The 108,534-nt window shown below is 37.7% G+C and overlaps 3 protein-coding genes and 1 long non-coding RNA gene across 10 annotated transcripts; 1 reads left to right on the top strand and 3 right to left on the bottom strand.

Moving 5' to 3' along the window:
- Positions 1 to 24,822: 24,822 nt before the first annotated feature.
- LOC138066149 (uncharacterized) lies at positions 24,823 to 36,980 on the bottom strand. The gene is made up of 4 exons (XR_011139392.1): positions 36,789 to 36,980; positions 35,272 to 35,377; positions 31,720 to 31,782; positions 24,823 to 29,853 (listed from the first exon to the last, which is right to left on the bottom strand). It is a non-coding gene; the product is annotated as an uncharacterized lncRNA (long non-coding RNA).
- On the top strand, positions 36,627 to 93,779 carry B4GALT6 (beta-1,4-galactosyltransferase 6). Of its 6 annotated transcripts, none has more exons than XR_011139391.1 (11): positions 36,635 to 36,982; positions 51,351 to 51,467; positions 51,819 to 51,932; positions 59,620 to 59,744; positions 60,249 to 60,365; positions 61,701 to 61,888; positions 62,952 to 63,074; positions 64,047 to 64,148; positions 85,780 to 85,844; positions 90,737 to 90,763; positions 92,626 to 93,779. XR_011139391.1 is itself a non-coding variant. In XM_068933784.1 (10 exons), the coding sequence occupies exons 1-9, from the start codon at positions 36,868 to 36,870 to the stop codon at positions 85,802 to 85,804; spliced, it is 1,026 nt and encodes a 341-aa protein (XP_068789885.1). In that variant the 5' UTR covers positions 36,634 to 36,867; the 3' UTR covers positions 85,805 to 85,844; positions 93,231 to 93,376. The 6 variants fall into 6 exon arrangements, 4 of the variants coding, with proteins under 4 accessions (XP_068789886.1, XP_068789885.1, XP_068789883.1 ...); XR_011139390.1 differs by having other exon boundaries at positions 93,231 to 93,376; XM_068933784.1 differs by lacking the exon at positions 90,737 to 90,763 and having other exon boundaries at positions 36,634 to 36,982; positions 93,231 to 93,376.
- LOC104153506 (transthyretin) lies at positions 70,243 to 78,562 on the bottom strand. Of its 2 annotated transcripts, XM_009689428.2 has the most exons (4): positions 76,787 to 78,562; positions 75,888 to 76,018; positions 71,792 to 71,927; positions 70,243 to 70,480 (listed from the first exon to the last, which is right to left on the bottom strand). In XM_009689428.2, the coding sequence occupies exons 1-4, from the start codon at positions 76,853 to 76,855 to the stop codon at positions 70,373 to 70,375; spliced, it is 444 nt and encodes a 147-aa protein (XP_009687723.2). In that variant the 5' UTR covers positions 76,856 to 78,562; the 3' UTR covers positions 70,243 to 70,372. The 2 variants fall into 2 exon arrangements, with proteins under 2 accessions (XP_009687723.2, XP_009687722.2); XM_009689427.2 differs by lacking the exon at positions 76,787 to 78,562 and having other exon boundaries at positions 74,642 to 76,018.
- Positions 78,943 to 87,571, bottom strand: LOC104153507 (transthyretin). Its single transcript, XM_009689429.2, has 4 exons — positions 87,121 to 87,571; positions 86,067 to 86,206; positions 81,225 to 81,360; positions 78,943 to 79,218 (listed from the first exon to the last, which is right to left on the bottom strand). Exons 1-4 carry the CDS (start codon positions 87,187 to 87,189, stop codon positions 79,111 to 79,113), a joined length of 453 nt encoding a protein of 150 aa, XP_009687724.1. The 5' UTR covers positions 87,190 to 87,571; the 3' UTR covers positions 78,943 to 79,110.
- Positions 93,780 to 108,534: the final 14,755 nt, after the last annotated feature.

Below are 108,534 nucleotides of genomic sequence, written 5' to 3'. Positions count from 1 at the left end.
GTCTTGTTCAATATATTCATCAGTGACCTGGATGAAGGGACAGAGTGCACCCTCAGCAAGTTTGCTGATGATACTAAACTGGGGGGAGAGGCTAACACACCAGAAGACTGTGCTGCAATTCAGAGGGACCTGGACAGGCTGGAGAGGTGGGCGGAGAGGAACCTCATGAAGTTCCACAAAGGCAAGTGCAAGGTCCTGCACCTAGGCAGGAATAATCCCATGTACCAGTACAGGCTGGGGACTGACCTGTTGGAAAGTAGCTCTGCAGAGGTGGACCTGGGAGTCCTGGTGGACAACAAGTTAACCATGAGCCAGCAGTGTGCCCTTGTGGCCGAGAAGGCCAATGGTCTCCTGGGGTGCATTAGGCAGAGCTTTGCCAGCAGGTGGAGGGAGGGGATCCTGCCCCTCTCCTCAGCCCTGGGGAGGCCTCCCCTGGAGTCCTGTGTCCAGTTCTGGGCTCCCCAGTCCAAGAGAGACATGGCACTCCTGGAGAGAGTCCAGCGGAGGGCTACTGAGATGGTTAGAGGGCTGGAGCATCTCTCCTCTGAAGAAAGACTGCAAGAGCTGGGCCTGTTCAGCCTGGAGGAGAGAAGATTGAGAGGCGATCTCATCAACGTGTACAAGTATCTGAAGGGGGAGTGTCAAGAGGATGAGGCCAGCCTCTTCTCCGTGGTGCCCAGCAACAGGACAAGAGGCAACGGGCAGAAACTGAACCACAGGAAGTTCCATCTGAACCTGAGGAAAAACTTCTTGACTGTGAGGGTGACAGAGCATTAGAACAGGTTGCCCAGAGAGGTGGTGGAGTCTCCTTCGCTGGAGATATTCAAAACCTGTCTGGATGTGATCCTGGGAAATATGCTCTAGGTGACCCTGCTTGAACAGGGAGGTTGGACTAGATGATCTTCAGAGGTCCCTTCCAACCTAAACCATTCTGTGATTCTGTGATTCTGTATACCTAGGAAGCAATAGTCACATAGCAAATGAATTCATGGCTCTGGCATATAGGCCTAGATTTCATGGTGGAAAAATCAATGGTCTCTGGTCCATATATCATACAATTAAATACATGTGAAACAGGTGAAGAGTCATACATCTTTATGTGTTATACCAAGCTCACTTGATGCAAGATTCATCGGCTGAAGATTTGTGTCCAAAATTAAACTAGATTAGAATAGTATATTAAATGAGACTACGACAGATTAGGCGAACCATAATAGCATTTTATACTCTTAAAACTCTACAAAATTAGTTTGAGAAGAAAGAAGGTCTGTGATTTTGATCTCATCTGTGATACCTTTTTTTCATTGCCAGCAGTGGCACCTCTCACATTCAGATGGCTAATGCTAATGTTGCTGCTGCTGTCAGTGTTCCTGACCTCTTCCCTTACTCTCTCCTACTTTCTCTATTCTTGCATTAGCTACTAATTTTATAATTCATCCTCCAATAAGAATTTTCATGCCCTTTTCTAACCTGTTTCTTCCCCTGACTTTATGAGGTCTAGCAAGATGAAAATCCAGGCCACCCTGCATACTACTCTGGTAAAGATTGGCTATAAACAACACAGAACCTGAACAGGGTTAAGAATGAGGACTTATAACTTGCTTTAAGATCTACATTTTCTATTTTCTACTTGCAGACAGCTTGCATGACTCTCCTCTTCTACTTTATGGTCCCCTATCCTCTTAATGTGTGACTTCACCTTCTCAAGCCTGTTTCTTTCCAGCTTTTCTGATTTGGGATTCCCCTTCCCGTCCTTCTCTGGCACACGGCGTGCAGAGAACAGTGTTTGTGTTTTGCAGTCACCATATCTACACATGGAGATGAGGGGGAAGTAAGACCTCATAACCACTCCAGTTGTTTGTACTGCTTCTACTAAAGCCAGTTCTTATTCTGATGGTATTCAATTTCTCTAGGAAGTCTCAGGTGGTTCTGTGTTTGTTAGCTGACAAACTGCTAGAATAAAATTCTTAAGTTATCATGATAAAAAGCACGCATGACAATGAGTTTCAGGTTTTAAGAGATTTTGCAGAAAATCCTGGTCTGTTTTAACAGTATCCCAGTAATTCACTGTCAGTTCCAGATATAAATAATTAATTGAAGATTCTGACTTCCTGATTACAGCAGAGTAATTCCATTTTTAAACTTCTATTTCTTAAAAAGTACTTTTGCCTGTTTAAAACTTTAGTCCGGCAAACAAGCATTTTCGTGTTTCCAAAATTAGCTTAGCTATCAATGACCTGAGACATCAGTTAGCACTGCTTTAGAAAGAATTCAATGCTTTAATGGTTTTAGGATACCCTCGTATAAGTTATTATTGCTATCTATACTTATTCAAGCTCACTAATATCAACTGATCTCTGTTGACTTGTTTCAAAGGGCTTTGATAGGCATTTGCAGAGGCTATATGTGCGTGTGTGCACGGTTCAGGCGAACTCAGAGAGAAATGCTCTATGAAAGCATAATAGCAATCTTAAAATTAACTCAATTCAAATATCTCCTGTCCTGCTAACACATTAAATCTTGCTTAGTCTATACTGTGATTTTTATTGTGTTAGCTACTCTACTTAAAAGACAAAACCTGATTTTCTTCCTGAGTTGTTGCCTAGTCCTTAGGTAAGTCTAGAAAATGATCAAAAGGCCTCTAAGTATTTGGAAAATACATGTTAATATATATTAATGTTTTTTTTTAATACTAGAAAAAAGGATATGATGGATTTTGGTATGTTAATTGATTGAAGTGGATCCTGGCTATGTTAAAACACACACTGTTCAGGCTCCCACTAGGAATAAAAACTATGTGAGCTTCCACAAAATTGATTACGTCTTTGCTTGTCCGGCCTGCAGTTTATGCCTCGTTCTAATTGGATTGAATTATTTTCAATTAATTCTATTTATGCTGCTTCTGTCTAAAGATGATTCCAGGGCCACAACCCCATTTTGATGGTACCTTAGAATCAGCTGAAAGGACCCTTCCTCATCCGGTTCCCCCAAAGTAATTTGAAATGCAGTCTACGATCCTGGACTCCCATTCTAGATGTACTCCAAGAAAAAAAATGCAGAAGAGTCCAGAAGCTTGTCCATAAGAATTCAAAATCTTTCTCTAATTTTCCAAGAAGGGGGAAACCTGCAGAGTTGCCCCGATTTTATGCCCAATGCTGTATGGTAATACAGGATAAGGATGATCTATACTTCAGTGGAGACCTCCAGATTTTGCTCTATATGGAGAAATTCTTACAGAGATATTGACTTTATGACCTGTCAGGTCAACAACAAAAATTCTGCAGTAATAAAACAGGAAAGTGAAAAACTTCTATCCAAATTCTTTATGTGACAATTTTTTATTTGGAAAGTAAAATTAGAATCTAGAATATGCTATGTAAACAGCAGAACTAGGGGATAGCATCATTAAAATAGAAATTAGACCACCTCTATTTGAAAGTCATAAAGGCAAAAACTAGTCATTTATATTGAAATTGAACTTGGCAATGTCTTAAGGTAAGATCAAATGTTTTAACATCATTAACAATATTCTATTACTTAAATGCTGTTGTCAGAGCAGCTGCATATCTAACGAAAACTTTTGTATAAGTAGAAATCACAGTATTCAGGACTGGATTTTTAAAACCTGAACTTACTAGGCTTTGAGGGGTTTTAGGGATAATATTTTCGGAGCAGTACAAAAATGATACTGAACCCCACTACTTTCATTAGTTTTAATAGCAGTCATATAGTTCATCTCAGTATACAGTACCAAACTGTTTTACACAATTAGGTCATAATTCTATCTACACAGTGAATTTTCCAGACTGGTGGCAAAGGCAAAAATATTTAAAGTTATATTCACTCACTTACATGCAGTTAACAGTAGATATCGTAATGAAAGAATTAGCACTGTGACATTAATTTATTCACACTAAAGTCTGTACTGCAGCAAGGTATTAGCAAGTTCATCCCTGTATAAGACATGAATATCCTTCTTGTCATTAAATTTTGCATTACTGATATCCTTTTATATTTTTCCTTAAATAACGTAGAACACAGAGTTTTACCTGGACTATAACTATCTGTTTACATGGATTTAGTCATACGTACTGAGAATGAACCTATTTTATGAAGATATAATTGTATAGTTTAACCAATAGTGACTTTTTTTCCTTGGGAAACTAATAACTACTGACTTTTTAAAATCACTTCATACTTCTTTGAGTGAAGATTTCCCCCTCAAAGCACTTCATTATACATACAATGTTTAAGCATGAGAATCATTCTATTAGAGTTATTACCTAAATTACCACATGCTTAAGTGTTTTTTCTGAATGTTATTTTAAATAGGAGAGAGGTACATACAAGAGGTACATGCACTTTCTCTCCCTCCTCTCCTTACTAAGAACAGGGATTTGAATGGCCTATGGTCTAATTAAGTCTGATGTTGCATGGGCATAATAACAATACTGACACTCATGCAGACAGCTTGCTCTCCTAGTTTGTGTCACATCTGTTAGACAGAGACAGGATGTGAATGAGCCCTACTCTACATTAGCAAATGTGAAACTTCACTTATTTCTTCTCCTCTCTCACATACTACACTTTGGTTTTAACATTGACCTGAATGAGCAGGATAATATCCTGGTCTCTTTGAAAATAATAGGAGATAGGCCACCGACTTCAAAAGGACCAGGATCTCACCTGTACTGCACAATATAGATTGACATACCCTGTTCAAATTAAATGACTTCTGCAGCTGAATCTTCAATCTATTGAAAATAGATTTAAGTAGTAGCAATTTAAAATCAAAATTAGTCTATTAGTACCTGCACTTGAGTCCTGTCTGTGGAAGAAATCCATTTGTACGGGAAAATGCAGAAGAATGTCAAGGGGATAGGCAATGGAAGCTAGCCAGACCATTCCATGGGAAAAGGAGCATCAACAGGGCGTATAGACCCATAGTCATGGGGCTGAGACTGTGCCAGCGTGGCGCTGCACCTGGGCTTTGAATCAAAAGCAGCGATGAGCTCAATATGCTTGCTGCGCATGTGTGTAGTTGATAAAAACCTCACATAGTGCCCCCCCCTCCTGGTGTTCCTCACCCTGGACCGATGCTCAGCGGTGCCAGGCACTCTGCTGCTCCATTATTGCCTCAATCGGGAAATCGCTGGGGAACCCTCGCTCAGATGCAGAGGTAATGAACACTCAGTATTGGCCTTAGTGTGCCTTGTGTTTGTGTATACACCTCTGCCAGCAGTCCATGTGGTGCCCCCGCCTTACCCTTACACCATTTAAAGAATAAGAAAAGCATGAGTTTTCCCTTTTTGTAGGCAATGTTATATCAATGAGAATCATAAAACCAACTTCTTCCACAGTTGCAGATGCTCTGTGAGCATGAGCTTTTCACAGAGGTCTACATTAGGTAAGAATTTCTTGTAGATAACTTTGTCTGGGGGAAATTAGCCCTAAAGTTCTGACATATTACCAAACATTCTATTTCAAGAAAAAGTCTTCAAGCTCCAGATGTTATTATGTTCTACTGACAAGTGTTTCTTTTGTTAGGCCTATTCCTCGTAACAGATTTATTTGTGGATTAGCTGTGCCTCAGCCGGTAAAATTAATCCAGGAGCACAGCCTGCTGTTCAAAATGAAATTGCAACAGGAGGAAAAACTTTCCATTAGTTTGTAGTTTAAAACTTTGTATAGCTGGTTAATGCTATGTTCTCTCTCTCTTTTTTTTTTTGCAGACAATTAATCAATACTTTCTAATGTGTAACTTTTATTTTCTATTTTCAATACATTGCAGTATACAAATAGCAAATTCAGATGATCATGTCCTCCAGTACTCAAAGAACCAGAGTGCTCTAATTAGCTGATCTTATTGTGGTAGAAGTTTTAGCAATTAATTTTGAGATATGGATCCATGAACCAAAGCTTTTCACAGAATCACAGAATGGTTGAGGTTGGAAGGAAGATCACCTAGTCCAACCCCCCTGCTCAAGCAGGGTCACCTAGAGCACATTGCCAAGGACCCTGTTCAGATGGCTTTCGAGGGCTTCCAAGGATGGAGACTCCACAACCTCTCTGGGCAACCTGTGCCAGTGCTCAGTCACCCTCACGGTAAAAAAGTTTTTCCTCAGATTGAGACAGAACTTTCCATGTTTCAGTTTGTGCCCTTGTCCTGTCACTGGGTAGCACGGAGAACAGTCTGGCCCCATCCTTTTGACATCTTCCCTTCAGATATTTGAACTCATTGATCAGATACCCCCCGAGCCTCTCTTCTCTTCTCAGCTCCCTCAGCCTTTCCTCATAGGAGAGATGCTCCAGTCCCTTCATCTCAGTAGCCCTCCGCTGGACTCTCTCCAGTAGTGCCATGTCTCTCTTGGACTGGGGAGCCCAGAACTGGACACAGGACTCCAGGGGAGGCCTCCCCAGGGCTGAGGAGAGGGGCAGGATCACCTCCCTCCACCTGCTGGCAACACTCTTCCTCATGCACCCCAGGAGACCATTGGCCTTCTCGGCCACAAGGGCACACTGCTGGCTCATGGTTAACTTGGTGTCCACCAGGACTCCCAGGTCCACCGCTGCTTTCCAGCAGGTCAATCCCCAGCCTCTCTCTACTAGTGCATGGGGTTATTCCTCCCTAGGAGCAGGACCCTGCACCTGCCTTTGTGGAATACAGGGATGTTGTCAGAGTGTGCAGGGATGTGACAAGGAAGGCTAAGGCCCAGTTGGAATTAAATCTGGCAAGAGATGTCAAGGACAGCAAGAAGGGGTTCTTCAAATGCATCAATAGCAAAAGGAAGACTAGGGAAAATGCCAGCCTGCTGCTGAATGGGGCGGGGGTGCCCTGGTAACAAAGGATATAGAGAAGGCAGTTATTGAATGCTGCCTTTGCTTCAGTCTTCACTGCTAAGGCCGGTCCTCAGGAATTCCAGACCTTGGAGACAAAAGAGGAAGTCTGGAGAAAGGAAGACTCTCCCTTGGTGGAGGAGGATCAGGTTAGAGATCTTTTGTCCAAACTTGACATCCATAAATCCATGGGCCCCGATGGGATGCACCCACGAGTGCTGAGGGAGCTGGCGGATGTTATCGCTAGGCCACTCTCCATCCTCTTGGAAAGGTCCTGGAGATCAGGAGAGGTGCCTGAGGACTGGAAGAAAGCCAATGTCACGCCAGTCTTCCAAAAGGGCAAGAAGGAGGAGCCAGGAAACTACAGGCCTGTCAGCCTCACCTCCATCCCTGGAAAGGTGATGCAACACCTCCTCCTGGAGGTCATCATGCATGTGGAGGACAAGAAGGTGATCAGGAGTAGTCAGCATGGATTCACCCAAGGGAAATCATGCTTGACCAATCTGATAGCCTTCTCTGATGGAATGACTGGCTGGGTAGATGAGGGCAGAGCAGTGGATGTTGTCTACCTGGACTTCAGCAAGGCCTTTGACACTGTCTCCCATCACATCCTTGTAGGTAAACTCAGCAAATGTGGGCTAGATGAGTGGATGGTGAGGTGGATTGAGAACTGGCTGGATGGCCGAGCTCAGAGGGTTGTGGTCAGTGGCACAGAGTCAAGTTGGAGGCTTGGAGCTAGCGGTGTCCCCCAGGGGGCAGTCGTGGCTCCAGTCTTGTTCAAGGCATCCAGCGATGACCTGGAGGAAGGCCCAGAGGGCGCTCTCGGCAAGTTGGCTGAGGATACTGAACTGGGGGAAGTGACTGACACACCAGAAGACTGTGCTGCCCTTCAGAGGGACCTGGACAGGCTGGAGAGGTGGGTGGAGAGGAACCTCATGAAGTTCAACAAAGGCAAGTGCAAGGTCCTGCACCTAGGCAGGAATAACCCCATGCACCAGTAGAGAGAGGCTGGGGGTTGACCTGTTGGAAAGCAGCTCTGCAGAGGTGGACCTGGGAGTCCTGGTGGACACCAAGTTAACCATGAGCCAGCAGTGTGCCCTTGTGGCCGAGAAGGCCAATGGTCTCCTGGGGTGCATTAGGCAGAGCTTTGCCAGCAGGTGGAGGGAGGGGATCCTGCCCCTCTCCTCAGCCCTGGGGAGGCCTCCCCTGGAGTCCTGTGTCCAGTTCTGGGCTCCCCAGTCCAAGAGAGACATGGCACTCCTGGAGAGAGTCCAGCGGAGGGCTACTGAGATGGTTAGAGGGCTGGAGCATCTCTCCTCTGAAGAAAGACTGCAAGAGCTGGGCCTGTTCAGCCTGGAGAAGAGAAGATTGAGAGGCGATCTCATCAACGTGTACAAGTATCTGAAGGGGGAGTGTCAAGAGGATGAGGCCAGCCTCTTCTCCGTGGTGCCCAGCAACAGGACAAGAGGCAACGGGCAGAAACTGAACCACAGGAAGTTCCATCTGAACCTGAGGAAAAACTTCTTGACTGTGAGGGTGACAGAGCATTAGAACAGGTTGCCCAGAGAGGTGGTGGAGTCTCCTTCGCTGGAGATATTCAAAACCTGTCTGGATGTGATCCTGGGAAATATGCTCTAGGTGACCCTGCTTGAACAGGGAGGTTGGACTAGATGATCTCCAGAGGTCCCTTCCAACCTAAACCATTCTGTGATTCTGTGATTATTTCACAGATGTGAAGGCTGAAACGTAGGAAGTTGAGCTTATGGAGTTATGAAAGTTTTTATTTTAGTACTTTACTGTTGAACTGGTAATCTCTGGGAAACATCTGGTACTCAGAATGTATGTGCAGCATCTAGATTACATATGGTAACTTTCTAAGTAGGCAAAATGTGTTTTCTGCTCTGGATCTCGAAAGCGTTTTGATAATGCTGCTACTGCATCATTACTCTTGTCCTATGAGAAATTTCAATCTCTTAAAAGTCTGTTTGTTTAATGTGCTGAGTTGTTGTTAGTCACTAATGGTGACACTGATATTGGCACTCCCACAGGTTGCAGTCCAGGATGGTCCAGTGTTTAGCACTACCATCACCATCTTGTCTGCTCAGCATTTTCTGGTTAAATTTATCTAGGACCACTTTGTGAAACCCAATGGTATAAGATACTTGGAGGAACAATCAGTTTCTGATTCTCATTTTGGCACAAGATCCCATGTACTTGGCACTAGAAAGATTTTGGCACCTTGAGGTATACACAGTTAGGTATCTATGCAATATGCAACATTAAGTTCCTCTTGTGGTTCTCATCCTCGTTCTTCCTATACCTCAGATCTCCATCTGCAGAGTAGAAAGCGATGTAGGGGTATTGAGGATAAATATATTCAATATCATTTAAATACAGCAAGGCTGAAGAACTAATATGTACTTCAAATAGAAAATATCGTGTACAGTCAATGCACAAAAAAACCTTTTTTTCACCCTTATTCATTTCCTAAGTGACAGCAATGGACACTACAATGTATGAGACACAAAGAATTTAGAAATTAATAGACAGAAATAGAGAAAATGGAATGTAAATTGTAAGCCTGGAAGGAATATGTTGGGATTTTTTGTATTTTAATGTTTGATTTGATTCACTCTGTACAGGCACTACTTACAAGGGAATCAGTCACAGAAAAGGTCAGGAAACATCAGTGGCAGACAGTATAGGTCTGATCTGACAGGCTTTCAGGAAAAAAAATAGCGTTCTGCATTGAAGGTAAAGACACAAAGTTCCCTTCAGTTTTCAGTAAAATATTCTGGGATAAGTTTCTGTTTTGTAAGCCTAAAATTGAAATTACATTGCAGCAGGTATGGAAACTGTTTCTCACAGTAGATCTATGATCCGGAAACTAAGAAGAAATAAAGAATTTTCTTAAAGCTCTTTTTGATGCTTACTACACACTGATTGCCAAATATTTTTTTCTAGAAAAGCCTAATTTGCTTACACATATTCTAAAATGCACGTTTAGCTGGGTATTTGCATACACTATTCAGATTCCCTAGGGATTTCATTCAGATAATAAAACACAAGGAAATGATATAAAGTAAAACTATATAAACATGGAGGCAAAATGACATGGAGCTTAAATCAACCATGGTATTTTGCTAAATTACCCACTTAATTGTTGTATAGGTTGGCACTTCTTGTAATCATAATACTCAGCATTGTACCAACTTAACTTTGTATAATACTCTATTTTATGGTAAGAAATGTTTCTACTAGAAGTTAAATTTGGAAATATGTGCAATCAGTACAATGTCCTTTTAGGAATTAATCTGTAGCAAATCATCATCCATGATAACTGTAGTGAGGAAAAATACATTATATTGTTACTGTTTCTGGAATGCTACCATCAGTTTTTCCAGGTTCCTTATCTAACCTTTTCCTGAAGTATACAGAAGAGCACATCAAGAAGCTCTCATAAACTTGCAAACCTTACTTCCAAACCAGCACACACTTTCATACTTTTTACCATATTTGTTTCCCAAAATGTAAGCCTCCTCATGCTGAGCCCATGTTGGTAAAATATGGTTTTTTATCCCTTTTGAAGTGTGTGATGAATGCATGCAGGTATGATGATGGAGAGACTGTGACACCAGGGAGTGTGACTGGTAGGCCCATTCGAGTGCCAAGCTTCTCTAGATTGTATTGGCTGTGTATTACTCCACTTCTTGCAGTGCAATGGACCAGCCTTTTTGTGATAATAGGCACAACTGCTCAGAGAGATTACAGGTCAGCTGCTTCTTGCTACGTGAAAGCAGCAGACAGGCTGCAACCTGCACTATGCTGAATATAGAGGCGGTGGTGGTAGCAGAACAATGTGAAAATATAGTCAAAGGAGTAAATATCTCTCTAAATGTGTGAAATCTGACAGGTCTTTGACAGTTGGAGAGAACTAACTTTTCATTTCAATTTAAGTCATGATCTCTTTGTGAGAAAAAAATGATGCAATTAATATACAAGTAGAAAAAGTATCCCAATATTAGTTATTAGCACACATGGAAATGCAACTTTTATTAGAGAAGACAGTCTCATAGGCTATCTTCTTTAATTATCTTAAATGTATCAGTTTTGCTTTTGTTTGTTTTTTTTTCCCCTCAGACAGATACACATCACTGATACTGAGATCTATAGAGAACAGAATATATCCTGCAACTTCATGTAAATATATACATTAAGTTGACAGTGTAGTGTTGGCGTGATGTGTGGGTCGATCTTTGCTCTTTGCAGTGCCCTGCTGAGATGAAACAGAGTGTTTTGGGGTGTACAAAGCTCAGATTAGGATTTTTGACTGCCACAAAGGACAAACGAATGGGTATTTTTGTCTGGGTTACTTCCAGATAGTTCATAGTCAATATTTATTTCCTTTATCCAGCACTTGAGGTAAATTTGATTTTCTGTCTGAAAACTTTCTGGTAGTACAGGTCAAGCATTTTTTGTTGCATATTTTGATGTTTTTGAGTTTCTAGATTTTTTTTAATTAAGCTGAAAAGAAATTAACAGTCTGAATCATTTTAATTCACTGACCATGGAACATGGCTGATTGTACAAACATTATTCTGGAGTAAAACATTGCTGTCACCCTGAGTTTATCACATATATTAATGATACCTACATACTTTTTCTTCTTCTTTTAAAAAAGAGAACAAAATGAACTCCCTGCCATCTTGGTACTGCAAAATTATTCTTCTTAATAATCAGCTATAAGCTAGTCTCAATTTGCTTAAATCATGTCTTTCTATTTTCTTAACTTGGGAGCATCCGAAAAGTTTCACAGAAGTTAGCAATAGTGAATTGTGTAATGAGCATCACACTCTTAACTACACAGGAAGTGCATAATCTCAAACAGTTTGAAGGAATTATGTGTGTCATTCTAGTTCCTTTGTCAAGTCTAATGCCATAATTGAATCTTCTTAGAAAATATTTGTCTTTATTAAATTCAACCAATATATGCATATTTGCAAACTAAATATAGGTTTTCCGTAATCAGTAGATCATGGACAGACCCTAGACTGGGTTTCTCCCCAAACTTTCTCTTGCTTTCACCTCTTGAGCCATGCCCAAGTGTGTGGGTTTTTCCCCCCCCCCCTTGATGAATTAAATATGTTTGTTGCAGGATAGGTTTGCTGTGACTGTAGTTTCTGTCAGGTTCTCCTAATGAATCAGCATCTGGGTGCACAATAAATGCATAACAAGAAGTTTAATTTCTGTCCTGTATATTCTCTTTCCATTTGCCCAGATATGATGCCATGGCATTTATTAGCTAAATTATGGCTATGTAATATGGTATATGTTAGAACTCCATGAAGTGGGTCAGAAGTGAACATATTTTATTTTGGTATGACTGAGAGTAATCTTTGTGCAAAGCTGCAGCATTTAGATCAAGTCAAGACCAGTGAGTTAATTACTTGAAGACAATCATGGGAGCTTGCAGGCTTCCTTTATATATAATAATGGAAGAGCAAAGAAAAGTGCAAAATTACTAACACAAACTATACTCCATATACCTGTATGTTTTGAATTGTTTCATAGTTCCTATTTAAACTGAGTAGCAATGATATTTCTGGTATCTCCTATTTGTCTTAATACCTTAGATAGAATTAGATGTTTCCCTAAGAGTGCACAGAATGTAAGAAGTAGAGCTTCATCTAACTCACTGCTCTCTGATGGAGATGGAATGAAGGGAAGATGCATTCTTCTTTCATTTGAAATTGGGAGTAATTCTGCAGAAATTAATGGAGCTGCACAGTGCAAGATAGATATGAAAGAAGAGTATGGCCCAGAGGTAATAAATTAAGTGTAGGTGAAATTCAGAGAGATAGATTTGTGCAGTAAGAAGCTGTGTAAAATAAAGTGTATTCTACTTGACTGACTGAGAACAAAAATGAATCAAAAGATTAACAAATACTGCAGACTAAGAAATGAATTCTGTTTCACTGCCTCTTTTTTTCCCTCCTTCTGCTAGTTTCACATTGGCTGAGCTTATTGACAAAGCTAAATGATAAAATCTTCTTCTTCATGCAAGTGATTAAAAGAGCCCCTTCAGACATAAATTACAATATCCTAGAAACCTGAAAGGAAACAATATATTAAGTACATATTTAAAAGAAATTCTGAATTCTGAATTTAACTCATTAAAAGGAAACCCCAATATATTAACTAAATGAGGTTTTTTGTTTTGTTTTTGGTAAATCCTAAGGTAATTTCAGGTGATTCTGTAGCATATTGTTGTGTATGTCAGATGCTGTATATCACTAATGACGAGCACTTGTCTCAGTCCAGTGACTATAGGGAAGCATAAAAGACTGTGAATCACTGCTTGTAAAAATAGCCTAAGCCACTCCCTTCCTCCTCATTAAAAATATAAAAAGCTGAAAAGGATGAGGCTGAGGAGAACGAAAGAGAAATAGCTAAATGGAGAAAGGTGGCATTTGCAAAAAATACTGCTTTTTCCAGAAATGGTTCTTTCTTGTCTGCCTCTTCTGTCTGTGCTTTAGAAGTGTCCTGTACCAACTTCATGGCTGGAGTGGTGTTCAGATAGTAAGAGAAGTCATAGAAACCTAGATAAATGCAGAAAAATACAGTAAATAAGAAAGCTTCGTTAGCTGGAATTGTTTCTTATTGAAATTTTTCTTTGTAGTAGTGAACTGCTACTATTCATTAAAAGGAACAGGTGAGGAGTGGCTAATGATCCAGTCATGTATTTGTAGTTGAAGTTCATCTTTTGTCCTGTATAGTGATATGGTGTGTTGATTTCTATAGGATATATAGAATATATCTTCCTCTGATATGAGCTGAATGGCTGTTTGTAGGACTGCTACGCTCAGGAGACAGTGAAGTTTTAAGTTCCCTATAGACAGATGTGCACGTATAATTGCATTTAAGACCTTGCACAGTGTGGCTTAAGACTTTAGGACTGTGAACTGTGTGGTTTAAGATATGTGATATTCCCTTTACCAGATAAAACCCAGAAATTAATTCCTTTTTTTTTTGCAAGGATAGAGTTGATTAGTCTTTGACCTGAATTGGTTTTCTTCTTCATAATATACGAGCATATACTTGCTCATATAGCAAACTGGAGCAGTACTTCCATTTTGTGTTTATGGCCTAACTGCTCACTGGTTGTAAGCCTAAACCAGGACAAACTAAGGCAGTATTATCAAAGCAGGGTAGCAGAACCTGCTTCCCGTTCCAAAGTTAGCAGAAAAGGACTGTCGTTCCAGAGATTAAGTATATCCACTTTACTTGGGGGTAGTTTTTATTACTTCTTTGCAGTTTCTCTTGCTGTTTTACTCTTGAAAATGAGGTAGGAACTATGAAAAGGAACTAACTGGGAATATGTCTTTGTACAGTGCTAATTTTGTGCCTATTTCAGCAGTTTTGGAAATCCGCTCAAGCAAGCATATTGAATAGAACCTAATTTACTAATATCCTGGTTGTATAACCAATGTGGCACCTTTTTAAATGTGCAATAACTTTGTTAAAAATGTTTTGAAGTCCTAGCTGACCAGAACCTTTATGAGTTATATTTAATGTTCTTAGCAGATAATGAGCTTTGTTCTGCTTGAACTTAAAGGAAGGGTAACAAAATGAAGTGCACGTGATTGAGAAACAGTGCTCTTGGTCTGTGGCCGTCTACCTCTACGGCCCGTGGAACGTTCCAGTAACTGTGACCAGATGGATCAGGCCTTTACATGACCCCGGGGCGCCAAGCCAGGAGCCGCCCAGGGAGCCGCCCCACCGGGGCTCAGAAGACGTCTGTACCCTACACCACCTTGGCAGTAGCCCTGCCCACAGCGGACAAGTAAGCATCACAACACGGTCTCAGTACCAGGAGACAGCATGCCCTTCAGTGTGGTCTGATTGATAATACCGTCCTAGTACCGGGGAGAGGCGCAGCCTTTCGGGCACCATTATTATTTTTCATCTTTAGTTATATATATTGTATCTCATTTTTTCAGACTAATTTATTATTCTCTGCATGCATGCATCTTTGAGTTATTTTACATAATACATATATCCACCCTCGTTGTACACACACCCACCCACACCCACACCCACACACACATATATATATATATATGTATATATCAGAGTTGTCAAGGTTATCAGTTATAATTGTTAGCGTTATTGTTAATTGTTATTAAAGGTTATTTTGTCTGTAAATATTGTAAATCTGTTCATTGTAGCAAATACTCCTATACTGCCGTCCCGAATCAGTTTAATTTACTGTTCCCTATCCATTACCCCCATCATGCCCTTCTGCTGGGGTGCTCGCCCTTCCAGGTCAGACCATGACATGGTCTTCGCAGAGTGTTCACAGGATAGGAAAGTCATCTGATCCCTTTCATATTTAGGAAATGGTAGTGTTATCTTTCCATCACAGAGTTAATCTGGGTAGCTGGTTTGTGATTTCACAAATCTTCCCAACTATTCAAAAATTTACCCAACCTTTTGTTTTGGGCAAGTTTAGGGAGCCTGGGAGTTACTAGATTGTTTTGGACGACCGTTGGCTCTGGACTAACTCTCTACCTTCAGCATAAGCAACATTCAAAATCATAAACCCAGGGAAGCCACGTAATCTAAATCAGAAGCTTTTCTGTGCCCAGTAGCTAGGTTATGGACAATGCACAAGCAAGGGCCCAGGTTAACTCACTAGACAAGAAATGTAATTAGTACATTTGATACTATGTCTTAAAATCACAGAAGAATGTCCTTAATTGCCAGAACTGTTCTGTGCCAGTGGAACATTTATTGTGTCCTCCATCTGCATATAATAACGAGTGCTTGTCCTGTTCATTAACTTCGTCATCAAAGTTTCTGGGTCAGTTTATAGTTTTCTCTATTACACCTGTTGGGTTATGCTTTTCAAAAGTGCTGCATCTTAGGTTAAACGCTGCTTCCTAACTACCTCTCATAGACTTCATTTAATAACAAAACTCTGCAAAAATCCTGCAGTTGCTAGAATCATTGCTTTGTTCCATCTCTAGTCCCAATGCCACACTTTAAATGTTCCCCCTGAAATTAATTTGCCAATGAATTTGTTCAGAGCTTTTCACTATGCTTCCCACGTTCGAGCATATGGCTTATTCATTTTATTTTAACAGATTATCTATATCCTTTTGTGGCTGAAGTAAACTCAGTCTTCTCAAACTCAAACATACTAAAAGTCTTCCAGGAAAAATTGTCATGTCTTTCAGAGAAGCATATCAAACATGTTAAAAGTAAGGGATTCACTTTCCCTTAATACTACTTTCCTTCTAAATAAATCAGACACAATAGGGAATAATCAAATCCAGAAATATATCAATAGAATTAATTAGAATTTTCTGTAGTTTGGGAATTATCTGGATTTTATTTGAAAAAAATCCAGGGGTTGTAAGCTTTCAGAGCAATCTACTTTATCAGCAGATAGCACTGGCTTCAAACTTCCGAAAAAAATAGACTTATGGTGATGATGTTGGTCTATGTGGGGGAAATGTGAGTACAAATTATTTATGTTTTGATTTTTTTGCCCACAAAATAGGGGTAATATTCTTTTGTCTGATTTTCAGCTGTTGACCATTGTGTTTTCTTCACAAGTAATATGACTGCCGAAAAAATTTAGGAGATGTTCCTCCCTCTGAATGATGCAGAAGAAAGTTTAAAAGAAACAGAAACAGGCATGCAAAATCACAGTAGAGTCTTCATTGTTTTCAAAAGGGGAAAAGGGAAATCTAGAACATTTGGGATATGATTCATTTTATTTTTTATTTTTGAAGGCAGCAATACAGGTCTTACCTATTAAATAAAAAATTCTTCAGGGTAGTTTTGTTTTCTGCATTCCTTAATGAAAATGACCATTGCAATGAGATTTTAATTTCTCTTAGAAAATAATGTAACAAATATGATAAAATTGAGAAAATTATCTTTTATTTCCTTAATACTTTGCAGTAGAAATACATTATAGATGTAGGGCTAGTCTAGTGAATATAACCACTTGCTTATTTGTCAGAGTACAGAGTCTTTCTAGCTATTTACTTGATCATTACTGAAAATAAATATATATGTGAGTATATGTACAAGGATAATTTAACATAACCATATCTAAACAAAAATGCATTAAGTGTTCTCAAAGTCTCAAAAGAATACATGGAGTTAGGATCAAGAACTGGCAACAAGATCCAAGTAAAAGATGGTATGAGAGAATTTTTCATCAACTAATGAGACAAGATACATCATTCCCTTTTAATCCAATATTAATGGCCTCCTGTCCCACACTTAAGGAATATTTCAAAGGAATCTAATCTTCCAAACCATGTATCTGAGATTTTTAAAGAAATAATCAGGTGTATGTCATATAAAAAAAAATGAACATTCTCAGCAGTTTTTAATGATGATTTATTCATTATATTTTAACAATTTTAATTTGGGGGATTTAGATTCCATGGGTAAAAAGTGGGTACAAAAAAAAAAAATAGAAGGATATCTGACAGACAGCAAAGTAGATAGATGCTTCAAATTTTCAGGTCCGTTGTCTGCTATTGAAAGTTTACAGTTAATTGTTAGGCTGATTTATTACCAAGAAGGACATCTCTTTAGTTCATTGTAAAGCGTTGGCATTTCTGTTCTTGCAAAGCTAATTAAAATGAGTTACCTAGCTTTTAAGTGCTTGTTAATATGTGAGATCTATATAACATTTTGCCTTAGGTCATTAACAGTTTGTGCTTGCTTCAAATAGCTGCCATAAAGTGCTTTTAGTGTGCCATTTATGCTTTAGTCACTTGTAGTCTATTAAAGAGTGTCTTGAGGTTATAAAGTGTGACCATGAAATCAGTGTTCTTTCACAGGAACTATGCAACATGGAAATGAAATGCAGAAAGTATATGCAGTAAATAAAGTATACTTACAGAACTGAACTGCAGAACTGCAATATGTTAATGGCAATGATGGTGTGAGAAAGGCCAATAGAAAGGAATCGCTGGAGATGATACGATCAGAAGATGAGGCTGTGATCACAAAAGAATCTTCTTTCTATTGGAAGGACTAGCCCTAGAACATACTCCACTATAATAGCCATTCTCAGCTATTATATGTACAATTCATTCTGGCATATTTTCATTTCCTTTCCTCATTGCCTCAGTCTTTCCAAAGAGTCTAATGTTGCTTAGGCTTCTATTAGAACAGTCTAAAAATAATAGACGTAAAAATCCAAGCCCTAAAGGTAAGATTAATTTGTTAAAGTTTAAACATGTTACCTGGGCTCTACAGTGAGTTGAGATACAAAAGCATTTCCTGAAGGCTAGTCATCTCATTCTAAATTGGATATTTAAGGTATTTCAGATGTCTAAAACTAGAAATGTGAACGTTTATTGTGTTGCTCCTTCAGCTTTATGCAAGCTGAGTGAAAATAATCTTTAGTTTAAATACTTACTTCTGTCTCTCACTGCCTTTCCTGTTGATCTTGATGGCATAAATTAATGGAGGCAGGCCGTTAGTTTCACGTTGAATTCACCACTAAATAATTTCTAGCTTTCAGCATCCTGGAGAAATGGGAGTGCTTTTCTCTTCACTTCTCTCTCTTTACTATAGGGTGCTTGAGCATACAGCTCTTCAGTGACCAACGTTTATTCCTCTGTTTTTTGCTGATTATGTACTATTGATGGAAAATTTTAATATAAGAACTCAGTTTATGTCCATAGATTGAAAGATGGATGATGCTACATTTATCCATATGCTCTTCAGAAAAATGCTTTATTTATCTGTATTGCAAACTACAGAAGTGTGCACAATTGATGCCATTAAGGAATCCACCTTCTTACCATAGAGCTCTTTTTTTTTTCTTTATTCTGCTTAAGTTGTATACACTCTCTATCACAGGTATCTTCTTTCCCACTGGGAAGCATTCAGTAACAAGGTTGTTCAATTTTATTTTTTCCTTGTTTTTATTTTTAAAGGCTATTCACTCCTATTCAGATACTGTGTCATTTTACTGGTTTATAAACGGAGGCAACAGCAAACACTGACCCTTGATAAAGTGGATTTCTATTTGTCTTCTGTAATCTGCTGAAGAGGCTGGACTTTGCCTTACAGAATTGTGACATTTTGCAGCAGCTGAGGATATGAGTCTGATTTCTGATTTCCTATTAGAAAAGCTAATACCCTGTGTCTAGGCAATGTTCCAAAATATAATATCTGTTGAAAATAATTCAAAATATACAATGTAATTTAGGAAACAGCAGCTAATCATCAACCCATGAAACATTCAGAAATATAATTCAGTGTCATGCATTTTCATCTGAAGATCTCAGTGTGCATAACAGAAGTGACATGCTGTCCATTTTGCAGGCCAGAAACTGAAGACTACTAAAAGATTAACTAACTATCCTACAATTAATGGAACAGATTTAAAGCTTTCTTGCATTCCGTAGGTGTGACAGTTGTAACTTAAAGTTTGATGTTCACTTTCACAGCAGTTAACACTTGCTTATGATGAACATAAGCCCAGATTTCAGTTGTTTCCAGAAGAAAATTCACTGTTGAATTTTCTGGAATGCTGGAATATTCTAATAAAAATTAAAATAGTTCATTTTTAAAACTTTTTTTGAGTGGGAGCAGTGGAATTGTTAAAGAGAAATCTTTAAGCTTTTCTTAGTTCTGCAAATTTTAATGAATAAGAACTCTGGAAGAATTCTCAGAAGTACTAACTCTGCTTAAGTTACTGCCACAGAAAAAATTGTGTTCCTGGAAGGAACCGGTTGTTTAGGTAGTTGGATAAAAATAAAAAGATAATAATAAAAAAAGATTTTACATAGGTGTCATAGCTGAAAACTGAAGTCAAGTTTTTTGCTTGTTTCTTCCTCATTCACATGTGCCTTTTTATATGACTGGAATATAATCTCATCAGAGAGCACAAAAGCTGATTAGAGAGACTGAGATTATTACAGACATTTCAGCCATTACATAAGACCTAAAGTCTGTCCATTATAAGGGGAATGGACGAAACGAACACTCGCTGTCACCTAACTGCAGCAACAAAGGTTGTTCCTTCGGGGGAAAAAAGTCACAAAATCAAAGCATATGCAGGAGAAAATGTATTCCCTTGCTAGTTCCTACCATCAGAAACATATGAAGCTATCTACCCTTCCCTTCTCTGGACAGGCCATCTGGAAGAGGAAATGAAACTTGAATCACCAGCAAGGCTGACTTGCTCAAAGTGCAGCCTGATAAGAAAATCTGAATGTATTCCAAGTGAACCATGTGAGCTGACAATTACAAAAACAATGACCAAAAAACCCTTTATTTTCAACTTTATTTCAATGACAGACTTCTCCACTTTTCATTTGTCCATTAGTGTAGTGTAAGGCTATTCTTATAATCAAGGAGCAGCTAAAATAGGAGTAAGTAGATACCTGAATAAAGGTTTAAGAGTACTGTCGTGAGCAGTGAACAAGAAGGAAGAAAGGGGAGGGGAAAGGGGGAAGAAAGTGCAAATACACCATGATGTTTTCCTGTCTGTGATGAGAGATGGTCAATTTGTCTGAAATGCTGGCATGGCAGCACTATTCGAACCATAGATCCTATGCATAAACATATTATCAAATGAGACTTTTTGTAATAAGCAGTAGGCATTTAAAAGCTCTTACCGTACGCTGTGTAACTAGCATTTCTGTGTTCAGGTAGGGGAAGTTCCTGAGTTATTTTATAAAGGCTTGGAAAAATAACCATAATAATATGTGAAAAGTATGACACAGGTACTTCCTCAGCCTCAGGCAAAAGAGGATTGTAACCTGAACAGCTTGGCTGGGTAAGAGATTAAGAGCAGAATGGATGCCTTGATGTTACTTGCATCCTATTTCTATGTATGGCCTTCAGCAAGGTGATGGATTAGTCTTCCATGCCTAGAGGAAAGAAGAGTCACAAAGAGTGTGGACAGATGAGGCAAGTCTAAACAACTACTTTCAGAGGAGACAAAAGGAGAGAATTGGAGGTGGAGAGGGACAAACTCTTTTGTGACAGGGACTAGGAGGTTTTCATTCTTCTGATTCCCATTCTTGAGGAAAAGGAGATGCCACTTTCCTTTCCTCTCCCTATCATCCTGACTTGGCTTTCATGGTCAGGTACACCAATAGACTTGGAAGAGAAAGCTGTCTCTAGACACAATGGTGACCCAAGACTGAGCTGAAGATTGACTGAATCTGAGCTTTGGTACCCAAATAGATTTCTAAACAATAACATGCATTGACCTTAATATTTTTCTCTCAGTTGCACAGAACATAGAGCAGGAACAGGCAACTGCAATTTAATGTGTCTTTATTTAGTCTTCCTGTGCAATCCTACTCATCATTTTGCATTTGCTGGGGCTAAGAATGCATATGTATTCAGTTACTGCGAGCTTTCCTAATGTCCAGCCACTGCATTTTTACAATGTAGTAATGTGGACTGTAGGTCTGAGCCTTAGACCTAACTCTTTTTAAGTACTTTCAAAAGCAACCTCACTGAAATGGTTATATTTTTATTTTTTTGTGCTGAAGATAATGGTTTGATCTGAACTGTAATCTTTATTATATTCAATAAAGCTGTAAGAATTATTTGGGTAATACAGTTTACTAGTTGCTGATCATTTCAAATAGAAATGTATAAAAATGAATATGGGAATGACCTGTATAAAAATGAATGTAGGAGTGACCTAACCACAGAAATTGCAGCATGGTTCATGGATTTCAAGAGCATGAATGACTTTGGCTAATCATCTGCAAGCCATTTTTGTCCTGTTCCCAAATTAAGATTTCACCTGTTAGTGTTCTGCTCTGGGGATACATTGTCTCAAGTTCCACTGAAACTTTGGCTCTCCATATTGTTGCAGACTTGCTTTGCAGAACAGCTTCTTATTGTGGACCCTTATATGTGGAAGATCTTTTCTATTATGGTAAAAACAGCAAACAGTTCACAAATTTAGAATCAGATTTAAAATATTATCTTACTGCATTCCACTGACTGAGTTTTTATGAACCTCCTATGACTGCTGATACTGCAAGAATTAAAAAATGTCCGTAAGGGTTGAAATCAAAGGTTCATTTAGCTCACTGTGCTGGGCCAGTCATAAGGCCTATTTCAAGACAGCGCAAAGTTACATTTGATTCTCCATGACACAGAAACTCCGCAGCTTCTGGAGGTCACTGTGCTGGTGATCACTGGAACCAGAAATTCAGATAAAACCATGGAGTCCATTATAATTATTAAATGTATCTCTTGTATATTTGACTCACTTTTTTCAAATCACACTAACATTTGGCACGACAACCTACTGTGAAAGTGAGCTCTGAAATTTAATTTTGCATAATATGAAAATATACTTTCTGTTTGCTTTAAACAGGCAGCCTGCTTACTTAGTTGGAGGCTTCCCAGTTTTTGTATTTAGAGGGGGAAAAAAAGAATAAACATTCACTCATTACCTCGCTCTAGCTAAGACTGCAAACTAAGATCCATTTAGTTTCCCTTGTATGAAAGCCACCCACAGCTCTGCCTTTCTGTTTACAGTTTCTCTTGAATGCTTTTAAATTCTACTTTTTGAGGTGGAATGATCAGAACTGCAACCATGAATTTATCCATGGAAAAAGGGATAACTTAGATGAATGGAAGGATCTCTAAGACCATCAGCTAAGGATTTTGAACTAAGCCACCCTGAATACAGGAATAACTAAAATGAAAACACGATTTTCCAGGAAATTAAAGGTATGAACTATTTCCTGCTGAACAACAAATATTATAAATTACTAATTTTATTTTGTGATATGGGTTTATTTGTTTTTAAATGCTTCTCTGGTTCATATAAATATTTATTTCCTAACACTTGCATTTACTGAAAAGACAATATAGGAAAAGGAAAACAGGAAATGAAGAAAACAGATTATGGAAGAAAGTAAGAAAATAATAAAACAATTGATGAAACACAAATATCACAGCAAGAGCACTGAAAAACATCTAAATAAGAAAACTAAGATAAAAAAAAAAAGTAAGTAGTGACTTAAATTAACAGACCACACAGACGCTGATTAACTGTTTCAGTGTTGGTTAGCTGGTTTGTGCATAGTTTCTCCAATGTAAAGCTGTTCCTGTGACATTTTGTTTGCTTTCCACAGATGTTAAGTTGCATTTTTTTTCCTTTGGGAGTAGTGAACTGGAACCCTTTATTTAGGCAATCAGCTAGAAACTACTGGGAGGGTGCTCAGTGATATAGAAAAGGTAGCCATATGGCAAAAAACCTAATGGCAAAAAGAGAAGGAAAGTGCCAGCTCCAAAGTAGATTAACAAATTGAATTATCTTGATTATAATATCAGGAAAAAAAAATAGAATAGAATTCTCTTTAAAGAGGTGTGCCAACTATGGAAACTAGATGATTAGTAAACCAGAGAGAACATTTACATTCCTTTGTGGAAGGTGTTACACATGAAAAGACCTTCTCCTTCTATCACAAAACATATTTTCTAGACTGCCTGTATCTGCATATACGTTTAGATTTGTGTATCTTGGTGCCATGCCACACTGCTAATCCTCAATGTAAATGTAATCTGAATTATTTGTTTCATGCTTTGGTCTGTTTGATTCTCTCCAATACGGATCTGAAATGCAGAATCCCTTTCACTTGTATCCTTTCATGTCTTCTTCTTTCCAGTTCATATAATTAACTATTGCAATGTCATTCTACTACAAAGTCTTGAGGAAAAGGTAGCTGGTCACTCATAAAATGTTCTGATTCAGGAATGTCTCTACCATGCTGTTTAGCTCTTGCTTTAATGTTTCTAATCTTTATTTCTAAATCAAAATGAATAAAACATATTCAAGACCTTAGAGTTATTTGTTATATTTGAAAACAGAAAAAAAAAAAACTTCATAACCATGTCCTAAGAACATAATATTTTATACTGCTTTTATTCAGAGCAACTTGGAAAAGTTAATCTCATCAAGCTTTTTGCTTGTGAAAAACTCTCAAAGCAACAATATACAATTACAGTGCCTAATATATTTTTGGCAGACTGCTTTCCACACATCTTTTGATTGCTGTTAAGTATATGGAGCTACATGAACTTCATTTTTGTCGTTGCATTTCAGATCAGGCTAAATAACCTGCTGTGTAGACAACAGAAGCAGATGAAAAGACATATTTTTGCAAGTTGCAGATATCTGTGTGCATCTGTGTATGTATGTATCTATGTATATTTGTATAGTTATATATATCATAAAAGTACCAGATGCTGATCGTAGGACAGATATAAACTCCTGAGGGGGGCACTGTTTTCATTCTTTGTTTATACAGACCCTAATACTAGGATTGTCCTACTATTCCATTCTTTGCAATACCAATAAAAAACAATGGGATTAGAGAGCTATCCTAGGACTGCCTTAGAGTTGTGTAGGATATTTGCTCTTTGTTATCTCTGGGATAAAACGTATATGGCTGGCAAAAGAAAAGTGTAGTGAGCTTTAGAGATCCTCAGATAGTAGTTCAGTCTTAGATGAGATATCACGTTGCTCTAAGTTACGCCAAAGGCTATTTTAGCTCTTGACTGATGCCACAGCCTGCAGACTGGAAAGGAGGTCTCATGGCGTGATGCAGCAGATAGCTACTAATCTATAAGCAATCAAACATACCTAGAAATGTGCTGTAAAGAAAGTTACCCATAGAAGTAAGGAGTTTTAACTAACTCTAACAAGGATATGCCAGAGTTATGATTCAAAATCTATTTTAAATTTAGACTTATGATCAAACAAAAATATTTCTAGTGTGGTTTTCTTCTTATAGTGTCTGGAACATTCACCAGAATATATTACTTTTCTTAGAAACTCAAAGACTGGGTGTATTTGTTGTATTGGGTAAAATATATTATGCATTCTTCCCTGCTAGAATGTCTCACTTCCTCAAAGAGTAATTGCAATAGTGTCAGAATCTTTTTTTTTTTTTTTTTGGTCAAATGGGATTTTCTTGTCAGTTTTGGAAACTCTGAGAAGTTGACACATGTTCAGTGTGGGCAGAATCTTTAGAATTTCATTTGCTAAGTTCTAAGGAATCAACTGTACTTTTTTTCTAATGCTTACTACTTGCCCACACTTGGAAAGATGTTCATACGGAGAACAAAAACCCATGACTGAGCAAACAGATCATGTAAAATGCCATCATTTCTCTTTCAAAATATAAACCATTTAAAGTATGCCTATAAGGGTCTTACTGTTTTTTTGCTGGGAGAACAAGATAGGTGATGAGTTTTGGGGTTTTGTTTTCTGCTTTTTACTCAGAGATTTCTTTCCTTGCTTTGGGGAAAGATACTTACACGGAAAATATCTATCCTAACAAATTAATGTTTACCTAAATTATAAGCAAATGAATGGGAATTTTGTAGTGGGAAGGACAAGCAAGAACAGTAATGATTAGTATCACCATCTCTACTAACTGCTAGTACATGACCTTCTGCCTAAATGAGATTCTATTCATGAAAATGTATTTATTCATTTTTTAGCACTGCCTTTTTGCTTAGCATAATCAGCAACATGGCAAGACAACAGTTTAGGAAAACTTGAGGCTCTATTATTTAGGCTTTCAGTTCACAAAGAGTTTTCCGGAGGAGAGCAGCATTGTTTCAGCTCTTAAGAAGGTTCAAACTATTTAAACACTATCTTACAAACTAAATAAAGCTGGCATTGAAAACTGAACAAAGCACTGGAATTGCACCAGCTGTAAACTTTGCAAAAGTTATCTGTGACTTGTTTGATTTCTAAATGAGACTGCAATAGAAAGCTTAACCAGAAAACATCTGTCTTTAAAGACTAAGACTCTACTCCCCCTGAAGTCTGTTTAACACAATCTGATTGCTTTTTTCCTAATAGCAGTAGAAAGAATGGGACCAGATTGTTTCTATTTATATATGCAAGGAATTGCATCTCTGAGGATAAGATTTTAGCCATTAAAAACAAGGAACACAAAAGCCCTCAGGACTTCCACAAAACCTTGTATTAATTTATTGCACCACTGCAGTGATGAACAGCCAAACTGCATGATGCAGTTTTGTACTGTGAGTTTTAAGACTTGAATTACATCTTTAAAAGTGAGGCTAGGGAAGCAGTCCAAGAATGTAAGCTTAGCCTACAGCCTGCTCTTTTGAATTTTCAGCCACACTCCTATTTCAGAAATGTTGCAATGAACAGCTATTGCTCTGAATGAATTGGAACCTAGAGGTTTCGAACTAATTCTAGCTTTAGTAATTCAGGCCCTTGATATTCTAATTTCTGCAAAAATATTGTTTGATCTTACTTAGTAGTGATTATGACTCCTTTCGCATTTATTTTTTACCTGTATGGGTTACGGTGAAATAATTTTCCTATGACACCTGGATAGTAAGCCTACTGTTTAATCAATCTCTCTTCTTTTAAAGCAATAAAAATACTTTTTACTTGCATGTTATCCTTCCTATGTAGATTTCAAAGCACTATGCATGCACCATTTAAAAGGAATCTGTACATGATCTACAGCAAGATACTGTCTTGTCTGCAGTAAAACATTTACTATGTTGTGGTGTATTATTTTTATATAAAGTGATATCCATGACATAGAAAAGTTTATAAATTCCCTAATCTTATAGCAATAATCCTTAGATTAAGTATTAAAAGTAATCCTTTTAATATACAGTGATAGCACTGGTTTTCCTATACTAATGATTAGTTGAGCTTCTGGATATTTCATATACTTCTGTTAACATGGAGAATAATCACACAGTATAAATAACTGAGGCTCCCTATAACATCAGAAGTATCTGTAGCATCTAAATGTAAGTATGAGTTTTAAATTTAAGTTAATTCTTTCTCTCTGTGCATTAGGAAAGAAAGCCTCAAATTAGGTGGCGGAGTTATCCCCTCCATATAGTTGCACAAGTCTCTCTTTTACTAACATCAGTAAAAGACCGCACAAGAAAAGGCATCTTGTGGCTCTGAGCTGTGCTATGGAGCAAAGGCTTAGCACAGATAGACATTGAGTTTGCTGATGCTTAATGATGTAAGAATGACTTATTTGATCACATGCTACTCTGAAACGTCCATGGTCAGCTCCTAGTGATTTTGGTAAAAGACTCATCTGTAAATCCAAAAATTACATTCAACTCTATATTTACTACTCTTAATTTGCCCTTTTCAGTACTATAGAAATTTGTTAGGGATCAAAACACTACCTACTCCGAACTGACTTGGAGAATTGACTGAACACAAGCACTCTATCATTGGAAAGACAAGGCATAGAAGATTTCATTATCATTATAGATTTCATCAAATTATAAAAATGATGGAAGTTACAGGGCAGCAAACTACTTCTATCCTACAGAAATGTGAGTTTGCAAAATGTTCTTGTTCTGCAGTGAATGCACACAAACACACACACAGACCTATGCATGTCCCCAACATGCGCCAGTTGCCAAATTGTTGGCAAATGTCTACTGTTAGATACTCACCTAAGACAAGGGATATAGGAATAGAAATCATCTGAAATTGCATTCTGAAGTCCAGGAACATTTTCCAAAAAAAGCTGCATCGAAGCCGATGTGTTCCAATGTTTTGGCTTTTGTGAACTGTCCTTTTGTTGTCAGAAAATTCCTCACAAATTCTTCAGCAGAAATATTTTATTTGCTGCGTTTAAAACTCAAAAAAAGCATGCTTTAAGATATTTTCTTTCAAAAAATATCATAGCATGTAACATGGGCATTTTATTAAATACTCCTGTGTCTTAACTTTATAAAATTGGATGATACAATTAGGTGAAGAATTTAGCAACTATATAGTTATTAAGATATGGATACATAACATCTAGTAAATAGCTAGAACTTTTAACATGAGTATTTCAAAAGTAAAACTCCTCCCAAATATTTCTTCATATTCTTGTTTTAACTATTACTGACAGGAATGATTTTATTGTGGTTCACCTGTGCTGTTAAAATAACACATGATCTTACGGTGAACCTCTTCACGAAAGCTAACAGTTTTCCTCCCACTTCTGTATGAGGCTGTGCATGGAGTTGCATGGTTAGTTGTAGAATGGGCACTGCTTGTGATGTATAGACTCGAGAGTAACCATACTAGAAAAAGATGCCTTTTGTTCCACAGAGGTAATCTTTTCTAAATTAGTAGTTGAGGCTTTTTATAGGAAATGACATCTGGATCTACTTCAAACCAAAAAAAGCAGTCTTAGCCAGAAAAGCTAAATATGACTGAAACTTGAACCTAGTGGTCATCTGTTACCTTAATTATAGATAAAAGAAAATGATGTTGCAGAATATCAGAGCCTCGGAAACATACTGGAGGAATTTTGGAAGTATGGAATACAAGGCCATATCTGATATTTTGTTATTTCATTGCATCTGTGAAAGAAAACTGATTCACAAAATTTTCTTGTGGCATAGTACTATCCTATGGTAGCAACTGCAATATAATTAAAAACTTATTTTTGAGTAGAGAACTGAGAGATGACAATTATTAAAAATAAGCTTCAAGCCCAAAGTTATATTACCAGAAAAACTTAATACATTTTCATAATCCGTTTGATTTGATGTTTGATTTAGTAGGATTATAATTGATGTAATGAGGTTAGATCACATGACCTCAAACTTGAGCATATTATTCTTGTTCTCAGTATTTATTTGTGTGAGTTTTATGGGTCAGGGTGCCACAATGAAGGACATTAACTTTCCTTGCTAGATTACTCTCTAGATCACCCTGAAACAATTTGGTTTATATCTTTAAATATCTTAATTAACATCATCTAACATAGACTGTGCATTTTCTTGGAACTGTCAGGCAGGTTCCTGTGCAATGTAAAAATGAGCTTTTTAACCCAAAACACTTGGATTAAACTTGCCTTGAAATAAAATAGCCTTGTTCATCTTGCAAGAAGGATAATGTATCAATTATTGTACAAGATCCTTAAATGCTGCTATCCTACATAACAAGGTGTTATTAAAAAAATTAAACTGCTAAATCCAAGTAAACTAAATAAACAAAGGTATCTATGAGTAGGCTCCTAAAGATTAATTTATCACTTTGTATTACTACCATTTGGGAAAACAGAAAGAGCAGGAAGCAAACTGAAATAGTCATGGCAAAAGATTTAAGAAGACAAGCCAAAGGGAAGATGTCATGTAACTCCCTGCAGTGAGGTGAAAGCTGGCCATACATGTTTGCCTGTGGCTCTGGCATTTGTTTGGAATTTACAAGGTCTGTGGCTTGGCTGCTGTTCACGAGGTTTGTTTGGAGAATAGGTATTGCAGTTGGGGGAGAGCTATTGCACACAAGGATCTGAAAGGATTGCTGTGCTTGATGGGCTATTAACTACAGCCTAAATGAGGGAGCAGGGCTGGCTCAGCTCAGAGTGAAGACAAAGTGACAGTCAGTAATCAGAGAAGAAAATGAATATGACTATATCAGAGTTTAAATGTAGGACATAAGGAAGAGATAACAATGTTGGTGCTAATGACTAAAAAAAAAAAAGAAGACACAACACAAAGGCTGCAAGATTTATGGGGTGTTTTAGTACCTTTTGTGGAAAACAAAACTTCTCAAAGTACACATGAAAGAGAAGAACTAATAACTGGGGATGCAATAGGAGAAAATGTTTGTGTTCACCTGAGGAGTTTACCTAGGTGTTTTCGGAAAAAGCTTCTTGAAACAGGGATGAGATTTTTGATAAAAAGTGTTTGAAGAGGTAAACGATGACAGAAGTTGGAAGAGAATCACATGATCTTTGTGCCTGAACAGTTAGAAGATGGAAGAAGCCAGGTAAAAGACAACTTGGCAATGTGTGTACAAGTATTAACTAATGGAAAGACAGACTAAAGACAGATTGTTACATTGAAAGGAATAAACAGCTAGGTAAGCTATAGTTAATGAAGGGACTACATCTAACTCACAGACTGGGTATGAGCAGTAGGAAGTAACATAAATATTTGTATACAGCTGCAAGTGACCTGGAAAACAAAATGGAGATTTTAAATTAGTACTTCAGGATGTGAAACTGGATGCTCTATGGATAGCACATTCACACATATATTATTGTAACCCTTGGCTGTGATTAAAGATTTAAGCAGAATATCACTTTCTAACTCCTTGGCTAGTGGAAACTTGTCTGACATGGCTTCAGAGATGCTTTAGTCAGAGTTAATTTTCACAATAGGTGAATACACTAGTTTAAGATACTTTTCGTTCCCTCAGGCTCTTCTGACATTTATTCCTGCCTGTTGTCTCACAGCACTCTATGTCTGCAATTATAAAGCTAAAATGGTTTGTTGTGTCAGTTTATCAAAGGGATCACAGAAGTGACTCAGACGAAAAATAAACTGGTAAAACTCCCCCTCTTCCTATTTAAAAACTCTCCCTATTTAAAAAAAATGGTTTTGTTACTTTTCTCTACCAGATCAGTACTCTGATTTTGTTAACAGAGCAGCCCTATGTACACTCGTACCAATACAGCATGAGAAGAAGTAGAAAAGCTGATAGAAAGAATGGCAGGAACTCCTTTAGCATGGCCACTGAGCTAAGGCACATACGACTACAGAAGAATGGATTTTAAGAGAAACTTTGCACAGGATGGACTACACTTCACTGTAAATGCTACCATTCATACAGTGGAGTTGCACTGTCCTGTTGGGTTTTTATTTTTTGTCGAGGAGAGTAGCCGAGAGTTGTACCACCTTTGAATTTCTATGCATTTAAGTAATAAAATTTATGTGATATAGCTTTAGAAATAGGACTTTACAGGCATAGCACCGAGAACAGAGAGTGCACCCATGCCTACTCTAGATGGAGTCTAGGTATGATAATTAAAAACCAATCACTTTGCATCAGGTAACTACGTACCTGGTTTGCTGAGCTTGGAGAAACTGAGAGGAGGATACATGATACTCAGAAATAAGGTAACAGTGGTGAGGCAGTCTATGTAAAAAATGCACTCTCCCGCTTCCCAGTTTTAAGTTTGGTAAGAAGAAGACAAAGCCACCCTAACACTCTCTCTCACTTTTCAAAATGAAGGAACTCATCCAGAAAGTTGTGACTTATGTATGTTTCTATTGTTGTATATTCTCTAGTCTGAGGCAAGCTTTCACCTAAACCAGAATAAAATTGAATATTGTTTTATTGAAATATTCTCAGTAAGACAAAAATCCCTTTGTTCTTTTTGTTTTCTTGCACTGAAAGTGACTCAACTTCAGATCGAGATAAAAAGATTGTTTTTGTTGCTTAGAGTAAGGGTGTAACAGCTGAGACCCTTTATCCTAGAGTTAGACATCTCACTTCTCACTTTAAGTGTGTGAGGCATTTCACTGTCAGAGTTTTTGGCAGGCTAGGGCCCAGTAACTAAAATATTCGTCCTGATTTTTCAGTCAAAAGTACTGAAATTTTGCTTGGTGTTACTCTTTCTCTGCAATGAAGATATGTGATCTAGTATGCCTGTGCAAAGCAAGATTTCCATAACGGACAATCTGCAAACCTGCTTCTGCATTGTTACTGCATTGTTACTTATGCTCTTCTATACTCCTACTATAGATAGACAATAATAGTAGCAATAGCCGTACTTCTATCTTCAGATTCTCTAGACTAGATTATTGCAACAAAGTAAAAAAAGCTTGCTTTCAAGAAATTTGTAACATGTCACTGTCCAGAAAATAAAGTCACATGCATCAAAGACAGATGATATAATGAACTAAATGCTGCTTTGCAGATCACCATGCATAAGTTCTTCAAATCATGGCATGTATTTAAGTTTGACTTATAGTTATACAGCCCTGTGACCCCTATAGTCATACGTAAATGAAAAATAGCATAGGGCAGTCACTTACCTTACAGCAGACAGGAGTTTTAGGCGATGCGACCAGTGGCTCGTGCGCTTTATAGCATGGGACCTGATTAAAAAAAAAAAAAAAAAGTTTAGGCACATTCCACCAGAACTACACATGGGCTGTATGTCTCCTTTTGCTCTTGTGCAAATACAAAATTGCAGAGTGTCACAGCTTAAATCCTAAAGTATCCCAAAATGGGCCATTTTGGCAGTCAGTGCTGTCAGTGCTTCTTACACTGCTTAAAAAAAAAAAAAAAAAAAAAAAAGATCTTCCTGTTGAAATATTTAATTGCCAAATTGTTTGAAGGTAAGTTTGAGGAAGCTGCAACTTGAATATTTATTAGGTTCTATCTTGCTACCACAAGAGGCACAAAGAAGATCATGGATGCTCTACTCCTCACACTGTTGCATGGGAAAATGAATATCTGTACCACACATGCTTCCCCATTACAAACACTAGGGAGGTATGTATGGTTGGACAGGGAGATGCACAGTGAAATATACTGAAAGGAATATAAGAAATTTCACCTACATTTCAGAAGTACAAGTTTTACTTGCCTGAATGAAAGAAAGTAACGGATAAAAGCTGTCCTTATGTTTCTTTTTGTTGTCTGGTACAGAACATGTAAGAATTTTTTTCAGATCCCATAATAAAAAGCAATATAGCAAGTAGTTTCCAGACTCCACATAGAACTTGTCCTGTCTATGATTCACTTATTTATTTTCCACCCTGAAAGTAATTGTGTCCCTACAAATACAAAACAAATTTATAAATAATTTCATTTACTGGTTCTACGAAATCTAATTTGAGTCTGTTATTGGGAACAAACTGTCACAAAGTCCCACTGCCACAATGTTAAAAAGCAAGGACACTGACTAATTTAAATAACTTTAGTAAATTCCTGCCAGCGGAGAGAGATTACAGTGCAAATACTGACTATCAACTGGAGCTGCTGAATGCAGATTTGACTCTAGATTATTTTAGTGGGTGATGAAGCCCTTTTAAAAACAGTGAAGAAAAATTCAGTTAGCTGTAGGAGCATTTCTGTCTCTTTAGAAGTTTTATGGTCTTAATCCTAGATAAGTTTGTAGTCTCTGTCTTTCTATTTTTATAGAAATACTTAAAGAAACATTCCCTGTTTGGGAAAGGTAGAGCAGAAATGGGTTTCAAGATATTTTCTTTTGTATAGAAAATAGTATAGAAAATAGTATTAAATTGTACTTACTTAAAATAGTGACAAAAAAGAAGTACTACAGACAACTACAAAATAATCAGCATTAATAGCTGTTGTATACTTTGTCCCAGCTAATTTAAGCTTGTAGAAGTAAAATCTGTAGGAAATTTGCTGACAGTTTGTAAAGCCAAGCTTTTGGAATCTGAATCACTTAATCATATCTGACTAATAAATAGCAAACTCCAAGCTACAGGTTGCAAATAACTTCTTGAGCTTAGCCTAATTTTGCTAATCAATTAGAGCAAAAAGATAAAAGGCTCTTATAGAACAGAGAAGGGATTAGCATTAGCATGTTAGCTGCTGTGGAGCAGAGAGAAATCCAGGAAGAGGAGGAAGATGTCATAATAAACTGTCATCATAATGATCATAATCATAATCATAATCATAATCATAATAAATATCATCATAAAGTAATATTAATTTTGAGTCTAATTTTAATTGTCTGCCATGGTTTTAGGTTTGCCTTTTAAAGGTATTTTGTACTCTCTTCCATAAGCAGCAAGTAAATAAACGGCATTTCTGTGACTTTTTTGAAGCAGTGAGCTATTTATTACAGAGGAACCCTCCTACTGAAGAAAAAGGAATGCTTAAAGAAGTATGATGGGAGATGCTCTGAGTATTCTTTTCAGAGCAGGTACCTGGGCCTAGCTGTCTACCACAACTGCGTGCAAGTCATGGAGAATCAATTAAAAATAACACAACTCTCTTTTGAAATCATTTCTGATAGTCTTACACAAATGTCCCTATATAGCTAGGTTTTCTATATGCCACAGGTTTTCTCATGATTATCACAGTAGCACTTACAGCCTTACAAAAGTGCAGCTAGTAGTCTAAACACAAGCTTCCTTTACTTAGCATACTTCCATCTACTCTAAACTACCATTTTAACTGCAATTAATATAAAATTAACACTCTTGAGCTGAAGGCCTGGCACGTACATTTAGCTATGCAGAGAGAGTGATGTGTACAGCACTAGTTACTGTCCCTCCACACAAAAGTTAGGGCCAGTCTTAAGATCTCCTGTACCATGAATCTCACTCTTGTCACTGACAGGATTCTGCAAGTTGTCATTGTCTTGTATTCTAATGTCCTCCCCTACGTTTACAGCATAGCAAAAATCTACAAAAATAATATCAAAACCACTAATAAAACAGAATTACCAGAGAAGTATATGCCAATTAATGCTGAGTTAAATAGTAAATACACTAAATTATGCTGAGTTATACAGTTAATACAGTAAATCAATAATACCATTAATACATAAAAAAAAGTAGTAATGACAATATATCACATATAAAATTAATTTTACTTTAATAGCTGGTGTTTGTTGGTGCAGTTAAGACAAAAAGTTACAATACATTTTTGCTTAATAAAACCACGTTCTGGTTCATGAGCGCCATCTACATTACAGTCAGCTGAATCTTCCAGTATAAGTCATATGTGTATATGGTAGTTTAATGTTACATTTTTATTGTAAATTTTATACTCTGCTTCATAAAACAAATTATAACATTAACTTTCACAGCAGCTACTGGCATTTCAGAAACAATGTTGAAACAAAACACATTACCCAATCTATCCAGCTAATACTCATTGCAATAATGTTCATCAAATAGTACTGACAAATCTGTTTCAGAGCTGAAGGAATGGAATTTTCTCTCTCCTGTGGAAACTCTTATTGGGAAATTCCAGGGTCCATGCCCTATATCAAAGTGACAATCAGTAAGTTCCTACGTGGCTAGAGATTGTTACTATATGTACTGTATTATCCTGTGCTTTATGTGCTGTACTGTACAAAATACTCCTTTTCAACATGTAGGAGCACTAGAGTAGCTCCTCATTTAACTAAACTATTTAACTAAAATGTCTTTCAAATCAGCTTGTGGGTTTGTTATTACTTTGATTTATTTGCACAGTTACTTCACTGATTAACCAATAAATTCGTATTTGCAGCTCTGATGTTCAGTTATTCAACTGATTTGGCCTTTTTACATTTATGATATGAAAATACTGAAATGGAAGCCTGCAGACTAGAAGCTGTTTGCCTGGTACTGAAGTGAAGGAAGTGAGAAGGTCACCCTCCTCAGCCTAAAGGATAAACTCTTCTTGACTCAGCTGTGCTAGTTAAATGAAAGTTTTTGTCCCACTTAATTACTACCAAAATAAAATGAAGTTATCAATAAGGCCTGTTGCATAAAACCCATATTGCAAGTATAGAGACTGAGAGGAAATTGGGGGGAGGGGGGGGAAACCATTCTGTAATTCCATTCTTTTTACCCTACTTCAGAATAAACTCAGCACATTTTAACACCACAGACCTGAATTCTTGTGCAAGCAGACCCTGCTGCTATCGCAGGTGCACCCAGGCACATCCTGGCTAGATGCCAGCCCCTTGGCACACATCTTCCCGTCAGTGACAGCATTCTGCAGAGGAATGGAGATATCACTGACTTGACCCTATTACCTAGCAACTTGCTGGTAGCCAAGGTAAATTACTAAAGCCAGAGAGAAGAACCGTCACTTTAAAGTGAAGTTGGTATCACAGGCCTTTGAAATACGATTTCCATGAAATGAGTTGGAGAATAAACTGCAAATGTTTTTGGAGTGCCTAGATTACCACAGACGAATTCAGCAGTTTTAAAAGTGCAAGTGTAGCCAGATCTTTAGGGTATGTTTTCTAATCTGCGCTGGAGAGCTGCTCTGGGGAGAACTCTCAGGTCTCATAGCCGATTCTCATTTCCTGCTGTTCTGAGCCAAAAGCCGCTGAAGTACATGCCTTATGGCAGCGATTGGTACGGGGCAGTATGGACGGCAGCCGCCGCGCGCTCCGCCGTGGCGGAGGCGGGCGAGCTCCCTTCAGAGGCCCGGCGGGGCTCCCGCCCGCCCGGACCCGGCCGTTCCTCCACAGCGGCCACCTGCCCGCGGACAAAAGGCAGAGGCGGAGGGGCACAGCAACGGCATCCTCTGCCACACGGCCGGGCACCACCGGAGCACCGGGAGAGGCGGGGCGCAGCCCGCCAGGCCCGGGGGGGGAGGGGGGAGCTTCCCAACCGCCACCGTCTCCCTAACGGCTCTTCCCGCCCCGCCCCGTCGGCCACGTGACGCCCGCGAGGACCCTCACAGACCGCAGCCACGCCGCGGCCGAGCCCCCCTCACACCCCCTTCCTCTCCCCTCCCCCCCCTCCGGGGATACAGGCGATTTCACACCGGCAGCCAATCGGAAGGGAGGGCTCGCTTCCCTCTTGCCTCCCATTGGCCCGGAGCGCGGGGCGTCGCGCGCCCGCCGCAGCAGAGCGGCAGCATCGCGGAAGCCCCCGGCCCCCTCTGCCGGAGCGCGCGCGCGCCCCCGCCGCAGTTCTGCAGTCCGCCGCCGCGCCCGGGGCTCGCGCACGCGCCCAACCGCCGCAGTAGCCGCCTCTCGGCGCGGCGCGGCGCGGCGGGGCGGGGCCAGGCTGCGCCGCGCGGGTGCGGGAGGAGGTGGGAGCGGCTCGGCTGGGCCGGGCCGGGCTGGGCGCGGAGGTGACTTTGCCCGGCGGCAGCGGGGATGCTGCAGCCGCCGCTCGTGAGGAGGCAGCAGGCGGGAGAGCGGGCGGCCGCGGCGCCCGGCGGCATGAGCAGCGGCGGCAGGCGTCCCCGGGCCCCGCGGCGGCGCTAGGCGCCCCTCCCCGCCTCCGCCGCCGGCCCAGCCGCAGAGCGCCGCCGCCGCCGCCCTCCCGTCCCTTCACGGCGCTGCCCCGCCGCCGCACGCCCGCTCCCGGGGAGGAGGCGGCGGCGGGAGGGAGAGCGGGAGCCCCCTCTCCTCCGCCTCGCTGCCCGCTCCATGGGAGGAGCTCGCCGGCTCCCTGTAGAAAGCGCCGCGGCGGCTCGCCGGGATTGAGAGCGGCGGCCGCCCGCCGGGCCGGCTGGCAGGGAGGATGTCACTGCTGCGGAAGGCGCTGCGGGTCTCCAATCGCTCCATGCTCGCCTTCATCTTCTTCTTCTCCTTCTCCTCGTCCTGTCTCTACTTCATCTATGTGGCCCCCGGGATAGGTGAGTCGGGAGCCGCCCCCGCTGAGGGCGGTAGGAGGGGCGGGCTGGGCGCGCCCTGGGCCCAGCGGACGGGGCGCCGTGGCCCTGGCCCCGGCCCTGCCCGGGCGAGGCGAGGCGAGGACCGCGGGGCGCAGCCCGCCTCCCGCGGTCTGTCACGTCGGGCATCTGCGCGGGGAGCCGTGTGGGAAGGGTAGGGATAGCGCCGGGCGACGCAGGTCTCTCGGTTTAAAACGTGAGCGCCTCCCCCCACCCCCACCCCGCTGAGGGAGGGTCGGAGCTGTGGCGGCTATGAGCGACCACCGAGGCTCGCAGCGGTGATAACCTGTGTTAACCTTACATCTTTGTTCTGTTAATTTCAAATGCTCTAGAAGATTCATCTGCCCCCGCGATGTAGGTGAGTGCCGTTCTTATTTCCCAGGCTGGAAAAGTGAGACCAAAAAAAAAAAAATCTGCCCAGCATTTCATCATGTTATAAGTTAATGGCTGAAACCAGGAAAGAGCTGCAAAGTTGCCTGCTGGAGTCACCTAAATGCATCTTGTAAATCATTAGCAATTGCATTAGTAATAAAGCACATGAGAACATAAGTCAAGAATCAGTTTGAATTTTTGTCATTTTCTTCTGTCAGTGGGATGTGTCCTCACAGGTTTTGCAGTGAGTTGACTTGCACTTCCCAAAGTACCACTTCAGTGGGAGGAGAAATAGCTTGTATAGGAAATGTTATCTAAAATAACTGTGCAAGTCTGGGTCAGGCAAAAAAAAAAAAAAAAGCATTATTCTATGAGCTGTTTTCCTAGTATGCTCTTCTGTTGTTCTTTCTGGGAAGTCATTGGGCGTTTTATCAATGGATGATGCTTTCAGCACTTGGTTAATGTTATAAGGCAAGAACTATTCTTCTGTATGATACTATGGCATTTCACTGTGTTTCATGTCTTTTTTGGCTAGGTTGTGTTTTCTTTTTTTTCCAGGGAATGTTTACACCTCTCCTTATTCATGAGGTCTTTCCCAAATACCCGTAAAGCCATCTCAACGTACTTCTTTAGTGCTTAAAACTCTTCTCTGCAGTGATTACGACAAGAAGTCCACATTGATTAGGCAGCTGAATCTCTGCGGTAACTGTTTCATGCACACTGGTGTCTTCCTGCTCTTTAGCTTCCTCTTGTTCATCATCTTTTATTTAGCTTGTAAACCCTTTCAAGGTGCAGTGACTTCTCCCATATTTGCATACAACATTGGCATGCCTATCAATGCCTATCAATAATTGGCATATCTATCAATAATTATTACAGTTCAAATAAATATAAGAAATAACTAGGGAATATATAATGGATTGGATTTCTTGAATTTCTTGCCTCATAGTATTTTCCCACCGAAGAGGATGTAATTTAGTCTTTTGTAAACAAGGTAATCATGCTTCTAGGGTCCATTTAGACATTTCAGTTCTATGAAACACTCATGCAATAGTGTAAAAGACTTTAAATATAAGCAGTTGGTATATGATTTAGAAAGCAAACTGCAGTTTCCACATTTTTTTTTAATAAGTAAGTGAAACTCTTAACATCTTACATATTGTATAGAGCTGAGGTATTACTTCAACATCATTTAAAAGTATTGTCTTCACTGGATGTTTTCTCTTCGAAATACCTCCACTGATGTATTGTTGAGGCTTGTTCATTAGCGCTTTTAGAGTCGGAGCATCCAGTAATAGACTACTTCCTTCCTGCCTTCATCTTGCTACTAAACTATTGGTCTCTGGTTATCTCTTCATTTTCCTCTGGAAAATGAAGGAGCACCTATGAAATGAAATCAGCAGCATGCACTAGCGGAATTCTTACAGTAGGTTATTTAACATAGGTCAGATCAACCCTAAGAAAAAATCATAGTCAGTTAAACTGATCTGTCTTTGCATCTTGGACACATATACTGCAGTTGGCATTTTCAAGCTGTAGTTTTATGATACAAAAATCCTCAGCAGTTACACCAATTTGCAAGATTACAGCTCTTTCCAGCTGCTGGTCTGCAGTGTGCTACCCTAACTCTGTATGCAGTTGTGCTGTGAGCTCATCCAGCTTAAATCAGAACCCCTCAATGCTGGAGGCTATTATTTATCTCTTCCCAGATCCGGTTCAAAATGCTACCGTGCTGTGCTGCTCTTACTGCGGGAGGGAATATAGCAAGTGATAAAAGGAAAGGGAAATAGGAAAATCTCCCACTGGTAATCTAAACCTGTCAGCTTGCAGATATGATGACAGTTTCCCAGGAAAATGTTACTATGTAGAATGGAGATAAATAAGATTTTATTTTGCTCAAAAAAGCTTTATTATCTTAAAATAAGAGTCACAATGGCAGTATTGTTGGGGAAAACCTAACATTTTTTAGAATGGAAGATTTGAGGAAAAACAAAAAATCCCCATGTTCATATTAGTGGTATTATATGATTACTAGTCACCTAGTAACCGTATACTGTATGTTTATGCTATTTGCATATTGTAATATGTGCTTACTCTTCTCCTTATCAGCAGCGGAATAGGTGTATCTAAATCAAATCTGATGGTGTGTGTGTTGGTGGAGCAGGGGGGAGGGTTAATTAAAGATTACTTACTGGATTTCAGCCATCTTACCTATTAGCAGCATTTCATGAGTACATGACTGAGTACAAATAGGAAATATTCCTGTTTAGGCCTGTATTGTGTAGGAAAAGTGAAAACATAAAAAGAAACAATATTTGTGGAAACATATTCTACATTTGTCCTAAACAGTTGGAATCTGGCATAATGAAAGTGTACAGGTATGCTTTAGTGAACGTATTGTGGTTCACCAGAATGTTTTCTTCCTCAACAAGCTACAAGATATGTGGCAGAAGGAAGGAAGTTGTAATCTGTTGTCAAGAACTGGAGCTGCTTTCAGGCTTCCTTCCTGGTGATGGGGGGAACTGAAAAAAGAGCAAGAAGCTGGATTCCCAATTGTTGTATGGGACAGCAACATATTAGAAGGTGGGAGGGAAAAACATTCTCCTTTATATAGGAGAATGGCTTCCTGAGATGTCAAAACTGAGTGAAAATTGGAATTCTTACTGGGCTAACAAAATGGAATTCCCTCCCCCAAGCAGATCATCAAAGGGAATAGATATATGCCCGACTAAGTCCTTAGCACTGGAGCATTTTCAAAGAGGTTATTATCATATTACTTCTGTCCTTTGGGCTAATTAGACAATGGTATTGATGCTTGCATTTTTTAATGAAGTTGCTGTTTTATGAGAAACAGAGTTTTGGTCAATTTAGAATATTGATAATTTGATTAGAAGAAAACTCAATTATTTATTTTAACATTTTTAATTATTTCTGTCTAATATTTAAATATTTTTATTTTCCTAATAATTATATGTGTATAAATGTTTCTATTTTTTGTGGAGGCTTTGCAGAATGTTAGTCCTGTGGCAAATAGAAACTTTTATTATCCATTATATTTCGGAATATGATGAGAAGAAAAACGTGAAAATTTCAGGTTTTCAGGCAGGCTGTGTTTTGAGACCAAGATACACCATATTCAAAATAGTATAAAATTGCAGGGCTTATATAGTGGAGAAGAATTCATGCTCTCTATTGGGGTTACTCATGTACCTCTTTCTCCCTTTCTCCTCCTCTGTAAGGACAGAAAGAAGAAGGGGAAAGTTAGCTGCAACCCTACCTCAGTACACCCCTTTTTTGGTAGTCAGAGGAGCTCAAACACTGAAGCAGATGGATCTTTTAACTGCTAATTAGAGAACAAAATTATTTTCCTAGTTTTCATGTCCTCTTTTCAGTTGGATGTGTGTTTTGAAGCCAAATCTGGAGGGATAGCATAGCAAGGTAAAACAGTAGAAAAGGTTTAAATGTTTAAAATTTAAAATCTCATATCAATATTTGCATGAGACTGTCACATAGAAGTCTTATTTGATAGAATGGGATAACAGATGCTACCTCTCCAAAAAGAGCACTTTTTGACAATGCTTCATTTGGTGCTCCTTCTCTGAAATGAAGAGATGGGAACTGAAGTTCCTGGTTTTGAAGTAATTAGTGAAGATGGCCTGTGATTCTGAAACTGTATTGAAGTTGCAGATATCCATAGATGCTGCAGTTAAGAGACTGAAGAAGCTAAGTGAGAACAGAAGTCTGGCACCAGTAGATTCCTTTTCAGCATTTGTAGGTGAAAGTACTAATAGAGAGACTTGAATAGTCACTATCTAATGCTAACTGTTATTCAAAGCAAATATTTATTTTCAAGTTTACATCATGAAAATGAAGCCAAGATGAGGAGACTTGAGCAAAGTAGCATGGCCATGGTGACCAAGAGACAGCAACTGGTTACTGTTCTTATTTCACTGTGAGCAATCAGAGTATTGTGTGAGAATTTTTTCTGACTTTACTTTTCCTCTTTTCTGTCAGTGTCATAGTTGAAATCACACTGGACGATATAACTAGTCTTAAAAAACTGTCTCTTGCTCATCTGGGTTGTTCCTGTCTGCCTGACTTCATCAGAGAAGCTTTAGCAGACTGGCTACAAGAGCACCTTGGACTTCTCAGTGTTGTAGTCACCTGTGGTCTGATCTGGCCGCTTTGGACATGATGGCCTTTCAGTGCTGATGAGAACTGGTTATGGAACAGTGCGATAACCGGGGAAGATGCAGTCTGTCTTTGACATCAATAACCAGAAATCCTAAACACTGGAACAACCCAGAGGAGAAAAACAGCTACTGTTTTTCTCTCTTAAATTTTATTAACAGAGGTTAAAAAATTTACTTATCCTGTGGCAATCCTAACCAAGGGGCAGCTGTGGTTGGCTTCTAGTTATGCCAGGATCTTTTGTTGAGAATGAAGGACATAAAATATTTAAGATGGCTAAAATCCAAGAGTACAGAGCATTCTACCACTGATGAGAATTGCTCTGTGAATAACTGAGGGCTAAATGACACTTTGATACGTATCCATTGGTTTCAGAACACACAAACTGGTAAATTTGGTATCCATCTATTTTATAAAAAGTCAACATTTTAAAAGAAGTATTTTCCCTGATATTATAAGAAAGGATTATATCACGCGTCTTTTGGAGGGAGGGGGGAGGACTTGAGCAGAAATGGAGGAAAGACCTGAAAATGCTGTTATCAAGATTAATGGTGGGCATTGCTTCCAGATGTTGAGCCCATAAATATGAGAACAGCCTTTGTGCTAATATTCTTTGTTCCTGGCATTATGGCAGTTCAGTGATATTTCTAAAGATCTTCTGTTTCATAACAGAATAATTTAAATCGGCAGGGACTTCTGGAAGTCATCTGATCCAACGCCTGCTGAAAGCAGATCCTATTAGATCAGATTGCTCAGGGCTGTGTCCAGTTGAGGTTTTTAAATATCTCCAGGGATGGAGATTTTTGCAATCTTTCTGGGCAACCTGTTTCACAATTTTGACAACTGTGAGATTTTTTTTTCTGATATATATAATTGGAATTTCTCATTTTGCACCTTGTGTGCATTACCTTGTCTTCACTGTGTACCTCCAGAAAGTGTTCAAATTCATCTTCTCTGTACGCTCCACTGTGTAACCAAAGACAGCAGAAAGGTTCCCTCATTCCCTCTCCCCTTAGCCGTTTATGCTTAAGACTGGACAAACCCCTTTCTTTCATTTTCTACTTAGATATCATAGGCTCCATGCTGGAGGATTTCCTCCGGACTTACTCTAGCATGTTAATGTCTTTCCTTTACTGGAATCCCCAAACTGACCACAGTACCCCAGATATTCACAGGTGCTGAAGAGAAGAAAATAATTGCTCCTCTTGACCTGCTGACTGCTGGCCTAATACAGGCCAGGATACTGTTGACTACGTTTTGCCACAGTGGTACACTGATGATCTTACCTTGCCTGAGGATGTTGTGAAACAGCCTGTGTCTTCAATGCAATGATTTTAATACCGATCAAGGGCTGCACTGAAATCAGAATAACACAGCTAGTCTCTATTTAAAAAAAAAAAAAAAGTTAATTGCCTTCCTCCATTGATCCTGTGTGGAAATTTCATTTAATAAAGGAATGGAATGTGTCTGTCCCTTTGTTTCATAAGTTCTACAGGGAAATCTCTGTGCTTATTTGTGTGTTGTAAGCTATTCATAGCTATTTTCAGCTATATTCACTTACTTAGGTTCCACTGTTATCAAAGTCTTCAGCTGGAGGCAGGAATCATTTCTTTAGTTGAAATGGACTTTTTTCTGCTCATGGTACAGTTTTTGAGTAGGGTTCCACAAATTGCAACTAAACAAACCCTTTAAAAGCAGAAACATTTTTGTCAACTTTCTGATGAGTAGGGAAATATTTTTCCATAATATTGAGCCAGCACAGTCATTCTTAGCACCTGATATTGAATAAATTATTACAATTCAAACATTTGTGGTTGTCTTTCACTTTTGCCAACACATGAGCTTTGACTAAGCCTGCATGTTTCTTTTTGAATCATTTGCTTATATCTCTATCTAATAGTTCCTTTTCCTAAAGCTTTAGGTATATTTAGTTATTGGTCAGGGAAGCTGCCTTCCTAAGATTTCATGGAGTACTCATTTTGAAGTCCTGCTGTGTTAGGAGGGAGCATCTTTTATATCCACAATGGTCAGTCCCATTTTTTTAAAGTTGTGGGCTGTCCTTCTTTACCCTCACTTTGGGGTGCATGTGTTGTTGTTTATGATGATACTTGGAATATTTGATTTATAGATACTGCGGTTTTCTGTATTTCTCAGTAATCTCATTAAAACAAAGAATTTGGCGGATCTTAAATTTAAATGTCAGTATAAAACCGGTTATCTGCTAGTGTCCAAAGTGTTCCTAATCTTTATATGAACTAATGTTGCAAAGAAATTCAGTTATGTGTTTTAAAGTTAGAGTTGAACTTTTGCTAAAATAGTAAAAATTCAAGGAAAAATATTTTTTTGATTGAATCTGCCTGGAATAGTGGAAAAAAATAAATAGTATAATTTTACAAATTATACTGGTAGATGTTACAGCAGTGTTAATTGTAAATTTCTGTAGGATAGTGTTTCACAATTGAATTATTTTTGACCTGCTGTACAGTCAGCAACTAATAGTTTGAGATTGGAGGACAGAATAGTATTGGATATTGTATCATGCATCTTGCTTTAAAATATTACTAGAGAAAAAGATCTTGATTTTTTTTTTTCTTTTTCCCCATAAATGGAAACTGGACCAACAAGATTTCTTCTTTATACACTTCTGTTGGCTCTGATAAACAGTGAACTGACATTTATTCAGTTCCTCACATTTGCAGTCTGAGTGCTTATACACTAGGAATGTCCTTTGTGGCAGGGAGTCTACAGGCATTGCCTGGAGTATTGAAAAAAACACCACCACTAACAGAATGATTTTGAAAACCACTCTTATATCTGACATGGATTGGTCCACCTGTACCATATTAGTGATCCTTATTAAAAACATATGTAGTTTTTTATATTTATTTTTAATAGAGTGAAGTGATCTGTATCTTTCTAATATGTTTTCCATTCAAGGAGGTATACATATGCAGATGAAAATGCAGTCTCACCATACCCATGGAATGAGTTTGGATTTATTGTTAAACTGTTAATAGTGCAAAATTGGTCTTAAATATTCAAGAACAAGAAATCAAGTCAAAGATAGGTTTCAATGCATACAATTTTTTAATTTCTTCTGTTGCATATGTTTGAAAAATGACTTCTGATTAACAACAAATTTGTAATGTGTAACAGTGTTGAATACTTGTGTGGGTTTTAGCTAAGTTCTCTGTAGCTTTCAGTTTGTGACTAGAAACTAGTTTACAGCAGTGTTACAATACTTTGGTTATCTGCCTTCACTGCAAAGCTGTTTAATGAGTCTCTGTTTTACAGAGTAAAGTCCATATCCTGTAGTTGTGAAAAATATTCATAATTCCTAAATTGAGGGAGGTGTTTTAAAAGACATTTTCAGCTGAGCTCTACTTACTGTATGGTATAGACTTTTTTTTTTTAGCCATAGTATTTGCCTGTGAAAGCTGAATTGTTAAGTGAAATTTGTAGTTGCCAAGCCTGTTCTTGTCATCATCTTTGTCATCTTAATGTTTTCCACAACATAGTTTTAGTTTGTAATCTCAGTACTTCAATGCCTTTCTGATTAATTTGTTAAAATAATCTCAGTCCTGACTTCTTCCTTATGCTCTTCAGAATGCTGGTCATTGATCCAGTTTGTACTATATTGGATCACTTCAGTAGTTCTGTTATATACTTTTATTATGTTGATTGCTTCTAAGGGCATGTGTGCTGTTTTGACTTAGCTTTTGCAGGTGTGTATATGCATGATATATTACAAAGTTTCTCTGTAAAACTGATTTCTACACTTCTATGAAGCTGAGGAACGATAAATTAATCAAATGTTGTGAAAAATGTCTTAACTCTTGATATACTTGAAAGAGCTGATTCTCTAATGGAGACTGATCTGAGAATTGCATTAAAGCAAAAAAAGATTTTTGCTTTATTAAAGTTGTAAATAGTCTTTGAGTGAATATTTAAATAACAGCGAGCTACCAGTTGCAAAAAGCTACAAGGCGGCTTTTTTTAAAGATGTTTTTATATTTTAAAAATTAATGCAATTGTTTTTGTTTGTTTGTTTTCCCATGACTGTCTTATTTTCAGTCCAACACAGAAAGCTGTTAATTAACTAGTGAGCTATAGAACCTGGAGACAAAAATGATCCACATGATATTTTTAATGGTTTTCTCTGAAATCCCTTTAATGCCCTAATGTGCTTTGTCATAATAACTTTTAATAATACCCTAAACCCAGGAGTTTTGATGGCTAATATGTGGCAATGCTGCCATGGTTGCTGATGTAGATCTAGATCAATTGCCAGTAAAAATTTCCTCTGAATTAGGTATGAGGTGATATTCACACTGCATCTGGCTTTGGAGCATTAAGTACAGTATTTGTTTCTAGGTGTCCTAAAATGGACATGTTGTTTGATATGCTGCACTGAACTTCCCATTCACTTGCCTTGCGCACTGTGCGACAGTTTGGATGTCTACATGTTTCTTGAATCAGGAGCATTATTTCTTGCTTATCATGGACTATATACAGTGAAATAAGTACAATTTGAGGAAAACTACTTATAGCTGACTACATTGCTAGGTGTTTCCTTTGATGTAGATGTGAACATGTACCCTTCTTTTATGTGCATTGTCTTGCACTGCAACAGGAGTCATAATTGGTACAAATGCAGAAAGATAGTAATGGAAGGAAATCTTCCTAACAGCAAAGGTAAGGTCTGTGGAAACCTGTGCCAAGCTAAGGAAGAAGACTGGTATAAAATTACCGCTAACAATTGAAAAGAGGATTGCTGTGGAAGCCAGCAAACTCCAGCCCTCCTTATTCGGCTGTCAGTTAGCCTAGCAAGTCAATTTGGGAAATGATATATTCAATTTGGGATGCTGTTCATACTGCTTTAAGATGTTGGGCAAACAGAAGTCAAAACAGCCTTCGCTCACAGGCACTGACCTATCTGGTGACTTTACTGCAGAATATCTCTCTGTTCTTCTTCCCTGACCACACTAACAGGAAAGACATATTTTTCTGTCTAACTTCTGGCCTTTATGGATTATCTTGGATGCTTTTTTTTTGCCATCAATACTCATTACATGATATGTAAACTGCCTTTCACAGGTCTTTGGTGGCAAAAAGCATGCCAGTAGGCCAAATTTATTTTTAGGATGAAGCTAGGGTCTTTGATTTTACCTGATACTGTTAGCTTTTGAAGTAATTCAGTGACAACTCCAGCATCTGCTGCTCCCTGAGCAGCTGTTGAATGACAATGGAGTAAACATTTGGTCAGCTAGAGGCAGGGTGCATTACTCCATCCGTCTTGAGGCTGGCTACTGCTTTCTTAAGTTAACTTGATTTCTTGATTTCCTGCTGTATGCTCGAGTGCATTAATGAAAAGATGAGCATAAATGAGAAAAAGCTGGAATATTATACTAAGATAAGTACTGTCAGTGTCTACTGAAGCTCATCTGTGACATGCAGGACTGAACTGCAAAAGCTACCTTTGACACATAACTTCATGCAGAATACTTGACTGCTTCTTGCTGTGCTGTGACACAACGTGTTGGTATGAAAATAATAAATAATCATTTTGTATCTCTCTGCACCTCTGTTTTCTGCAGTTTACCCATATTTTTGATAATGCCGCACCACGTGCCAGGCAAATATGTCCTGATACTGTTGCTATGCATTTTATAGACATGCTGACCTCATGGATGGAGTCAGCAACCTATGCTGCATCAATAGAAAAAAAGTCCTGTCTCAGGAGGATGTTAGAGAGAGGTCACAAATGTGGAAGATGACATGTGATCACGGATTATTTAATAGAAACTATGGGCCCTGCCCTTCTTTGTTGCATGGAATTCTCTGGTATAAAGCACAATTGCTTCAATATCTGTACTTTTCATAATTGCTGTTGCATCAGAGTCCCAGGTTGCTGGGAGAAAAGGTGTAGAGACTAAGTGCGTAGAGGGAAAGGTGTGGAATTGTATTTAGATGCTTGCCTAGAGCTGGATGGTAGTTGGGCAAGCAAACCAGGCAGGTGGACAAGGTACTGGGTTGAGGTAGACTCCAAGGATAGCTTGATGCAAACATGACAAGGCTATAGATCTTCCTGTTGTCAAGAACAGCTCTTGAATGCTTAGTCTAAAATGGAACCAGACTTTACCTGGTCAATTTTTGGGTCCTGATTATCTTTTCAAGACACCTACTTTTTAGTGAGATATCTTTTCTAGCTTTGTCTCTCACAAAGGTCTAGTGTTCTCATTTTTCTCTTCTTCCTTACAAGAAGCAAATTGCCCTTCAACAAAGGCAAGATGCAGATGCTCTTGCAGAAAATCTGTTGTATCAGGGTTTATAATTGCATTCTGATCTGATCTAGAGTAAAGTTACTCGTAAGAGTTGACGACAGCTGTGTGGTCCTCTTGACTTTCTCGTGTACTTGTGTCAAGGTCTTAATCTCAGTTGTGTACTGTATCAGGTTCCTAAGAGTACCACAGTCATGTGTTACAGAAGATTTTCATATATTGCTTACACTAAATTCTGGAATAAATCTTTCCACAATTACAGTGGGGGCAGTGCTGGAAAACATCCTCACTGACTGCTAAATTTCTGTAATGAGTGACTCTTGATGTGTCTAATAGATAACGCTTGGCTGTTGCTTAATAGATCCAGTATTCGCAATCAATACGATTTCATAGCAGCCAGAAAAATTCCCAAGGCTGGTGAACATCTAAATAGATAAGGCAATGAGCTTACTTATTGAGAGAGATGGTATCCTTTTTAAGAAGTTTGAAGAGAGGGACTTGCAATGTTGATGATGAAAGGGAGCAGGAATCAAATAATGAAATGATTTATGGGCTATCTGATACAGATTTAAGCATAGATCTCTGGAGATGCATGATATCAAATCTAGCATGCATCTAAAAGAGCTCTAAATGATTTTGACATAGCATAGTGCGTTTGCACAGTAGTTACATGGCCATGCAATTTATGATCTGGTCATAGGTGCCTGAAAGTAATTATTCTCTTGTAAAATTATAATCTACTTTTCATCGTCTAGACATGTATAAGGATGCAGAGTAACTACTGTGGAGAAAAAGTAGTTTGACTTTGCGTAAGGATCCTGGTTATTAATTTTTCTGAAGGAAGAACTCAAAAGAACTTTCACTGTCTTTAAGATAACATTCTTGCCTCTTCCAGAAGTTTATATCTAGCTTCCAGGGTTTTTTTTATCCTGCTATTGCCCAAACTATGTCTTATTAATGAATAGTTTCCTCGTTGCAATAAAAAGTGATTCATCTAGAAAAAAGGTCATATCTTTATAGCAAGTGATAAAGATCTGGACATAATCTAATTCACATTAAACCTGTGCAAAGAGCAAAGTTTGATGTATCCTGAAATATCTAAATTAACGTTATGTCTCTGTAAACCATTCTGCAGTCTTAAACTGAAATGACTTCAGACTTTGACTTTTGATATCTCATTAAAGGGGGAAGATAGCACACAGCCTTTCAGAGTACATCTCTGAAGTGAAGAGTTCTGAAATGAGTGTTCGCTATACCTATTTAAGATATATTAAATTTTGGGGAAAAAAGTCATTCTTTGTTAATTAGGAAAATTCTGTCCTGTTAGAAAGGGCAATATGCTCTAGGTGACCCTGCTTGAACAGGGAGGTTGGACGAGATGATCTCCAGAGGTCCCTTCCAACCTAAACGATTCTGTGAAAGGCTAAAACCCACTTATGTTTACTTCAGGGAAGCTGTGAATTATAAAATTGTTAGTTTAATGCTAAATAATTGTTTTTAAAGTAAAAGATCTGTTTGCTTCCTAATGTTGATTCCTAAAGGAGAAGGTTTCTTGAGTAAGTGTCTTCATATAAAAGCTCAAGAATTTTTAAGTTTTCCCAAAATGTTCAATACAGATACCCTAAAAAACAGAATTTGAATGGAAGAGTACCAATGTAAGAAAATAATCAGAACTCTGTAGTACTACTTTATAGTGAATTAGGTTAAAATTTTGAGAAGTCTCTGTGCAGGTTTTCTGTAAGGAGCATGGAGTGTTTTCTGCTTTAGAGTTGTCTTGGAGTCTGGTAAGAATCATTCTTATTTGGTTGCCTACCTCCATCATACCATTAACTAAAGCCTTAGGCTTAAGGCTGAGATCTCTTTTATTTTTTTTTTTTTTTTTTTTTTTTAAAGTTCAGTGGGGTTTTGAGACAATTTGAGGACCTTGGCAGCTAAATAACTCTTATGCAGATTTAAATTCTCATTAGCCAAAACTGCTAGTCATGCTGGCCAAGAGTTGCCAGTTATGCCCCATGCACAGCATTTGATACGTTCTGACCTTGCCTTTTAAGTGATAATATTTCTTGCTGCTAGTAAAGTAGTCTTTGAGAGCAAGCAGAACTCTCTATGAAAAAAACAGAAAAAGAAAAAACAGAAAAAAAACAGTTCTTGAAAAAACAGAAAAATTAGAAGGTTTACAAATATTATTCCTTAAAAGGTTATGTTGGTATTTGGATCTCTGTGGGTCTCAGTAGTACTATTTGCTGATGTAGTGTAATTGATAACCATATTTTCCTCTGGAAATGCCTCTGTGCTTATAAATAGTTCTCTTCAGTTCTAGTCTCCTGTATTGCACTATGAGAAGACATGGACTGATCCAGAGGTATTTGTGTCATGTCATCGAAGCTAGGACATCTGATATAGTGGAAGTGGAGTTTTTAGTTCCTGAGATAAATTTACATCCTTCCCTAATCTATTTAGGACAGCTATTGTTTTTATGGTGTGTTTGGTTCTTACGTCTGATATATTAGAGTATTTTTGGTGGGTGTTGGTTACTAGTTACAGGGAGACAAATACCTCCCAGATAAATGAGTGCTTGATATACAGGAAATGACAGATGATCCCTTTGGTCCTTTTTGCTACCCTGAATAAAACTGTTCTGCAAAGGGATTTTGTCCTTTTACATTATTTTTCAAGCCTTGTGAGCCACAGATAAGTGGCTTAATCAGATATAAACACACCTTATTTTCCAACTTCCTTGCTTTCTTCTTTTCAGGACAAGAGATTGTATTGAAATTTGATTTAAGACTTTGAGTGCAGGGCTGAGGTACAGGAATATTTGGTGTTGTTGCCATTAGTGCGTTGCTTAATTGCTCAGTGTCTTGATTTACAGGCCCTTGGTGCTTATAATAAATATTTCGCATATAATTATCAAGCGTTAATACTTTCACATTGCTATTGATTTTTGGTAATTGTGTAATGAGATGGCTGCTGGGAGTGAATGAATTGCAGTACATTTTGATTGAAAATTGTGTTTAGTAATAAGTAAAAAAGGGAACAATGCTCTAGGTCTAAAAACTTGCTAGATGTTTTTGTCTTGTATGTATGTATTGCGTATGTAAATACATACGTGAGAAAGAACTAGGTGGATATGTGTCTGCCTATGAAAACTTATTTATTGGTACATTGAATGGATTCCTAGCAATGCAAGTTAGTTACTTCTTATAGGGTAGAGAGAAATGAAAGTGTGTCATATAAAGTGTATATTGATGTTTTCTTATTTTTTTTCTTTTTATATAGACCTATGACTGTGAGTCTATTTGATTCTTATGTTTAATTTTTAATATATGTTGATGAAAGGATTCATTTTTCTTCTTGGAAGGAGTTAAAATTCACCAGCTGTGATTTCAGACATAGTAATAAATATTGAACACATTATAAATAGATATTGAACTAATTTGAAATACTTCATTTTAATTCAATTCAAAATTTATTTTTTGTTTTATCAGCAAACACGTATCTCTTTATGGTGCAAGCTCGTGGTATAATGTTGAGAGAAAATGTAAAAACAATAGGACACATGATCAGATTGTACACTAACAAAAATGCTACACTGAATGGCACAGGTAAGAATGTTTCTTATTTAATTTTATTTTTAAAACAGGTTTATGAAAGAAAATTCTAATGGCATAGCCTAATTATGAAAACCTAGACCCAAGTCCTGCTTCTCTGTAACTAGAGTGAAGGCAAAACAGTTGCTGTTTATCAGTTCACTTTGGAACTTTAGTAGGAAAAATAAAATTGTCGTAGCTGTAACAGATATCTGAATTTAATTATTATTCTTTAAGTAGTATTTTTTTAACTATGTTGTTAGGAATATGTTATTTACAAAGTTTATGCAGTCACCTGCATTATGGTATATTACAAAAATCAGTGGATACCATAAATTTTTACAAAAAGCAATTCCTCTTTTTAAGATTATCCTGAAGGAAACAATTCTAGTGACTGTCTCGCACAAACTACAATGTATCTTCCAGAAAACTTCACTTATTCTCCTTACCAGGCTTGTCCAGAAAAGCTGCCTTACATGAGTAAGTTTTAAACTGCACTTGATGTTTAAATTGGATTGCTTTTAAATCAAAATGCAGTTACTTTATATGAAATGTAATTGTGAACTAGTGCAAATATGTAGCAGAAAATAATGAATAAATGACATTTGAGAGTGGATAATAGTGCTTAGCAGAATTCTATAACTCTTATATTATTAAACCTCTTGACCTCTTTGCTAATCATCTAGTGATTTTTTTTTTAATTCTGTTTTCAAATCATTTTATTTTTTACAAATTAGATAATACTAATTACTTTCAATAATAAATGGGATTACAGTAACTATATAGAAAGTACCTGTTCTGAATTGCAAATTTTGAGGAAAAGTTAACAATTTCTTTTTAGAAATATTGTTCCTAATACAAAGATGCATGAAACAGAAACTAGTTCTCACACCTTCATCGTATATCTTTTGGTAATCATTGTTACAACATTATAAAAGAAGCTGGACAAAATCATATAGTGAAGGGAGAATTGATGGTAATAAGAAAGTTCTGAAGCTCTATCATAGTGAAAAAGTAGTACTTTCATAAAAAGTGAAAAGTTGTTGATTTCAGGAGAATTTAAAATTAATTTTTCAAACCCAGATGTTTCAGATCCCAAGCTATTAAATAAAACTTAATTATGTAACCCTAATTCTTATGCAACTTTATACCTAAAATCTAAACTTTTAATTTTTTATATAAAAATACTTACCTGTTAAGGAGTTTCATGCTGAATTATGGAACTGAATTAAGTACTTTTGCACCCTTTTGTTCTGGTTTGTTGCATTTTCTAAAATCAGTAATATCACGACGTTCCTAAGCAGCAGTATCCCAGTGTATGCAGAACATCTATTATAAGCAGGTGTTGTACAGTTAAAGCAGTTACATGAATTGAGACAGAAAGAGGTTCTTGATGTAATTCAGTATCCTTAACCTAATTTAATAAAGTAACTGAAAGATAGTTGGCCTGACTTTTCTACCTTCTACATCTGTAGTCTACAGCGTGTATCTTTGGGAAAATTCTTTAAAATGAGAAAAATACAGTTCTTGTTAAAACTGTGCAATTTCATGTAAATTCCCCTATCCTGCAAGCTTGTCGTTGTTCTGCCTTCCCCAGAAAAGAAAATTAGGTTCACACAAAGCCCTGGGCATTTGCACTCCTCAAGCTTGTAGAGAAAGCAAACCTGCAAGACCAGGAAGTGTTAGGAGACTGTGGATTTGAACATAAAAAGGAAGAGAAAAGTGGCTCCTGGTGGTGATTGCTTTACCTTGTCCTTCACAACTCATGGTTTGTTTTTTGGGAGATTTTTATGTTGAACCTTTATAAAATTGCAGCTCCTTGGATAAAACAGTGTTCCTCTTTAGGAACTACTGTTGACATGTGAGTTCATTTACTTTTTCCTACCAGTTTTTTCTTCTCTGTGAGTAAGTGTTGTTTCATTGACTGAGCTGCTGCTGTAGGTTGCCAGGGGTGATTAAGTAAAGTGTTTTCTATGTCCTATATTTGGAAGAAATCATAATTTGTGTCAGTAATGCATGGAATTATTTGAGTTCTTTCAAATGTTTTATATACAGACTTCATATTAAATCTTTGAGGAAAGATCTAATAGCAGCATTAATATAGATCTCAAAGATAATTAGTTAAATTGAAATGTGTCATTTGCTGTGAGAATGCCCCAGCTAGAGAAGGAGAATCAACAGCTCTCTGTGAATAAGTGTAAAGTTGCCAGAAGCAATTGTTAATTAGTGTCTGGCAGTATCTGTTATGTTAAAATGTTCATTTTTAGTTGTCATATTTAAAACTAAACTACTGCTTTATACAGACAAAAATTTGCAATGGTTTATAAATATATTTGGGACACTTTTAAAAATTATTGCTTTATCTTTTAGGCAAACCCTTCATTTAAATTGTGGGCTGTCATTCAGCATGAGCAAGTATGCAAATAATTATTTAATATATTAATTCAAATCTATATCATACCAAATGATGTTATTGACATCCAAGTATGCCACTGAATTGCTGACCGTTTTTTTCTTAAAAGAAAAAAGTATATTTTACAAGTCTGATCAACAAGTAGGGAAGACAGCTTTAACAAGGCAGTAGTTACAAAGAAGAAATTATTTTAGTATTTTTGAGGACTGATGCATATGGTAGAAATGATCTTTGTATATCAGCACAGGAAGAGTGCTTTTCGACTGAATTTTGCTTTACTGAATCAGTAATAGAAACATATTTTAATTGACATTACTAACTAGTTTTACATAATGATTTTAATTCGCTGAGATACACTGATAATAAGCAATTCTATTTTCTCCAGTGGCTCATTTGATTACTACTGTATTTCCAAAATATAAATGCTTAGTCCATTATCATTTTTAAAACATCAAGTGTTATTCTGCATTTTCTGTGGTGAAGTATTTTGATTGCAATAATTCTTTCTTTGGGGAGTGGGGGTATTTTGTTTATAATTTATAATTTTAAAGCTGTGCTTCAGATAACAAGTGAATTGCTATAAAGTAGGTTCCTCAGATTTAGTGTTGATTGTCCTGCTTTTCAGAGAAGAGATTCTTGCAAAATTTGGAATTCACAAACGTTATATTTGAAGTGCCTACCTATGTAGAAGTCAGCTGGAGATTGTTTCAGAAGTTGTATAATATGTATATAATGTAGTCCAAAAGCTCATATTTTCACTTAAAACCAATTTTGTCATAACAGAGTACTTCTATAGCCTCTGCGCTACTGTTTTTAGCAACAAAGTTTGTTTTTCTTGAGCTAGATAGGTATTCAGAGCAGTTGTTTGCTTTGATGGTGGAAATATCTGATCGAGTAGAATATAAACATGAATATAGAATATAAACTTGAAAAAGATAATTTTCCAAATAGGTTAAGTACTTAATGGTCATATGTTTATAAAACATTTGATATGGCAAAATCTAAATCTGGAAGTTAGTTAAATTAATAGCAAAACTAAAACTGGCATCAACGCTAATGGAATTGGTGTTTTTTTTTCCCTATTATTTTGATTGGAAAAAAAGTTTCCATTACACTTTTTTAATCTCAACAGAAATGTTCACTGAATGAACAGCACAGTAACACTGCTTATTACCTGTGTTTCATTGTAACACCTCTACATTCTACCTCTACATTTGTCTGTTTCATTTTAAAGATACAGCCATAGAGCCGAAAGTATGAATCAGTTGCTGTTGCTCATGAGCTTGCTTGTATAGAAAACTGTCTCAAGCTGATTAGCCACAGAGTGGTTATGGCCTTATTTCAGTCTCTTCACCTCCAGAAGTTGTATGTGAATTTCAAAATCTGTTGACAATGTGTTAGAAAAAGCAGTTCTTTTCTATAACATTACACATGTAAACAGATAAAAGTAAGTTAATTCAATATAAGAACAGGGCTGATGATTATGCTGGTTGAAAAATGCATCTAAATTAGTATTTGGAATGAAACTTGTAAGAGATCTGCTGGATGAATTCAGACAAATTTAGTTGTAGGAGTTCAAAATTGCGTTACCCTCGTGCTGCCCCACCTATGTGTTAAAACTTACTGTCGAGGAGTGGAGGGACAAAGTGAGTCAAAATATGTCCATTTTTCAGCCTAATTTTAGCATATTATCTTAAATCAGTAATGCAGGTTTGTTTGTACTAAAATGCTGAACTGTCTTTAAAGTAGGGACTTTCATGCTATTTTGCTGTCAACCTCATCTATATGTAATTCTACAAAAGTTTGTTATAAATCTTCTGATTTCTCCTTTCTTTCTCATTCTTTTTGATAGTTAGTAATCTATTTGTCTGTACTTAATCTATCCTCCTGAGTGTAATAGAAAATAATAATTTTAACAGGAAATAATTCACTGGATAAATTGCTGTTCAGCAAAGGCATGTCTGTCCCACTCTTTGGTTTTCATGTATTCCTTTTTAATACCTATCTGTATAGTTAATTATAATCTCTAAATAAAACTCCTTTGAAGATTTTTTTAATGCAGTGATATGTTGCAGATGGGAGACAGTGAGGGAAGACTGCTTCCTGAATCGCATGTATTTTGACCTGCTTAGTAGCCTAAGGTTATAGAAGTCAGTTGACTTCTTTACCATGCTTTATGTGACTGAATTTAACTTGTGGAATTTGTATCCTGGAAGGAGTAAGGTAAAATCATATTTTGTTCCAAGTAGACATGATCTTAAAATCATGTATGCAAATAATGTATGCAAATAATGTCTTCTGTGTGTGACTCAGACTTCTTGGTTACAACCCACCTGTTGAGCACTACTGTGCCAACTCCTAACAGGAGCAAGACACCTCTTCCTCAGGATAGAAGCAGTACAAAAAAGTATTGAATCAGCATAATTTTAATACTGGCTTGAGAGGTAAATAGAAAGGAAATCAACTGTTTCAGTGATATAAAATAAAACCTTCATGTCAAGGTCATCTCAGCATCTAAGAAGTTTGCCCATTACTGAATGTTATGTCTAAGAGGAGGCTATATAGTGAGCTATAAGGAATATCCAGATCTTCTAGTTTGATTGCCTCAGTACACTGGGTTTAAAAATACCTGGACCATTTCTAATAGATACTAATTTACTAATATTAAAAAAAAAAAAAAATCTTCCAGAGGAGGAAGTTCTGCTGCCTCCAGATGTCGTATATGACAGTGTGCCATCAGTCAAACAGTTAAGTTAGTCCTAATTTTCAGTCTGTTTACTATTTTTTTTATGCAAGTTAGTCTAATTTCTGCTTACCTTTTTCCATTAGGATTGGAAAACGGTTACCATCTATATACTAATTTTTTCTGTCTTAGAATTCTAAGACTTAACATTATTGTCAGTCCTTTCCATTGTAGATAAACCCAGTTCTTTCAGCTTTCTAAAGTGCATTGTTTCTAACCCTGTTGTCATTCTTGATTTTTGTGTTGTAGACTTTCTCTAACTTGATTTTCTTTTAAAGAGCCATAACCACCTAAAGCCTGGTAGCATTAAGGAAACAAACTCAGTAATCACCTATTCTTTCTTTCATAGAACAACTACTCATGTATTCCAGAATGATATTTGCCATTTTTGTACAATAGCACTGCGTGATATTGTCTAACATTAATGTGTAAGCTATTATAAATGCTCAGAATCTCTTTCTGCATACTGCAGCATAGCCAGGTAGCTCCCATTTTGTGTATATGCTTCATTTCTCCTTTAAGTAGCAGTCTATTTTTCTTTCTTTTTTTTTTAATTTCACCCTATTGATTTCAATACCTGTTTCCAATTTTTTGAAATTATTTTGGTTTTGAATCTGTCCTTCAAACTGCTTTCTGTTTCCTTAACTTTCTTTTTTTTTTTTTTTTGCAGATTATATGAATCTATTTTTTATTGCAACATGCTAGACGTGGTTGGAGGTAGCAAATATTAAGCCCACTGCAGACCAAGCTTGAGATGCCTTCTCCTACCTCCCTCAAACTGACAATGAAATATCACTGATTTTAAAAACTTCTACACCTTCTTGTTAATTATTACATGCGTATCATATTTTTCTCTGCATTGTGTAATAGAACACTGTGCTCCTATGTCAAAAACTTAGCATGGCAGATGCTTTCCCTCTACTCTGCTAGACTGATTACCATATCAAAGAAAAAAAAATGAAGTAGCTTTGATACAATTTATTTTTGGGGGAAAATTTTTTTTTTTCATCCCCTTATAATATTAAAAAAAAATGATTGTTTAATAATTTGTTTCAGAAGAAGAACTTTTTTACCGAAGTTATTTCTGTAGCCTGTAAATCCTAAACACCTTTTTCCCTTACAAAAAAAAAAAAAAAAAGTAGTTATTTGTATTGACCCTTCTCCTGTATCCTTTTGATAGGACTAATCTTTCAGAGATTACTATGGCTAGTTTTTAAACTCTCTGGAGGGTGTTTCATTATCCCCACCAAATTACATGCATGTGCCTTATCTAAATATGCTTAACCAGTCCTGGCCCTGGCCCCTGTTTTTTTGCTACATTGAAACTCAGCCTCTGAGTGACAGCTAAACTGTTCTCAGAAGAGCAAGGCGTCTGAATCCTTTGCATCATGTGTTGTTTACTTCCTTTTCTAGTGTAGTAATTCTCTTTTATTTATCTTTATTTTCCTATTGGATTCTATAAATAGACTAGGTGATTTTTGTTACTTCTCTGTCTTTTGATAGTATAAATTGATTTTATTATTTTTTAAAATTTATTTGTACATGTTTGTACTGTATATACTGGCGTTGTGTTGTATGTCCTCATTTCTATTTTTTATATGGTTTCTTTTTCGTTTTCAAGTTATTGAAAAGTTTCATAAAAAACTGCAGTGATTATCATCTATGCTTCTTTTGTAACCCTGTGTAGGATTGGCTTCTTCTGGGATATTTTTATACAGTCTTCTTTGGGAACTGCCAGTTTTTCTTCTCTTTCTAAGAAAATGTGGGTTGTTTAAATCTACTTTTAGAATGTCTTTTCCTGATTCTGTTACTCTTGATCAAAATTACCTTCTACATTTATATTTACAGTTAGTTCTACATTATTGATCAGATCCAAACCTAAAAGGGCTCTTGCAGTGTCTTCTACTGTCTTTTGAAACCAGTCGTTGTTCTCCAAAAATGTATACCTTTCCAAAAGATTTAGAAAGTTAATCAGTTTGGTGTGCAACATGAAACAATCACAAAATACTTTCATCTTGGTCGCGTGGGTACAGGGGAGAAAATGGGTGTCATTTATTCATGTCTTTAAAATTCCAACCCTCTCCAAAAGACTTCTGAATTTTATGACAAAATAAGTAGAATATTTTATGAAGTCTGTCAAATAGTTATTGCAAGATTTTTATTTGATGTTCTAATATAGTAGTTACTGAAGAGCAATTTGAGCTTCTTGGTTACTGGATATTAGACTCTTCTCCCTGAATTTTCATGGTTCTCTCTGTTTTTGCTTTTCAGGGTAGACGACTTGCTATAGATCATCTTTTCTAGTTTTGAAGTTTACACACATGAATAAGCTAAATGATACACAACTCTTAGGTGTCAACTAATTCTAAATATTTCTCATAAAAAACAGTAATCGAGTTTTTTCATACCATATTACAGTCTATACTCATTATCTTGCTGAATTTTCTTCTCTCATCAGTAGACATCTGCGAATGGTTTTCCCATTGGGCTAATTAGTTCTATCAGTGATACTTCTCAAATTCGCCACTTGCTATATATTGGTCTGATGCACACATTGGTGAATTAATAGGTGAAGGCTGTTCATGAACTGTGCCTAGCTATTTAATATTTATATTGAGGAAGCTGGTTGAGTACAGTGATGGTGCATCTCCTTTTGTGTCAAGGTGCATGCAGGAAGAATTTGAACAATTCAGTAGTGCAGATGGTGTGAAATCATTAAGAATGATACTTAAAATGAAAGGTGACTTCCAATTTTCTGGAAGAGGTACAGAGTTCAAATTATTTTGCTTGTTTTGTGTCCTCTGAAATGATAAAAGTATTTTGCTTGCGAGATTTATATTGGGAAACACTGGCATTCATTCTATAAAAGCTAAATATTAAAGGAAATGCTATAAATTATCTCTTTTTTACCTGCTGGTAGTATAAACTTATACTTATAAAGTATAACTTATACAATTCGATCTGTTGTCTTAATTGAAAGGAATAAATATAGCATATCTTCCTGTGTTTAGGAGGCCTTGTCGATGTCAATATGAGTGAAATTAGTTTTGATGAAATTCAAGAAGTTTTTTCAAAAGATTTGGACATTAGACCAGGAGGACACTGGAAACCAAAAGACTGTAAGCCACGATGGAAGGTGAGATAGTGTTTGTTTTTTTGGCTTTTTTCTGTATGTGCACAAAAGTAGTTGACAGTCGCAAGCCCTCAGTCTTTTACAACTATACATTTTATATGAATGTAGTATATGCATTATATGCTGCTTGCGTTCAAGAAAAGATTAAAGCTTGTAGAAAAACTTGAACCGGATTGTCATGAACTTTTAGAAGTTCATGAACTTTATTATTTTGTCATGTGGATGCAAACTTGTATCCTGTGTGTGTGTGGCTCAAAGTGTTCTTAGAAGCAAATGAACATTCAAAGAAAATTTTATTTAGCTTTCATTTCAAAATTATTTGTTCTTTTTTAATTGCTTGAGCTAAATTCCAAGCCGCTTTCCTAGCGAGAATGAAAATACTGTAAAACTTTAAGCCAATTTGAATATAAAAGTTGAAGAGCCTATGTAAGCCACAGAAGACTTAATTTGTATTGCAATATTTAAATTCAAAAATGTTAATACCTTAACATATATAACTTTTTAAAGGTGGCAATCCTCATTCCTTTTCGGAATCGCCATGAGCATCTTCCAATTTTTTTCCGGCACCTGATACCTATGTTGCAGAAGCAGCGTCTGGAATTTGCCTTCTATGTTGTTGAACAGGTAACAACATTTACTTGAAAAGTGACTCTTCAGGATTCCTTAGTAAATGAGATTTGACATTATAATCAAGATTTGAATGAATCCAAAATTTAACGAATTATTGCTCTGCTGTTCTAATTCGTTCAGTGAAAAAGAAAAAAGTACAAATTCGTTCCCCAAATTAATCTATAACCAGAGACATGTTGCTTTTCTTCAAATACAGGTTAACGTTTTATTGCTGATAACACTGCTCTGTCAAATCTATTTTCTTTATAAGGTTTTCATAGTAAAAAGTATTAGATTTTATGTGTAAAAAATTGAAAAAGGTCATTTGCAGAAGGCCATTTTGCAACACACCCTCATTGAAATACAGTCAAAGACAATAGCTTTAAAGTATATGCTATCTAGTATAGTAGGCCACAAAAGTGAAATATAAGGGAAATATCCATGATATAAAGTTACACACTAGCACCTTGGCTAGGAGTCTCTTCAGAAACAAAAAGGAATGGATATAAAGGAAAAAACTCTTTTTTAAAAAAAATCAAAAAAACTTCTGCAAGCCACAGTCAATATGCCAAGTAGCTCAGAGTGTTAGCCTAAGGACCATTGTTGACCATACTAATTAGGTAGCTGATCCCAGAAATTACTGGGCTTATTTTTCATGGGCTGTCTTATGCAATATTTTCAGATGACAAAAGTGAAAAAACTACAGAAAATAAAGAAAAGGATCTACTAAATTCTATTAAAAATTGTCATGTATAATGCATTTGTTATATCAAAAGGTCTTATAAATTGTATTACTTTTTCTGAGCTTAGAAAAATCTTAATTATTCCAAATTGAAATATGGAGATTTAACTTGTACTAGAAATGAAAAGAATTTGAATCAAACCTTTAAGATCTCTAGGAAACTGGAAGTATGTTCTCATATAATATTAACTATAAATATGTAATCAAGTTATAAGCCTTTGCACAGCATATGAAATTCTTTAATTTCTTGTTAAAATAGACTATTTAACTTAGCATTTCATATTTAATATGTATCAGCATTTCTTTAACTGGTAACGTCATGCTCTATTGATCAAGAACACCCATATTTTGATACTTTACAGTTAATAGTGCTGTAAATTGCCAGTGCTGTTAAGTTTTGTGCAAGAGCAGACCTTATATACTTTCTAAATCAGAAAATGCAGCTGATGTAGTTGATGCTAACCAGAGCTGCTGCTCTGGTTAGAGCAGTAACAGGCCACTTTCACAATGCTTTTTTTTATGCAATGGATGAAATATTTCTCATGTTATTGGAGCAGTTTCTCTTTGTTCTTGATCCTTACAATTTCCCCTTTGTTTTGTGTTTGAAGACAGGTACACAACCTTTTAATCGTGCAATGCTCTTCAACGTTGGCTTCAAAGAGGCTATGAAGGATGTTGTTTGGGACTGCATAATATTTCATGATGTGGATCACTTGCCTGAAAATGACCGAAATTATTATGGATGCGGAGAAATGCCACGTCATTTTGCAGCAAAGCTGGACAAATACATGTACATGTAAGTAATTAGCTTTATTTTTTTCCTAAAGACCCAGAAACATTGTTAAAGTGTGTTTTAAATCTGTAATGTCTACAGTAGAAGAAAACGATAAAAAAGCCTTGTACCATACTCTTTATGTAAATGAATATCTGATCATTCCCTATATAAAAGGGAGACTTAAGTTTAGTGAGCTTAGATTTAGACATTGCTAGTTTAAAATATTATTTAATATTTTCAGTGTTCTAACTTGATGACCCAATATTTGTAGCACTGAGGTTGATCTTAAATTATAGCTATCTGTGTTAAAAGTGAAAAATTTGTCTTGCTTATTAGAAAGCTTTTCTGGCTGCATAAGCATCTGCATTGACCGTATTCTGAAAACTGGAAATCACACCACCTGGGCCTTAATGTGTTTTGTTATATAGCTATCGAGGCTGTTCATGTTGGCCATCTACTTGTTACTTAATAAGTATTTATTAATAGTCAGTGTATGTGCACTGGCAAAAAGTCTATGTATTTTCTTGATTGAAAAGTTTAGCTTGTGAAAACTGCAGAACTCAGAGGGGTTTTTTAATAATACATTTTTTACTGCAGCTGAGTACATGCTATTAGATGGTTGCATTTTAGTTTTTCACAGTTCTGTAGAACATGGACATAAATTAAAATTGCTAGATTGGATTACTTTTAATTTTTTCAATTGAATAAAGGGAAAGTTTTCAATTGAATAGCATCAAAATACAAAAGCTTGAAGGCTTCACTTTACTCTTCATTCAGCTTTAGGTCTAAAACAACCATCTGAATTACACAGTAGACTTATTTCGTGTGATGGTACTAACTTGAACTACTGCGTAATGCTACCTTTTATACAATCAGACAGTACTGCAAACATTTTATTTAGCTTCTTCGTGTCTTTGTTAATGCCAGTGATCTGTAAGCCAAATTTCCTTAGTGGATACATTCAGCATCTGTTCCTCTCCTTAGTTTGAGGTTTTTCATTCTTCTAGTTTTATTGAAAGGTATCTTTAAAAGAGAGGATTCCTTACCTAGGCTCAGCTAATAAAAAATGTACTATCATTTTCAGTCTTCCTTACAATGAGTTCTTTGGCGGTGTAAGTGGATTGACAGTAGAACAATTCAAAAAGATCAATGGGTTTCCAAATGCCTTTTGGGGATGGGGTGGAGAAGATGACGATCTTTGGAACAGGTAAATGTTCAGTGCTTATGTCTTTCTTACTGTTCTGTCATATCCACCTCTTGATGGTGATTAGATTTTTTTTTAAATTGTTTCCCCCCCCCCCTTTTTTTTTTTTGGCTTTAAATGAACAAATTCCAACATTTTAAAGGGTTTCCTTTAGAATATTAGGACATACTATTTAGAGATGTTTGTTCTTCTTGGTCTATGAACAGTTAGCAGGCCTTTCTGAGATAGGTCTAATAATAGTATTAAACATATATAGGCTCATTCCTTCTATTCCTCTGTGTATTCCCTTTTGATTTGCATTTCTAGTTATGTTGCTGCTAGCATTATGAAATAGCATATCACAGACTGTGCAGTAAACTTGAGTTTAAGTATCTTTCATATCTTAGGAGCAGTGTCCGACAACTTATGCTGTAACTATATTGACAGTTACAAATAGGACAGTAAAGCTCACTGTATAGGATATTAGTAACTGCTTACAGTAAAATATGTTAAACCATTTTCAGTTATTCTGAGTTGTTTAAACTAGATATCTCTATGAGTTTATATATATATGTGTGTGTGTGTGTATATATATATATATATATATATATATATGTATGTATTTTAAAGGAACAGGTCTTGTAAGGATAAGTTTAAAAACATACTATTTTCACATTTTTTCACGCTGTTGTGCCATAAGAATAAATCAGCAAATACTAAATATAAAATGATTAATCTAGCACAATTCAGTGGTTTTGCCAGCTGTATTAGTTCGGGGATAGAAGTCTCTTTTTGTCTCTTTGACAAAAAGAACTAAAAAAGAACCCCTTTTTTTTTTTTTTTTTTTTGAAACAGAGGAACTTTTTTATGGAGAGAATGTCAGTGAATGCAAAGAGTCAGCTTTAAAAGATGTGATGCATATTTTTCACTCTTGCTGCAACTTGTAAACGCATCTTTTTCATATTCTTTATACAAATTTTTATATTTTTACTGTAGGGTTCACTATGCTGGATACAATGTAACAAGACCAGAGGGAGATTTAGGGAAGTACAAATCTATTCCTCATCATCACAGAGGTGAAGTCCAATTTTTAGGACGGTAAGCGAAACAGGAAACTGTTAAATACTAGAGCTAAAGGTATAAAGATTTTTATCTTGTATACATCTTCCACACATACAAATAAGCAGTCAGTACCTATCAGTACTACTCCTCCTTTAGTGCTAAACTCAGTATTTTCTTAAAGCTCGATATGTTTGGCTGTGTGGGTTTTGTTTTGTTTAACTGTGAGAAAGGCTAAGTCTATGTGCCAGAAGATATTGTTATCATACTTTCTGAAGCAGAATGTTACTGTTCTGTTATTGCAGGACACTATTTTATTGTCATACTTCTCTATTTGGGCATTAGTGTTGGAAGAGCTCCCCTAGTTTTTATATTTAAACATTCTTCAAAGGAAGCAGTACAGCTTGTGTGAAAAGAGACTTTAAAAAGGATTGGTTTCTTTGGTCATATTTCTTTCTTTTCTAAGATACAGGTCTTCTAGGTCTTTCCTGTTTACATTCACGTGACCTTTTTATTTCTAGATTCCTCTCTTTTGCTGCAAAGATGCAAAATAGTTTAATTGGCCAGTAAGTTCTGGCTGCCCTGAAATAGAATAGCAGCCAGAATGTAGTAGTTGAGCTATATCTAAAAGTTAAAACATGTAACACGGAATAAAAGGTTTATGGTGAATGTTTAAAAATAATTAGAAGGACTGCTTGTCATATCAGTGGTTGTCTCTTTTTCTGAGAACATCTTTATTTAAAAATTATGAATAAAGCAGAAAATAAACATAAATCGTGTACGCTAGGAGTAAGTAGATATGTGATATGAAACTAAAGGGTACGTATCAGTAATCTGAGGGCATAAAAATTTGTTTTTAATCACCTCAGATTTAATGTTTTCAAGTGTAGGAGACTTAAGGTTAAAATTAAAGAAATTCAGACATTTAAACGTACAAGGATGCACGATGAAGGCACCTAAATCTTCTCTAGTGATGTATTAAAGCAAAAGAATGTGAAAAAATTGAATGTCCTTTAAAAATCATTTTAATTTGAGACCGCAAAAATATGTACATTAATTGTATGCTGTCCTTTAATCTTATGTTAACTTCTGTCTGGGAATATAAAATGTAAGTGAATATCTGATGTTTTAAAAAAAAAAAAAAAAAAAAACTTGCAAAAAATAGCTGGCTTTTAAAGCTTAGGTAGGTAACTTGGTAATTTCTAAGTACTGAGAGCTACTTTCAGAACTGGAAGCATCTAGTATTTCAAAATGAAATGACTGTTACAGTGTCATACCTAACATCAATTAAACTGTTTCTTGCAAATCTTTCTCATGTTTTCTCCTTCCAACTCCCTCTACAGATACAAACTTCTGAGGTATTCCAGAGAACGACAGTACATTGATGGGTTGAACAATTTAATATATACTCCTAAAATACTTGTCAGTAGGTTATATAAAAATATAACTGTAAATCTTATACCAGAACTTGCTCCTGTTAGAGACTATTGATGGAGATGGAATGACAAGCTACGCTACTGGAGTAAACATTAATATTGGAAGCTACTAATAGACAATTACAGACACTAAAAAAACAAAAAGCAAAACAAAATAAAAAAAAAAGAACAAACAGCAGCTTAGAATTTAGGGATTTTTGACCATTTAATGATGCATATTTGGGATGAGAAGTAAAATGATTGTATGTACCATGCATTTTGTTCTGAAGGAAAAGCCAGCAGCTACCACTCAGATGTTTACAGCATGAAACTACTGTTCAAGCCTTCATTCTCCATGTTCTCTATCTTAACTGCTCAGTTAGCTAAACTGCAGAAACAGACCTGTAGCTTCTCTGGAAGTTGGGAGGAAAGCCTCTTCTTCCAGGAATTTTTTATACTCCTTCCCTTCCTCCCCTCCCCGTATTTAAATGAATGCTTTTGTTCCTTTTTAAACCGTGTTTTGTAAATATGTGATGTAAATTAATGTGTGTACATTGCTTTTAAATTGCTCAATATTTTATGCTTCAGTATGTGTTTGAGTGTGTTTTTGCTTAAATTCTGTAGGAATGTTTTTATTAGCATGAAAGAACAAGTGTAAAATGTAAGTATGCTTTAAAAAGGTTATACCTTATGTGAAATGAAGGAAATATTAATTGTTGGCCAGCTATGACTGTAAACTGTTATACTAGTTTTGAGCTTTAGGCCTCTTGCATATCTGTATAAAAGAATCAATTTCATATAGGAACTTGCTAGAAAGAAAGCTTTTAATTTTATTTATTGCCAGAAAAATCCTATGATTCTCTGCCTGCCATCTAACTCATATTTATATGCATATTGCATGTGTATTATGGAAAGTTATGTGGTGGTTGTGTATTATGATCTGCAGGAGCTCCAAGTGTTTCCACATGTGCCACTGGTGTCAATGTCAAGGATTTTAATGCCTAAAACAATGTGTCTAGACACGTACCAAATTTTTGTATTGTTCTCTCTTTTTTTTCTTAATCCTAGTAAACAGCACTTTTATTCCTCCAAAATCAGAAGAGCCAAAAAATGTGTCTTCAATGGAAGAATATTAAAGTTATGTTTTTAAGAAAATAATAAAACATAGTCCTAATGCTTGCAGTGTGGGATTTTCAGAAACACACAGTGTTGGTCAAATTATTCCACTGATTATGATGGCCTAAGTGGAACTGAAATTAGGCCAGTCCCAAGTGCTTTTTAAAATTCCACCTTTAATATATTAATCAATATAGTTTTTTTAAGGGCCTATTCTAGTAGAGTGCTAAATACGTCTACAATGCACTCAGTATCCTCAAGTCTATGACTTTCAATGAGATTGAGGTGGCGCAGACCTACTAAGGATGGGTCCTATCTATTTCTCTGTTTTTGTGGTGTTAAATGTATAAGCAATTAGGCTCTCTCCTTGACTTAGAACAAAAACCATATCTTCAAATTTTATGTTTGCTTGTAATGTTGTGCTACCTAAAAGGATCCCATTCCTAAGCATCATCTTTTCCTAATATTTTTATACATCCCATGTTAATACTAAGGAAATGGACTGAATTGTTTATTTTCTATGTTAATGCAAAGATATTGACCGAGAACTACTGAACTGTTTTGTTTGTCACAATTTCAGCTCTTTAAGAACCAAAGACTGACTTCTGTTCTCATGAAGAATGGAAAGCAGTATGTGATGAGGATTGTTTATCAATAGACTGTTCTGTAAGAGTGATGACAAAGAATACTAATTTTAACTCATTACTGTGTGTTGGTCTCCTGAATTATTGCCACAGATAGTGTGGTGCTGTGTATATTTAAAGGAAGGAGGGGGTTGCCATAAATGCTTTTTTCCTTGGCATCCCAGCAGTAAATTTTGCCCTTAGCCATTCTTAAGCAAAGTTATAGCTTATTTGTAGACATCTCAAGTATTTTATAGAAATGTAATGATTTGATTGAAGTAGTTGAGGGCACGTGGTAAGGGATATTTTAAACCATATTGGAATGACCTTAAAATCTATCAGTTAATCTAATATGCTTTAGCAATGATGTAATGCAATGCAAATAAGAAAAAAAGTGAATATAAAGTGAACAAAACATCCTTCAAAAGCACGCTTAAATGGTTTCATTACCTCTTGATATATTTTCCTATAACTGAGTGTTTAGAATATTCTGAGGCATATGGGAAAATACAAAATAGTTATATACTGTATGAACCATTATATCCTCAAAATAAACTTGGTCTTATTTTGTAACAGACTAATACAATTCTTTAAGGAGTGATGAAGTGAATAATTTTTAAATCCCTGATGTAATTTTGAAGTGATTTCTGATTTTCAGTACTTACAATTTCACACCTTTGAGTATGAGGCATCTATCAGTACTGTAGGTCTGTACCTTTTTCTGAAGCATGCTTTTGTGCCCATTTGTTAAGAATGTGGAAGGCATTCTGTGAAATTGATGTGCAATTTTTATTCTAGTGCATCTATATATATGTATATATACATATATACATCCTATATTACACATTAATATACTGTAGCTGAACTAATATAACTTAACAGATCTAAGTGATTAATCATGTATGGTCTTAGAAAAATGTGATTTCAACCAGTATGTGAATGGATTATGACATATAGCTGAGTTACCTTTAAAAGTTTAAATATTAGAGCCCCAAGGTGACATATGTTAAATTATGAAATGTTAACCAACAGTCTTCTCTAAATATCTTTTATCACTTTGTTGGGAAATTTTAAAAGTTGACAAATTATAGTAAAATAATATATGTATACTACCTGCTTGAACTCAGAACTATTCTGTAGTGAATTTTAACATAGTGCCTTCAAACAAAATAAATGAGATGCAGAACTAAGTGTTATGCACGTTCCTTTTGATATTTTCATAATTCTTGTAAAAATACAGAGAGGAGCCAACCACATTGGCTTTGCCATTCCTGACAAGGCAAATTAAGTATGTCTTCTCTCCAAGGATTTAACATGGAGAAGATAGAGGAAGTATTCTTCAAGATTCTGAAGGCCTTGCAAATTAACGAGTAAAAACATTACAGAAACATTTACAGTGGAATCTAGTTGATATGCTAAGACACTTTTAAGCCCACCTGCTGTATTTTAAATTTAAGTAGGAATATATAAAATATAAAATCCATTTTGAAATAGAGATTATATTGAGAAACAAGCGCAAAGTATATGTTCTTTTTGGATCTTGCAGGTCTATTTTTCTATCATTATGTTTACTAATGCTATGTTGTAGTGGGTAACTAATGAGACAGTTATATAAAAATATTGAAATGACATATTGCATATCAGCAAGAGGAAGTGTACTTAAGATTATCTTATTTGTAGACGTATGTTAAGTTAGGCTTAATGAAAAATGCACTGAAACAAATGCTGGGAATTTCCTGTGTACTATCATAATTTTGGTTTTTGTTTTGATGTTCATGAAAATGTTTGTACTTTTTTATCATTGTCTTTTATGAAATATAACGTTCTAAACATTGTGTTGGTTTGTTTATTCTGAGGTGTTGTGGAAGGCATATGTTCACTTTGTTTTGTGTATAACCAAAGTGCTCATTTTTCCTAATGTTCAATTCCTTTAAGTGGCAGCAAAAGGAAGGGGAACTTGGCCAGCAAATACATCAGGTTAGACTGTGATGAAATCGAAGCCTTAGGTTAAGGGGTGTGTTCCCTTTATTGGTATTTTAAATGCTTTGCGTCTGTCTTCAGTCTTTGAATTTTCTAGGCTAAATGACTCAACCTCTTTGCCTACTTTTCCATAGTAGGTTTACTATGCTATTGAATGTCCTAATGGCTCTTTCCTGTACTTAATTTTCTTTGGAAGTAGTTTTCCTTAGATATGGATACAAAGAATGTGGAGTAGAAGGATTCATCCCTTTTTCTCTTGGCATTAAATAGGGAGTTGATTTTCTTAGGAATCATCCTTTTCACCTGTTCTTTGTATCTTTCATGTATTACAGAAGTGTCTAAAGGTTAGAGCTGTGCAAGTAATTTTTGGGAGCGCTTAAACTGGGACCAAAAGTACTTGCAGAATGCTATGGTAATTCACAAATAAAGTTCTACAAGTATGTTTTTATTGGATATATTTTCTGCTGTATTAGATATGGTACTCCTTGAACATGTTAGCAGTTATGGCATATTGAGAAGCAGGAGAGGGGAGTTTTCAAATATGTGTAGCATCCTTAGTATGGTTAAAGGGTATTGAACCTTACTGTCACTCAAAAGCTGTTTCTGCATCTGTATCTTTAAAAGCTGAAGTGGGAGATGAGATTAATTATTACTTTGTGGCACCCTGCGTAATGGTCCCATGTTATTTCATCTATATGGAATACTGATTATAACAAATGAGAGTGTGCATTTCCTGTACTTTTCCTTATTATGAGAGACTTTTCAAATGTATTCTGTTCACTCCTTTGCAAGAGGGGATGCAGTTAACTAGCTTTATGCAAGATTTTGATTTGTTCGCAGAATCTTAGTAGTGGGGTTTTAGTGCGTTTGTTCCAACCTTAATCCATTTTTGCCATCTCTAAACAAGTGTTTCTCTGAATACTTTGATTCAGAAGAGTAGTTGAAAAGAAAGTCAAGACATGTTCTTTCTAAAGTTAACAAAGTGAATAAACCACTTAATAATTACTGTTAGCACTTGTATAACAATTTTAATAGTAAAGCACTAATACTATTGCTACAGTCATTAAAGTTTCCATAAACGGTAAGAACTGAATTTACAAATCTAAGATTTCATGCTTAACATCAGTGGCTACTCCACTGGCTCACTAACTACTGCTGTAGTTGTGTAAGAAAAGGGACTGAGGAGAGTAGCAATGGTATAATGTCGATTACCAGCATCATTAGCTGTGAACACCACCTGGAAAAAGAAGAAACAAATACAAGACAAATGACAAGTCTGAAACAGTAATCTCTGTTTACAAGCCTGGATGGAACTATTGTGATCATTTAATCTGACCTCCACAAACTTTGAAAATATCTCTTCTTGTGATGACGGAACAACTGTGACTGCCTGTCATACGCTTTTTCCAGTGGTCAAATATCCTTTGTTAAAAGCATACATATCATTTAATTTTTTTATTATTTATTGTCTTATCAAACACATTTATTATCCAAATTGGGCTTTCCTTTATTGATTCTTCACTGGACTAAACAAAATATGATGCCTACTGAGGCTCATTTTTGGGAAAGGAAGTTCTTACACCCTAGAGTAAATTCATTCCCAGTGTGGAATGTAGACTAAAACATTCTCTTGATGTATAATCAATTTACCTGCCTATTGCAAGTCTTGCAGTGTACGTCTCTTATTCATTACCTTACTCTCTTATTTCAGATAACATAGAAAACAAGACTGTCCAGCATTGACCTTCATTATTGTCTAGAGTAAGAATGTCATCTGTTACCCACTTCAGGGAGGCAGAAACAAAATTTAACCCAGGTGCTTGCTGCCTTATCCCCAAGAAGATGAGGAATGGCTGTTTGAGCAGCAGTTGCAAACTGCTCAGTTGTTAGTGGTCACTGCATCTGTCACAGTCCAGCAAATAACCAAAACAGGACTGCTGCTGCTCTGAAAAGGGATGTGGAAGGATTGGTGGTGTAGGCAGGAAGGGGGTAGCCCCAAAGGAGTACAAAACCCTGGATCTGGCCCCCGATTAGTACCAGGTTTGGACCACTCCCATCTAACTAATTTATCTATCCCATGCAGATTAAAAAGGTCTATTCTGCTTTGTCTGCTGTAAACCGAGGATCCAAGCATTCAGAAAACAGTTCACACTTCCACTATATTTAAAAGTCTAAATAGTAATTTTTTATGCAGCTGTACAAATGCTGGATCCAAAAAGGTAGGAACATCCTCTTCCCAGGAGGCCTGAGAGTAGTCCATCTGTTCTTCAGGTGTATAGAAGTAGTCTCAGAATGAAACACAGGCTTAGGTAGAGGCAGAAGAATGGGAAGTCTTTTCATAAGATTCGTAAGATAAGTTATTGGGGAAGCTAGTAACTAGAGTCTTTCAGGAGCATGTTGTTACAGAGCTTTGAGGTTGCGGATTTAGAAGTGTTAACAATAAAATATTTTAAACAGAAAAGTAGTTTGAATACATGCAGTTATTGTTGACGCTTAGATGTATATGGTTATTGTGCTAGTAAAAATATGGAAGAAAATGAATACTCACATCAGCATATTGATGGAATGGGTTCAGGCCCAGTCCCTTCCAGTAAGAGGCTGTATCAAACTCAATCTTGTATATCCCTGTTACAAATTGTTCTTTAGTTGTGAGCTCGTGGAACTCTCCATTCTCATTGGTTTGTCTGGGTGATGACAGAAGAAAGCATTTTTATATTTTGGTTAAAAGCCTCAAGAAAATGCACTGCTTAATAATTGAACTTGAATGATAATGTGTAGCGTAAGGAATATGATGAATACCTCTATTGATCTGGAATGGCTCATTGTCCCATCTGCATTATGGATGCCTTACAGAGCTTGCTTTGGCATTTGCTACTTCTGTGATCACTGCAGATGGCTGCCTGCCATATTACTACTCTGCATGGTTTGGAGTTGAGCCAAAAGCTGGTGTTACTCTAAGTTCATAGACTCTTAGCAGAGTCTTGGAGTGAATGAAATGAACCTTCTACCAGAGTACACACAAGGAGAACCTCACCACTGCAATAAACATTGTGTAAATCCTGTGATGTACTTACTATGCTTAGTAAATAGGATCAACTTCCTTGATTTCCTTGGTGGAGTACCATGGAGTTATTTTATCAAGATAAATATTTTTTTCAGTCAGTTATTTGAAATTTGAGACCTACTGTTTGAAATTACTGTAGGTCGACCAATAGCGTAGTCTTACAGAGTTCCTTGATGTCTGTATTCATTAGTCAGTGTTCTGTCCTCAACAAACACATGATTTTGTTTGTTTTACAGATGCTAGCATTACTAACCAAGGCCCTTACTACTGGCTTGAAACTGTAGACCTTTGAACACCAACCAATTTGTAATTCCAGAACCAATATTGAATTCTGCCTCTCCAGCATAGCTCTTGGTTGAAACTTTCTACTTCTGTGAAATAAGTTACATAATATTAGTATTTTGATCAGGTAGGTCATCCTCAGACAACAATGCAGCTAATGCCTAATTTTAGTAGGCACAAACCACTACTTTAAGTTCTTACTGCAGAATTTTCTTCTGAACACATTTTATTCAAATAGCATGCAAAAATAAAAAAAAAAAAAAGAATGTTATTTATATCATTGTCCCAGTACATTATTTAGAATTTGTGCTTTAATATAGCTTGTAACTATGGAGTAGCAGAACACCAGTTTCATATTCCAAAATGCTCTACAGTCAGTTATGAGATTTTTTTTTTGATCCATTCAAGCACCTCTATATTTTTCCTGGTCATGGTTTGACCATTGTTAGATAATTGTGCATTTATCTAATAAACTTTCTCAACTAAAGCCAAACATTTCTTTTTTTGAGAACAGTAATATTTTGCTATAGACTCTGGGAATTACTTGTTAATATTCTGTTCTTTGCAAACCAATAAGGCTAGAAAGGTTTCTGTCTACCTTGAAGTTAATCACTTCTTTGATTTAGTATTATCACATATTTACACACCTCACCATAAAGTTACTTTATGCTGTTTGTATCAAATGTTAAGTATGTCTTTAAGGTTCCAAGGAAGCATCCAGCTCTTCAGCCCAGTATCTTTATGTGAAGCCTCTAAGCTTAGATTTTAAGACAAGTAAACTGAACACCCGTTTAACTGAAAATTATTCGTGTTTCCAGTGATAGAGTATGTGTGAAGCTATCCCCTCACCTGAGGGCTGAGAGTCATTTTTATTTAAGCAAGACAACATGAATGGATTTGTTTTTCCTCTCCTGCAAATATATGTAGTTTCAACCTTAGCTACTTTTTTAAGGACACGTTGAGAGCACTGTTGCTTCTCACAGCCCACTGTTCTGCTATACCAAAGAGCTGCTTATGTACAGTTTTTTGCGGGCTTTCTACAGGTGCATCTGAGGCTGGGATGCCACTACTGAAATTATTGCAGTATCAACTTTAGCTGTTATGTATCTACAAGAATAGGCTGTTAAGAGTCATGGAAAGGTCTTGGGTAGGACTTCGCAAATATCTTAGGCAGATGAATGTGAAAGAGGAATGCTACTGGCTAAGTAGAGAAATATGTAAAAGAATGTTTATTTTGGATACCCGTTAACATTTTTTTCCAATTTCCTTTCGTATTATACTTCTTAAATAAGTAGAAATCACTTCTGAGTTTTGAAAATGTTAGTATTTGCTCATATTGAGGGCAATTTCAAAAGAAGTCATTCTCATTTAAAATTATACAATGACTTTTTTTAAAAAACCCAGAGCAATGTTTAGACATCTGAGAGGTTTTTTGTTGTTGTTTAATTATGGATATAAAAGTATCTCTGTCAGGGAAAAAGATTTATCCCAACATGTTCTTGTTTTGGCTGGTTCCTTTTCCTAGAGACAAAAGTGGCCACCAGTTGTGATTTGTGATATGTTCAACACAATTCCATGCTTCATTTTTAAAGCTGTAGTCTTGTAACGAATGAAAATCCATTTTGGAAGAAGTAAAGTATGCAATAACAGTAGAATTCTCAACCAGAGTCTTTACTTTCAAGCAATTCTCCTCAAGAAGGAGTCTGCCTGACTGCTAGTAATAGTGCAGTAGTTCATCAGTGGATACTAAGAAGTAATACAATCCTTTATGATTAAATTGAAGAGAAAGAATGATTGAATTAAAGGACAGTTTTAAACTACCTTCTTGAGCTTACAATGACTATAAAGTATTATAAAACCAGTCTGGTAGTTTTTCAACCATATTATAGTTAAAAGACACCCCACAGCAAATAAAATGTAATTAATTCAATAGCAGATTAATTTATCTCTGACTAAAAATGACATGTACAGAATATGAAAGTGTTTTTTTCAGTTCTTTAACCTCTTCTGTTACCTTTCCCTTTTCTTATGCACTATGTCTGTGTAACTTACTTTGAATTTAGCAGTTCCCAAGATCCATCTGCAGCTGCTTTATATAATTTAATTGGAACGTTTGGAGCTGGACTTCCCCGAACTGAATCCAGAATTTTCACATTGAGAGGATGCTTGGAATCAGCAGAGCCCTTCAGGTAGAAAGAGAGGGAGAATTTTTGCATTGTAAGTTAGGTAAGAGATGGGGCATAACGAAGCAGTAAGGAATGTTATTCTTTAGATACTGTCTTTTTCTTAACTAGCTCACTGTATACTACAAAAATGTAGCCTAACAGTTGCTGGAGGCAATGTAAACAGAGAGGAAAATGTCAGGAGCCTGTAGAGAGGAGCATAGTGCCATGCACTGTGAAAGCATTCGTATTTGTGCTTGAGAGCATGCTTTTATTTTCCCATTGGGATGGTTCATCTGCATGTTATCTCCAGGTTAAAGTTGCAACCGGATCATGAATAGAGAAGTTAAATCCTCAAAGGTAGTAGAAACATTTGAAAATCTGGCAGCTCTTCCTCCTTATTTTGAGTGGCAATTACAGCATAGCTTTCAATTTGAAAGCCTCTGATGTGTGTGAAAGCCTGTCTTGTTGCCGTAGACTTATCTTAATTGTGCTGTAAACTCGATAAGCACCGCATGCAGTCTCTTAACATCGTTTTGGGTCAGACTGATCAGCTCTTGGAAACTATGTGGAGAGTAGGTGATGAAAATGTACAGAAAAACATATTTCAAATATGGGATTATTGCAGTTTCACTCCGAACATGCTCATCATAAGCAGTGGTTATGCCCTGAAGTTTTAGCCATTCCAAGGTAGAGTTGAATCAGGATTTTGACCTTCTGTCATCTAATTCCTTAGATGAAAAGTGGGAAAGTAGAGCTTTGTGGAAAGTACCAGTCAGGGATTATCTAATAATAATGATGATTGACCTCCATTTACTCATCGCAAAAAGAGTCAATCATGCAAACGATAAAACTTTAAAACTCTCTTCTACATCCCCTCCTAAGGCCTGTGATGTACTGAATATGCTTTGTGCCAGGAAACCTGTCCTGTGTCAGACAAATGTTATCTGTGTTTAACTGATAAGCCTATATGCCCTGACTCTTTGTGTTCTCTTTCTCGAATGCATAGCCTCCTTGCTAAAGTTTCTTTTGAAGGCATTGGCAATGAGGTCTCTATTGCCACCACCTATTTTCCTGTTTTCTCCACCCCAAGAGCTCAATGGAAGTGGTCTACTTTCTCACAAAGTGTAACTTACTTTGAATTTAGCAGTTCCCAAGATCCATCTGCAGCTGCTTTATATAATTTAATTGGAACGTTTGGAGCTGGACTTCCCCGAACTGAATCCAGAATTTTCACATTGAGAGGATGCTTGGAATCAGCAGAGCCCTTCAGGTAGGAAGAGCGGGCTCTTCCTCACAAAGACTGGTCAGGCACTGCTTTTCTCAAACATCAGAACTTGAGAGGAAGAGGAGAGAGAGATGAGTCTGTTCTAGAAGACTTTCAGACTGAAGAGTCTGCATGTCTTGCTTCCTTTGCAGGAATAAATGAGCCTTCTGGAAGTGTGGGGCAGAGAAATGAATCCTAGCTTGGATTCCTTATTTGCTTGCACCAATGAGTGTGAGACCCTTTTTCACTTGCATGAGATAGATCTTTGGTGAGCAGAGCAATAATGGAGAGGACTAGAAAAGAGAGAGAATTACTCCAGCCTGAATTTCTTCAGTCAGTGCAGCTAAAACCAATGTGGAAGGAACCACTGTATAGCCACAAAGAATGCTAGACTGTATGACACTGCCAGAACTGCCTTGAAATCCTTCATGACAGGGGTTTGTTCACTGTGTTATAAGGGTTGCAGTTGCCTTTCAACAGACCCAAGGATTTTGTCATGAATATGATATTTTTTCCCTCTTGGTCTTGCACCCTTTTTCATGAGGTTACTGAGTCCATATAAGTGCCTTTTACCTAACCAGAAAGCCCTCTCATTAATGGCTAGAGGAGGAGAAAGAATAAGAGCAGCAGGAGAGAATTACAGTCAACATATATTGCAAAATCAAAATCATTGCAATAAAATTGAATGATCACTTATACTGAATATAGTAATTTTAAAAATGGGAGCGGCTACATCAATATGAAGGACCTCAGTCCTAAAACACTTACCAGTGGTGCAGCTTTGGAGAAAAATGCCAGGCCAGCTAAGAAAAGAAGAGAGACAGAATGAACAGCCATTTTGCCTATCAATAGGAAGCCTCAATGTCAGCAAGTAGAAACTAACAGGATAAGTGATTTTATAGCAAGGCCTTTAAACTGAGGCTGCTTATCAGAAAGCCCATATGACTTTCAACATGCTCATTCTTACTATTTACTTAGTAAACAATGAGAAAATAAATAACCTATACAAACATGAACCTTGTCTATGAAAATATGTCTGCTGTATCATTGCTTGTGGAAACAATGTGAGTATCGCCTAGCTCAACCTCAGGGATCTGTTTTCTAGGAAGCGAAGTATATTCCGTTTAATTTTTCTCTCTTTTCTTGAAGAATTATGCTCTATAGACCTCTCAATTTTAAGAAATATAAATTTCTTCTCAAATCAGAAATTTCAGCTCCAGTTAAGGATTTATCTGTGGCTATAGCGTGGGATAATTAACCTACCCATGTTTATCTCTCAGGAGATTTCTCTCTGTGATGGCTTTTTTTTTTCTTCTCCTCATCCTTGTTGAGAGGTAAGTCTAAAATGAGTCTAGGCTATTTAGTTATTTTATGCATTCCCCTGGAGGAAAAATGTGTTACCTTTGGCTTCCACCATTGCAATTAGAAACGTGCATTTCTGGAGCACGTTTTAACAGTATTTTAACTCCTATCACTTTTGCTGTGCCTTAGATTCACTGCAACTGCAGGACTTTACCTGTGCAATTGTAAGTCAGCCCCCACCAGAAGTCTCTGCTTCATTTTAGGGAAATGTTACTTTTTAAAATGAGACTTTGTCTTTCTGGTCTTTAGTTAGGCACACATACATTTACTCTCTTATGAGGTTCATTCTGCCTCTGGTAGGTAACTAACCTGCAGAATAAAGACGTTAACCTGATTTGAGTTGGATCTTTGTTGTACTTTTTTTTTTTTTTTTAAATGAGTACACCATGACCATAGCAGCATATTTACATCTTATTTAGGGGGCTGAACGTAGCCCACAGCAAATAAAACCTACTATTTTCAAGCTCTAGGATTGGAAGGATCCCATGAAAGCTGCATACTTTGAAATGGATGCTATTTTAGAACTATCTTCTGCATTGTTTACAAGAGTTGTGTAACCAAGGTAGAGTCCAGAAATCAGGGAGAAAAGTAATCAAATAGAGAATTGTTAGGAGCAAACTTTTGTAACGTGTGAATTCAGCTGGTATGTAGTCAACCCAGCAGGCTCTCAGTGTAAAGAGGGTAAACTCCAAGGTCAGTGGCAGATGAGTACTGACTTTCTTAAAGGCACCGTTTCATTAGTGATCTCTATAGTTTCTGTAACCCCATTAAACAACAGTTCCTCTACTTCAGGATATTTTAAATGAAGCAAACCATCAGGCTGCAGAAGTCACTACCAAAGCCCTCAAGCTCTCTAATCAGTTTATTAACAAAATTATTTGGATCATAGTCACTCTATAGCTTACCTTTTCCTCCTTCTGAAATTGTGAAGAGAATATTAAGATAATGCCTCTATTTTAGATTTTTTTAATAAAAGCTAGAGATTTGACTGCATAGAAATTTAATTGGAATGTACTTGAATACAGTAGCAAACTAGGTTAAAGATCAATGTTGTTAAAAATTGGGGCTAACTGAAATACTTCAGAACTCCTAGACTCCACCAGCAGTAGCCTTTCTGTTTGGAGCTGGCAAAGTGCTGAGATTTGTCTAAAGTTTTAAGTGAAGGTACACAGATTTTTACTCTTTCAGCTCTTTAGAGATACATATTTTAACAATCCTTCTATATTGTTTATTCTTCTATTAGGTATTCAAAATTCCTCCTGTTTAGCCTGTGACCTATTTGATAGTGAGACAGTCTCTGTTGTGTATTAACTATGAATAGCATGGATCACTTTCTTATTTTGGGCCAATGTGTGTTTGGTTACATTTTTAAGGCAGCATAACTTTCTTATTTTGAGTCAATGCATGTGGTCAGATTTTTTAAGGTAGTGGAGGAATTTAACACGACAAATTGAGAGTTAATTTGCTTCTGTATGTCGTGTATGGCTTCCAGATATCCTGTGCATTGAGCACAAACCATGACCCTTTAGAACACAATCAAACTTCAGTAATAGAATCAAAAATATTGTAAAGAAGAAACATTTTATTGACTTGACTGAATTTAGCCAGGTTACAAAATGATAAAACTAATGTAGCAAAAAGATAAGCCATTGGCAATAGGAAAAATTTTCCTCCTAAAAGCTTATAATAGTTCTAGCAGAGGAGGATATTTGTGTAATGACAGTACATATTTATTCCTGGGGATCACTGACAACAGCAGTGGTTGAATATGAGAAAGGACTGAGGAGAGCGGCAATGGTGTAATGGCGGTGACCGGAATCATTAGCAGTGAACACCACCTGGAAAAGAGAAAACTTGTGGTCACCATTAACAACATATGTTCAAAACTACCTTAACAGTTAGATTTAGGAAGTAAGCTCTATTTCCTGTGTATAAAACTTTGCTGGTTTTGTTCACTCAGTAGTTGTACTTTTGTGAAGTAGGTAGTCCTAAAAAGAGATGGTTCCTCTAAGAAAGTAATTATTTCAAAACTAAAGATATGCTGAAGCATTCAGAGGTGACTCAAAGCCTGTTGAAGTCAATGGAACTCCCACTGATTACACTAGGTTTTAAAGTCCCAGTTTGTAAGGCTTGCTGGAGACAAGGAATTTGAAGGATTTGGCCCCAGGTCCACAAAGAGACTTGGCCACGGTGAGGCTAGGAGGTACCTAGCTCTTGTATCAGGCATGCATGTTTCTAGCTTGTGAGATAGAGCGGGAGGGGGAGGGGGAGGTAACTCAAGCAACCAATAAGAAGGATAAAGAGGTGAAATTTCATATATTGAAATTTCATATATTAAAACTCCTGTGTGAGGCCTCCAAGCAAGGCAGGCAGCTGGAGCCAAAAGCTGCTTTCTGTACTTCAGTGCCTGTCTTTTGTTTTTAACACAGCTGGTGATGGGGCAGTGCTTAATGCAAGAACCTAGTGCCTGGACTTGCTGGAACAGGGAAAGACTCAGGCTATCCTTGTCCTAAAGAAATTCAAATTTGCATTTCTCAGAATCAGGAGCTTGGAACATCCAGGTCCCAGAAAAATGCCTTCATCTGGATTGAGCTTCCACTTTCTTCAGCTCTCTTTAGTCTAATACTTGAATTATCTTCTGCGCCATGACATAATTTCTACAAGAGGACTAGAGAGTTTCCTCCCACGTCCCAGTCCTCATTGGTAAGAGGTGAGAGTTGTAGGCTTGAATTACTTTTATGCAGTCAATGAACTCTGCTCGCTTTCTGGACTTGGGCACTGACCCCTAGGCTATTATGTCAGAGGAAGGCATCCTCTGGAATAGGATGGCCTAACTGGAATAGTCTGAAGCAGGCTCTTTTAAGCACCTTTGCAAGCGAAACTCTTAATCCCAAGTATCTTTCAGACATCCAAATGGTTAGGGGATATTTTCAAGAACTGTTTATTAGACTTAAGTCATGTAAGTTGTACCTCAGACTTTTTTGGATCTGGGCCACAGGCACTTATTAGTCTTTAAGGAGCTTCACAAGCTGGCAAGTTAAAATGTTTTGCAACATATTCTCTAGTGTTTCTAGACCTCTGAATAGAGTATTTAGGGAAATTTAAATTTAATGGTATAATAAGCCACAAGAAAGTCAGCAAACTTTTTGAAAATACTATGTAAAGATCATAGAATGGAATACATAATAAATCACTATTGGGCTGGAAGCAAAGAAATGCATAAAATATTGATGGCCTTCTTAAGAAATCTGAATAGCATTGAAACTGTTAGCTTACTTTTCTTTTCTCACTTTGGTTGTTTCTTTATACTTTCAATGTATTTTTTTCTGTTGCGTATTTCAGTCCTGAGCATTGTTAAAAATACAATACTGAGAAAAAATGTTTTTCTCCTCTAGTTATAGATCATATTGGAATGACCTAACCATCTGAGAAATAAGAGTAATTCCCCTGATTTAAGAAGAGTTCTTTTCCTGTAAGATGGTAGTTTCCAAATGTCTACATTCTTTCAGCAAAAATAAAAACAGTCAATGGTTTTTTTGTTCCTCCCCTCTTTAAGATGATGTGCTGTTGAGTAATGTACCTCTTTTTGGATAAAGGTCCCTGCTGGTGTAAATATGCATAGGACTACTTTGAAAGAGCTGAATCAGTTTGTATTTGCACAGAAGCTGGCTACTTGCTTTGGCTTGGTGGATTATGAACTGTCTTTATTTACACAATTTTATGTGGAAGTAAACTATTTCACTGAATGATGTTGGTCTTTCAGTATTAAAGCACTGTATTTGTTCTTTCCAGCTAACGCCGCTACACAATATAGAGATTATTAGGTATATTTGAAAATACTCACGTCAGCATATTCATGGAATGGAGAAAGGCCAAGTCCCTTCCAGTAAGAGCTGGTGTCAAACTCAACCCTATATACTCCTTCTACAAACTGTTCTTCTGTTGTGAGTTCATGGATCTCTCCATATTCTGTGGTTTTCCTGTAATGATAAAATATCTCTGTAAATATTTCGTACTGTCATTTAGACGCATAACAGAAACAGTCACTGTGGAATATTAAATAGCACAGATCCTGACAGCCAAGTTTTACAATGAATCATATACAATTCTACACTGGATTCTACATCTAATCATCAGAAGTATATCCCTCCTTCTGTGTAGTGTATGGGCCCACAGAGCCTGTCCTTGCTACCAACTCATCCCTATACATCACAAATCAAAGCTGGCTGGCTTTTTTGGTCATTTCTGTTGCTATGGCAGGGATTATAGCTAAGGCTCCAGTTTTAATTTTGTGTTTAATTTGTACCAAGTGCCCTCTAGAACAAATGTTTGGTGGTTTAGGAGAAGGATGGTCATAATGAAAGGCAAGATGCCAAATCTCAAATGGTAATTAAAGAGAAAATGGAAATTTTAATGGGAAATGATTTTATTCACTAATTATTAGTCTTGAGGACTAAAGGTTTTACATCTGAACACTAATGCATTTTTATGTGACTCTGAATGATAGCATCTTGGAACAGTGATTTGGCATCACAAGATTTTATTAATTTGAATAACAATGCCTTGGTCAAAGAGCAGGGGCCTTTTCTACTAGGTGCCATGTGAATGAGGAACAGGAGTTCCCAGCTCAGAGAGCTTATGGACTCAGCTTGTAACAAAAAACTAAGTGAATGACATCCAGAAGCAAGAGGAAATAAAGCTGGCATTGCACCTCATTTATTTAAAAAAGAGCAAGCTTTCTATGACAACTATCATACAATATTTGCATATTTGTCTATTAAAGCCCCCTTTTCTCTTCTCCTTCTCAGTTTGTTGTATTTCTGAAATTTCTTGACAATTTTTATATCTATCTTTATATTTTTTTTCCTCTGGAAATCTTTATGGAACATTTCCACGTTTTATAACTGCCTAACGTAGCTGAAGGAAGAATAAAGAAAACTTTGGCTTGAAGAATTAATAGGACTTGCCAGTCCTATGGCAAGGAGTAGAAAACAGAACAGTATGAGAAGGAAGAGAAGGAGGGGAGAACGAAGCAAGCTGCTGCTTGTCAGAGAAAGAAACAACTGTGCTATTGTGACTTTTATTTTCTTTCCCAGTCACCTCCTCCCTTGTTTTATTTGACTATCTTTGGTTAATTGCTGTGAAAGATGAAAATTCTGAATGATGGAGCTTTTACTTAATTTAAGAAGTGGCAGGATTGAAAATCCTGTGGTAGTTCTCAGTTTTTCTTATATCTGAGCTGTAGCCCTTTGAAGCCTGGCAATGTCTCCCTGGTCCAGCATAAGCAAAATCAACTGTATCCAGAATAGACCGAATCTACAGAGTATCCAAGCCCTATTTGAAAGATGGTTCATGGGCAGTGTGAAATGCACATATTTATTTTATTTTGTTTTAAATTCTTGGCTTTACTTTTATTGCCTTTAAAAAAGGCTGAAGAATTCACTGGTAAGTGCTCATGTATCTTTGAAATTGTAAAATTTCAAGAGTACAAGAGTTCAAGAGTACAAACCAACAATTCACATACAATTATTTAGAGGTTGGATAGTCTAGACATAAACCAATTCAAATGAAAAATGGTGTCTGACCCGAAATCTTTGTTCAGGTAAGCAAATGAATTTCAATTTGAGAAAAGTGTGGATACAGCTTGAACTTTCTATAATTGGCTGACCCAATGTCACAGATGTTAGCAACCCAGAACAGTCGGCCAACTGGAAAAAGAGATTCTTTTCCACTACTCATAGTTAGAGGCACTTTTTTAATTTTAGTTATTAAGTGATATCCATCCAGTGTTAGTGCTCTCACAGACACATCCTTCAGAATTACTGCTGTGTTGACAGCCAACAGGATAAAGTGATTCAGAGACTTGACAAAAAAGGCACAAGATAGAGTGATTCCTTTGGAGCATCACTTGTATATTTCTGTCTGAGCAGGGGGATAAATTCAATATGGTTGTTCATCTTTAATAAGCTGTGGACCATCAGCATCTGCTATAAGATAGACATACTTCTAAATTAAGAGCTGAGTTTAAAAAGCTGTGGTTTTCCAGCAAAGAATTTTCAGACCTCCATCTAAGATACTATGGCTGCAGCCTAGACTTCAACCTTCTTGTCCCTTATCCTGATTCTCTTTTTCACTGTGTCTGGACCTTAGCTGAATATTGTGACCAGATTAAATCTATACTAGTCTGTGCAATGACATTCGTGATCTATTGAGACACAAACTGTGTTGCAATAAACTGTACCTTCAGAGATAGCAGACTTCTGAGGAAATATCTCTACAAGATGCATTATTGTCTGAAGTTTAAAAAAAAAAAAAAAGAAAGAAAAGGAAGGGGGAAACCACTCCAAATGTGCTGCAGGTTTTTTTGATTGGTTGTTTTTTTTTTGGATGATTCAAAGCTTAAGTCACATAAGAACTATGTTTTGTGAATACAAGTCTTGAACTACATAGTGAGATCTAGATTTCCAAAAACATGAGAGAAGTGAGACAATCAAAGGTAATCATGAAAAGAATTCATATAGAACCCAAACTACATGCTTTCTAGGTCTCTGAGCCCTAAAGCTTTCCTCAGTGTCTCTGCTGGAGTTATCTTTTATAGCATATTTTTGGCTGAACTAATTTTGAATAAGCCTCTTAATATAAGTCAGCTGTTGGCCTCTTAATATAAGTCAGCTGTTGCTATTCTAGCTTTCTCCCTGCCTTTTAAATACTATTATGCCAAATTCAACAGTTGCTAGGTGCTTTTACCTAATTCCCTAAAAAGGGTTAGTAAAATTAAAAAAAAAAGTATAAAATAACAGATCTATAAATACTTGTACAAAACAGGACACTTTTTCATATGCATCTGCTAGGTACCCTTCATGCAACTTCAAAATGTCATTAAGCTAAGGATATATGTCTTGACAGGAGTAGTAACAGCTGGTGTTCCTTGGTTGCATTTATATTTTCAGCTGGTTAATCACAAAGAAACTCTGGCTTTCTCAAAAGGAGAAAATTGCATCCACCTGTGATAACCCAATTCAAACAAGTGTTACCTGCTAAAGTCAAAAGCATCTCTAAAAGCAGCCTGGGTGAAATTGCAAGTCAAGGGAAAGATCAAAACCTTCACCTGCAATAAGAATTAGGGTTTAATGTTCCTTCCTTGCCTTTCCCCAGCAGAATGATTGTCCTTTGCTCTCAGTTCATATTGAAGAAGTGATTTGATTTTTCTCAGGAGTGTAGTGACCTAAAGTATGAACAGGACTTGGGTGAATCCTGGCTAAGAACTGCAGGACTGGTCTTCTCCTGCTTATTAAGAACAACATTGCAAAGCAAACAGGACAAAACTATTCTGCTCAATAGGTTAGGACATTTAACACTGATGCTGCATTTATCTTATTCCTCTGTAAATTGTTCTTTATATTACATATTTAAGACCACTTGATGAAATATCTGAAGTAATCTGGATTTCCTAATAAAGGCAGAGGTATTTACCAAGGGCAAGATGTTAGGCTTGTTTTTACTTTCCCCTTGTAAGGAGTTTGTTGTTCTTATGGGGCTCGTATGTTCCTTAAAATATATAGATCTATTCTGAAGTCATATTTTACTCAATTAACACTCAGTATTTAGGAGTGAGAGGTGTTAGTTTTTCCTCAAACATCCTAAGCTCTCCTGTTCCTTTGTAATGGGGCAAGGCTTTTAGTTTTAAGTTTTATTAAAAAAACAAATAAACAAACAAAACCTCCCTCCAGATGGAGACAAAGGTATCTTTGTAGTCGTCGTCTTTGTTTCATTCTTCAGCTTTTACATAAATGATGCTATAATAGTCCTAGTAAGGGACAGTTGGATTCTCTGGTGGTTCATATCCTTGTTTGCGCTCATCATTCTGTGCTTGAATATCTTGCTGTTACCACAGACTTCTCTTGAATTATTTAAAAATCAGATTCAATGAGATGTTACAATGAAACTTAAATGCCTGAAAATCTTACCTATTTGTACTTTAGTAAACCATGTCCCTCTGTTCTCTATACCGTTCCCCCAAACTGAAGATAATGGTATTTGCTTATCATGATACTTTGAGAGTGTTTTGTAACTATTAAGCTGTCATACCAAAAAAGCCATGAAATTCTATGGATAAGTCCACAAACAAATGCTGTGGGCTTGCTTCTGTGTTGTGTTACACTGGGATTCTTTAAAACGTTCTGGTTAAGGAGTTTCTTCCAACTATCCTGTTTGTTGCACTGGAGAAGAGGACTGATGTGCTTGTTATTTGCATGTGTAGAGACAAAGCTTACAGAGACGATTTTGTATGTGACTGCTGTAAATAAAGCTCTGTATATATTGCATATCAAGATAGTATCCATCTGGTTTACATATAAAATTCTATTAAATAGGCTCTTTTTTTTTTCTTCTTTTTGTAGAAAGGGAAGACAGTATCGAAGCTAGGAGAAAAACATTTACCTATTAAGACTGTTCCCTTACAAAGGTAAGATAAGCATTTCAAAGTGATTTTGCAGTTATATGTATTTCACTCATGGGCATGTTCCACTTGATGGGTTTCAGACCAGAATTAATGTGCTTCTAACAGTGATAGTGACATGTGTGCTAGAAAACGCATTGCTTTTCTGATCACGGCTCCATTCCCATTATTGCTTATTTGTTTACCCAAGGCACCTTGAGAATGGGTCCCTAACACCACATAACTTACCCAACAGCAAAGTCCTGCCAGCTTCCATCCGCAGCCTTTTTAAACACTTTAACAGCTACGTTGGCTGCAGGACTTCCTCTGACTGCATCCAGCACTTTCACCATCAGAGGGCATTTGGAATCAACAGAACCATGGGAGACCTTGGGGAAAGCAGGAGACATTGTATAGTTGTTGTTCACCAGCCCCTGCAAAAATCTTCTTTCAGAGAGAAGATGAATTCTTATTGCACAGTTAATGTTGACTTAAAAGGAAGTTATTTACCAAATGGTATTCAAAACTAGTTCTATTCTAGTTCTGTCAGAACATCTATTCCTTACAGTACAGTATCTTTGATCTCTTTACAGATCATGTTATGTTGTGTTATACACATACACACCCCCCATATAAAATTACATATATATGAACAATATTGATTTAATAGTATTTTCATCACTATATGCGCTATTACCATTACTTATCTGTAAGGAATGACTGTATGATAAATGTTTAAAGTTGCATATGGCCCTGGGGAAGTATTACAAGGCATACCCATTTTGTCTTGTATGTGATCTCTTAAAAAAAAAAGTAAATCATTGTAAGTGCAGGCAGAGAATCTTAGCCTAGGCAACTGACAGAAAAAATACCCAAGATATCCCTAGGGCTGAAAGAATGTTGGCTTCCTAAACTTTGTTATAATGTTATAATGAATTCTTAGTCATAGTTCAGAAATATCTTTTTATTTCTTTAGAGTTAACAAAGGATATTTAGTGAAGAAGGTAAAGCTACTACTATATTGAAGGTATGGGATATGAGTCACAAAGTGACAGAAATAGACAGAAATAAAGATCATATCTTCTAGATCCCAGACCCTTTCATGATATCCTAAAATAGATGACTAAAGGGTGAAAGAAAAATTTTAAGAATTTTGAAGAAGCTCCTTGAAAAATTCATAGTCAAATAACATCCCAAAAAAGTCTGATGGCTGAAAAATTTCAGGGGTGGAGAGGATGCTAGTCATGTAAAAAATATATATTATTGTTCCTGTAATCATTGAGTTGGAATAAAAAAGACTCACCGGTGGTGCAGCTTCAGACAGAAATACCAGTCCAGCTAAGAAAATAAAGAGTGTAGAATGAAAGGCCATTCTGCTTGCTGTTAGTGAGTCTTGGTGCCAGCAGCTATGAGCTGATGAGATCTGGGATTTTATACCCAATCCTACAACACAACAGGCTGCTTATTGGATGCCCATATGACTCCAAATCTGCTGATTCTGCTTATTTGCTTAGTAAACAATCCAATCCTAGAGCCTGTCCATGCATAGCACTGCCATTGCAGTCAATGGAAGTTTTGCGTGTGGAATTACTGCAGGATCAGTAGAGCAAAGAGAATAAGTAACGGACACAAACATGACCCTTGCCTGGGGAGATTAGACTTGTAGAATGCTCTCCATGAAATAGCATAAATGATCTTTGTTTGGCCAGAAATCCATCCAATTTGAGGAGATCTTATTTCCCTTGACCACAGATTGCATGTGATAAAATCCCAGTCTTTTTCTGCACTCACTTCATATTTGTTCCCAATCTGTTTAATGCTTTCCAAAGACTAATTTCCAAGGATATAAGCAGCCTCACCATGTAAAATGAAGTTTGTTCATTGTTTGACTCAAGCAGTGCTAATGGGCCATGGTGAGACACAGATTCCCGTATTTGCCCCTGCTTGTTTAAAAAGAGCAACGTTTCTTTTTGAAACCTAATTTAGATAGGATCTGATATCATGCTGTCCCTCACCAAAAGTAGTAGTAGGGAAAGACTAGTCCTTCTGAAGTCAGCAGGAAAACTTCAATTAACTTCCCAATTGTTCTGTAGCACTCATGGTAGTATGACATAAATAACAGCCGAGTTCCTAAGATGAGGATTCATACTGGAAGGGGCACGTAGCGAGATCCATCCCCTCCGGAAGGCAGAGGTGCAAGGAAAGTGAAATGAGTCATCTCTTTACCTCTCTAGCTCCTTGAACCCCAGAGGGAGCCAAGGCAACTAACATGCTAGTAGCTTAAATTAACATCTAGCTAACGTTCTAATTGTCAAACTCTTATTATGTTAGCAGAGTTATGTTTTGCTCTGAAATGAACATTTAAGTAAAAGGAGTTTCAGGAATTAACTCAGCTCCAGCCTAAATAGGAAGGGAGAAGGTGTTAATGGAAGGTGTGGACATGGTAGAGCTGAGTTTCTCCAATTGTGTCATGTAACGATTGTACGCACTGTGCTCATTGAAAGAAATAACTACCTTTGGCTTTTCCTTCTCTGCATGTCCTTCATAAAACAGCACTGAGTCTATGCGTTTGTTTTCAGGAGGCAATATACTTAGCTTGTACCTGATTTCACAGTATTCTAATGGAAAGCAGTTTTGTCTCTAACTTGAAGAAGATTATAATAAAGGTCTTAGACAGCAGTTATGAAGGCATTCCCCAGGGTCTTTCATGTCTTCAGACTACTTTATGTAGTCAGTTCTCTTTAGGCAGAGCTGCTTTTTAAAAAAATCTATACTACAGCAGTCTCCTGAACTGGTATCAAAGTGCCCTTTGTACTTAAAACAGAGTAGGCTAATACATAGCTAGCATTCTTTGCTCATTTTACAGGCATGTGAGAGTCAATGCAAGAAGCCCGGCAGTGACAGACAAATCATGCTGAGATCTAGTGCTTGTGGGATCCATTCATATCCTGGAGGGAAAAATACTGCTATTAGATCTATTCATCGACACTTTACTTCGCTATTTTGCTCTCATTGTTTCTAAATGAAACTCTTCTCTCTGAAGCAGCAAAGCTTTGTATGTTAGAAAGAGAGATGATCTGCATGCTAGTGCAAGTTGGCTATCCTCTCATCTGCTGCCAGCTGTTCATCAATGACATAATGCCAAGGAGCTAAAGATATTGGTGCTTGCACCTGAAATCACTCTGTTATGGAGAATGATTTCAAAAAGAAAAACCAATTATGTACCTTGTTTTTTCCTGCAACATGCTAGTTTCTAAAAAAAATCAGTTCTATGGGGATGGTATGTTTCAACTGTCAGTGTTATCTGTCTTAATTTCTTTTATAACACTGACCTTTTGTCAGCTGGTTTTCAAAATGGACAAGGAGCACAGGAAATAATAACCCCAAGCATCAAAATTGTTCCTCCTCCTTGATGTACTGTCTTTTGATCTTTCCTTATCCCATACAATCTAGGTGGGGATGCTTTGACTATTAGCAGGGTCACTATTCTGAGGGAAAAGTAGACTCTATGTGTGTTTGCGACTGCTCATTCATACATTTTGCATGTAACTACATTATTGCTGCAAGATACGAGTGGAATCACTGAGAAGACAAAAGTGTTATAGTTTCTCTGATCTGGAAGGCCATGGAACATATAGAATTTTTATAAAATTCTATTGAATTCCTACATTAATTTAATTTAAAGTTATTATATCCTAGTAAAACGGATGCTAGTTGGATCTTCCTCCTTCCATTTTCACCTTGAATCCTTTAGCACAAATATTGCCAATAAGGTGCTATAGGTTAAATGTGTGAGAGGGTTCAGGAGTTTGGAATAGCTGGCCAAGGAGAAAGGTGAGTGGAGTATTAGCTGAAAAAAAAAAAAAAAAAAGATGTCTGTTTGGATATAGAAGAAATGATGACACTGAAGAGAAAGTAGAGGCTCCTCCTACTTGACTGACTTTTAAGTAGAGAAGGATGCAATGGTTCTAGAAGGACACGGCTGCAAAATTAACATCTTGATTGAGTTTGCTTGTAATGGGAGAGTTTCTGACAATAACATCTAATTGGATTCTAAAATTCTGACGAATGTACCAGCTTCAGTGAATGAAATCTTACTACCTTGAGGGAAAACCAGAGCATGTGACTGTAGGGGGGAAGAGGAGAAAGGGGGAGACTAACTGCCAAGCATCCAGCAAGTGGTGACTGACAGTTGTCAGTCTTTTATTTTTAATACCTTTCAGTGCCATGGGAGTCCAAGCCTTATAACCTGAATAACTTTTTTCCCAGACTAAAAAAATAATGGGAAAGTTAAATGAAAAGGGGCCAAGCATTGAGAGCTAAATAGAGCTGGGAAACCCTTGGCCTACTGAAGGAATAGAGAAGTTTCTATGAGCCCTATTGTAAGAACAGCTTTAACAGAGTCACTGAAAGCCTCCCCAAAAGGGATATATAGGAAACCTATTGTGGGAGAAGGGGGTTATATAACAAATATGGAGATAGAATAAGGCTATTTGGGCAGAGGAGACACACACAACCCAGAAAAAGGGTGAGCAGGAGCTATGGGGGACTTGCTGAGACACCTAAAATATAGGGAGTAGCATACAAGGCGATTAGAGGGCTGAAGAAGACAACTGGTGTGCACAGTAAGCTTGGCCCTATGGAAAGTAAAAGCACGAACCCCCTCCAGTCATGGAAAAATTTAGATAATCCTAAAATATCTAAATGCTTTAAAGCTTATCTGAATTCCAAATCAATTGAAGGTCATCTCTCAAGAATTAGAATTAATGCCTATTTTTAATGAAAACATGCTCCCCACTTGGAAGCATTACAATGTTCAAGTCAAGAACAAACATGTTCCGTTAATACTCTTATTTATGTCAGGACTGTTTTCCAACTGCTTTATGATATGCCTCTCTCTTTCTTCTATATGTTTCTAGTCACACGCTTATGCTTATTTTCCATAGGTAAGTGCCCTGCTTTTTACACCGTTCCCTTCTATTTGATTTCATTTAGAAAGCTAACTACTTCTACTTGGTAAAATGCTCAGACAGGCTGGAGTATCTAACTGACCATAAAAATCTGTAAGTTACAGCTAGTTTAACTGCTCATATAACATCAGAGGGAAATGGCTGATAAGCCATTCAGTAATCTAATAGTACATTTTCCGAAGAATTAATGAATTCCTGAACACTAGAAAAGTTCTTCCTATATTATAGAGATTTTTCTGGAGCAACATTCCAATAGGACTTATATGAAAAGACCTGAGATTTAATTCTTAATGAAGTTTGTCTGAACTTTCTGAACTAGAGTCAAGAACTCTTGAGTTTTACTCCAGCGATCTGTCACTAAACTGCTGTAGCAGAGCTCTGGCAAGGCAGTAAGTGCTCGGTACAGTAGTTGCTGAAGTGTGTGAGAGATTTTCTGTTGAATTTCATTATTTGCTAGATTACGTGCCATTTTCCCTGTCAGTAATGCTAGGGATAATACTTTCCTAATTAAAAATATGTTTAGGGAGGTTCATGTTTAAGCTTGAATTTTAACTTATTAGGAACTGCAGAAAAAACAGTGGCATTTCAGATGTGTACAGTGTGTGCATGTTTGTCATTCCACTGCTCATTTTTATTTTGTATAAGGAGTTTGTTTGTATTTAGAGTTTTAATGATCATTCTTGAATTGCTTTGTTCATAGGAATAACACTGGCTATTTGAATGGGAAACACTTCTATCTCTTAAGTAGGAAAATACAAAAAGTACAAAATCACATTTTGATCATTTCAAGGTTACGTCCAGGGAGCATCGTAGCCTAAAATCCAGAAAAAGAAACATCTAAATAGATAACTATTGCTTTGGAGCATTTGTAATTTACGAATTCACCTGGCACGCATTCATCTGAGCAAGCTTTTGCTGTGAAGTGTTTAAACTCCAAGTTCACTGGGCTCTGATCACTCAGAGGTACCATTTCATTAGCTGCCTCTGTAGTCCCTGTGATCCTTCTTAAATAAACTTCTGTTGCTCAGCTTTAATAGGTATTCAAGTCAACATCCATCAGTCTAGACAAGTGTTTGAAAAAAAACCAAAATCAATTTATACACAAAGCTAATTGAATAACCCTCATGCCAGCCCTGATGCCTTGACCTTTTGTATTGCTGAAAAATTCTTTGAACTTGCCATGAGATCAATGTTTTTAAAAGTCAGTTTCTTTGTTAGCAAAGCAATTAGATGAATCAGGCTATTCGTTTATTTTGTGTCCCGTTCTTACAGTAGGAAGTACAAAGTAAATTAATATGATGCAAACGTTTCTGATAGCCAAAAGCAATAACAGAACCCAGTCGTTTCATAGGGTCTTAACTAAGCTCTTTTGAGACCATATGAAATTTTTTGAAGGGAATCTCCATAAATGCTTGATTTATTCTCAGGGGATTGCAAATGTCAAATGAATAACTAGATCAGACACTATTGACAATGAAAATTTTCCCCTAGCTATAATGAGCATTACTGAAATTCTGTAGGGTTAGATTATAATCTTTTCTTAGGTTATATGTATATTTGCTGAAAATCCTATATCAGCTATTGCAGCTATGTACTTTGCTCAGCATCTTGCTGTTTAAGATTGTAAAATGCTGAGTCAAAGGCTTCATTCCCAGGTACTTCATTCTGGTACCTTAACACAAACAGATGTGTGGAAATGCCTGTTTTTCCAGCATGCAGGTTCACCTCGGTAGTCTCTTCAGAAGCTTCTTTAAACTTCCACAGGATCAAATTAGTCCTTGGTTAGTGGCTAATTATCCTGTAATGGCATTTACATTACTCAATTCTTTCTTTAACAGAGATCAACCTGTGCAGATCAACCATTTAGATTCATCTGGATGCGTCTGTGATGTGAACTGTAGGCTAAGAATGCTCATGAGCGAGCTGACGCTCTATCATGTGGCCTGGGCTGTCTGGCTATTCTAACCCACCCAGTGATCCGCCCCGTCTTGGAATAAGAACCCCATCTGTCCTGGAATACAATTAACTGGGCATGCTGTTGAGCAGGAAGCTGTCAACTTGACAGTCATGTGCATGTTGATCACAGATGTCTATGCTTTTCTTTTTTTTAATTGAACCAGCTTCCTGCCAAAAGCTTTGAGGAAATGCTGTGCTAATCATTTTATCTCATAAACAATGATCCTGTATGTACCAGGGGCTTCACTGAACTTTTGCGTCAGCTTCTGAGTCCATTTACCAGATTTACTGGTCTGGCAAAAACGAATGTATTTGTGCATAGCATGAAAATGCATCTGAGAGGAAGCCACACTGTATTTTTTGGAGAAAAGAAAGAAAAAGGCATCCCAAAGGGGCAGGAACAGAGCAAGTTATGACCCTTATTTACAATACAGTAATATCTTCTGTATTTTCTTTTTTTTCTTTATGCCCTCCCCCAACTTTTAAGTACAAGGATAAAGTATACTACACCATTTAAAGGAGAAAAAGTGTTGAAGAAGACCTGCACACTGCAACGATATGATACACAAGCAGAGGAAAAGTAAAAGAAAAGAAGTAATACCTGTTGTAAAGCAGTCACTGCTTCTAGACTAGGTGAGCTGAGCCAAAAGCTGTCACCGGTTATTTCCAATGCAGATGTGAAAGTATGTGAAAGTATGTAGTGAAGAAATACTACAAAAGGTAGCTCTGATATTCCTAGGCTTTCTCACTGCATTGCCAGTAAATGGAGCTTGCCCTAAGTGAGATAGAAGTAATTTGTGTACTTCGAAATGCGGTGGGCTACACAAGTTGAGATTAACTAGCAATCATGGATCCATATATTTCACGGGAAAATATAGTTTTGTGTATGTTCTCACATATATACATACACAAATAAAGTCTCTTCCATATGCATCCTGTGTGAAGTGCTGTCTGCCGAGAGCTACTCACATAATTGCAAACACAAACTTCTGCTTTGAATGGACAAATAAAGGCTACCTGTATATGTGTTTTCAGATTAAGGCTCCGTGCTTATAACCCCCTTTGCATACTGCCAGCCTGGCTGGGAGTCCAGATTTTAATCGTGTAGCAGGAAGATTCTCAGGTTTATAGAGTATAAATTTGTGAATAGTTCAGTGCGACATTTTCTAAGGATAAAAATAGCAGTTTCTTTACTCAGCATCTCTAAACTAGCTTCAAAAATGTCTCTTGTAGCACATAAATAGAATATATACCTGTTGTGGGTACCACTTAGCTACAGGTATGGTCCTTGCACTTCTATTCTAGATCTACAATCACAACTATTGTAAAACATCTTTTTTGCAGTTGGGGTTTGCATTCCATTCCTGCTGTCTGTGTGTATTTTTTCCTGGGGATTATAAACCTTCTCTTTCTTGGTCTGCACAGTGCATAGGACCATCATACTCTATTGCTGAGAAGCTGTTCAATCATTAGACCTATGTTACAACAGTAATGAAACAGAAGCTTGCTGTGTGTTTAGGACAAACTCAAATAGAATAGCCACCTTATCTACCAGAGCTTTCTTGCATCAGGGATATGTAGTGTCCAGCTGGCGAAACAGCAGCTGGCGAAACAGCAGTCAGTCAGATCTCTCCTATAGTTACAAAAAGAAATAAAATAAAATAAAATGATAAAAAACCCACACATCTGTAAAAAAGGAATTTTAGTTCCTGAATCGAATAGCTTCTTTTAGAAGCTTGGAGTTCATGCAGTGATTTTAAATACTGTGCAAAAAGCATAGTGCAAGCAAAGTGATCAGCAGCACCAGATGAGTGTGGGGCTATCTCTGGGGAATTTCCACTGCCTACTGTCATGGGACATGAAGGCCCCAAACAGTTTCCCATGACTGCTCATTTTCCTGGCTTGCAGCAATTCAGCCTAGTAGCAGAGCTACTCCAAATCGGCTAAAATTTCACTTGATGTTGGATGTTTGTCCATTGAATGCTACATGCCAATGACTTAACTTCAGTATGTCTTTCCTATTCAGTTAATTAATCTAAATCTTTTTCCTTTCTTGGCCCTAAAATCTATATTCTATAATTCAGATTATGCTGTGGGACATACCAGTGAAACATGCCTAGGTTGTGTTTTAGCTCTTGGGACATTTTTGCCTTCATAGGTTGAGCTCTTTGTATCTCTAGAGATTTCAGAGTTGTTTGAGTAAAGACATTCAAGAAAATTTGGAGTCCTTCTAGTAAGAACTGTGATTGTTGTACTGGTCTTTCTAACAGCAGTTCCCAAACCCTGGCTTCTGGACCACTCCTGCTCTGAGAGGCCACCGTGTTTGTGTAGAGCTGATCTGGGGACTGCATGAGGTCCCCTGCTCAAAGGGACCTGCCATGTGGTACCTTCCCTGTTTGCAGGGCAATACCATGCTCCCTTCGCTAGCACGCAACACTGCACAGGACCACGCATCTTCCTGAAAACTGCATTGCAGCCCATAACGCTGGAGATCAACAGTGAGTCACTGGAAGCTAGCTTAGGGAAATATGGACTGGTAGACTAAGTTCCTTTAATCCACTTTGCCTCTATGATTTCCCCCTCTGAGTAAGTGTGTTTCAGAGGAATTCTAATACCCTTTCATGGAGGCCGGAGAAGGCATCAAGGGTAGAAACTTGTCCAAAATGAGAAGAGAAGTTACCAGTTTATGGTCACGTACTACTTTAATCTGAACTAAGCCTCAAATGTAGCCAAATATGTAAGTCCTTAGGATCTCTTGGATCCCCTAAAATGCTTTGAAATGTCCAATCAAAATCTTTATCCACCCTTGTTAATTAGCATTCTCCCTAAAGAGAGAACAAAAGACTTTGCATGAGATTCTCTATTCTGCTTTCCCTCACACAAGCTAAACGATTTGCTCTGTTCTCAGTATTAGACTTATTGGTTGCTACTTTTTACTTATGATTTCTTGTGAGCGTGACATTGTTAGCTATTAGGCTCCTAGTGACAGGGAATAAGTAAATTTGAGCTGGTTTCTTTAGAGATGATGCTTAGCTAGTAGGTGCTTTAGTCTTTGAAAAATGATGGAAGAAGAGAAGGAAAAAAAACCCAGCAAATAACCCCAACTCATGACTGTTATCTGGGGAATATTAGACTATAGACTGAATTAGAGGATTTTTTTAGTGAGTATCAACTTGATGTGTCTATTGAAGTGCCTCCTCAAAGTACGAAGAGTCACATGAAAAGGGGAACACATACTAATTTTTGCTCTTTTTTTGTACTATTCCTTGAGCAAGACTGTAAATAGCAGGAAATGTGAGTAATTGTTAGTCACATTCTTTTTCATTGTGCATTATGCAACTTTGTGCGTCTTTCTTTTTTTTTTTTTTTTTTTTTTTTGAAACCCAGGGTTGGTATGCATGTTTTTCCACTACCTGAAGTGGCATGTAAAACTGCACGTAGCATACATGGAACTAACTGGCTTGTGGATGAACTGGCTTGTGGATGGAGTGTTCATTACATATTTTACTGTAAATCTGTGTATATACTCTACCAACAACTATCAACATAGATGCAATTGCTCTGTGAACCACCCTGCCCTCCCCCTGGCTCTTTTAAAAGCCAGGACTTCTTTTGCTCTTTGTTTTGCCCAACCATCCAAAAAACTAGAGGAGAGGAAGCAAAGTGCCCTGTTCCCCATGCCACTGTGGTCAGGGTGGGTTGAAAATGAACACTTCCAGATATTTGAAGCAAGCTTGTGTTGTGCTACAAAATAACACTGTTAAACAAGATTCCTGGGTCCAGCATAGGCAGAACTTGCCTGCTTAGTTTTAGACCAAAACATCGCTGTAAAAATAAAAAAAAAAAAGCCTCGTCCTTGACTAAAGATAAACAAACCTGTTAAAACAAACTTAATCTTTTAAAAATGTAAGTATTAAATGAAACTTTCATTTTAACAGCACCCTTGATCCTATTGCCCTTTGCCTGGAATACCCTCCCCTCTCCGCGCTGTTGCTGGACAGCACTACTGGGCTGGGATCCCATCCCTCTGGGAGTAAAGGGAATACATTGCTCTTGTAGCAATGCAAGAAGCTCTTGTTCTGAAGAAGCTCTTGTTGCTGAGGTCTTGTCTCTGGGGATAAAGATGCACGCACAGAAAAGACAGCAGAACTGGACTATGAGGGAGAATCTGCTTCTGGTTTTAATGACAAGCAGAGCATGCAGTCCTACCAGCGTCTCTGAGATGTGCCTGAGTCTGGATATTAGGCAACTTCTAATGTGTCTTTTAATCGCCTTTTTGGCCAGAGATTCATAGCAATATTGCAAAAGATGTCGGCTTGTCTAGCTTCTCCAAACTCTTGTTATTTAAACAGCAAAGGAGAAGAAAAAAGGTAAGAAGGAGAAAAAAAATGTGAAGAGATTTAAGAGATGTAAAGAGAATGGTGGTAGGCACCTAATTCTCATGTTCTCTGAGATGGTCAAAAAAAAGAGCTGAATCTAAGAGACAGCTGAGGTTGGCTGGCACTCTATGTTAGCTGTAGGTTGTCTCTCAAAAATTGGGTGATGAAGGCCATGCAGTAGGGGCATGATAATGCCCTTTTGCATTGTCTTTTTGCATCTTCGTAAAGTTGTAGATCCCCTAAAAGGTATGATGACTGTTGTTTTTATCTACCTGTTAAGAATAATTTCTGGTACAGCAATTTTGGCCCGCAAGTCCCTTTTTTCACGTTCTTCCTGTTTGGTATGTATGATCCAGTAGCACAGTCCCTGGATGTATCTATCTGCTTGATTTAATCCAGTGTTTCTGTGAGTAAAGTTTACTAATTCTTATAAACAATTTTATTTGTCCAGCTGAGCTGGACTTTGGGCAACTCGAAATTCAGGTGTCTGCATAACAGTGCTGAAAGGCACAACATAGCCTGTACTTGGAAAACCTGTTGAGCCTGAGGAGGGCCCTTTACTCTTTTCTCACCAACAGAAAGAGGAATTTTAAGCTACCCTGGCTTTCTATCCTCAATTTGTAATTCTGTTGCTAAGTGGCAACAAAAGAAGATTATCGGATCATAGATTAACAGAAACCTCTATTCAGTGCTCTTGTGTAATTATGCATTTCATTTACTTATTTGAGAAAAGCTTTTTTCTTGCTCTAGTCCTACTCCACCCTTATCCCTCCATAAATCTGTTATCCTTGGAGACTCGTTAGTTCCCTGACAAGCGGACCCTCCTGCTGCTCTTCTTTCCCATGCTCAGCCCCAGCGCCCGACTACGGCTCTGCCTAACAAAGGGATGGGGCAGGTCTGTGCTCTTAGGGGATCTCAGGAGCTAAAATCCTGCTTAACTTTAGGCCTTTTGAATGCTTTGTTTCAGGAGAAAGTAGAAATAAGCGTATTAAATAATATAGAGAGTTCAGATATTTCAGAAGTCTCCTATGTGCTTCCTCCATCAGGAAACTCCCCATTTCTGTTTCTCATTTCCCAGCCAGTGCAGTTGCACTCTCTCAAGTAACAGAAGTGTCCAAGCAGCTTCAGAAAGTGGAGAAAGAAACCAAGGTGCCCAAGAGAATTATCAAATGGTAAGGACAAACTTCTGATAGAAATCGCCTACAGTGAGGTTTGAGAAAGAACCTGTGAAACAGCTTGAAAAAAAAAAAAGGAAACAGCACAACAGGCTGATATTAGGGTTGTGGACAGAAAGGGATTCTGGGAAGGAGATTTAGTTTGTCAGCTGTGAGGGGTGGATAGCCCTGCACAGCATGTGCATTCACAGAAGCAAAAGGAGGTAAGGCTATCTGTCGTAGAAGAGCAGTCAGAAATCGGTTTAGACTGTTTTCAGAAATTGGTTTAGACTATTTTAAGTAAAAATGGTGCACTGAGGGGAACCATGAGAGGAAGGGAAGACAGAAAAAAGTGCAGAGCTGCTCTGGGACCCATCCCTGAGAGTGAGGGAAAGGAAGTAAACATGAGTGGAACATTCAGTAAGAGGGAGTAAGGGGAGGAGAAGAATGGCTTGGATATTTTGGAAGTCAAAGGTGGAGGAATATTGGGAAAAAGCTGCAAAAAATAACAGAAAGGAAGGACAAAAAAAAGAGTCTGTTAATAGCACTGCGGAAGGAGCGTGGTAAAGAAAATGATATGCTTTCAGGAAGTAATGAACATGGATGGTCATGCAAATAAAGCACAGAAACAGAAAATAGCAATGTATAGAGAAGCAGTTCTGTGGGCAGTCCAAGTATATCTGCTTTCCAGGGAGACTTGGCGATTCCTAGGTCTCTTATACAGGTTTTTGAGTGCCCTAGGGAAGCAGCAACTCAGGAAAAAACAGAATTGAAGTAATCTTTTCATGGTCATTCCCTATGTGTTAAGCTGCAACTGGCATCAAGCACGTGCTGTCCAGGTGTCTTCGCAAGGCCTTATGTTTTATGGATGGCCTGCTTTAATGAGCATCTAATGAAAGAAACATCAGATTTCTTGTGTCAAATTTTAGAATGAATGAATACACACTGTCCTTTTTTTCTGAATACTTTTGTCGTTCTCTTGTTACCCTGCTTTGCCTTAGCTTTGCATGTAACTTCTCTTTGGAGGCAACTCTGTGCTAATTTCAAACAAGATTCTGTGTTTGCTAAAATGAGTTTCAGCTAATCAGCTGCAGCCGTTTGCCAGAGTAGCTGGTGACTAGTGGAGAGGGACCAAAAATGGGAACTCTTCTTGCTGTGATGTTCTGATTCCATTGGTCAAACGCAATCAAATACTCACTTTGCAGTTCCTAACCCAGAACAGATTTTTACCAGGTATGTTATAATACCTCTATCAGACCTAAAGGAGAGAATTGGTTTCAATTTCTCTTCATCCTTAGCAGCAAGCTGGGAGAGGTGTTTGCTGCCCTAGGTAGTTCTTGTCTTGGCAGAACACCTGAGTGAGGACAGGAGGTAGCTCACTTTCCTTCATCCCTTTGGCTCACTTTCCTTCCTCCCTTTGGATCTTCAACTCCAAGACCCAGTTCGGGGGGGCAGGGGAGGATTTCAGTTTGAATGGGTGGAACTGACTTCAGCATGGCAGTGCCCAGGGACTGCTTCAAAAGTGTGGGATCTAAGAGAACTTGCAATGTAGAGATGCTGGAAAGTGGAGGAAAGAGCAGGGTAAGGGGCCAATGTGTGCTCAGCAGTGAAACATATAGTCCTTCCTTTCAAATGCTGCCTACACCAGCAGCCTGCTTTTAGAAAAAAAGAGGTTTTGCAAAAAAGGGTTTTTGCCCAAGGTCAGGTAGGATTTTTTCACTGAAGTCATTCCAGAGGAAAAAAATAACCTTCAAAAATAAAAAACATTCCCTTTTCTTTCTTACAGACAAGTATATAATCCTACTGTCTTTGTGATTAGTCATCTGCCATCTAAACTCCATCTTTGGCCATAGTAGTCAAAATCTAAATTCCTTGGACTCATGAAAGCTAAAGGGCTAGGACCATCGCAGCCTGGCTGTTTGTCAGAAGATCCAGTTATGATAGAGTGACTAATTTGACCCTGAGCTCATAATTACATACATTTCCCCATATGTTTGCTGTGTTTAACCAAGGCAAACAATTCTGATTAGACTGACAGTCACCCTTCATCCTAGGCTGAGCTTGGCTCAGATGGAACAGGAATTTGCTTTCTCTTGGTACCCTCACCTAGATATTGAGGGAAATACCCAGTGAGTCCTCAGGAAGTAAACATGATAGTATGCTGGTTGCATGAAGTCGGTAAATCTGTTATGAATCTTTCAGCACTAATGGAATGGAAGGAACAGGCTGTGAAAGAGAAGTACCAAGACAAGAAAAGTAGATTTTGTGGAAAACCTTCAAAGTAAAGAGAGAAGAGGGATGAAAAATATACTGCATTGCATGGTGTGTAACAAGACCGTTCATCCTTGCTGTTGAAAAAAAAAAAATCACAGCCGTTATAGACATCCTTTCTAAGGGTATCACTGACCAGTTCCTTTCCCGTCAGGGTAACAGTCACACACAAACCAGCTCGCAGTGAACTGAGTTTTCTATATATTTTCCTGTAGCTTGATTCATTGCCTGTGTATGCCTAGCACACTGGTACTGCGACCTCAGTCTAAAACCAGGCAAAGTTGAGAGGGAGAAGAATGAAGGAAAAGGGGATGGAGTAGTATTGCGAGAGACTTTGCTCTCACAAGGTGTGATGACAGGACCAATAGAAAAAACTTACAGCTCACCATGGGCAGCTTTCATTAGCCATGTGAGCTGCAGTTCTATTAATCAGATTGGGTTTTGTTTTTCTTTTCATTACATCAAGTCTAAATACTTTTGTAAGAAAAATACCATAAGCGCTTCCTAAGGGATTTGGCCTTTGGCAAGCGTTGGTACGTTGCTAGAGAACATCTTATTTCAGAGATTAATGACAATACTAGGAAATTATTATTCTTGGGAAGACATTTGTTACCTACGTGAAATGAAACACTAGCAAAGATAGGCCATATAGCAACACAGTTTCTATTCCTGTAGTCTTTATTGAACACAGCTGCTTACTTTTTAATAGCAACAAAGATTTATTTTTAATTGAGCTAAAAATCTTTCTTGATGCAACTACCATGAAAAAGCTTAGCAACTTCTTTACTGGTCACCTCTTCATATTGTCGACTGTGAATACATTTTTTGGTAGCTTCTCTGCTGCTGATCCCTTGCAGGTATTTTTTGTAATAAAGTGTTTTCTGATGTCACCATGTGACCTGGACTGCCTCCGGTTTGGCTGATCCTCTATCAGACTCATTAATGTTACCAAATCTTTCTGAATGCAGAAAGCTGTAGCACACCCGTAAGAACAGGGTGCCATCCGGTGGTGCTAGGGAGCTACATACTTCCAGTTCCCTTTTTTATTTCCCCTTTCTGACTCCAGGAAATGACTTTTCTTCAAGTTTTGGTTTATGTTGATGCAGGTCAGGGCTGGCAAATCTGAAGGGCCTCTCTTGTCTGTGTGAGGCTCCAGAGGCCTGGCTCATGTCCCAAAGTGGTGCTGGGGGATGCCGGCACTCGCCGCCCAGCTATCGGAGCGGACACTGAAGCCCCTTCGCTGAGCTGGAGGACAGTGAGTGATGGCCCCCTTCCCACTTTGCTCTGACATAGCTAATATGAGGGGGTCTTACTCCGTGCCTGTGAGGCTGCAGGCATACAGGAAACAACAGCATAAATATTCTCTACAATACTCCCTGCTGTAGTTTTACCAGAGTGAATATGGAGCCTGTGTTTCTTTTGTCATCAGCAGTTTGCAGAGAACAACTGAGAACAGCTGCTCATAGCAAGTCTTTGTGTTGGAAAATACGTTTTAAAGTAAAGTATCACAAAAAAAATGGGTTTGAGCTTTGTGCTTTGCTATACAGTAGGAAAGATTTAATGGTTCTGTTTTAAGAAATAAATATATTAAGCCTTTAGGGTCTCTAGGAAAATAGCAGGTCATCTATTGGTAATAAATATAATAATGCAATTCAATTTTCAATTGCACCAGGGAAAATGCCTGCCATTCCTCTATTATTGTGATTCAGAAGCTTATCTGTTGTGTCAGAGTGAGTTGCCATAAAAAAGTAAAAAACTTTCTGTCGCAAAGGTAGAAAAAGAAAGAAAAATGCTGAAGACAGTTTTCTCTTCCCTCCAAAATCCTGAATTTCTTTCCTAATGCTCCACAAACAAACTGAATGCACTCAGGTCAAATTGTCAAACTCTAATTTTATGAAGTCATACAAACAGACTGAGCCAGAAAATTTAGCAGAGCACCATAGCAAGAGTTCATAGTGGTCGTTGCCTTTTACTTCTATTCTGGTTATTAGGGTAATTTTCATGAGAGGGAAGACCATTCAGTACCATTCCTATCTTCCCTTTCTTTAATGAGACAATTCTAAGAGCTTCAAGGATGCTGTAAGGTCACTCCTCTTGGACTTGTTTCGTATAATATCAAATATTAAGTATTCATTAATTCAAAGAACAAGAGTGTGAGAATGATTCTCTAACGCCTTGTTCGGGACACGTCCTTAAGGTCCGCTCCAGCTCATTGCCTCCTCCAATCTGTATTTCATCAATTCCAACTGATGGTTGTTACTTACTCCAAGGATGACTAAGCTCAATGAGAGATTCCAGGAGCACCACCTTTCAGGGAATCTATCCTGGAAAAAGGCACGTAGGGCATTAGGGAGACAGTCGCACTTCTATCCACCTAAATTTTTATTTAGTGTCAGAGACTTTGAGGCCAGACTCTTCTCCGTGGTGCCCAGCAACAGGACAAGAGGCAACGAGCACAAACTGAAGCACAGGAAGTTCCATCTGAACATGAGGAAAAACTTATTTCCTGTGAAGGTGAGTGAGCACTGGAACAGGTTGCCCAGAGATGTAGTGGAGTCTCCTTCCCTGGAGATATTCAAAACCTGCCTGGATGCAATCCCGGGAAGTATGCTCTAGGTGACCCTGCTTGAGCAGGAGGGTAGGACTAGATGATCTCCAGAGGTCCCTTCCAACCTCAACCATTCTGTGATTCTGTGATTTTTTTTTTTTTTTAACAGATGCCTTAAAAACCTCAAACACAGCACTGAACAGATACATTTTTTGTTGTTGTTTTTGAGAAAAATATACAAGCTAGGCAGAATACAAGGAGAAGACGTAGCCCCTCTCCAGTTTACCAGGAGCATACAAATTAAATATGTGAATTGATTTGTAATTCAGCTCTCCCATGTCTTGTTTACAGGAACCAAAGCAGAAGCAAGGTAATAAAGGTCTTATTTAAGTGTCCTGTTGTGTTGGCAAGGACCCATGTGAGGCCAGATTCAAAAGGAGCATGAGAAGCTTTCTGTATTTCCTGCATTTGCAAAAATCAAGTTTGCTGGCTACAGGACAAAATGTTAGGTGCACCACAGATGATAAATGGCAAAACAGAGAGCGCCCTTGCACACAGAGCAAACCTCTCCCTGCCAGTACTAGCTGTGTTTGTCAGATGTGAGTTACATCAGGTGCAATGCATCATCTGCGAGGCATGATTTGGCTCTATCTAAAAGCTAATGCCCTAACTACACAAATCCTTCTACTTGGAAGCTCTGCTTTTAGTTTTCTTTTCAAGAAAGGATGAAAGGAGTAACTGGTAATACTTACAGATAACAAAGGAAAAAAAGAAGAAGAAAAAAAGATTTACTGTAGAAAGGCAATACTGAGAGCTTTTCCAGACAGGAAGAAATAAGGCAATAGCTTGACCTGTGTGAGCGTCAAGAGAAGGTCAAGAAGGCAACCAGCAAGGCTGGAGCCAAGTTTAGCTGGAAGTAGCCCAGGTGGGTTATCACAGATCCCCAGAACCCACTCAGGGCACTGCTGTAGTACCTCGTGCCCTCATCTTAGCAAGGTTTTGCCCAGACCCATGTCACTAGCGCTAAACTGCTTCCAGCAGCTGTCCTGCCTTTAAGCTGTCCCCCCACCAGCCCATGCCACGTAGCTACTCCCAGGTATCCCCTTCAGCAAGATCAGTATAGTCAGGTCCCTCGGGGGGCCAAATTCAAGGCCTGAGGGAGGCCCTGTCTGCTGGTATGGGCACTGTCCTCCAAAACTCCTGTGCTCCCCAAGGTTTTAAACTTTAACCACACTCCAAAGATCTCAGAAAATCATTAGCCAGGGAATCAATCAGGTTTGTTGCTTAATCATCAGGAGGTGATATCTCATCTCTGGGTTTTATTTGCTAGAGATAACACTTCTAAGAGAAATAGAGTGATGAAACATTTGAATTGTAGGTCAGAAACCAGCTTATTGTAGGTCAGAAACCAGCTTGTAGATGAAGTAGGAGCAATTATAAAATCCCCCTTGAGCATGCTACAGAACAACTGTTTGCCTTTTTTTTTTTTTTTTTTTTATTTTCTTTCCAGAGCATTCACAGCACTTTCTGGAGACATTCCCACTGGTCAGCTGAAGGTAGTTTCTATTATATGAGTCAAGGAAATGTGTTTCAGGGCAACTTTAAAATGAGTGATGTCACTCTTTACATGTATTTCAGTAACAAGGAAGATCATGACATAACTAGAGGGAACATCTGCAGAGTGCTAACCTCTCTCTCTCTGTGGGCTTCCCCACCTACTACAAGGTAACAATGGAAGTTTGGCTCAGCATTTGGCAAGTCAAAAACTCCGCTTAGTATTAAAAAAATATATAGTTTTCAGTTGTGGCCCCTACCCTTATGATCCTTTTCTTAAAGCTTCTCAGTGGCCTCATGAATGGGGTGTTGTAAAAGTGAGGGTAACCTTTCCACTTACTACCCTCATGCAATGGAGGAATAGATTCCCAGACCTGTTCTGCCTCAAACTTGTATGTGCAGCTTTGTCTACTTTAGCGGGGGTTTTTTTCAGGTTGCAGAAGAAAAGACAGAGCACAGTGCAGTGAGGAGGATGGCATGGGTCACTGGTAACAAAAACTGATACAACTTGTTAAATCTGAATACTCTGGGACTGCAAAACCCAAGTACCTCCAGTGCTTGGCTACTTGCCCAGGAGTTGCACTTTTTGACTGGCAGTCAGCAGAGTGCCTTGGACACTGTGGTGCTCTATGTTGCAGCACCTGAAGTTAAGTGCCTGCTTTGGGAGCAGCTTTCAGCATCTATATTTCTGCATATACTATAACCCCAGCTGCCTCCCTCCCGGGGTAGAGGGTGCTAAGTATGATTTCCAGTGGCCAACTTGCTGAGCAACAGGATATGCCAGGGAAGAGAGAGCCACCTGAACAGCTCCTGAGCCAGTGTGGGCAACAGTCCCAAAGCTGAGGCTACTTGGTGAAACTGGGAGCTTGCCTGTGAAACCACTGCCTGTTCCTCGCTGCTTCGAGTACTGTAAAGGGAGGTGGCAGCTACCACCAGCTGGTTACCAACAATAATGTCTAGTTGTTTTTTGGCAGAGAGACTCTCCTGGGAGGACTGGAGCACTGGACGTGTATTATTTGGCACACAGGTCCCTGTCCCAGGTTCATTTATTTATTTATTTATTTATTTATTATTCAGTGTTGTTCTCTCTGTAGAGAGAGAAACCTCTAGTTTCTTCTCATCCGGTAGCCTCCCTAACGTACTACCCCAGTGACTCAGGTGACTGCTGTCTGATTTCCCCTTGAGACTGATCCTCTACTGGATCATGCCAAGAGTCCTTCCAGGCCAGTATGCCTCCCTGAGCAGTCACCAAGAGGGGATGCTAGGAAAGAGGTTCTTCCTACAAGGACTCTCATAGTTATCAGCTATATCTGGCACAGGGATTTCCTGAGCGAGTAGTGGGTTCTGTGTATTCAGTAACCCTCAATGGCTTTCTTTTTCCATGCACTTGCCCAGTGTTCCCTTGAAGCGGAGAAAACTTTGTCATTCACAGCAGCTCTTGTTACAAGCCACGTGCTTCAGCTTTATTTACAGGTGTGGATATCCACAGAGCGCACATTTTCATTTGGAGCATCCCATGCTGGGAGAGCAATGGATTCAAATCCCTTAAGGTAAGCTACCAAAATCCTGATTCCTAGGCTGTACTCTGAAACCCCTACTATGATACAAATTATGGGCTTGGCCACCTACCCAAGCTCCAGCTGACCTCAACAAAGGCATAGCAAGCTAAGGCTGGGGCAAGCACAGCCTGCAAGCCAAATTCCCTTGGATGCCTCGCCGCGTAGCACCTGTGCCAAACCCTAAACAGTCCTCAGGAGAAAGGAGCTATTTTGCTGGTTGTGTTAACAAAAACCTTAGGTCCTTCCCTGAGCATGCCCCGTGGCGCTGGGTGTGCTGGCATGACAGACTGAGAACCTGTAGCAACTCAGGTCTGGATCTAAGGTCCAACTTGCATAGCTTGTGTTCTTCAAGATGTGCTCCAAAACTGTGCCCAAATGGCACTCTGAGCTCTTGAAGGCCCTGCTCTGGACAGGCTCATATCTTTACATACAGAAGTCTGACACTGATTTTTTTCTGCCACTGATTTTTGACCCAAGGCCTTTCAGTTGGAAGAGCGTGTCTGAAAGCCTGAGACAATGGCAGGCATAGGACAGATTTTATTGTCAATGAAGCAGGAAAAGTTAGATTTTTTTGACTGCATTTTGAACGCACTGAAAGCACAGAGGCCACAGGAGAAATGGTCAGTGAGCAAACCAGCCAGAACTTGTAGATCATCCATCACAGTAAAAACAGAGAGGGAGGGACAGATTTTTGGGATTCTTGGAGGCCATAAACACTTACCACCAGTGTCAAGCTCCTGGGGAAGAGCAGCTGATTTATTTTAACTCTCTCTGAACTGTGATATGGCTGATAAGCTCCAAGGTTCAAGTCTGAGATGGGGGTGGATGATCAAATGCCCAGGAAAGAACAGAGGTTGGAACAAAATGTCAGGTCTTAAGTCTAACCTCGCTCTGAATACATCTTGAAGTACTACACAGTACTACTACTTTATCACGGGCTCCACTTGCTTTCCTAGGCACTCCTGCTAAGGATGGCAGCATTCTCATTGCAGCATGTGGATTTATACCTGTGAAGCCTGACATCCTTAGTGGAGGTGAACAGGAAACACAAATCAGCAGCTGTTTGGATATAGTCCCTGTCCTTCTGGTATTTCAGGACTAAGGTAACCATGTTCTGTTATTTATAGATAAGAAAGCTTTAGACCACAGCAATCCCAGGCACAGGGTTATCTAGTGGTTGGATGCTAACCATTTGTTTACACAACTATAAATGGTCATTTACAAAAACACAACTCTAGTGGAAGCAATGTATTAATTGGATGGATGTGCTGATACCATTTGAAATGTTAGTACAAATGTATTTTCATGTTTTCTTTTTTTCCCCTTTCAGAGGGCAGCAGATATAACAGACAGCTGATGGCACTACTCTCTGCACGCACAGGGATGATAGCAAAGTCTTTGATTTCATTTATGAAGCAATTTAAGATTTGTAGATGAAATGCTGGACTTCACTATTTGATATTCATTAGAAACCAGGCTTGCTGTACTAGCACCTGGGTGATGATTATTGACAAGTTCCAATAAAAGCTGTAAATAAACAGACACGCAGAATTCTGACTTTTTCAGAATCTGTAAGTTAAACAGGACACCAAAATTTATTACTCTGTCTCTCAGATAGTCCTTTAGACTATTTTATTTGCAGTAACTAGGACTAAAATTTCCAAAGGAAATTTAAAGAAACAGAAAAGTTAGTTTTTAATCAGGGTAGCTGTTTTAAAGTTGAATAAGTAATGACAAAAATTGTAGCTTTTTTTTTTTTTTTTTAAGATTGCATAAAAATACAGAAATAATCAATTAAAAAGCCAGAAATGCATTATAAAGTTCACTCTAACTGCAGGAAAAAAAAGTGTTCACCACATAAAACTGCATGATTCTTAAAAAGTAAATGCATATACTTTAAAAACAGAATTTGAGATAAAAACATCAGGACCAAGCGAGCAAGTTGTTTGATTTGCTTGGAAGTACTCTTCCACTTAAAATAACAGCCCATGCCTCCTACATACACCCTGCTGAACATAGCCATAGTTCTCACTTATGTTTATGAATCAACTTTTTATCTTCTTATCCCTCAAATAAAATGCACTGAAAGCATTTCTAGTCAGATGCAAAACATTATCAATGGAAAACATAACACTGCAGCTGATGAAAAGTCCAGTAGAAATGGAGACAACCGGGAAGCCCTGCATGTGGACGGGCTTATCAGTAAGCTAGTCATGGTAATGCTATTACAAGTATGAGAGGTCAACATTTACAGTGCTAATACATAATCTAAAAAACTTCTTTCTACTCTGACAAACCATGAGGAGTGTATTACAGTGATTTTTAT

The sequence above is a fragment of the Struthio camelus genome, chromosome 2 (genome assembly GCF_040807025.1).
Source record: "Struthio camelus isolate bStrCam1 chromosome 2, bStrCam1.hap1, whole genome shotgun sequence".
In the NCBI taxonomy this organism is placed as follows: Eukaryota; Metazoa; Chordata; class Aves; order Struthioniformes; family Struthionidae; genus Struthio; species Struthio camelus.
Note: the sequence above shows the minus strand (reverse complement) of the source record. Positions and strands in the feature narration are given on the sequence as shown.

Bases quoted from the DNA above. Each gene is read 5' to 3' on its own strand.
- LOC104153506 (XM_009689428.2), bottom strand. From the start codon at position 76,855: ATGGCTGTTCATTCTGTCTCTCTTCTTTTCTTAGCTGGCCTGGCATTT. The intron at 76,019-76,786 runs GTAAGTGTTTTA...TCCTACCTGAAG, and splicing joins TCTCCAAAGCTGCACCACTG to GGCTCTGCTGATTCCAAGCA. The intron at 70,481-71,791 runs GTGAGTATTCAT...TTCTTTTTCCAG, and splicing joins CATTCCATCAATATGCTGAT to GTGGTGTTCACAGCTAATGA.
- B4GALT6 (XM_068933782.1), top strand. From the start codon at position 36,868: ATGTCACTGCTGCGGAAGGCGCTGCGGGTCTCCAATCGCTCCATGCTC. The intron at 63,075-64,046 runs GTAAATGTTCAG...TTTTTACTGTAG, and splicing joins GATGACGATCTTTGGAACAG to GGTTCACTATGCTGGATACA. The intron at 64,149-65,452 runs GTAAGCGAAACA...CTCCCTCTACAG, and splicing joins GAAGTCCAATTTTTAGGACG to ATACAAACTTCTGAGGTATT.
- LOC104153507 (XM_009689429.2), bottom strand. From the start codon at position 87,189: ATGGCCTTTCATTCTACACTCTTTATTTTCTTAGCTGGACTGGTATTT. The intron at 81,361-86,066 runs GTAAGTTATGTG...TTATCATTACAG, and splicing joins TGGCAGGACTTTGCTGTTGG to GAAAACCACAGAATATGGAG. The intron at 79,219-81,224 runs GTGAGTATTTTC...TCTCTTTTCCAG, and splicing joins CATTCCATGAATATGCTGAC to GTGGTGTTCACTGCTAATGA.